The following is a 144,179-nucleotide window of genomic DNA, read 5'->3' as shown; positions in this document are numbered from 1 at the left end:
TTTTTAATTCCAAATGGTTTTGTTTCATTTACTTTGATTTTTCTATTGAAAAGTGTGCTCTTGTAATTTTGGTTTTCTGAAGTTTACATTCAGTTTTTGATTTCAGATTGCACATTTGGATGAAATAAACTGTTTTCTAAGTTTACATTTGTATAAGAAGTAAAAGAATGACTCTGCCAATATGTTAAAACTAAAGAGAGAAATGTCTTACCATAACACAGGAACTCTTCAGACATGAGGCAGTACCATTAAAGACAATTTAACCTGATCACTGATCTATAATATCAGTTTTCTCTGTATATTTAAAATATGGGAGCTGGACATATAGGGAGCATACTGTGGAAGAAGATACTTTTCATCATGAGCTCAATTATTACCAAATAAGTTAAGGTTCATTATTATTGATATGCCTTCCTGTGTGTTTAGAGGTTCAATGCCAAAAACTAGCTGTGACATATGTCCTTTAAGAGCTAAATTTACAGCCTGGTTTAAAGTTCCAAGCAAAATACTTGTGGAGAAACACTGCACTGTTACATGGTAGAAGATTTTACAAAAGATAAATGTTTTGCTTTCTAGCCAAAAATATGGTTCTGAGCCTGCAAATACAATTTCATGCAAGTTATTTTTACTCTTGCAAATAAGACCATTAAAGGTAATGGGACTATTTGCATAAGCAAAAAACACTGATGTGAAAAGGAAATTGTACATTTGCATTTTAAGTTTGTTGTAAGATGCCAATCAAATTCCAGAAGTTGCAGTCCTTGAAGAGTTATGCAAGATATGTGAACGTATTTTAAGGTGGAGAATATATTCCTATTCCCATTGACACTGTTTCTCACAGTTAAAGGGTTATAAAGCATAAGAAAGCTTACTCAGAGCTTTCTTGTTGCTTACCGGATGTTTGTCTTTTACATGACAGAATCTGACAACAAACACAATGAGTTTTCTGGGCCGTCAGGAACTTGTCATAACAATAAAAACACCTAAAAACCAGTTTAAAATGCTGTCTTCAAAGAAGTGCCTTGTGTATTAAATTCTGTAAGAAACAAGTTGATGTAAATGTTAATTTACCTCATATGTTTACAAAATCATGACTAAATAAACTTTTTGTACCACAGCATTGTCTCTTTCAGATTAAATTTTCATGGTTGTGTAGATGGTCTTTTAAAATACTAACACGACGGAACAGTTAACCAAAGTCAGTTAGCTCTCTCCCTTTATTCACGTACGCTGCTGCTTCCCTTCTTCATATGAAGTGCTCACTCAGTTGCAACTGTTGGAAAACTGGATGTTGAAACCCATCTCCATGCAGAGCTCCCAGTGGCTTCAAAGGAAGTTCACAGTCCAGAAGACACGTCTGGTCAAGACCCACTCCAGCAGGTGCAAGGGGTGAAATGCTGACCCCCTTGAAATCAGTGGGAGGTCTGCCTCTGCCTTCCGCTGGGTACAGGTTTCACCCTTGGCTCTTATTGTGACACACACGAGTCACTGTTCGTCCCGTGCAGTGTTGTGTGGCGGTAATAGTGACTCCCATCTTTTCCCCCGGTGCTAACTCACTAACTTTGATTTATCCGTCTAGCTGATGTGTGTAATGAGACTGTTACCTGTAAATGCATGAGCGATCTTAGTGCAGGGAAGATTTGTCCGTACTGGGGATAATGTGGAGTACCCACTGCATTTGAAATTTGCTGATTTGGCCAGCAAAGTTCACAGTTTAGCACGCAGAAGCGTAACCTAATTTTGTACTGAAAATGTACAATGTACTAACGGCAAGTTAGTCTAAGTATTGTATAGTCCCATGAAGAGGCCAGGTCCAGGCTTCCAAGAAGTTTAACTTGTGAAAAGCGGCAATGTGGGCAAGACTAAGTGACTTTTGCACAAGTCTTAAACTAAGTATGAAGGTTTTGTAAAACTTTATTTCATATGCAGCACTTATATGGACCTGGCAGGGCAGGATAGTTTCCGTCCTGTAGTACCGAGTGTTTGTCTCTCTGGTAGTACAGTTGAGTGTATTTTTTTGGTGCCTCCTGTGCTCAGGCAATGCTGTTTCTGCTTTTTCTGCTTTACATGATGTATCTGTATGGTAAACTAGATTATTCACTGTCTTTGAAGACTGGGCAGGGGTATAGCAAGCTGACAGGAGTATAATATGGATAGTACTAAGATGATGCTTAGCAGTAATAAGCTAAGGAAGAAAGTGAATAAAGTGATATGGTAGTACCAGCTGTATTGCTAAAGATAACTCACTTGCCCCTGACCAAGGGCACTTTACTACAAATATACGTGGCCAGAATATGTTGTATACTTTCTATTTCGACGCATGTTTCCTTGCAAAGTTGCACAATTTTGTCACTTGAAGAGCGGACAGTCAGAGTGCTCCCAAGAGAGCTGAGAGAGCATCAGCCAGTGCAGATGCAGCTGTGCAGTGGGCTCTCCCTCCCTTGGGACGCAGCCATGCTGTGTCCACCTTGCATCCACTGCCTCCTAAAGAATTTCTGGCTGGAGTATGAAATATGAATGTTGCTACTCTTGATCTCTGAAGGCCTGTGTGATGGAGTGGGTACTTTTTGCTGCCACATGGAGCAAGACAGCTTGACATGAGCACGTGGAGAAAAGATGAAAGGTGTGCCCCACTCATCCACAGCTGCATGGTGAAGATCCTGATGGTAATGGGAAGAGGTGTACTGGGGGGGAGCTCTCTGACCTCCTCCAGTAAATCTCCTCTCTACAGTTGTGCTGGAAGCCAAATGAGGAGCATCTCACACACTTCTGTACTGCTGCTGTTGTCCCCAGGGAACTGGCACAGGAACAATCAGCTGGGCTTTAGCAAGAATTTTCACTGTGACTGTGTAAAGAATGGGATTTAACTAACCTCATCAGTGCTTTCCCACTCTGTAGCAGACATAGAAATGAAGGCAGTACACATTGTCTCCCAAGGAAACAAATGATCATTTTTGGCAACTGGATGTGCATCAGGTCTAACCATCTTTGTGTCTGTTTTCAGCTGACAATAGAATAAGCAGATGAAGAGAGAGCCTTCTCATAAAGATGGCCTAGGAAGAATGTGTTATTCTTGGAGTGTCGTAGTCCAGGAAAACAGGGTGTTTGAGGAAATACACATTTTAGCACTTACAGGTACGTGAAAGAATTTATTATGCCAGAATTACAGGTAACTTTAAGTACTGTTACTGCATTAGTAGAACAGTTGGATTGCACCAGCTGCACTTCATTTTATAAGCTTTTTTCATTTTTAGAAAGAAATTAATGGTATGTGGCAACAACATGTTGTCCTTCATGGGTAGTTACCTCCTTTTCTTTTTCTCGTGAGAGGTGATCTATGTATCTTTGTGTCATTAGCAGTAGTTCAAGGTCTATCATCAGAACTATTTTTAGGATCTTGAGGAGGATCTTCAATGATGTGTGGGCTTTCACCACACCTTGTTTTTAAGGGTGACAGTGGCTACAGATGTGGTTAAGGTGCCTGGTGCCACAGTGAGCAGAGATGGGTAGGCTGACACCAAGGGCACAAAGAGCTGCCTGGGCTCACTGTGTTTGTCTGCATCACTAACGTAGCCAACTCTAACCTATGTGTGGTGGGTGCCTTTTGTCAGCCAGATCGCTGTCATTTTAGAGATTGTCTCCTGAGAAAAAAACAACCAAATGAATACCTGCACTTCTTCATCCTCCTTATTTATTTGTCCCATGAAAGCATGACAAAATATATTAAGATGTCCAGACCTTTGCATTTCTAAGTAGTGTGAGACATGGCTTTTTAAAGAGTTCCTGTGCTATCTAGAGAATATTTTTGAAAATACAATGGGCTTAACAAGTTCAAACTCTCAAAAAGACAATACATTTTTCTGTGGGATACATTTTTCCTGTGTTTGAACAAGATCCACCGAAGTCAGTGAATAGATGGAGTAAAGTGAAGTGAAATAAACCCTTATTTTCCATGTGAGAATATGGGTTGTATTTCTATACTCCTCAATTAAATGAAAACTGAAGAGGAGGCGCAAACAGTTATCAGCTATCGTATATCTCACTGGCCAGTCTGAGAAGATTAAACTTTCTAAAGATTTTGGCTTTAAGGAATGTTGTGGTGTTCTGAGCAGAGACTAAGGGATAATTATGGTTGAACTATCCAGCCCCACAGAGGAACCTACTGTTTGCTTTGCACGGCTTATGTAGTGGCGTTTGCTATGCAAATTCTGCACAAAATGCAGAAGTAAGCAGCTGAGGATGGTTTGCCTAAGCAAACTCATTCATGTTTGGATTATGGATACTCTGAGGGGAAAGTATCTTCTTCATTATGAGCGGTGGAAGATGAGGAAAGGCAGAGTCATCAAGTTAAGAGTAGTTACATTTTCCAGTTCTCTGTTGAGGTGTTTAATGTTGAATTGTACCCGGTCTCTAAAGCAGAGGTAGCTTTCATACCGCCATGCGCCATCCCTCCTTTCTGTCTCTGCTCTGTAAGAGGGATTTAAATTTTTCTTTAAGTCATAAAGTTGCTTCTGTTTTTCAGACTGCCCGTACATCCTTTAGGGCCTGGTACATGTCTCTAAATAGTCCTGTAACTGAAATTTGAATACAGTAAAACCAACAAAATCAGACAACAGAATGAGCAGTCAGGACTGACAGCATCAGTTAAACTTATTTATATTAACCACATTTAAGCCTGGCTGAAGTTTTGTCATAAATAGCTGTCATAATGCTGAATGTGATTTGTCCTAATTTATTTATTGAAGCTCTACTCATCACTGTCACATGTAACAGAAGTGCTCACACATGGTTTGTTCAAAAAAACCATGGATTTTTTGTAAACGACACCAACTATTTTCTTGAGAAGACAGTCAGCGTTGGCATGTCCTGGACAGAACTGAGAAAAACCTGCAGCAAAGCCAGCCTGGCTGGGGTATCAGAAACACACATGGCTGACTCTCTGGCTTTTCAGCATCCTGGAGTCTTTTAAACTCTCTACTCAGTTAAAGTAGTAAAGCCCAATGCTTTGAGAGCAAAATTCTTGGCCAAGAGCCTACAAAATAATGCCCATGTTTACATTTGCCTGTGAATGCGGCTGTACTAGTGACTGCAGTGGTTTGGGATGTTGCAGCACGGAGAAGGATGCAGTCTGCACCAGCATCTTGCTGTGGCCTGCATGAGAATTACAAGTCCAACTTTTGGGATGTAGTTTTAAAAGCTCTGGTCTTCATTGTTTATGCATGAGTGGACCCTTTTTTCAGCGTATCTGTGGCTGTAGGTAGAGTTGCAAGTGCCCGCCTGTTGGCCGCCTCCATGCCTCCATGCCGTTCTCCTCGCAGCAAGCAAAGTCAGTCCTTCAGAGCAGCTCGGCAGCACAGGCTGCTCCCAATTCATCCAAGCCATATGGGGCTTAATTAAGGTTCAGAACTTACTTAAGACTAGGAAGAAATTCTTGTTTTCCTGTGTAAGATAAAACCATAAAATGTATCTCAGCAATTCTTGCATTGTCCATCTTTTTGTGTCACTTCCCTGCTATGGAAACCCAAATGCCTGGAGGTCCCAGTTAGCACAGTTCTCTGCAGTGCTGCAATCGTAGCTTCTGGCCACAGTGTACCCAACATTTCTTCAAAGGAAAAATATCTGATCAGTCCCAACAACACTAGAAATTCATAGAGTTTTGATCCTCTAGGCTGAAAAATAACAAGCAAGATTGCTGCCCACTCATCATGCTGTTTTTATCAAGTAGGATCAAAAAGAGCCCCTGTTTGTCATTCATCTGTTTATAGAACAACTAAAATAGCAAGCAAATCTTTCCAAGCCTGTAAAAACCTCCTGTACCAATATGGCTATTCCTGTAGAAATAGTAGTTTGCTTGAACAAGTGCATTTTGAACTGGGAAAAGCCTTTGCATGCTGCACACAACTCAGTGAGTTTTCTTTCATTTGGAGCTGAAGTTTCTGGATGAAGTGAAAGGAGGCAAGGTCGAGACAAAATTGGTTGTGAGAAGGCAACTGGAGGCAAACTCTGTTCATATTTTAGGGCTACAGAACTAGAGACTAGAGCTGAACCCAGTAAATGGCCATTTTTTATTTTTATTTATTCTTTTTTGCCTTTAAAAGAACAGCCTTGGATGTAAAAAGATCACTAATAGTTGAATTTTCACCACTATCCTCAACAGGGAGCAAACTGTTAGTGAGGAACGGAACAACCTGTAGGCTCGTTGCTGACAGTCAGTTTCCCTCACCTGGCTTTGTTCTGCGACGTTACTTTTTAAAAGCTTCTTTCGCTTACAGAAAAATTATAGGCCTCAGAAAAATGCTTTCAGGAACAGGACTGTCCCTGCTTCTGTTGGTCTGATCTGTGAAAAAAGAGCTCATCATTGCAAAATGATAGTTGCAGCTAAGGTCAGCTGACATTCAGAATTTCTATTTCCCAAGGGATCCTGAGATTTCAAATCAGAATGCAATATATTTTCACATATTCTTCATGAATCCAAGCTGAGAAATTTCCTCAAAAACATTTTGCATTAGAAAACATCCAGATGACCATTTTGGAAGCAACGTGTCATTGTGGAATTTAGTTCTTTTTCCTATTTTATATTATTTTAAAATTATCTTGCAACACGTGAAGGGTAGCTGCACCTCATGCAGCATCAAGTCAAACAAAGCAGAGGTGGTGATGATGAGGTGATTTCTGAGCTCTTCCTTTTAGGCACATAAACTCCATGTATAGTTGTGTTTTAGACACCTAGTCGTTATTTCGCATCTTATTCCTTCATCCTTGAGTTCAAAGCTTTCATACCCAGAATGTTGAAGTGCCATCTCTGTAGATGATCCAGATGGGAAAATTATCCCATTGCTGGCCCGTAAAATGGAGAGAGCATGGACTGCTTGCCATCCGTGCGTAATGGAAAAGCTTAGATGTATTTGCTTAGATGTTGAAATCTGTTACAGCTAAAGCCTTGACCTAACTTTCTAACAAAGTTTTGTGTATTGCTCTGAATTCCTTTTCCCTACAGCTGCTATAGCAAGTCATGCATGACACTGAAATGTGCATTACAAGTTTTTTGGTGTATAGGAGAAGTGCAGTGATCTGCATGTAATTTGGGCAGCTGTCTTTATTTTCAGCTGAAAGAATTCTCTCAGTTGCAACAACGTAAATCCAGTATAACTCCCTCACACTGGTGTAACACAGATAAGACTTTCTTTGTGTTTAAATGACTGCAGTGAACAAGATCAATCGCAGAAAGAATAGTTCTTTTTTTAAAGAAAGATCTGCAAGTTTAGTACATAATGGGCCAAATTAATCTCCGCTGTAAATACGCTCATTTTAGTGGTGTTGCAGCAGGAGTGAATTTAGCCCGAAGCAACTTTACAATAAGTCGTATATAAGCACGCACAACTAAATGTATTACACTTTAAACAAACTCAGCATTGTCTGGAGCACTGTTGGTCTGCTGAACCTCTGAAGCTAGGAACTAGCCATTGTGTGTTGAGTTTGTTTAGACAGTACCATTTTTGTTCAATTGGCTACATCCGTGGTATTTTAGTGACAGCAGAAATGTTCCCCCTAGCTACAAAGTGACATTATAGCTGTCAGACACAATTTCTATTCTAGGACATGTATGCCTTAACTCTTTTGTGCACTTTGAAATAAAATTATAACCAAATACAGAGAAATAGTTTACTTGTTTCACCAATTCTGAAATGTTTCAGTTTAAGTCTTTAATTGAGTTACCTCTTTAATCCAAAAGGGGTTGAAATGTTTTTACAGAATAACCCTCAAAAGTAATAGGAGTTGAAGAGTGTGAAGACTAAACCAAATCAGATCCAGACACCCCCCCCTCAGCTTTAGATAAGTTAATGTAACATTAATTTTTCTCTGGTTTCAGACTTGATTTCTGTATAGTTTTCAGTTATAAATGTTGTGATACCAGCCATTGCTACACCTGCTGAGTCCCTCAGCCTGCAGTGAGTGCAATTCTTTTGGAGATCTTTGTCTGTTCAGACTCCACCAGAGGAACACATGGGCTGCATGTTTTTAGGCAATCACTATCTGTCAGAGTTGCACAAATGCCAAATTGCTTCTTCTTGCGTAAGGAGAGGAGATAACAAGTATCATGGAATCATAGAAATGCTGGTTGAAGGGGACCTCCAAAGATCTCTAATCCAACCTCCCGCTCAAAGTGGGACTATCCCAAAAACTAGATATCGTCAGCCAAGGCTCTGTCTAGCCAAGTCTCGAATACCTCCAAGGATGGCGATCCCTCAAGAGCTATCCTCTGTGGTTTTCTTAATGTCCACTCTGAAAGTCCCAAACCACAGCCTCTGGCTGTTGCCACTTTTTACACCAACTGTCAGGACCAAGAAGAGTTTGGCTTTACTGTGTTTGTAACTCCCTTATAAGTAGTTTTAGGCTCCTAGTACATCTTTGAGGCTCAAGGCCCCTGACCATCTTGACTGACCATTGCTGGACCCTCTCCGGTTTCTCCACATCCCTCTTGAACTGAGGACCATGCAACTGGACACAGTCCTCCCGGTGTGGCCTCCCTGGTGCTGAGTAAAATCAAGCAAGTTGTCCTCACTTTCCTCCTTGAGAAGATGATTCCCAGGACAGCCGCAGCATGACAGCAAGCATTCAGAGAGGTACGCAGGTAGCTCTCGGCTGGGACAGGAGTGAGATTACCGAGTCACAAGTAGATTTGAAGTAGCCCTTTAAAAAGCTGCAGCAGCAAGAAAATATCAAACACAAGTGAATCCAGAAGAGAGGAAACTGAAAGCATTGCAAAGTATATTCTGGAAGAACTAGTCAAGAAATATTTCTGTGTGAGACAGAGTTAGTTTTTATAGATGTTTAGTATCATGGCTAGGGCCAGATTTGAAGCTATGTGAGCTGTTCCTAGCAAGAATCTTTGCACTTAGAAGAATATTGTCTTCTACATTGTGAGCTATGACGATGTAAAGTCAAAGCTTTTGGCTTGATGGGGTGGTGGGGTGGGGACAGAGGATGTAGCTGAAGAGGTTTCAGCAGGCCAAAGGTGATTTCCATTTTTACTTAGTTGGCTGCTCTAGGAAGAGTAAGGGCACGCTTATCGCTTTGGATATTTATAGGGTTTCCTACAGCAACATGGTTTATAAATAACTAGGGATCTCAGGACAGCTTTCAATAACAGAGAGAAAGGAAGTTTAGCCTTTCTCAGAGTTTAAAAAGCTGCTGCTTGCAATGCTTTTCCTATGATTAGAACTCCAGTCACAGTGTCTGTGATTCAGCAGAGCTGTCCAGGCAACTTGCTCATCCCCTCCTCCCCTCCCCTTTTTTTTTTATACAATTAACTTTCAGGTCCTTTTCAGCACCCTGAGACAATCTTGCCCACGGGGTAGTCTCATCTTTGCAATTTCAGGCAGTATTGTCTTGCAATTTTCAGCCCGTGCTTGCAGCGTGGTTGATGGCTCCCCTGAACTGACGTGCCTTTGGCATGTTTGCGTCTTGGCAGACTTTCTCCTGTACGGCTGCCATGACAGCCTGGAGTTTAGGCAGGAATGAAAGTGCTGATGATTCTTGGGGACTGTCAGCAGTATTCTCCCACACATTTGGAGCTTGGCTGGGCAATGGCTGGGCTTTGCCAAAGAGCATTGGTACTTAACGGTTGGACTCAATGATCTTAAGGGTCTTTTCCAACCTTAATGACTCTATGATTCTATTTGGGAATACTCTCTTCAGTAGAAAGGACTCTGCTGGCAGGGACAGAGACAATATGCCATAGAGCCTGCAGGGCTTCTCTTAGTGATTGCGAGTTCTAGTCAGGTAGAAATCCATTAAGGAATCCAGCAGGAGATCTCTTGCTGTCCAGAGATCCTGGGAAGCTTTGATGTTGCCCACCACAGGGGTCAGGGTTAGTTGGTTATTCATCTGAGGAAACGTTAGAGCCTTCTGGAGACTGGGTTTATGGACTCTTTAGCCTTGGTGCTGGCTCTGGGTGCTGGCATTGGCAGTCTAGGCAATGAGGCTGTTGGGAAAGCACAGTGTCCTTGATCTGTAAGGAGAGCAAGACATCCTGGGGTGACAGGCACTGTGACTGGCATGGCAGAACATTGCTTTTGCATTGCTGGTCCTTTCTCCTTTAGTGTCTTTACTCCTTGGCATCCTGGCGTGAGATGTAAAACCCCATCCCCGTCTCAACCAGCTACTGTCAGCACTGTGGCTGAGGGACCTCTTACCTCTCATGCTGGGGGCAGGTCAGTGCCCTCCAGGGACTATCTCCACGATGGGTCTCAGGTAAATGCCAGCAAAAGTAGGGAGACTCTATTGCGGAGCGTGTACAGTCTAGTGGCAGTGATCAGGACACGTTTTGAACAGCATGGCCAAAGAGTGGTGGCTTCCTCCTGATCCCGTGCTGGTGCTGCATTGGTTTCTGTTGATACTGTGCTGCTGGAGGGGCCCTGGAAACCAGATGCTGGAGGTTGGCGTTTTGTTGGCACTGGTGTCTGCAGTGACTTTCTGCTCAGTATCAGTCCTTTGTGAAAAGCCTGAGGTGAAGTGCAACGAGGTGATGTTTGAACGACCATGCTGAGTATAAGGGAGGAAAACCCTCCTAAGGAAGAGAGGGAGGATATTGAAGGTTGGCTGGAACCAGCTTCCAGAAGGACCAGAGTCCAGCGTGTTGGTACAAAGTACCTCATCCCCAATTAGGGGATTTGTAGGTAGTCCGTGGAGCACTGACAGTGGGAGCTATGTTGGTATAGATGTGGGATCTACATAAGTGCTTAAGAATTCATTATTAAATGTAATGTTCAGAAAAAGGGAGCTTATTTCTCAGTCTTGCCCTTTAAACTTGTCAATTCTAAATTTAACCAGATCACATGCCATACAGCTGATCCTCATTTTTATATTTGCACAAGAACTTTTTTAATGGCAGTATTGCTTGCTGCAGCGCAGAGGGACTCTTACTGGTCTGTTTTTCCTAAAACTTGACATTGTGTCATGTGTTAAGGGGTTAAAAAAAAGGCTCATTGAAGAGAAGCAACCAGTACTGGGCCTGGACTGAGATTCTGGGTGAGGCTGCTGGGGAGCCCTTAGAGGATCACGTCTGAGGATGTTCCCAGCCCACTCAGTCCCTCCAGAGGCAGAGGTCACTGCCTCCTGGCCGCCTGAGAACAACTAAAAATGTCACACTGACAGATTTCTTTAGAAACCTTATCTAGGCTATTTTATTTTACTCTTACTGTAACTCTATGCTTCTTTCTCCTCCCTTTCCTGTCCACACATGCTCTGCGGTCCCATCACTTTACAATTCCTCCCTTGCCTCCTGCTTTTCTACCTTCACTTTAACAGCACAGAGCTAGTCCCACATCCCCATCCTTCTCTATTGATGGTGGCAATGACCATAGCCATTCCCCTGTTTCTGTCCTTTCTGCCTGACACTCATCCTCACTATTTTGTGATGTGTCCATCTCTTCCCTCCCTTCTCCTGCTGTTTCTGGGACAACCATTTCATCTCTAAAAATGTCACTGCCAGCTGGAACATTCCCCTGTGCTGTTCTTTGTAACTCCTCATTCTTCCAGATAAACGTCTCACCTTTTTATGTGTCTTTTGGCTCATTTCTCAAACTATCCTTTCATCAGACTTCTTTTTTTCACAAAGGATCTTACCAGTCCCTACGGACTGTAGCCTAACTTCCCCCATTCCCACATTCCCTCACATTACTTCTTCCCCTACTCAACAGCTGTCAGAGATGTAATTTATCTTCTGCTCTCTCCTTCTAGTAACTCCATTTGCTCAAATGGTCCCCTATCCTCTTGCCCAATTTTTTATTCTTCCTCACACCCACTCCATCTCAGCACGTTCTTCTTTCTTACTCCATTTGCCCATCCTCAAGCTCTTTCTCCACACATAGTCTTTAGAGTGTTCCAGCTTATAAAAAAAGGAAAACCTTTGGGTCTCCACTTGTATGTCTATCACCCACCTTCCTGTATTTGGAAGTTCAATTACCATAATTCAGTATTTGTGCCGATAATTCCTTTTTTCCTATTCCACTCTTGCCTCCCCCTACTCTTGTCTTCCTTCCCTACTGCTAACTCACCACAAACACCAAACTGCCTTTGATGGCTTCTGCCTGGCCAAAACTCAGAGTTGGTGCTTCACACTTACACTCCTCAGCCTCTCAGGAGCTATGCTCTTCTTGAAATTTTGTCCTCCTTTCTTTCTGAAGTTCTTTTTTCTTCTCCTTATCCTCTCCTTACCTTGCTAATCAGTCTTCCACATGTGCTTTCAAGGAGTCATCTCATTTCTCTTGCAACTCTTTGTAGGAGTTTCATGGGTCCTTTTTCTTAGTGTCTCACTCTTTACAGACGGTGAGTTTTGGGGGAACTTCTTACAAACTTAACTACCATCTCCTTGAGGCTGTCACACATCCCAGAGGAATTCCCAAGCTACAACCTCAGCCTGTCAGATACATCATTTTGAAGATGATTATCAATTCCAGCTCAGCATAGCCAAAAGACAGTCTATGACCTTCACTTCCAAACATTTTAAATTACTAAATGCTACCATCCATTTTGTCACTTATGGGCTTTATCTGGGTGTCATTTTCTATGGAGATTTCTCTATACATTCTTACAGCTGGGCCCTGCCTACACCGTCGGCCCTGCCTACGCTGTGCATAATACAAGGACTGCTAAGAGACTTTTTGGATAATATTTCCAATATATGACCTGTGTGGAGTGGTATTGTGTCAGTGCTGATCCTCTAAGCTTTCTGTGCCATCTTGTAGGATATTGTTGCTGGTGCTACCCCTATGCTCAGAGTCTGCTTGAGCTTGGTTTCCTGCAGCTGACGTTGTTGAGCCATGTCATGTCCTGGCATCAGCCAGTCCACGTCCTCTGCGGTCCTGGGCACCTCCCCAGCCACTGTCAGACAGCGTGTGGAGCAGATTAACCACCTGGGGAAGAGTGAACCAAATCACAGGAGTGTCTCACCACAGATGGTCTTCTCAAGACCTTGAAGGCCATCAATGGGACATACCTATGCTTCAGAAAGGACTCTGGAGGTATCACTACCTATTCCAGATGCTGGTGCCTATACATTATAATCATTATAGTTACCTGACACGCAGAAGTACTGTGCCAGGTTCCTGGGTCTTGTTCACCAGGGTGGGTTGGCAGCATCAGCCCTGTATTAAAGATTAAGCAACTTCTTCTGCTGACTGAGTTGCCAAAAGTTAGACCCTGTGAAGGCCCAGCAAGGAGTTTTCAGGATAATGAGGGTTTCCAGGTTCTGGTGAAAGTCAGTGTTGATTTCTGCTTCTGAATCATCTCCAGCTTCTCAAAATCCCTGCTTTTAAATCTGCTCATCAGCACCTAAATACAAGTTACGTACAAAATTGAGAGACCAGTTTCGCTTAGGACCAGGTGCTACTCAGCTTTTTTCTAAAACTAGCCCTCCTGTAAACGTGCCTACATATTCATTTAGCTTAATGCTACTGTGAACCTTCCCTTTTAGCCTAATTTTTAGCAGAGTTTCATAGGTGATTTCTTGAGACACACTTAAAATATAGTTTAAAAGATAACAGTCTTCAAAGATGCATACTTGAATGGTGCTTGGGTCTCTACAAGGTCAGTCATGAAAAATGAAGCAGGTCCATGCATATTAAATATCTCACAGATAAACACACATCATTAAGAGATCCAGACATAGAAACCTGCTTGGCTCTGGAACAGCTTCCAAGGACAAACAGAGAGCTCTGCCTGTAAAAATAAAGTATTTTTTCCTGATTGGCTGGCTAGTGTCACCCAGACATGGCAGGATAAAAGTTTATTTTGCCTTCTTCAAGGCTCAGAAATATTTTTTTTCCTTGAACGAAATGTTCCATCAAGCACTGAGTCCTTGAGTTGCCTCTTGATCTGGTTCTGGTTCCTAGGTTGTTTCATTTAATGCTCTGAGCCATCTCTGCACTCTGCTGCAGTCAACAGTGTTGACACATCCCCACACACTGGAATCTGCTCTCTTCAGGATGCTTATCTGCCTGTGGCAGGAGCCCAGTCGCACTGAGACCCTGTGCAACAGTGTCTCTGGCCAGATTTTCTGCTAACTTTATGATGGGTCTTTCTGCATTTTTCCCCCAGAGCAGCCGATTGTGGAGCAGGTCAGTTGGTATCTTATTGCCTCCCTGGACCAAAAAGGGCATGCTCGCAGAATACATCTGTGCTTGACTTATAAATATTTTGCACTAGAAAAATAACAAATGAATATCTGTGATATGCAAAGGGAACTTGCTTATGTTTAACTGTTTCCAGCTACTGGCCAAGAATGATAACTTTTGGCTGCAGAGAGTCCCAGCCAGGCTCCTCACCAGGAATGTTCCTCTTTGAGGTTGCAGACAGAGCCCTTTGTTGTGCGTCATCACCAGCACTTGGCTAGCTGGCTGGTCTTTTGGCCAGCAGTGGTCAATTGAATTTTTCGAGCTCTGCTTTTCAGGCTGAGATGCCTAATTTTTACATGTAAGAAACTAAGATAAAATTCTGCCTATAAGTGTCAAAGCTGCAATTTGTTGGCTGTCCTTACGTATGCACCAAACATGGATAACCCCGAAGAGGAGAGCTAAAGGGTTAAATCTAAAATGTAGAGTAGTCACCAAGCAACTATTTTCCCTTCTGTATGCAACGCTGTGTTATCATTGTGCCGCTCAGAGATAGGCGTGAATGACACAGTGAAGTGGGCCTGGGAAGCGTAATCAGCTTCGTGTCCCTTACTCCTGCAAGCTCGGCCAGTCTGTTTAGAAGAATAACGCAAAGTACAGGTCACCAAACCAGAAAAGCACATTCTGAGTATCAAAAATCCAACTGGTCTGTTGACTTGACTGAACATTTTTCTGTATCTCTGGGTTCATGTCAGAAAGGTGAGGAATTGCAAACTGTCTCCATATGTCAGCCCGGCATTCCTGAGGAGGACTAGCTGGCCGGAGTAACCTTTTCTAAAAATGACCTGCCAAGACTGGATTCACACAGCAGGCAAGCTTTGGCACTCACTGCCCTTCTTATGAAGTGTAGTAGCTTACTTTTATACTTCTCCAGAATGATCCCCCAGTATTTCAGTGCATTCTCTTTATGCTCGGTGTCAATCCAACAGCTACGTAACCTCACTTCTCTTAGCAATGCCTTTGCATTAACCTTGAGAAAGTCCTGTCACTGCCCAATAGCTCCCTTTCCGCATCTGCAAAAGGGGGCCATGACTTTCATCTGCTTTAAGAAGTGCTTTCACATCTGCAGATGAGAAGCTTTATGTTGTACAGAGATACTTTCAGCCACTGGAAAGGAGGCCAATTTTTAAGAACCAACAATGGTAAGTTGTATAAGTTTTTGCTTATACACACATACACAATAATAGTTCAAATTCAGCAAGCATGATTTAACAAATCCTATATGATGAGTAAAATACAAGTCTTGCAGAATACAACCTATGAAAAAATTATTTATTTCTAATTATAACATCGCTGCTTCTCTATATCACTTCATTCCTTGCTACAGCTCTAAAAATCCCCGCCATGTTTCTATAGCTTCACGAACTAGCTAAGGACATTTCAAACCATCCCATAGAGTTCCATGACAATTACCATAGTCTTCTTTCATCTGAATTATGTTCCACCAAGTCCCTAAAATATAAGCCAGAGTAATTTTAGAGGGAAGCCTCAAACTGAGGAAGAATTTGAAGACCTGCCATGAGTGATGGGGTTCAGTGTAACATGGAAAGCACCAGAGCATGACTGATGGGGATGTAAACAGTGTCACATGGGGAAATGATCTGAGACAGGCAAACTCTGTACATCTCCAGGCTCGTTTTGCCCATCATGAGAAGGCAACTACAGTGTGTTACTGACTATCTATGTTAGCTGTTTTTTCATGCACTGGAAAACAACAAGAAACTTCCCACATTTTCAGACATTGTGTTTTGTGGGACCCTCCAAGCAGTGAGATTTTATTTTTGAGAAGCTCCGTGCCTGTGGTTAAAACCAAGTGCAATGTCTTCATGAAACTGGGACCTCTAACAGAGGCAGAAGGAGCTGATGGTTGTGCCTCAGGAGGCTACTACTGAAAGTGTATTGCAGGATAAAGACAACAATTTTTATAATGCCATTTGATTGATTCTGCATTCCTAGGTTGTCTTTTAGATCCTACTAACTCTGCCCCAGAATCCTTCAGTGGAAAATATCTATCTATGGTTGGTTTCAGAAGGCAATTATAGGTGTTTTTTGGAAGATCTCAGGACGTGGAGAGCAAGTGTGTTGGAATAGGCTTGGACATGAAGTAGATGGACAGGATGGCACAGGGACTGGCAGGACTGGAAGGAGTCTCTGGGCTGGGGACAAGACTCCATCCAGCCTGCAGCTGTGGAAATAGTGCCCAGCTGTTTGTGTCCCCACTCCTGTGCAGATGTTGACACACTGAAAGCCACTGTCGCAAGAGACAACTTGCTGACAGTGCTAGTGATGAGGTCAAGCACTGAAAGTGTACCAGCACTCAGTCCTTCACTCTTTCTCCTCTGTTATGCTAGCACTTGAGATCCCAGCTGGAAGTAATGTGGAGGGCAGAGGGTGCTGCTGATCTGTCAAAGAGGACTTTAGCATCATCAAACTGCTGTTTCCCATAAACAGCATCTTTCAGCTTTTACAGAAAACTTGAGTGAAAATGATTAACCGAAAGAGAGAGCTGAAATGCTTTCAGCATCTTGTTAGGAAATTAATTTGGTGTTGGATTCAGATGGCAAAATATTACCTTTCCCTTGATGCTGTGCTACACAGAAGGGATTGGAGATGATTTCTTCCAGAATAAACTTGCAGTAAATGCTGCACAGATATGACATGGATGTGCTGCTGCAGCTACAGGTCAATGTGAAAGGTAAGATACTAGAATATAAAGAGATACTGACAGATGCAAGGACTGATGATGCAAAGACTGAGAGATGCAATAACGAGAGATGTAAACACAGAACATATGACAAGCTAGATGTCAGCACATGAGGTTTGGAGTTACATTGTGGCTACTGCCCAGAAAAAAAAGCTCTTGCTTTCAATTTTATTTTGAGAGAACGGGAAAAAACAATCCCAGTGAGAGAAAAAGTAGGATGCTGTATCATTTTTCCATTTATACACCTGAATCTCATTTAACATTAACAGGAGGAGGTGACTAGGTTGGGGCGTATCAGGGAGAGCAAGAGAGAGAGACTACTGGAATCGCACCCTGCCTTCCCTGAGCCAGGCCCAGCAGGCAGACAGGACGCAGGATACAGAGGATGCCCTATCCTCTCTCCGCCTGGCTGCACACAGTGACTTAAGGGATAGGGGGCAATGGCGACAAGTTCCAGCCCGGCACAGCAGGTCCGTCTCCTCTGTGACTGCCCCACCTTCCCAGGTGCCCTTGCATAATAGGTGTGAGGCTCTGCAAGTGGAACCGAACAAGAACAAGGAGGATGGTTCATCTAGCTTGGAGGTGTCACCGAGGTTAAGTCAGCCTACACCCTGAGCCAAAACTGCTTCCATGAAGAAAAAAAAGGCAGGTCATTGTCGTAGGAGACTCCCTTCTGAAGGGAACAGAAGGCCCAGTATGCAGACCGGACCCACTTCTTAGGGAAGTCTGCTGCCTCCCCGGGGCCCGGGTTAAAGATGTGAAGAGACAGCTTCCTGCCCTGGTACGGCCCTCAGATTATTATCCGTTATTGATTTTTCAGGTAGGCAGCGATGAAGGTGCAACAAGAAGTCCGAGGGCAATCAAGAGTGACTTCAGGGCCTTGGGACAACTGGCTAAGGGATCAGGAGCACAAGTAGTGTCTCCTCTCTCCTTCCAGTTGCAGGGAATGATGAGGGAAGAAAGAGGAAGAGCCAGCAGATCAAACCTGGCTCCAAGCCTGGTGTCACCAGCAGCATTTTGGGTTTTTTGATCATGGGTTGGTCTACACAACACCAGGCCTGCTGGCAACAGCCAGGGTACACCTGTCTCAAAGGGGGAAAAGGATCTTTGCACAGGAGCTAGCAGGGCTCATTGAAAGAGCTTTAAACTAGATATGAAGGGGGAAAGGGATAAAACCAGGCTCACTAGAGATAAGCCTGGGGTCAGCACACCAATGTTTGAGGGACGGTGTTCTAGCGAGGTCCTTCGGTCTGCCATCTCAGTGGAGGTAGGGAATGGAGATCCATGCAGCAGCAAAGATGCAAGGGTTATGGATGTGTTAGAAACCATAGATGCACCTGAGAATGGCCACATAGAAATTAAGGCTTCTCCCCCCCAAAAGGTGGCAGGATCAATAGCCCAACTGAAGTGCATCCACACCAATGCACGCAGCATGAGCAACAAACAGGAGGAGCTGGAAGCCACTGTGCAGCAGGAAAACTGTGATATAGTTGCCATCATGGAAACATGGTGGGATGACTCGCACAACTGGAGTGCTGCAATGGAGGGCTATAAACTCTTCAGAAGGGACAGGCAAGGAAGGAGAGGCGGTGTGGTAGCCCTGTATGTTAACGAGAGTTTTGACTGTCTAGAGCTTAATGATGGTGGTGATAGGGTTGAGTGCTTATGGGCAAGAATTAGGGGGAAGGCCAACAAGGCAGATACCATGGTGGGAGTCTGTTGAAGACCACCCAACCAGGATGAAGAGGCAGATGAAATATTCTACAAGCAGCTGGGAGAAGTCTCACAATCGCTAGCCCTTGTTCTCATGGGGGACTTCAACCTACCAGACGTGTGCTGGCAATACAATACAGCAGAGAGGAAACTGTCTAGGAGGCTCCTGGAGTGTGTGGAAGATAACTGCCTGACACAGCTGGTGAGCAGGCCAACTAGGGAAGGCACCCCGCTGGACCTCTTGTTTGTGAACAGGGAAGGACTTGCAGGTGATCTGATGGTTGGAGGCTGTCTTAGGCATAGGGATCATGAAATGATAGAGATTTTGATTCTTGGAGAAGTAAGGAGGTGGGTCATCAGAACTGCTGCTACCTTGGACTTTCAGAGGGCAGACTTCGGCCTGTTTAGGAGCCTGGTTGACAAAGTCCCTTGGGAGGCAGTCCTAAAGGGCAGAGGAGTCCAGGAAGGCTGGACATTCTTCAAGAAAGAAATCTTAAAGGTGCAGGAGCAGGCCCTCCCCATGTGCTGAAAGACAAACTGGCGAGGGAGAAGACCAGCCTGGCTGAACAGAGAGCTTTGGCTGGAATTCAGGAAAAAAGGGAGAGTTTATGACCTTTGGAAGAAGGGGCAGGCCACTCAGGAGGACTGCAAGGATGTGAGGTTATGCAGGGAGAAAATTAGAAGGGCCAAAGCCCAGCTAGAACTTAATCTGGCTACTGCCGTAAAAGACAATAAAAAATGTTTCTATACATACATTAGCAACAAAAGGAGGGCTAAGGAGACTCTCCATCCTTTATTGGATACAGGGGCAAACGTAGTGACAAAGGATGAGGAAAAGGCTGAGGTACTCAATGCCTTCTTTGCCTCAGTCTTCAATAGTCAGACCAGCTGTTCTCTTGGTACCCAGCCCCCTGAGCTGGAAGACAGGGACGGGGAGGAGAATGAAGCCCCCATAATGCAAGGGGAAATGGTTAGTGACCTGCTACACCACTCAGACACACACAAGTCTCTGGGGCTGGATGGGATCCACCCAAGGGCACTGAGGGAGCTGGCAGAGGTGCTCACCAAGCCACTTTCCATCATCTATCAGCAGTCCTGGCTAACCGGGAGGTCCCAATTGACTGGAGGTCAGCAAGTGTGATGCCCGTCTACGAGAAGGGCCAGAAGGAGGATCTGGGCAACTATAGGCCTGCCAGCCTGACCTTGGTGCCAGGGAAGGTTATGGAGCAGATTATCCTAAGTGCCATCACGCAGCATGTACAGGACAACCAGGGGATCAGGCCTAGTCAGCATGGGTTTATGAAAGGCAGGTCCTGCTTGACTAACCTGATCTCCTTCTATAACAAGGTGACCCACTCTGGATGAGGGAAAGGCTGTGGATGTTGTCTACCTGGACTTTAGTAAAGCATTGGACACTGTTTCCCACTGTTTCCCACAGCATTCTCCTGGAGAAACTGGCTGCTCATGGCTTGGATGGGCATACATTTCACTGGGTAAAAAACTGGCTGGATGGCCAGGCCCAAAGAGTTGTGGTGAATGGGGAGTTAAATCCAGTTGGTGGCCCGTCACAAGTGGTGTTCCTCAGGGCTCAGTATTGGGGCCAGTTCTGTTTAATATCTTTATCAATGATAAGATCAAGGCATCCTGGCTTGTATCAGGAATAGTGTGGCCAGCAGGGCTAGGGAAGAGATCGTCCCCCTGTACTCGGCACTGGTCAGGCCCCGCCTCGAGTACTGTGTTCAGTTTTGGGCCCCTCACTACAAGAAGGACATCGAGGTACTGGAGCATGTCCAGAAAAAGGCAACAAAGCTGGTGAAGGGTCTGGAGCACAAGTCTTATGAGGAGCAGCTGAGGGAGCTGGGGTTGTTTAGTGTGGAGAAGAGGAGGCTGAGGGGAGACCTTATTGCTCTCTACAACTACCTGAAAGGAGGTTGTGGTCAGGTGGGGGTCAGTCTCTTCTCCCAAGTAACAAGGGATAGGACAAGAGGAAACAGCCTCAAGCTGCGCCAGGGGAGGTTTAGGTTGGATATTAGGAAAAACTTCTTCACCAGAAAGGTAGTCAGGCACTGGAACAGGCTGCCCAGGGAAGTGGTTGAGTCCCCATCCCTGGAGGTATTTAAAAGACGGGTAGACGTGGTGCATGAGGACATGGTTTAGTGGTGGACTTGGCAGTGCTAGGTTAACGGTTGGACTTGATGATCTTAAAGGTCTTTTCCAACCTAAACGATTCTATGATTATTGCATTCACTGACATTGTCCTCATGCAGTTGTAAAATAAATGCCTACATCTAGTAGAGGCAAAGCAGACATTGTCATTAGAGCAATTAGCTCAGGCTGCCCTGGCACTTTGAACTGATTTACTTAAACATCAATGCCACCATTTTTTTTTTTTTTGTGAATAGACCTTACACAAGATATTTACTTCCAGGAAGATACTCTAAGATGGAACAAGTTATTGCTGTCTACACAATAAATGGCAAACAAAAGAAAATCACAATCCCTGATTTTTTTCTGAAAATAAACCTGGTCCCATTTTTCTAAACTGTTGGTATTTTTCACTTTCTCAGTTGCTTTTTTTTATTTATACACTCTGTAATGACAACTCCCAAACAAACCCCTAAATTTCTTTTTGCTTGAAGAAGCATATGAGGCCATGCACAGCTATTGTCGGGTTTCTGTGTCTCCATCCTGCACCAGCCTGGGTGGAACCATGTTAGAGTCACTTCAACAACCTCCATTCCGAAAATGATGACTCCTGTGGTCAGAAAGGAGGGTCAGGATACTATAAGGAGGCAACTACACCTCCAGCCCTGCCACGCTCAACATTTTTTCAATTTAATCATCTCTGTAGCTTTTGCAGTCTTACCTATCCATCCTCTCAGAGATTATATTGTTGATACCACTGAATCTGCTTTGTCAGGAATAGAAAAACTAGAGAAAAAGTTCATTTGCTAGTATTTGGGCTTGTATTAAACTTGCTAGAACTTTAATTTGTATAAAACCCCAATATTTTACAGAACCAAGAGAGCCAGATAATTTCAGGAAGCATTCAATTAGTGTGAAATGATTCAACATGGCAAAAATCTGTGTAATACAAAGTTCCCGCTCTTGATTCTCCTTTCATAAACTGCCTAAGAACCATGTGTTTGAAAATCCAGGGCTTAACACTTCCCCCTAAGTGTCTGCAAAGTGTTTCTAAGATGATACCCTCACATAGGATGCTCCCTTATGGGAAGTTTCAAAATGGGATATAATCATAAAAGGGCATATATGGTGAATGCTGTCCCAGCAGTGCCTATTGAACAGCTGGGTTGGCAGACATTCGTGAATTACCTTTAAAATGGAAAATAACTTTCCAGTTTATGAGTTTGATCCAAAAGTCTTGAAAGCTTCCTCACATTTCTACAAGCTTGGGATCAAACTGAAAAATTATATCCTAACAGAACAAAACTGCTTTTAACATACAACCAAAAGATGTACTCCCACACTCTGATTTCTACTTCTATTATTTCTATTCTGATGCTTTATATTTATTCATATTGCCAATAAAATAAAGAATTATTCTGAATTTCAGAAGGGCCTACCTGCTGGAGACCTGAACAAGCTTTCCTCTGGTGGGAAAAATAGTCAGTTCTGTCTAGTTTTGATCCTGCCTGGCTTTTCTGTATGCACAAACCAGAAGTCTGTGTTGTTCGTATTTTCACGCCTCAGAAATATAGTCATCAATCTACCTGATATTTAAATTTCTGTACGCCTGTATTCCCACATGGGCTGCCTAGGCTCCTGCTTTTCTCAGAAAATGGAAAGGCACAATAGCCACTTTCCTGGAAGTTTTGTGTGCTCTACTCTTCCCTCCCTACAGAGCTGATAACCCCTGCTACCACTTCTGAGGGGCTCACTCAGAAGTCCAAGGACAGTTGACGGTAAAGCCCAGAGCACCTCATCAAACGCAGGGGATGCCTGGACTGGGGAATGGCAATGTGCTTTCTAAAGGCCCAGCTACAACGGACAAACCTATCTCAGAGCACAACCATATGAAAGGTTAGTCCTCGGGTCACAGCTCTCACTCCCACGCCCCATTTCCCTGTGTGAAGGGCAGAACATGTCTCATCCAAGTTGCCCAAGTGCTGCACAGCCAGTCCATCCCATTCAAGCCAGTTCATCCAGCAGGCACTGGGGAGACAATGGTATTTCCCCACAGCAATTTACCCCCAGTCCTCTGATTCTGCAATGTGCTACGAACTCCTTATTTCTCCCATGTTTTCCTCTGGCAAGTGCTTTCCTAAGCCAGGGCAGAAGTGTCATGGCTTTGCTTAAGTCATGGGCTTTACAGGCATTCTTCCTGCCATTTAAGCTGTTCATACTGCCTTTGTTAACTGCTGTTTCATGAAGGTCAGAGGTTGAAAAGACACTGATATCACATAATGTCCACACCCGACGTCAGCAGAATAGGGTCAAGAGAGAACCGGCTGGATGTGGAGGTCATGGTCACTCTATGGACATACTTATGAGGTTACCTACAGAGAAATGAAAGGTTTTTATCTGAGAAGAGTGTGTTCCAATGCAAGAAGATGCCATTACTGAATAATCAAGCCAGGTCTTTCTGGTTTCCCAGGGAGTATCTGGGTTTGCAAAATTCTACTCACATGAAAAACATAACCCTTGCTCCTGAGGCGGTAACAAGGATAAATAGCCAGGTGTCCTCTGACATTCCTCTTCCTCCAGCTTCAGAGGACAACACCTTGCTTTGAACATCAGCTCTCCTGGGAGCTTTGAAGGAAGACAATTTCATATGCTGATTACCCAACGCAGAACTTGTACTCTGAATGTTGTACTCTGAATGAACTATGAGTGGCTTAGGGATTTTTTTCTGTTGCTGACGATTTGTCCTTCTAATGCTTCCTAAAGTCTTTCCAGCATGCTTTTCCTTGACTGATCTTCCCTTTAGCTCTTTTAGTCCTTTTCAGCTTCATACTTTTAAAACATAAAAACTTTCCATGTTGATCACTTAGATGGGGAACTGTGTTGCAATGTTCTAGCAGTATTGTCTTTAGTTCCGCAGTAAATCATGCAGCTCCGGGATAGGGAAACCATGGACATGGTGGTGGTCCTTTCTTTTTGACCTTAATTTCCCTTTCCTTCTAGCACAGCTGTGTGAAAATGTTTTTGATCCAAAGGCCACATCTCGAACTCCTGTTGCTGTCATCACTATAAGGGAGACAGAAACCAAGCAAGAGAGAATACTGTGGACACAACGATCAGCAGCTACCTTCTTCATTTCACCTATGTTTTTTGCAGTGCTTTGTCTTGTCCTTCAAGTGCAGAACATTGCGTTGTGCTCTTGACAGGTACTCAGAGACTGAAATAATGGTAGAAAGGGGTTCACATCAAGAAAAAACCTGTATGAAGAAGGCAAGTGATACATAGCTGACGAGTGAATCATATTTCCTGGCTGCAGTCGCCTGACTCAGGGCTACAGAAAATGATTTTCTGACATACAGCCAGGTCTGTGTCCATCTTCTCCAGTAACTCCTGTTTCACCATGGATGTCAGCACTTCCCTGTCTCCAGGGAGGACAGAATTTGCCTTGGGTTTCAGAGATTTCATATGCTAACGTGATGCAATGGTTTCCTCTGCGAATTTTGGCACACATGTGAATGTTAATGAGATGTAAGCTTTGCAAATATACGCTTAAAGGATAATTTGATTGTAATCACCATAAGAGACATCTTGCATCAAGAATTTAGGGAGATTTTCCATATATAGAGAGTGTAAGAATAATTTTATGGTTGAGCAACTAGAGAAAGACTAAGACAAGGTTTAGGCTCCAGCTTTGCTGCAGACTTCCCGTCCGACCTAGGCTGAATCATTCACTCTCTTTCACTGCCTGTTGTTTGGAAATGTGCAGAATTAATGCTTTTTTCTTTCTTTCTCACTCTCCTGTTTTGTCCTGATCTCTCAGATTTCTCGACTTTCTCTTACTGTGCCTTTGTAAAGCTTGAACATGACTGGACACTGAGGTGCAGCTCTATTACTCATAATTGCTTTGTCACTGTTATACTTCACTTGACAAGGAAGTCAGTGCTGCAGAACGCCCAGTTATACACTGGTTTAATCTGGTTTATTTATAGCTGTTCAACAGGCCTGGAATAGTGGGAGTCAGCAGCAGCATGTAAGTAAGAAAAAAGAGATCTTTTCTTGAGGATGTCAGCCCATCTTGTCTGCTGCAAGAAAAAGATCTTAGCTTCAAGGGGAAGTGATGCTTGACCAACTTGACAAGCTTCTATGATGAAATGAGTGGCTCGCTAGAAGGTGGCACAGAGCAGTGGATATTGCCTACCTAGACTTCAGTAAGGTTTTCGACACTCTCTCTCATAAGTATGGGCTGGATGAGCAGACAGTGAAGTGGACTGAAAACTGGCTGAATGGCCAGGCCGAGAGGGTGGTGATCAGTGGGACAAAATCTAGTTGGAGGCCAGTAACTAGTGGTGTAACCCAGGGGTCAACAGCGGGGCCTATCCTGCTTAACATCTTCATTAATGATCTGGATGATGGGGCAGAGTGTACCCTCAGCAAGTTTGCAGATGACAGCAAACTGGGACGAGTGGCTGATACACCAGATGATTGTGCAGCCATCCAGAGGGACCTGGACAGGCTGGAGAAATGGGCCAACAGGAACCTCGTGAAGTTCAACAAAGACAAGTGCAAAGTCCTGCACCTGGGGAGGAACAACCCCAGGCACCAGGACATGCTGGGGGCCAGCCAGCTGGAAAGCAGCTTGGCAGAAAAAAAACTGGGGAGTCCTGGTGGACACGAAGTTGAATATGAGCCAGCAATGTGTCCTTGCAGCAAAGAAGGTTAATGGTATCCTAGGCTGCATCAGGCAGAGCACTGCCAGCAGGTCAAGGGAGGTGATCCTTCCCCTCTGCCCACCACTGGTGAGGCCACACCTGGAGTGCTGCATCCAGTGCTGGCCTCCTCAGTACAAGAGAGATGTGGAGCTACTAGAGAGAGTCCAATGAAGGGCCATGAAGATGATGAAGGGACCAGAGCACCTCTTCTATGAGGAAAGGCTGAGCGAGCTGGGACTGTTCATCCTGGAGAAGAGAAGGCTCAGGGGGATTTTATCAACATATATAAATACCTGAAGGGAAGGTGCAAAGGGGATGGAGCCAGAGTCTTCTCAGTGGTGCCCAGGGACAGGACCAGAGGCAATGGGCACAAACTGAAATGCAGGAGGTTCCCTCTGAACATAGGGAAACACTTTTTTACTGTGAGGGTGACCGAGCACTGGCACAGGTTGCTCAGAGAGGTTATGAGGTCTCCATCACTGGAGATATTCAAAAGTCATCTGGGCATGGTTTTGGGCAACTGGCTCTAGGTGGCCCTGCTTGAGGAGGGGGTTGAACCGGGTGACCTCTGGAGGTCCCTTCCAACCTCAACCCTTCTGTGACTCTGTGAAAGACTACGAGACAGAGCAAACTCTAGCAATGTTTATATCATCTACCAGCAAAGATCCTGTAACAACAAAGCCAGACAATTGTAGGCAGAGCTTTCCTTCAAAAACTAAAAATGTGGTCGCATGCTAAGAAAGGGCCTGTGCAGGAATGGTGACATGACATGCCATGAACCTGCAGTTCTGGAAATAGAAGAAACTCTTACACTCTGTCACTGCAGTGTTGTTCCCCATAAGATATTCTGCCGTGGTATACCTCTTCCAAATTTACATTTCCCAGTTTATATATTTTCTAAAACATTTCTTACAAAACTATTTTACAACCCAAGTCATGAAGATTTTTTTGCCACTTTTTGTCTAAATCAATGCATTTAAAACCTATGAAACCAATAATGTCCTGTTGCTGAGGTTCCAATGATATACAGGGCCATGGGGAGAGAGCTGGTCTCCAGGGCAGCTTCATAGTAATGTTCGGTTAAAATTTGATGATCAGGGAGCAGGGTGACGAGATGAGTAGTGCAGCTTCCTGCTCCGGAAAGCTGAGGAATCAGGGCTGTTGCGCAGTGCGGAGGGGAGGGAGGCATGACGGTCTGGTTTGGGGTGGCAGAAGGCAGTGGAAATCATGGAAATTCCTTTGTGCTTCCGACCAGGACTTCCAAGTTGTTTAAAAGGCCACCCAGAGAGATTGTGTCCCCACTTTTATCATCAAACAAGTTTAGCTGGCTGCTGGCAACTTGAGTTAAGTAAGTGCGTCCCACTGATATTCTCACTACCCCCTGCTAGGAGTTACTGCCCTTTCCTAGTCCTGTGAATTAAACTAGATAAGAAATGAACTAAATTAGTCATATAAGGCAGAATATATTCAACAAGCCACCTCTAGGATCTGGAGCAAGAGGGGTTGCTGGGCAGACTGGCCCCCACATTGGTGACCATGTTGTAACCATGATTCCTGAGTGATGAGATGGCACTGGAATGCCTCACCCTATACTTTCCCTTCAGGTACAATAGTTTTTGACTGTCTTGAACACTAGAAATATTTTCTGATATATGTAACTAGAAGATTGGATGGAGAGTTGAAGATGTGTCAAAATTGACAGTAGTATTTTCAGACTTTTCCTCCTACATTTTGGCATGAAATAAAGTCTATATCTTAAGAAAATTATAATTAAATAACCACTAGAAATGATTTTAGAACATAATTGGAGTTGAACTTTTTATATTTACATTTTTAATAACATCTTATATTCTCTATTTAAAGTTTTGCAAATTTTTTTAGCATAATAACCAACTTTAGTTTTCACTTGAGCTCAGAGATGGAGGTGGATACTGACTGCACATTCCCTTTTCAGTGGATGAATCGTCATGCCCTGAAAAGACACTTGTTCTAACCAAAACGAGCTGGAAATACTTGCACTTATTTTAACTTAGTTTTTCCTAGTTATCTAAAAAGATCACACTGTACTTGCTTAAACAAAACATTTAAAAATGCAGTTGTCATCTATTCTATTCCTCCTGTAGTTGAACACTTTGTTGTTTTATAATAAATGGTGACATTAGTTCATATCATGTGATTAAAAAGGATTCATCACACATTAGAGCCCATAATCGCAGCCTATAGTCTCATTTTAACATTTCTCACTGGCATATCCTACTTGACCCTGCTTACTGCAGCACTTCTATTATGCTGTCTAAAAGGACAAGAGGACTGAACAGAAACAAAAATGCAGGGGTGAACATTGCTTTCACACTCACAGCTATGTGTTCAGTGCTGTTATAGCTCTAGATGAATAGAAGAAATCTGGAGTCTGGCCAACACCGCTCAACAGAAATCTCCATCTTCCCCAAAAAATGTCCTGATGTGTTTAAAATAAACCGAACAACTAAACCAGTGAGCAAGAACCTTCTTTCACAGAAATATAGGACACGACTCAAGACAACCTCATTTAATACGGTATCAGCTTCATGCTTTATGCACTGTCACTGTTTAGTGGTGTTTATTTTCCTTCTTGGCACACTGGTAATGTATGATGAGGATAAATGTCAAAAAGTTGAAGGCTACTGATTAGATCTTTCTGTCTAGGTTTGTAACAGGTAATGCAGCATTAATGTATTGCTTAGGAAAGAAATCCAGCTATACTAGAGCAAAAGCACACCTTCATGGTTCAACTTTGTTACACACAGTTTGCTGATAACATCATGAAAATAGCTTTCATGTCTCTATGGAGTGACACAAACAGCCAAAACAGATCTTTCTTCTTTTAGCTCTTTCCTTTTTCCTCTCTTTCTTTTAAGAGAGCTGCATATTAAAACAATGTGAAAATAAAAGGTAGCAAGGTGCTGTGTGAAGCTGAGCAAAACATGTTTTGCTAGAGCTGAGCTGCTGGCAAGTTTGTGCCATGGGCTCTTGGGGCCGGTGGAGGGGCAGGGAGGCTGCCGCTGGTGCCGGGGCTTTGGGGACGGGAGGAGGGCAGACAGCCCTGCTGTGGGCGAGGGAAGGAGGGCTTCGCATCCAGCCCGCAGGGCTTGGGCACTCTGCATGCTGGCGTTTTGCCCCAGGGGCTTCCAGGTGGAAATATGGTGAGGAAGCCCAAGCTCAAAAGCAAGCCCAGCTTGAGGTTTACCCTGGACATTAGTGTTTCACTGCTATTTACACTTAGTTATAATCACTCATCCCTACTCATTTAACTGCTAACCAGTCTTAAAGTTTGCACCCATCAGTTTTCTTTACTGTTGCCCTCTTCTACTCACTAAAAAAGCCTATCTAGAAGCCTACATTGCCCTTTTTACATTGCCATAGTTTTTGCTTGTTTTTCCGCTTGTGGCCTGTCTGATGGGGTCACCTGCTGATGAAATTGAGGGAGCAGACTGTGAGTACGAGCACCGGGCACCTGATGTCCACACTGCCTCGTCATGGGCTCTGCCACCCACCTCTCCACAGCAAGCCTGCTCGAGATGGGGCTGGCTCGGAGCACTGCGGGCGCTGTCTTCCCGGTGCCTCAGGACTGGGGATTTGGTCTGGACTTTCTTTTATTTAGCAGTTTAAGGATAGCCTTAGAGAGCCCAGGCCCGAATGAAAGCTGTTGGGCAGGTGCATGGTGTGGTTGGGGTGAGGCAGAAAATGTCCCTCTGTCCTCCTGGGCCCCAAGTGTGGCCACGTGCACGTTTCCAAGCTACACCTCTGGCCGGGCCAATCTAACTCATCTTCTGAACCAAATCTTCTCCAGCTTTGCTGAAATCCAGGTGCACAATGATGGTCGGTGTCCACCCAACAGCAGTTCCCCTTCCTGGGGAAAAAAATCCCAATTGATCTGAACCACACCACCTCAGTTTTTTCCATTTTAAAACCCCATTCCACAGTGCTTATAGCTCCTCTCTCAATTGCTCACATTTTCTTGTGGGACGAAGAAACAGTCTGTTCCAGCGACCTCTTTTTTGCTTGGCAAAATCAAGCTAGACTCAGGCATTCCCCAGACCTCTGATAGCCCTCAAAAAATGATGCGTACAAAATCCTGTGCACAGAAAAAACACATGAGACATCCCACAGTCTAAAGTATTTCACATCTCCACTGAGGGACTTTGAGGGATTTTCAAAACTAAACAAAATCTTCCCTGCTCATTTTGCAGAGGCTGGTTATACTGGCTGGGCCTTTTTTTACAGTTTAACATATTTTTCATTATATCTTCTAAAGTCCAGGTTCCAGGGCTGCCTTACAGTGGATCTCTTTTATTCTTCCAGTGTGGCTGATGATATCCTGCCCTTTCCATAGCTTTCATGGTCCTGTCGCGTCTCAGCTCTCCTCCTGCCATGGGCATCAGTCGGCTGCCATCCCCTTTTGCTTGCACCTACGCCGCAGAGCTCTGACACGCGAACAGGGTCCAGTGTCAGAATCAGCGTGACCATTCCCGTAGCTGTCAGAGGCTCCCTCCCCATGGGAAAGGAGCCCTTTCTCATCTCCTGCCCACCAAATCCAGGCCCTTTTGCTGGCTACCACAGAGATCTTCCATTTCTTCCAGAATCCATCGTCCACTGGTGTTGTTTCACCATTGAATCAGCATTTACTCAGCAGAAGTAAGAGTTAAATAGTTAATAATTATTTCAAGCAGTATCTAAGTACTTTGTGGTGGCAGTTACTGTAGCATCCAACCTCATCCAACCTGCTCATACCCTGTAGCACTCAGGCAAGGAAGGGAAATTTCATTACTTTTGTTTTCCAGCTGTGCATTTGCCCACAGCCATACAGAAAAGCTGTGGTGCAGCCACCTCAGGGCACCCACGTTCTTGTGGGCTATGAAAATACCTAGGTGTGATATGGCTACTAACACGGAAACATTCCTCTAACACCCCTCCATGGTAGCTTCTTGATTTTGACAGGTCGGGATATTGCACGTTTACATCTATTACATCTAGAAAAATAAGTAGATGAGATAAAAGAAATGGAGACCCTGAGAGTTATTTGGGTCATTTAAGCACATTTGGGATGGGAATCAAATAGTCTAAGTTTAGATGGGAGTAAATCTGTGTTCCCTTGGAGTCCGTGGTGAGAGACAGGCACTTCTGCAATGTAATTCATCTGATTTGCTTCAGATATCCGCACTGGGATGTGCACAACAGAGAGCTGTGCCCCAAAACTGCCTGTTCTCTTACTGAATTTGGAGGGAGCTGAGAGGTTGAGCTGTGATGGAGATCCCAGCATCACGGAGGGGACTTCCCCACTTGCAGCTCTTAACTGCTGCTCTGTTAACAGAGGTGGCTACTGATGTGCTGGTGATTTAAAACACCGAGTGATGCTCAACCTCTCCCACTCCAAGATTCACCACAGTATTGTGTTCTGGTATAAAAAGCCACAATGATTTTTCTGTGTATCTTCACAAAAGGTACCTGTTATCCAAGTATCTGCCATCTGAGCCCATAGGAAGCCTGGAGCAGGTGAGGCTGGACCCATGGAGCGGTTGCCAGCAGGCAGCAGAGCACCAGCTTTTAGAGTAATTTCTTCCTTTCATTCCTTTGGAATGATTTTCTCTAGATTTGTTTCTTCAGCTTTTGATGCTACGGTCGCCAGTGCCACGAGTGCTGGGTAGACACCCCCAGTCCTGCCCCCAGCCAGAGACCCCGCTCCCTCCCCAGCCTCCCCCATATCCTTTTTCCCTGGGCAGTGGTTTGGGTGGCCCCAGACCATGCCGTTCCTTGCTGCCGCTGCCGTGGGTTGCCCAGGGCTCTCATCTTCAGTTTGGAATTAGAAACTCCATCATAACCTCTTCCCGTACCCTTTTTCCTGAAAGACCCTATTCCCCAGTTGTGTTAGGTGTCTGCAGGGCTTGAGCAGAGACAACTGAAGGCCACAAAGACCACACAGCTCCAAGAGTGATCCCAGCAGCATGCACCTTCTTTTTATGGTGATAAAGCTCCTCTTTCCTGGTGAAAAGCATTCCCAGGCAAGATGTGCTCTCCATAAAACATAGAAGGAAACATGGCTAAGGCTTCCACCGGCCTGCAGATGTTACCTGTTCTCGGACCTAGGACTGTAGGCATGGCCAGCTTAGGCCAGTGATTTTTCTTTGCGAGGGTACAATTTCTTTGCATGTGAGGGAGGATGTGGTGATGCTGTGCACGGGTCATCCCAACTCACCTCTGAACATTTCCCAAAACTGCCACAAAAAAAACCCTGCAATCACCATCCAAACCTGTCTACAGCGTGGTGCTCCCCTGTATGCTCCTGTGTGCGTGTTGCTCCCAGATACATGGCACGTGGTCCCCAGCATGGTGCTCCTGTGTACATGGCACGTGGTCCCCAGCATGGTGCTCCTGTGTCTCTGCACATGAAGGGAGCTTGGCCCCTGTGCAGCCGCTCGTGAAGGAGGTGTTAGGAAAATTGCAGTAACTTTCACATGAAGTGGCAGAGCACTCCCATTAGGCTGCAGCCTTTCTTGTCTCGGCCCCAGTCGCCTGTTCCAGGCCACCAGGACTCAGTGCTGTCTCCCAACACCTCACCTTCCATGCTGAAGGAGTCAGCTGTCAAATCATTGCTGCCCAGCTCAGTCCTCCTCCAGGCCAGGCACCCACTCGCCCCACGACTGGGGGCGGCTGCAGGTCTCCTGCAGCGCTCTGCTGCTTCGCTTCATTTCTCTCTGTCAAATAGGAAAGAAAAACATGCAGTGCAAAATTCCCCTCCCCCTCCTAACTGCTTTTTAATCGTATATTCTTTAAATTTGTCTGGTTACATTGTCTCTGTCTTGTCCTGCTTTATTGTAGCACATCTGTATGCCTGGAAACCAGCAGCACTGACACAGAAGTTCAGGAGAAGGAGAGAGGTGAAATTAGATTACTGTTTTCCCCCTCATTCTTGAATAAAATCAATGTTTTGGAGATCTTTTGCTTGTTAACAGGTACTATGTAATTAATGTCTCTCATTTCACTCTAATATGAAACTCTCTGAGACCTGCGTTGTTCACGTTCCTGAGCTCTCATAGAGTTAACAAAAATGTGGTTACACCGAGCTTTCATTGTACGTGGTGCCAGTTATGCGCTCGGGGCTTTGTTAGGGACCGGCTGCGCGCGCGCCCACGTGACCGTCTCAGACACCTCACACAATGGCATAAAAAGGCTCTCGTCTTGTCAGCAACACCACGTTTGGCAAAAAAAAAAGAAAGAAAAAGATTTCGAACAATTGTCTTCTGTTGCAAGAGCATATATTTTAGTAGATAGCTCTGATGTATCATCTTTTAATGCAATTAATACAATATTAATTTAGGTGCTGACAGCATCACATATTATTTAAGGAACTGATTTTGATCACCAAAATTCCTACTGCAAATTAAATTTATCACTGACTGCCATGGACTTGATTCTGAAATTTTCCTAGTCTGTTCTTGATCGTGCTTTTTTGCCTCACTGAGAAATGCGTGATGGCTGCACCGCGACCTGCCTTCCCTCATATATCACAAGCTATTTTGCCTGGCACTGCCAGTGAGATTCCTGTTTAGCCAGAATATCTTTCACAACGCTTAGAAGACTGAACAACTGAAAATTATGTTGAAAATGAGTACAGGTTATGAAGTAGCACTACATATAAAGTACTTGCCTGCTGACACATATTGTTTCTTCTGTGAAGATGACTGTTGAACTTCTTCTGACCCAAGACATATGGAAGTCAAACCTGGCAGAGACTACAGCAATATATAGTAAACGGAGTTAATGTTCCCATTTACAGAAAAAATCTAACTGATTTAAGTCTTACTGTAACTGAGAAACATAATCACCATAATATGTCCATTGAGCTGTGTCCAAAGCTCATGGAAACCAATGTCACTGCTTTCCTTTCCTGCAGCCACCACTGGATCAGGACCTGCCGGCGGCAGGTGGTATAGCTGCTATGAGATGAGCTTCTTACAAAGCTTAAAATACACGTAGCATTTTTGTATTAAAGAAATGCTGCTTGATACTGGGGAAAAATAGAATTATTATGCAAAATGCTTAGTACTAAAAGAACATTTTCTGTTAAAAGAAAAGTTATTTGTCTCAGGTGTGTTACACGTGCTCAGAGATCACTAGTGAACACGATCCCAGTAGGAGAAACTGCTTGTACAGCGATTTCCCATTGTGCCTTCTGCTGGGTTCATGCGTACATTCACCTTCACCTCGAGGTTCTCTGGTAACCAGCAGACAGGCAGTATCGTGGCAGGAACAGACCTCCATTTCCTCTGGCTTGGAAATAATTCCTGAGCTTGCCAAAGAAGCAAAGGCAATCTGAGGAATTTGCATTGCAGTTCAAGCAAAAGCTCCCTGCTTCTCCCTTGTGAAACGCTTTCTTTTGCCAGGTTTCCAGTGCTTGTATCATGCATTTGGTAACCAGCAGAAGAGAGGGACCTGTTTTGTATTCCCAGTGTTCATGGGTCTCATTGTCAGGGCCAAAGGAGGGTTGTCTCTTGCAATATTCCCACTAGCAGAGGTGAGGATTAGCTCTGACAGACCCACAGTGATGAAGCTGGGAGGTGAGCGGGTGGGTGAGTGGGTGACCCGGGGTCTGGCCCCCAGGAGAAGCTGTTTGGTGGTGGCCTCTGCTCGTAGCAACATGCTGCCAGTAACACGGCAACTCCCAAAATCACTGACTTTGTGCAAAAAGGCTTGTGGTTTGATGGGTGGGTTTGGCGGGTTGGTCTGGGCAGGCTTAGAGGAATCTTGTCTGCCTGGAAGAACACATGAAAAGAAACCAGAGCAGCCCTGCAAACCGCCAGGCAGTCATGAAAGGGGACACTATTTGACAAAATAGTTTTGGCTAGCAACCGCTTCATAGACCCCTTTTCTCCATGAGCTCAGAGCGAAGTATTGGAGTTGAAAAAACATGCTCTGGTCCCTGCTCTGTGGCAGTGACCTTGGCCTGGAAAAGGTGCTGAGGGTTTCTGTCCTACCTCCTTTCCACTTTGGCCACCCAGGGTTCTGCCATGCACTAAAGTTGGTGGCAAAAATCCTTGATGCACCAGTCAGCAACTGGTCTACTCCTAAAGGGCACATCCACATACGCTTCAGTTTGGGCAGTAGCCACCAGCCAGTCAATTTGCTTTCAGGCCACACGGGTCTGCTGCAAGGATGGACCTTCTCCAGCAGACTGGGCTCCACCCAAAATCTGCCACAGCTGTAATGCTTTGGCATAGAACAGGCAAAGAGTCTCTAGGCCAGACAGAGAAAGTGTGAAATGAGCTCAACTGGGGGTAAAAGCACTAACACAGAGGAGGGGAAGCCTGGGCTTTCTTCCCTATTGTGGCCACCACTTATGTGCTGTATTCAGTAATGGTTTCACATACAAATTGAATAAGCCTTAAATCAGTTGTGTAACAATTCAGAAAAGTTTAGGTGTTTCTTTGGTTTGCTGGCTACTGGGTTCACACCACTGAAAAGTCACGCAGATGCCTTCTCACAGAGGTTATTTCTGGCCAGCACAGTTCCAGGGAGCGATGTACACGTACAGGCTTAAACTACCAGGGAAACAACTCTAAAATGAGATTGCTCACTTGATGATGGACGCACTTGTACTTCCCTCTGAGCTGCATGCACCAAACATCAAGTAGCTGATGTAGAATTTCTTTTTTTTTTTTTTTTCTATGATGTTGCAAATTAATTGCAGGGAAAAGAGTTTCTCTTTCAAGATCATCATTCCTTAGTCAGGCTTTCTGCCATATGAGACAGCTCAATTTGGGATGAGCCTAAAGGGCTACCTTCTAAAACCATCATAAACATGATTATTTTTTAACCAATACCACATATCAGCTAAAGAAATCTGCTGCCTCTTATCCCTGCTAGAGGTATAGTTTAAGACAAATTGCTGTAACACAGCAGCACCTCAGTTGTTTCTATTGAAGAGGAGGAGGTGGGGAGTTTGGGTGGCCTGGCAGGCAGCAGAACATCTCCAGAAGTGTGCCGGGAGCAAAATAGCAAGCACAACTACGTTCAGCAAGCTTTGGCCCTTGAGGCAGACAAAACAGTCCAAGCTCTCCATCTGAAAGATCTGCTATGTGCTGGCCATAACTGTTTCTGATGTGACCTCCTGTCACATATTCCTTTCTCTGACCACAGAGATTTCCTTCTGAGGAAATCGATCTTAGCAAGACTCTGATAGCAAATGCGTGTGCATGCCTGCCATTGGGTGAGAGGTGCCCTCACAATATTTATCGCCTGGAGCATCCGTAGGAAATCGGCTTTCAGCCAGGGTCTCTGTATGACCAAAACCAGTTGCTTATGGGTTGAAAATGATTCATGGGAAGATTAGTTTCCTGTGCTTGATCTCCCTGCCTGTACCAAAGAAAGGTTTTTCTCAGAAGTTGAAATATTGTGCTGATAACAACGTTGCTTTTTCTTGAATTTGGTACCTTGCTGGGCATCCTGGGATAGGCCCTCTTTTTTGACCCTGGCAATGTTTGTATTGCCTTTCTTAACCACAGAGAAACAGACCTTTTATAGAGGCCAAACCATGACTTCTTATAGTCATGATCTCAATTTGCAAAGCCAGTAAAGCTGTTTTGAAGGCCTTTGCTACTGTGTTAGTTACCTTCCTGAAACAAGAAGATTGGATCTATTGATTCCTCTAGCAACAGCTCAGCAAAGTGATTGTCATGAACTAGAAATGATGGGCTATAAATGCTCATAGTCAAAACCTTTTCAAAGAAAAAGCAGCCCAAGCCCTTAAAGGATTCCTAGCACTCTCCTTGGTACCTGCATTTTCTGTAAGACAGTTTGGGAAGTTGAATGCTAATTTCCCCCGTAAGTTGAGAATCATACAAAAATAAGTTGTAGCAGAGTTTCCAGAGCTGCATTCAAATGAGCCAGCTTATGTTAAATTCCTTCTCCCTCGCATGCACTCCTAGGGTCTGCCAGGAACACCGCGGCTGGGGGAGCCGGCAGGCTTCTGCTGGAGACGTAAAGACCAGACCAGGAGTTCTCAGGCACAGCTGGTGCATGTGGATACCCACACAGACGTTAATAAAAAAATTTTGCTTTTATTATTTTGCTCTTTTAATGTTAGGATACAACTCTAATGTGCATCATGATGTGAGTGAGGAATCACAGCAGGTTCTGGATAGATATACCTCCAGGCTCTGTTGTCATAAAACATCAAAACCCTGCCAGGGCCAACATGCCCCAGGACTGCAAAGTTAAGGCAGATCACCTTCTGCAATCAATACAGATAGGAGAGCAACACACCTACGCTATAGCTCACTGTCTTCAGCTCCCAACCTAAATCATCTATTAACATCTGGGGCGTCTTGACATGAATCCGGACTAGTGCCCAAATGCACCCCTGGGGATTTTCAAAGGTCTCACACTGCCCAGCCCTGCAGGCTCACATGATTCCCACCACAAGCCCTGCAAGACCCCTGATGAGGCGAGTCTCCTGGTGCTTGCTTCCATCACAGGAACTCTGCAGGCAGGGCACTACTTTGCCCCTTGGGAGCGGGGACCTTTTCCAGCAGGACGTGGGAATTCCTCCATTAGTGAGAAGAAGCTAACAGACAGGAGCAGGCAAACACGAGAGCGGGCTGGAGAGGTGTTTCCCAGGACAGGCACCTCCATCGCTGCCAGCAGCACAGCGCCTCAGCTCCCAGCCTCCTCCACCAGACCAAATGCAGTCCCCGTTGGTGCACCTCTAGCCCATGGTGGCAGCGAGGATGCCACTGACACTGAGAAGTCTTTTTCCTCCTGGTAACAATCATCTTAGAAGACGACAGCAGCACAAGACAGCTCCCCCTTGACTCAGGAACCTCCTTCCCTGCGCTGGGAATGGCTGTGCCTTTCGGAAGGCAGAGCACAAAACTTGTAGATGGTCTTATTTCTCTGAGGCCCTTTTGCTTGCCTGTTTCTCCTTGCACTGCAGAAATCTGTCCCAGGGTGCTGCTGGAGGAGCAGATGGAGCTGGGATACTTGCTTAAAAATACAGGGGAGAGGTTTCACTTTCTTGCATTTAAACAAACAAACAAATCTATACCTTGTTTCTGTGATTGCTCTCCTGATGCAAAAAACACATCCACCCTTACCTAGAAGACTTAGCACTGCTCCCCCCTGAAATCACATCCCAACGGGTTTCTGCAGAGTAACAAAACACACTGTGAAGCACTGTTGTTTTCTTGTTAATTTTGAATTCTTTTGCTTGACAGTTTGTAGTAACATCCCATGTTATTCACTTCCTCCCTACTGAGCTTCAACAGCCCAAATCGTTCAGTCTTTCTCCCAGAAAATCCTTTTCACATCTTTGCTAGGCTGTGATCCTTAGAAAGTTCAATAATTGCAGCACAAAGGCTGGTCCCTTGTTAAACTGACTGCAGAGCTACCAAGGAATTTTATAGGATTCGCTCTTATTCTGGCAATGTACTGAAACTTAACTCACCCAGGCTCCTGCCTGTGGTTCTGGGGATTTAGCTGATGTGAGGAGTTACTTCTCCTTCTCTCTTCCTTTGTGGGATTCTCCAGTTGAAGCTGGAGGAGAAATCATGCTATTTCGTGATAAGAGACCAACAACACAGGCAAGAATGTCCTCCCTTGGGGGTGAGCACACTTTTTTTTTTAAACATGTGAAAATACACATTTGACATCGCCTCTGGGGATGAGGTGGGATTTTATTATAAGAAATACTTTTTGCCTGAAGGTCAGCAGACATGACTGCTTCAGTGTAACGTGGTTATCTATCTCTCTGGATGAACAGTCATGCATATATAAATACATAGTGCAATTATAGATACTTCTTTGAAGTATACCACTTCAAGTACCTTAGCTATAGGAGCTGTCCCAGATACAAGAACATGTATATGAACAAGCCTGTACATTGCAAAAGACACCTGGGCTCCTATCCTCCAACCAACCTGAACTGAATGGACACGCTGCTACAGAATTCAAATTATTTCCTTTTCAGTTCCCTCAGCTGACATTAAGCCTATCAAAGACTGCTCTTCCTCCTGTTGTCTTTCAAAACTTGTCTTTTTTTATTTATTATTTTTTAAAACTTTCACCTTTATTCCTGATAAGGTCACTGATACAGCCAGAATTCATCAGAGGGGAAAAAACTGTAAATCTTTCGATATTTATTCTTCTGGTTACCCCCATAGAGTTGTTGTGGATGTCATGTCTGGGGCTAGAGAAAAGACAAACAGAAAATGTTTTTAGATGTAATGAGGAGGGGAGACTTTTGGGATTATTTTTTTTCCAGAGGTACCGAGGCTGATGGTTTTGCCATTGATGGTGGGCCCCTTCCTTGCCTTAGTGACACAGCTTTACCCTGAGCTGAAAAGTTTCCTCTTCACTTCCAAGTAGGGTATTTTTAAAAATATTAATTAAAGACTAGAAATACAAATATTGCACTTATATTGCCTTGCATAATACATGCTGAAAGCAGAAATAATCTTCATGACTGGAGGAAGGATACTGCTTACTCAGCAAACATACTAAGAAATAAAACAATACTTCATGCTTTAAACCAGTAAAGCACTTTTAGTGGTTTGGCACAAATGAAATGTCAGTAGTTTAAATTACATAGATGACAAGGATGTTCCTGTTCATTTCCCAGAAAGGACAAAGAGGCTTCATGTTTTATGAACCAGAATTTTAGTGTAAAAACAAAATAGAGGACTTACAAGTATCTAGGCACATTGTACATGACACAACCCACCAGTGCGTCGAACACTTCCCTCCCCTGTGACTGTGAACCAGGAATAATTATTTAAATAAATCAATCAATTAATACATAAATAAAGGAAGACGCTAGTAAACCTCACTCTCCTTGTACTGGGGAGAAGACCCATCCTTGAGGAGTTCTTCTGAGAGAAACCAAAACAGCCTGCTTGTGTGTGGGAAGAACCAGCCACCCAATGCCTTTTTTTTTTTTTTTTTTTTTTAAAGCGTACAAACTCAAACTCAGGAAACAGCCATAGCTCAAAGAAGGAGCTGGTTTAATGCTAGGTTTAGTTCTTTCCAGACCTCTCAAGTCCAAACTGCTGGCTCCCCTGCTCGGCTCCAGCGGGCCTTGCTTTCCAAAGCTTGCACCTCCTGCACAGCTGGAAGCACCAGGCAACAGAGGGACACGCGGTTTCGGTACCTGCCCTTCTGTCAAACTTCCACCACTTTGCGTAAACGCAGGTAGAACCAGTACAATAAAGATTTAGACAATTCTAGGAAGCTTTCAGCACTCGTGTCAGCTGCTTGGCTGCTGCCTTGACATTGTCCCCTGCCCCAAGGCAGGGACAGCCAGAAATGGCCCTCACCAAATGCCACATGCCACTTCTCTGAGAAACGCTGCATCGCGGAGAAAGCAAAACTCAGATCATATTCAAGTCCCATTCATACTCGCATCCTTGGAATCCAAAAAATTACTTGAATGAGAAATCAAAGTTGAGCTTGATTCTCTCATTTTCTTTCTCTATTTGCTTTTTGTGAACATCTGCAGAAATTGTTCTGTTCAGAAGTGTTTCCAGGACTGCCACCAGCACTGGTTTGCCTGGGTAAAACCACGCTTCGTGAGGGCAGCAATGCTCTGGGCTGCTTTTCCCAGCTATGACAAACAAGAGGGTCACCCTGTTGCTCCTCACCCGTAGCCAGCTCTCACATCCTCCGGCCAGCAACGGAGGAAACGACTGAGGCTGTCCTTGAAGGATTTTTCCAAGGACTCGGCTATCTTCAGAGATTTTCTCCTTTCATTTCACAAAAAAGAAAGCAAACAAACAAAAAAGGACACTGGAGGTAGAAAAACATTTGATTAAACAATTAGTTGGAAGTGCTGTGATGCCTCGGTGGCACCAGTACCTGGGACACAATACAGTGATTTAACTGCATCCTTCCCTACTCAAATTATGCACATGCAAATGTGCTGTGATTGCTGTATCAGTGGCTTTACTCCATGAAGACAACTGGTTCTTGGGTGAGGAAATACAAATATTTTTCAGATGTATTTGGAAACACCGACATACTGATATCCTGAAAATACAACTAGCCAGACTAAGCACTTTTAAATATATACCTCATTTCCACGTCCACTGACAGCATACAGCAGTCACTGGCTGAAATCCCCCGAGCCAGGCTATGCGGGAACTTGGAAGAGGTGACAGAAGCTCAGAAGGGATCAGAGTGTGAATTAAACCTGTGCTCCTAAATCCCGTTAACTGTTCAAAACGGATACAGTCTATCTTTTCTGTCCCTTCTCCTTGCCCATCAATACCAGCTTCTCTAGTCACCATCACATATATATATACATATCTATCTCTCCCTGAAGCTCTTTGCCATGCTAGTGTCTCACTCAAATCCTTTCTGGTATTTTGCCTGTGAGAACTGGGGTGGGGATGAGGGGGTTTGTAAAGGTAACGTTAAGGTGCAATTATGCCTTATTAACGTATAAGGAAGAGGTGGAATGTTCATTTCAGCTCCTTCCCTGCCCAAGGCTTATTTCGCACCCAATCGTGAACTTGGCTCGCGTTGCAGTCACACATTTTCCATCAGAGACCAACAGCAAGAAGCTCTGACACAACCTGATAGCAAAGGAACGAGCACGAGAGATGCCCCGAGCGCGGCGCAGGTCCTGCCCTGCCTGCAACTGGGAGAGGGGAAGCGCTGCCCGCCAGCGCCCGCGGCGAGCTGGGGCCCAGCCAAGGCAGCGCCGCTCCCAGAGGCTGCCAGCTCCAACCGGAGCAGCGCAACGAGCACGCACTAATCCCCACGTCATCTTCGTACGTCCGAGAGATGCCTGCTGTGCTCGTGGCTGTCCAAAGAGATGGCTCATTAGGGTTACAGACACTAACACCAGCCTAAGTTTTGAAGCACGTCCCATTACATGCTGGTTTCAGGCATCCACCCCACAGCTCAAGTGCTGAAGCTTTCAGGTTTCAACATATCAAATTAAAAAGCTGCTAGAGGAAAGAATCATTTCTGACTTGAGAAAACAGAAATTGCCACGCTTAACCAAGCCCTTGGGGACAGCGTGTGCAGCGCTGCGGCCACATTCAGACCCCTCACACAAACCCTACGGCTTCGCTCTAACCCTAAACAAAGGGTTACTCAACCTTCGGGGCTTCCAAAGCATCGTTAGCATTTGCCATTATAATCCAGAGTCACATAGGAGGGTCTAACACCCTTTTAAATCCTGATGACTTCTTCACCTTAAAACACTTTGAATTTCAGCTTTATTGAGAGTCCCCACACTTGGTGCAAGAGGAATCAAAAAGCTCCCACTCCACTTACTCTGCATCATACTCCATCTTATATGTAATGCGTATCACAAAATGCACAACATGAGTGTAATGAACTGAAAAGTGAATGTTTACAAAAATGGAAATTAAAATATTTAACTGCCCTTCCTAACAGCAACAGATAAAAATGGGAAAGTATAACAGAAAAAAACACTTCTATATAATAAGAAAGGTCAGCGAAAATGGAAATGGGGTGAGTGCCTCCCACCACTCACGCCTTTTCTCCTCCACCCTACACACCTCCTCCTTTCGGGACTGCAAGGTCTATGGGCCACCTCTCCTGTTCTCCCACCTATTCACACAGCCTCTCACAGGCCAAAGTCCTAGATACTAAGAAAATAAATTTTGCTGCATTATAGAATCACACTGTGAGCATTTTAAAGATAATTAATATTGTACACATTGAAATTACTCCACAACCTTTTTTGTTGAATAAGAATTAACTTTCATAATTTATGCCTAATTCAGTAATTACAAAAAGCTGCATTTTCCTCAATGACTGCACACAATTATTTATAGAAAAAAGATGACTAACAAAGCAAGTTTCTTTTCTGAAAATTGCATGAATTTTTTGCTATTTCACAGGCTGAACTATATTTTGTGTGTAATTTGCCTACTGCTGCTGTCTGACTTCCTTAGGATCTTGAGGCTACTACTTCACCTGTGAACTGTTCAAAACCAGATCTCAAACCGAGGTGATGCAGAGCACAAGCCGGCATGATTTGGGACGTCACGAAAATCCCGGCTAGGCTGGACTGCATCGCCAGCACCGTCTGCAGGGCTCCGCGCGGGCAGAGCGGCGCAGTCCCCGCGCCGCCCTTCTCAGGCGGGCTGTGCCAGAGCTCGCAGGGATGGATGGCCACAACAGCCGGTGGCCACTTCGCACCCTCGTGAGGCGGAAAGCGAGGGCAGGTTCCTGATAGGTATCATTGCTTGGAAGCTCTGTGTAGAACAGGGCATCGTCCGTTTTCCTGCACAGCAACCTGCAGGTAACTCAGTGATACCAACCCGATTCTAGTCCAGCCGCGGACAGCTCTTACAAAGAAAAAGAAAATGTATTTGCCCTGAACTCCTAATTATTATCAAATTGCATGGCTTTATTTCTTCAGAACTAAGGCCTTTTATTGCGTTTTGCATCGTGATTCAAATTTAGGAATAAAATGCATACATTGAGCCATGATGCATTCTTGACTGCAGTATCTCAGCCGTTTGCAACGTTCAATCTAAACACCCCAAACACTTGAAAAACATTATTGCTGATGATGGAATAGCTCCATCTTCTGGAATAAAAGTTACTTTCTTGACAACCACCTTTATATTTCCAACTTGGATCTCTGTGTAAAAATTTCTATTTCAAAACCTAACTTGAATATTTTTACTGATATGGAAGGTGAATCTTGGGTAGAAAATGGAAGGAATTTAGGATAATAATGTGATTTCTGATAAACTTCAGGGAGCATTCATTATTTTCTAATGACACTGAAAACACACATCTGTTGTACAGTGTACCATATTAAAAACTGACCTTATTATTTAAAAAATAGCTGTAATCTGATTTTGAGAACAAGAATTTAAACTCTGTTTAAGACAAAACACTCAACACACATACTTAACTTTAGTCCTGATTTAGGGTACTTCAAGCTTCACATTAGAAGTCTGTAGTTTTAAAAAGTGTGTTTGTATGGAAACACCGGCCTAAACAGAGAGTGATTAAAGCCCTGCTGAAGTACTTGAAGTCTGAACTATAGAGAAGGGGCTACAAGCGATCCTTACTGCTATTTATCAAATAACTGAAATGTATGTGTTTAAACAAAGTATTTCAAGTTAAGCACACGATGCATTTTGGGCAGGTAATTAGTAACAATGGTTCCCATACATAAAATTTAACTTATGGTCAAGTCAGGTGTTCAACTGGAGAGGCCAGAACAAAACGATGATTACAATTTCTGATTTTATCGCTTTTATGTATCATGGGCACATTCTATGGCTGCTGCTTGAAAAAAACAAGCCTTAATGAACTGAGTTTTTATGTACTTATTCACAAAGGGAAAAGAACGTTGAAGCTGTTAGTGATCTACTGACTGGTGCTGCGTAGTATTTCTTGATTTCACAGGAAGGGTAGAGCCACCAGAAAAAAAATTGAAAATTAAACATGTACATCTCCCTCTACTTTGGGAATAGTGGTATATCTAAAGTTAATACATACTCATGGACACACAAGAATAGCAGAAATTTAAATAAACTTGCTTAACAAAACAAAGCAACTGAAGCTTTATTTCTCTATATAGAAAGAGGTGTCCCTATGTGCATTCTTTTAAGCTAAGGAAAATGAGAAAGCCATGCAGCCCTCACAAGAAATAAATCCTAAGGTGGTAGTAAATATACACAGCAAGTTTCCCCTTTAGTAGATGATTCCTCTCAACAGATGCTTAATGTCATTTAGGAAAGCCAAACTTATGACTACTTTATAGTAGAATATTCTACTACATTTTTTTCAGTACAATAGCAAAACCATTGCATGAACCACCATATTGCTCACATCAGTTTAACAAGAGCAAGTAACAAAACTTAAGCAGCTAAACGTATATCTGGAAATCAGACTCCTTATGCAAAGTAAGCACAATAAAAGGATATAAAACAAATGAAAGGACTTTTCTTCAGAAAATTATCTTTTGACTTTCTGCAACTTCACGTCTCATATGGCTTTTGAATGGAGGCATTAAGATAAAAGAATTTTCCCACCCATAGTCAAGTATTGACTGTATTTAAATACAGCAACGCAAAGACAAACAAAATTAAAAATTTAGCATACCATATTACTTTATGTAATACAGCATTAAAATCCCTTTTGCTAAGGCTACAAAGGACAGATTTACAGTAGTATGAGGTACCGGCATTTATGGTTAGAAAAGTAAAGGAGGAAAAGAATTATATAGCATTGTCATCAGACATTTCTTTTCTCTTTTTCTTTTTTCCTTTTTTTTTTTTTTTTTGAGGGGGTTTTGGTTTTGTTTTTTACAAAATACATGTCTTGATGACCACATGCTTTAAGCTTATATTCATTTATTTTTTTTATATATATATATATATATATATTATTTGTAGGGGCAATTGAGAGAGAGTCACAAATAAGGAAAGGACACTAAGGTTTTAATAAGGGCAACAAAAAAAATGTTTTCACCAGAATAGATTCACATTACAGTACACCAATATTGACAGCATTCTCTTTTGTCTATTTTTGGTACATAAGATGGAATCTCTCTACATAACCTTATAAGGCTTCAGTAACTAAAAAGTAAAAAACCTATTAGTTTACAATTTATTTAAAAATTCTGAAAGACACAGCAAGTTCTAAACTTTAGTAGTGCTACCCATACACAACCATCCGGTTTAAGAACCCATTAAAAGAGCCTCCTTTCAAGGGAGCTTCCAACAGCAGAGTTGTGCAATATGGATGTCTCTTACTACAAGGGCGGGGAAAAAAAAAATTACACATGGCACATTCTCATTCATATTTTGCAATGTAAAAAGTTACAAACATACCTAATCAAATAAATAATAAAAAAAGAATCTGAAATGTGTTTGTTATGTATTCTAAAACCACTATGCAGAATAATGGAAACTTTCACTCACAGACTATTTACATGGTAATACCCAGGTGAGGGTACACACTGCTACAAAACTCATAAAACAAAGGGTAAACTTGAAATGTTTTCCATAGTAAAGGTCTAGCAGCATGACTATATCTAATGCTGTTTGTTTTCTTGACGGTTTTTGGAAGTTTGTTTTAATCTATGTCTTCATCCAGTTCATAATTGTCTTTATCATAAATATCTTTTACTAAAAGAACCCGTACGAGCATATTTTCCAAAGTGTTGCGGTCCAGTGAAGTGGCAGTGTACCAGATGGGACTCTCGGCGGAGACAGAGCACTCTGGTTGCAGATAGAACATGTCTGTCCTCTGATTCAGATTCTGTGGGCTACAAGGGGGGAAAACACAGGGGTTAGAAAAACAGCCTCACAGGACAAAACAGTACGTTAGCACTTCTGACATCCTCTGCAAACAAAACTCTAACCATACTTAGGCAACTTGCAAAAAGAAGATTAATGGGGAGAAACGCGGCCTCGTTCATGGAAGGAGCCATGCTGAGTCTGGACCAAGCCCAGCCAGTCCCACATCCTCAGAGCAGCCAAAAGCAGACACTGGACTGAGCAAGCATACAGGAGACCACAGACTCTTCCAGCTTTCAAAAATTTGCAGCTCCAGGACTCGCTAAACCAGAAAGTACTTTCTATCTATTTAGGAAGCCTGACTGACAGATTTGCAGAGAGGCCCAATGCTGACACCAGTGATTGCTTGCACCACAGCCTGATGCAGCCATCTCTGAATATACCTAGAAAGTCAAGGATGGTAGTTCTGAGAGATGCACAGAAATACAAGCTCAAATTCCTCCTCCTCCTCCTCCTCCTATTTTACTTAAAGAGTTAGTCACTGTAAGTCTTAAAATCCCTTAATTCCTGACCTGCTACACTTCAGAGTTCGTACACATGCTTGATCCAGCTCAGACATATCCTCTAAGCCATAGACAAGAACCCTCAAGGAAATTCTAGCATTTGTCCATTTATGCAAGTCTCGGAAAATAATTTTCAATTCTGCATGTACAAGTTACAATATACATTGAACTGTTGGGCTGGTGCCAACTGCATGAGATTCAACAAGGCTCAGTGCCGGGTCCTGCACTTGGGTCACAACAACCCCATGCAACGCTACAGGCTTGGGGAGGAGGGGCTGGAGAGCTGCCTGGGGGAAAAGGACCTGGGGGTGTTGGTTGACAGCCGCCTGAACATGAACCAGCAGGACCAGGGAGGTGATCGTGCCCCTGTACTCGGCACTGGTCAGGCCCCGCCTCGAGTACTGTGTTCAGTTTTGGGCCCCTCACTCCAAGAAGGACATCGAGGTGCTGGAGCGTGTCCAGAAAAAGGCAACAAAGCTGGTGAAGGGTCTGGAGCACAAGTCTTATGAGGAGCGGCTGAGGGAGCTGGGGTTGTTTAGCCTGGAGAAGAGGAGGCTGAGGGGAGACCTTATTGCTCTCTACAACTACCTGAAAGGAGGTTGTAGCCAGGTGGGGGTCGGTCTCTTCTCCCTAGTAACAAGTGATAGGATGAGAGGAAACAGCCTCAAACCGCGCCAGGGGAGGTTCAGGTTGGATATTAGGAAAAACTTCTTCACCGAAAGGGTAGTCAGGCACTGGAACAGGCTGCCCAGGGAAGTGGTTGAGTCTCCATCCCTGGAGGTATTTAAAAGACGGGTAGACGTGGTGCTTGAGGACATGGTTTAGTGGTGGACTTGGCAATGCTAGGTTAACGGTTGGACTCGATGATCTTAAAGGTCTTTTCCAACCTTAACGATTCTATGATTCTAAGTGCTCACTCATGCTCTCTCCTTCAAGAATACTGCAGACTTCAGAGGTCAACTGTATTTCATGTTTGTTTGGTAAAAATAAGAATTTTTACCAGCTTGTCTTTCCAAACTAGCTGATAAAGTTTCAGGTGTTGCTCTTCACCTGCTGGGGTGAATTTCAGCTTGTTCTACGCTCACATAAATCAGATTGAGTCAGATAAGAAGCCAAAATATGATAGTTTAAAATTTTCTAATAATTTAAATATTTTAACCCCCTTCCTACTTTTTTGACAAGCAAGTATTTTTATAGGAACAAGCAATGATATAGTGCTCATAGCTGTGAATGAGAGGATCCTGAAATTTCAGCTGCAACTGTCCACTAATTGCCAAGTATATTTCAAACAGCTGGCATTACCTTAAATTTTACAATAGCTTTTAAAGTGTTAAATATTTTATTATTTCATCAAAGACATGAGGTATATGTTATTAGAAGCGGAACCAGGAGAAGCAGTCTGCTGCTCTAGTCAGCAATGGTGACCAATGTCTGCAAGACAGCAGGACTTGAAACCACACCACAAACAATGCTCCAAATGGGTTTAAGTGCGTTCTTTTCCTCAAAGGTGAGATGTTTTTTTTTTTTTTTAAAAAAAAAAAAAAAAAAAAAGTTATTTGTTCTCTCCCCCCTACTGGCTTTGTAACTCAGTTCAAAAATCCAGCTTCACCGTTTAGTGATATACCTTCTCCAAACCATGACAGTGGGTAGTGTGAAGCCAAAAAAAAAAATCCCCCTGCAACAATCCAAATTAACGGAATTTATAAAACCAGGTGCTTGCATTAACAGACCACAAGTCACTCTTTACATGTTTCTCTCTATAACATCACATACTTGCTTTTCTGCCTACATTGTACGTAAGCTCTTCCTTCACTTTTAAGAATAAGATGCTGCTTCCTAACACGTTGGGTCTCATACTTCATTTGATTTACTGTGTTGTATATACAGTGTGATTTTATGTCTTTGTTATCACTCGCCTATATTTCACTTAGAGTAACACAAAATCTCCATTAAAATCAGTCACTTGAATGGCTGTTCCAATTAAATAAAGTGTTTCCCATGAAATCCTGTTTTCAAACACTTCCAAAACACTTAGCTGCTAAATTGAGTGGGTTGGTTTTTTTTGGGTTGCCTTTTTTTTTTTTGGGGGGGGGGGGGGTGGGTGAGGGGGGGGGGGGTGTGAGTGTTGTGTTTGTTTCTGGAAGAGTTGCCTAAGCTTTTCTTTTTAATGTATTAATTTCTGTGCAGACTGGAAGGACACAAGCTATTTCTAAATGCTGGGTTACTGTCAGTAGTAGTTTTTTCTACTACAAAATATCTTAAACATGCTTTCAAACTAAGTATTTCAAAAGCATCTACATTTCAAATTCCTGATAACTTAAGCAAATCCATTGTCTCAATCCAATTCTTGCTGAAGAAACAGGGACCTCACAAATGAAACCCTCAGTAGCAAAACCTACCAGATCCTTTGCTGGTAATTATCTGAAGAGATACTTGGTGTTTCCTGGTAAGAAAATTGAATCATACTCTCATTCCCAGATGGAGTCCTTGACAATTAACATTAAAGTTCTCTGCTGCTCCCATACTTTCTGCACGTCTTGTCCAGATACAGAACTGGAGATTTCAGTGCTTTCATTTAGCTGCTTTTCAGAAGATCTCAATCCATTCCCTTTGCTTGAGAGTATTTCATGTTGCATCAAAACATCTCCCTTTTGCACCTGGTCTACTCTAGACCGCTTCTGTATTACCCCGTATCATACGTACCTTTTAGACAGATAACACTCAAACATTTTCACAGGGCATCTAGCTGGATCAGACGTGTTTTCAATTTGTTCAAATACTGGTTCATCATCTTCATGTTTCCTTTTTCCAGTAGTAATTTTATCTTTAAGAAGAAAATCAACAACATCCAAGCCATAATTTGAAGTTACTTTATATTTTTCAGTAAACACCCCAGAGTGGGCAGCCCACCAAGCACTGCAATGCAGCCACCACAGCTATGCCTATCTGCAAACTGGAAATGCAACCTACAGCCACAACAAAGTCGCAGCATTTAGCATGGAGACCAGTGGGTTCAAAGGGATCATTAACGCAGAGACCCTGTAGTCTCCACGGACCACACACTCCAATTAGAGATCCGGGAGCTGAGAGCTGCTAAACTTTACGCAAAGGCAGACCTCTGGCTCCTGGCAAGGTGCCCAGATATCCCTCAGAGGAGCACAATGTGGATGCTCCTGCAATACTTATTTTGGAATTGCATATTACCTTCACTATCAGCTCTGCACAGGGAAGACACCTGATATCGAAGACAAGCTTTGCTTTCCATTGTCAGAGGATTTTTTTTCCACTGTCTAAAAACAGTGCCAAAAGAAAGTCTTAAGTGCTGCTCCACTGTTTTCAGGCCAAAGTATTTAGTGTTAAAGTAGAAGAGAGTATTCAGCAGAGCAACTGGTGAATGTGATCCTAGCTGTTTAATCCTCCAAAGGTAATCTTCTTCAACTCGAGAGAATATTGATCCTTCAAAAAAAGAATATTAGAGAAAATACAATGGATTAGCCCATAAGCTCTCCAGGTGCAAAAGAATCAAGTGTCTGTTTACTGTAAAATTTAACAAAATGCTCATAACAGAAGCCTCTAACAAGCATATTTAATTCTATGTCCACACCCTCAAAACCACCTCTTAAAGACACAGACACTGTTTCAGGAAGAGGCAGTCAATGGGAAATACCAGTATAGGCAATTTCACACAGAACACATTTCTATTTAATTACAACAGTATTGCTGACATACAGCTCCCTCATGTTATTACAGAAAAACAAATGCTCGAGGGGCTAATATTAATCACTTCATAAAAAGTGTATTTTTCAGTTCATTTTATTCTGCTCAGGCAAGGCCTCCAAATAGCTATACCTTCTTCTTTCTTATTGCTAATGGATATCTCATTTGGAAAGCACTCCTGGGCCATATCAGGGTATAGGGAGGACCCTATACAGAGGCTCTCCAGAGCTATACAGAGAAAAGCCCCAGTATCAAGCAGAGAGAAGAAAGGGGCTAGTAAGGACAAGCCCTCACTCGAGAGAGGATTGAGAGAAAGACGGAAGAACAGTGGATTCTGCAGTTCAGCACCACCATCAATCTGCTGGGGAAAATTCCCATTTTCTCCATGAACTGACGATCCTCCTGAGCAGAAGGCCCATAGCAGAGTCCTCCCAATCCAGCTGAGAAGGACTAAAATACACAGCTTGTTAGCCCTACCCACACACAGTCCAGCGCCTGCCTGCTTCCCATCTGGTAAAAAAAAAAAGGGCAAAAGTAAACTCAGCTCAGGTAAAAAGTACAGGTCAAAGAGCAGCTGCTTATTCCTTCTCTCCTAAAAATGGATAGTCAATTTAAGATTAAGAGGCGGTGGCAAAATCAACTCTTGCAGCATGGATTACCAAGAAACAAGACAATAAGGACAGGTACAGTCTTAACTGAACTCCTGGATGACATCTTTATGATTTTTAATCAATTACTATCGCAATGCATAAAATGTTTGTATATATCTACATGCTTAAGAATACAGAACTATTAAGAGATGAAAAACATACATGACCAAAAAGAAAATTACCATCTGGAAGTATGCTTGGTTGCCAACTTCTAAGGATTTTATTTAATTCCTGTTCAAACGTCTGGTAAATTGGATCAATAAATATGTTGTCTTTTCGATTACTTCCATATAAATACTACAGAAAAGAGAGAGACAGACAATATTTACAATTCCAAATTAGAACAAATCCTGTGCTATAGGGTTCTTTTTCACTACAATGCTTGCACTTTTAGAAAAAAACAGTACCTAAAAATAAAGCAGTGACACTTATCCAATATTTAGCAGTTAAAAGTTACCTCCAATAAAACATATGTTGTAAATTTCTAACTGGATATGAATCATAGGTTAATTACAACTCTAACATTTTTCTCTAAATTTTTTTGTGTGCAACATTGTATCAGTGAATGGGGAGTCATTTAAAAAAACAAACAAACAACTAATTTATCTTTTCCTCCACCTAGTTCTTCAAAGAAAAAAAAAAAGATTTAGCAAGAACCTACTATTTTAAATGTGAACTCTGGACACTAACAAAAGCATCTTCAACACAGAAGTGGGAGCAAAAATAAACCCCATATATTTGTGGTAACGATACGCAGCAGTGCAGGAAAAATGACAGGATGGTGCGAGGTGCCTGCCTATTCTGCAATCTAATTATCTTAACCCTGTGGACCTTACTGACAGAAACTCTTTTGAACCTTTACCAAGAATTAATGGCTGAGGGCTATACTAGTATTTGACATTATCCTCTCTGGAGACATTTCTAAGAAACGGAGGATTGGCTTCTTAAATTTTCCACTTCAGCGTTATCTTTGCATGAACAAGCCTGTTGTTAGTGAATACAATAAAAGTGACAGACACACAAAAATGTACTCACTTCTGGAAATGGCATCTATTTCTGTACACATACTTGAAATAACATTAAACACAGCACTCATTTATACTACGCAGTTCAGGATATCTTGACTTCCTTATCTTTGCACTTAGTTTTATAAGGAAAAATGAATGAATACACTTCCTAGAAGTCTTCAACACAATATCTTCATTTAGATAACTATTTTTTTACGATATGTTCAACCAATTCTTCAAAGCACAATATTCCCCAAAACGTGCCTGTTTCTACATATATCGGTTTCAATTTCATAAAGCAATTCTAAACCAGACAATACAGCTTACTGTAAGCTTCATGGGGTTTGCCCCTCTGTTCCCTGGCACATTTTTCCTCCATGAATTTTTTTTTTTCTCTGGTTTGCATTAAACGCTCACACTGAACACTGGCAGTGAAACTGAAATCAAACTGAAAACTGGTTCAAAACCAATTCCTACACAAGCCTGTGAGAACTCAACTAAAACTATTTCTGTTTCCTGGTTCAGAAAAAGTGTTTGGTTAAACCCTGACATCCCCGGTAGAAACCTGTGAAGCACCCCGGACCATTGGCACCGCAGGGACTACAGAAGAATGATGTCGTGTTGCAGTCTCCCCCATTACACAATACCCAATGCAAATCTTCAAACATCCATTTCCACACCATAACGCTGTGCTCTGCTACTCTACAAGCTCTAGAGGGGGCAGGGTTAGCCTACGCAGCTTCTGTCCGAGATGAGCTCTACTGAAACTGCAGAGACTGGGAAGGAACCTGACATGCCTCTGAGTCCCACAGTGGAGAACAGGCTGAATCACTGCCCGCAGCACCTTCAGACAAACATCTCCCAAGCTCCATCAGCCTGAATTTTGTCCAAACCACCCCATTATTACATGTGCAAAAAACCAACAACAACAACAAAAGTCCCCAATCTACACCGGGACAAAGAATGAAGGCCATGATGCAGCAGGGGAGCGAGACAGGCTAATACCTTCTTCTACGTGAACCCTTTCCACTAGATGACTGCCTGACCATGCAACAACCTTTACTTTTAAGTGTGATATTTTTCAGGACCAGTACTTCAGAGTTATCAAAATGATTATTGAACCATTTCTGGCTGGACACAGAACAATTTCAGCTGCAAATGAACCTGAACTGAGAAAATGTACCGGTTTGACACTGGGACTAGTTTGCAGAACAGATTTTCCAAGTGCTTCCTTTAAGAAAAACAGTTATTTTACAAAAAAACAACTTAAGACTTGAAGACTCCTGAGCACTTCCCCTGTGCTCAAACCGTAACACACTCAGAAGGAAAAACCTGAGTCCATACATAGCCACAGTGAGTGCAGTAATTCTGGTGGAGGGGGGAAAGTGCTGTTTTTCTAACCTATGGCTTACACTTCTCTTCCTTTGAAGAGAGAAACTTACTCTAAGTTAGCAAAATATTGCTGATCTTTGGCACAACTTTATCCTTAAATGGCATAATTTAATCTCCTCTGAGCCCCTGAGTTAAACAACCCAATAATTTTATGCAGTAGCAGACAATTTATTCTCTTTCAGGAGTACACACGTCACGGTTGTCAGATGGGAAGAAGGACTAAGAAAATACTAGAGGCCAATGGAGTTCTGTTGCACGTTGCGACAACTACGTTGCATTTAGTGTACCACTAACGTGTTCAAAGCCGTTTCTTCAGAAGGGTAACACATACCCATATACGTACAATTTGCCATTAGCACACAGATGTTGGCTGCAGCCCTTGGCAGCTCACATGCTTACATGTTTCTGCCCCTCACTTGCTGTCTGCCTTTCTGAAATGCAAACTCTTCAGAACAAGGTGCATCTTCCTACCAGTCTGAATAGCAGTGGTACAATTGGGCCAATGAAATGGGGCTGTTAACATCACCTGAATTAAATACTGGACACTAAGTATAAGCAATAATTATGGTAACATGACCACAAGTTGTTCCTCTAATGTTCCAGCGTTGTGTATGTGTATTAGGGCTCATAATAATTGTGTTGTGCCACACAAACTTTGGTTCTTATGAGCTAAAAAAAAAAAAAAAAAAGTTTTACACATAACTACCTTTCACAGTAGACAAGATAGACAATGTCAAAGGCACAAAGAGAAAGGTGAAAAGAGAAAAGATATTAGTTGAGTTCCATTTTATAAACACATAGCTCACTCTATGTATTGTTCATCAGCTTAATATGAGTATTTTCAATTCAACAGAAAGATACAGAGAGACAGCGGATCATGCAAGTGCAGTGGCAGAAAGCTAGCTGAATTTGAAACATGCTTTGTAGCAATACTGACTAAAATGCCAAACAATGAATGCTTACTTCTCAAATTTCAACCATGAGGGAAAGATATCAACTAATTCCTTCATTTTGCATACTCTTGATACAGAAGAATTAGTGGAGTACTATTTTAAGATTTTGATTAAAAGATTTGTTATTTGATTCAAGTCCACCTTAAGTATAAAAAAGTTTAAGCAGGATTGCAAAGCCTGTGAACACCTTGCTTTCCACATATGCATTTTTTTACTGCCTTTTAACTTGAATGAAATTTTCTGTGTTCTCAGCTCTGAACACGACTTATTTTATCTGTGATTTGCCTTCTGTACCAAAAATAAAGACATCCTCTGCTTAGAAGATAATTAGAAAAGCTATTCCACAGCTTATCCAGTAATATGTTATTGCCTTCGCATACAATACACCTAAACTGACTCCCTTTTGCTTTGAAATACAATGTAATTGCAATTTGGGGGCAGGGGCGTGTGCGTGTAAGAGTAAATATAACAGAGTTTCCTACACTCTACAAAAAAGCCTGACCGCCCACAGTCTGCAATATTCAGTAAATTAGACTCTCCCCAAAAGACACTTCAAATAGCTTGTTTCCACTGTATGCTAAGTAACTGAATTAGTAAAACCTTTACAGATTATTCCTTGTTCATTCTGCTTTTACATTAAGCCATCTTTAGTAAATAAAATTAAGCACAGCATTTGGAAAAATTATGCCATTTTAGACTGCAAATTCCTTGCTTTAACACAGCAAGAAGCTTAAAATTATTACAATATACCAGTTTACACCCGAGTTTTCAGGATGGGTCTGCAAACTCACTTTCTGTACAGACAGCTTTCTACAATGTGATTTACACAGCAGACTCTCTGTGTTCCAGATCATAGCCATTATATTAAGAATAGCTCCTAGCCAATAAACCCACATTATCTCCATTCTTCCACTGAAATGGGTTGGAGTCAAATCAGCAGCTCTGCTTCCCATCTCTACAGCCTCTACTAACCTCCTGAATCCCAAGACACAGATAATAGATGCTGTCAGGTGCATAGTTCTCTCCATTTGGCCTTCGAATTTCATTGACAAAATGTGTCAACCCATAGTTTAACTCAGCTGAAGTATGTGATAACAGATCTTCCTTTAATTTCACAGACTTTGCTGTAAAATAAAGAAAAAAAATGCTACATTATACAACAGTATTATTACACGGTGGGGGTGGGATAGGGTATTTTTGGGCTGGAGAGCAGGAAACTGGCTTGATGTCCTCTCCACTAACCAATGAATGAGTTGAACCATACTAAGTAGTTAAAATGTTAGGTCTATATTAAAATAAACAAGGCTACCGCAGTAAAGTCTAATTAATCCAATGCAGTATCACCCGCTGATGAATGTACTGTCATGCATAGCTGAGGATGACACAGAAGTGGCCCAAGACGCTGAAGTGAACACATTGCTGTAGAGAGACCTTCAGGAGAAATGGCAGTTTCCAAAGACCCATCACCATAATGCACGGGTGCCAAGATGCATGTGGGAGCTGAAGAACAGCAGGAGTAGCAGCAATCCCCCTTTTCCCTCACGGTACAAATGTACACACAGAGGAGCGCTGCAGAAAGAGCAGCAAGGCTCCATGGGAGTGAAGGCCACCTCGTGTCAGAGCTCCACAGCCAGGTAATGCCAGCCTTGGATGAAGATCTCTTTCCAGGACAAACAGCAGGTTGCCCCTCCCTTGCAATTTAAAGTCCAGAAAAGATGTGAACTCCAAGGCGAGTTAGGAAGTCAGAAGAGGCAGGAAGGTGCTGTCCTTGCTTGCACAAGAAGTGTAAGACCCAGCATTTTGAACCAAGTAGGGAAATCCAGGGGAAAAAGTTTGGCAACTCTGTGGTAAAATAATCCCAGTCACTGTGGGAACATTAGGGACATGTGAAAACTTCTACTAAAAATTCCAGCTGAAAATCAGACCAGTACAGCAATTCTCCCTACCAAATAAGAATCTGGATGCCAGATCTTTGGAAATACTTACTTGATTTCAGTTCCTCTAATTCTGGAAGCTCTTCATCTAAATGTCGAGACTTTACCCAGTGCTTCCATGCATTTACACCATATGCGTATTTGAATGGAAAACTACACTCTGAGTTTTCAGAGCTGTCATCGTGAGACTGGTATTCTGACACCGCTTTCCTCTTCAGCCCCTGCCATTGAAACACAGCGGTTAACACCACCGACAGCCGCTGACAGCAATTAACACAGCAGCTGGGCAGAATAAGCAAGCTGCAGGCCAAATCACAAACAATGTTCAGTGTAAAGAAACACGTGCTTCATTCAGTAGGTAGTTTCTGTGTTGAACATACTTCTAAGGACAGTATTTACTTAAGCTGATAGACGTTTCTAATTTGCTTTTCAAACTGGTTCCTAACACAGACAGAATAATTTTTGATAATGGAGTTGCTGTATTATCATATTAAGCAACAACCACATGATGCACCAAATAATTCAGTGCATTTATAGGATTTCATTGCATTAACGCGCAGGAAGTTAATGGTGCTACAAATCTATGTCAGAAGTTCAACTTCTAGGCTCAAGTGAACCCATCAATGGAAAAGCCAGGATTGGTCCCAAATTAAAGCATGTCCAGCAGTGGATACGTGGATAATGTCCAGTGGATAATACCAACAGTTTAGACTCCAAATTTAAAACTAGAAAGACACATTTATTCTTGGAAAGTTTTACTAGAAGTTGGCTGTTTTTTTTTTTTTTTTAAAGCTGTGATATCTGGTGCAGTTATTGGAACAAAACCGTTTCAGCTTTGTGCCAGGCACCAGAAACTCTATTTCCTGTTAGTTTCCTTCTAAATAAAAGAATATGGCTAATTGATTTGCAATTTCTAAACTAAGATTTTTAGCTGAAAATAAAATCTGGGAAAATTACAAGCAAATAAAAACATTTTTTTAAACTATTTTATATAGGAGATGGTATAGCTCCGTATAAGCCATGGTCATGCCAACATTCTTCCATTTTACTATTAAACTAAACCAAGACAGCTTTGTTCAAAGTAGAAGGTAGAAAAGGATTACCAAGAGTACGGTAAGTATAAACACACTAGCACATTACATTAACAGTTCTGCCAGTGTGAAGCAAAAATGGGATCAGAATTTAGAAATCACACTCCTATTAAATCCAACAGTTAACTGCAACAGACATAGGACTGAAATAATTTTATTATTTGAAATGTATCAATTTACATCAGAAAGATAGGATACTAGGTATGAGTAGGCAGTAACACGTTAGAGCAGTATGAGAACTGAAAATTTTTGACTTTTTTTAATAGCATGACAAAATTACCTTCTTTTTGGACCGAGGCCTTGGCTGTTCCTCGTATTCTTCCCCAAAAACAGGAGGCAACAAAAACTCATTTTCTGTATCAAGTTCCTCAGTTGCTGAAAATACAGTAATAGAAACCTATTTCTAAGCATCTTTTGAATAACATTGATTTGAAAAAAACAGTGAACTACATCAGTGTGCATTAAAATAAGGGGTCCACAAAAGCACACGTATAAACATGACCGAAGACTAGATTTTGGTAAGAAGAAATAAACCTATTCTTATTTTGAGAGTAAGGCAAAGCTATCAAAATGTTTATTTCTAAATAAATTGTAAAGGACACAATGCTCAACATTTTCAAGCACTATCTCAAGTCACTAAGGCAGCATTTCTTACTATGGACCCTTACACGATTTTCCTGCCTTGGCATTCTTTGGTATTAAGAAGCTTAAGTTATGGCAAGAATGAGCAGATATGAGTGGAAAAAATACAAATTAACTTACTACATGCACTTTTCTTCATGTGTTTCCATCATTTCTATTCATGTTTTACATTTTATATAGCACATTATACTTGGTTAAAAACATTAAGAATTAGAATGTAAATTCTTTCAGAGAAACTGGTTTTAGTTTGTATTTAGACAAGTGGCAGAGGTCTAGCTCATGATGGGTATTACAGTAATTTTGGTAAACATATATGGTAATATGTCAAAATACTATTTACTTAACATTTCAGGGGTAGGATGAAGGACTATTTCAGGCAACACAGTGTAATGAGACAACATATGAATGGATTTAATGTTGCAAGTTCCACCTTTATTTACTTTACTGAAGATGGTTCATCCCTCATTTAGCCATCAAACAATGTCTTCATTCAAAACTGAATGCTCTTCTGATAGTTTGTCTGACTTGACCACCTTACTACTCAAGACACCATTCAAACTGGTCCAGATGAAATAGCACTCACATGCAAATATTTAAGAACTCTGCCCCAGACTAAACACCAGTCCTCCTCCTGCTACCACAAATAATCTATCTCAGAAGCACTCCAGTGTAATTAATATCTACTACAAACTGCTATTACTTACTGTTCCACTTTGATTATTTTTTTCTGTCATGGTTTTTCTTTCTCATGTACCAAGACTCACTTACAAAGAGAGTTAAAAATCTAGTATGCATCTCGCTAATTAACTTCCTAAGACTAAGGTCAGACTAATCCCTAGACTTGATCTTTAAATTAGACATACAGCAAACTGAAAAACCCAGTCTGGGCATCTAGTGCAGGTATCTATGGCACAAGGCAAAAGGAGACTCTGAACATCAGATACAGAAGCTATCCAGGGGAGATATGAGAGTTTCATGTCCAAGAGAAGCTATGCCAAGGGAGACACTAGCTACAGCCAGGAGCTTTCTTGGATCTTGGATTAATTAGGACATGGTATAAGGAAACAGACACTGTTGCCTGCATTCTGTAGAGTGGTAGAAATTTTAATACATAAAACCAAGACCTCCTTTCAAGAAAGGTCTCAAAGTAGTGATTTCCGTGCTAATTCAAATAACACTACCTTTTTCAAATACAGGTATGGACATCAACAAGATACTAAAAGGTAACACAAGTGATGTGCAGCATACCAGCTTCCACTTTTCTAACAAACTTCAGTGGGAAATTTAGCCTTTTGTCATTTCTGCTCTAAACCACCACTTCCCATGGAAACACCTGGTGACTGAAGAATGCATTCATTATTGTTTTCCATGACACATGCCATCTGAGTCTTTAAGCCTTTAAAATAAAATCCATAAATCCTAAATCCATATCCAAAACCAAGTGATGCAGCCAAGTTCATTTGTGAAAGGTTAATTCCCCCTTTTCTTTGCATTCTGTTTCAAATACTGTGTTTAGAAAGATGGAGGAACTAATTCAGAAGTCCCCAGTCTTGCAAAGACACGGTGAAGTTTTACCTAACAGTCAGTCAAGTGTATCTTGCAAGCAAATAAAGCCCCTCTGAAAGGATGATGAAACAAAGTACAATGGTTGCCCACATCTATATATTTCACAATACTTATTAAAATGACAGAAAAAATACCTCTTGGAAAGTCTATTTCAATATCAAGGTCTGGTTCATACGGAACATCAGGCAAGCTCGTCCGTGCCTCTGTTTCTGAGTTTAGTAGATTTGACTCAACTATCACACCTATTAAAAAAAAAAAAAAAAAAAAGGAAGAACTCTTGTTATTTTAACCAACACATGGATTAGTCAAAACAGGGCAGATTTAGAACATTAGAAGCTGAGTGGTTCTCAAGCTGCTTGTTCTGCTCATCACCGTCCTATGTTTTGTTGTTCTTGGGATCTCAGATTTACTTCTCCGTTCTGAGTTCCTTCAAACAGAAAAGATACTTACTAGCCCATCTGTCATTCTTCATTAAGATGAGTCAGCCAAGCATGTGTATTAAAAAAAAAAATCAAATACAGGCAAATCTGGATCATATCAACCAATCACAGAATTCAAACAAGCCTGACAAATGTAACTATTTTTCTACATGATTCTGCCCACAACAGAACAGACTTTCAAGTCTGTGAAAGAGATCCTACAAAAGCAAACAAGGCAGGCAGGCAGAGAGAAACAAAAGCTTGACCTCTTTCCAACTTCTAGCAAAGACAGATTTCTCCAAATTCAGTTCTCTGTAAATGAGCAAGCCCTGATCCCATACATCTACTTGTTCAGCGAGCTGTACTTAGCAAAAGAGAGCAAGGAACTGCAAACGACAACCTTGCAGCACTACTAGAAACGTCCAGCTTTAGTCGGGGAATGGCAACAGTTTGGAAAACAATAAGACTCCTGGGACTGCAGCATCATTGGCCTCCTACATAACAGGCCCAAAGCATAAGTTCATGTCATTTATCAACATCCTTTGAGACATCTGTTGAAAGAGCTTGAAAAAAACTCAAAATTTCACCTGAGTCATGGCAAAACCTTAAAATCTAGTTTTTGGAAGAGAAGGTAAATTCTCCTGGGAAGATACAGAAGAGACTTGAGGATTTTGGCAGGCAGAGCCAGGATAGAGGGGCAAGGAGGTATGCGTACTGTGAAAATATCATTACAGGATATGCGGGATTTTTTGATCTTCAGCTGTAAAGTTGTCCCAGACAGTTCTCTCCTTTTAGGTGAGATGGTGGGATGACAAGCCATTTCAGCATCACAACCCCAACGATCTATTAGCTGATGCATTACGATCTTCAAAGAGATGATACTTGCAGGTCAGGCTCAATCAAGAGCAAAAGCATCATTAGGTCAGCTGGTTTTTTTTGAACACAGTTCCAGTTGTGAAACGTATGTTTCTTGTAGTTTTAACAGTCCCCTCTTCCCCACCCGCAACATAAAATGTGCCTAGTAACATGTTATCACAAAGAGATCAGACCCCTGTCATATCCCACCTTGTTCAGAAAAAGTTGTGTTCACACCTGGAAGACACAGCTACGAAGACTGCTTTCCCTAACCTTTTGACTTGAGTTTTTCTGGGAGGAAGAATGGATTGGTTTTGGCTTGTTTTGAGTTATACTGAGAAGAAAACATGTGCATGCAATCCTGGATGACTGCTTGCCATCAGCCAGGGAGCTGGTGCAAGCAAAGGGAATGCCTGCATTTTTAAAGACAAAGGTCTGGTACAGCACACCGAAGTCACATAACAGACTTCAGAAAGTTTTCTGTATTTCAAATGTGCTAAAATGATCTTTAAAAACATTTAAGATTTCAACTTAATATAAGAACTCAATAATAGCACTGTTGTACTCAAAGAAACTTTCTCTACAATAAAAAAAACCCAACCCTTCTCTTGATTCACACACACCCACACATACAACCAGCACTCCAGAGAGTCAAAAACTCAGCAGGAAACTCACTGGCCACATCAGAACCTTCAGCTTTTCCATCATGTTCAGGTACCATCCCTGACAGGTTCAGTAGCTCAGTTTCCAGAGGATTTGAGGGCACTTTTCCCCTCAGCTCGTCTATTGCTGCAAGGATTTTCTCACTGCTATCCAGAGTAGTGGGCAAGAAAACTGGAACTGGCACCTATGCAGACAGGGAGGAAGAGATAATTAGAAAAGAAAAAATGCTGCAACAAAACATCAACAGCAGTCAACACAGAAACAGACTCTACACCCCTATTCTAAAAGACAGAGTTAATACAGATTAGAAACTTACCACTTCAGTGTAGGCTAACAAAAAATGTTGACAGGTTAAAAAAGTCAACATAAATGATTGAGAACAGAAGAGAAAGCAGGAAAGGATACAGAAAAAAATTAAATATGACAAAATATAGTGGGTCAAAGTAAGAACAGAAGGGACTTTGGAGCTTCAAAACCTGTCTGACTATAACTTCAGACTACCAGTTTGGACAAATCAGCATCCTGTTTTAGTGGATTGCTTGTGAAACATGGAATTTTAGGAATTCAGGTTTTTTTTCCACCATTTGGATGAGATTTCGTACATAAGTGATAACAAATTTAACTTAAGAGTTATTTTCTTTTGCTGGCACAAGGTTAATTATTTTTGCTTTTCTTCCTTCTCTTTATCCCACTCTGCCATCTCTCCCCAACACGATCTTTCAGTTTCTCCATTACCAGAACAAATCTTGCTGTTTAATGCTTATTCAGCAAACTCAAAAGCATCACTCAGAATTCTTCCTAAAATGTTCGGCAGCACAAGATTTTCACATTCAAAGCAGGCAGATAGGTCCTAAAGGACAATCAGGAAATTAAGTACCACTGTCAGATTTCTAATGCTTTTTCAATAAATAGTGCCACAGCATCCTGCAATCCTTTAGATGGACCAAAATGAAAACAGTCAACAATACAAAGTGGTCCCACACATGCGTGTGAATGGATGCCAATTTAAAAATGAAGCTGAGATGTCACTTACAGGAACAGGAACTGTTGCGGGAACAGGAACATTTTGACTATACATGTTCATAGGCACCGGAACATAGACAGGTACAGGAATAGGCACTGGGACATACTCTTTTTTCCAATCATCTTCTATTAAAAGAAAAAAGAAAAAGGCAAACACTGCCAGGTACTTAAATATATTTTACACCTGCAGTTTAGGGAAAAAAAATCAGAATATTTGCAATATATTCCAAGACAGTAACAGTTAAAAAGATCTGCAGTGAAGAAATGAGTAGTTCCAGTACAGTTCAAGAGTTACCTGTCTGACAAGATTTTGTCTGCATATGAGGTTTGCAGTACGTGGCTTTCGTCATTGTCAAAGGCTTGCAAAGAACTGCCTTGTTCTTCATTTCTCTGTTAGGTGTTGGAGAAGGTGGCGGTGCTGAGCCCTACAGACAAGCAAATAAAAGAGCGTGTGCTTTTACACCACACTGATTTCAACACAAAGTTCTTGATTTAATGTATCAGTTGATACTTTTCATATATGAGGTACCAAAGAGAAAGCTCACAACAGCACAACAAAACAGCACCAACTGTTATTCTTTAATTACAGCACTTTGATTAACAACTTCTGGCTCGTTTTCTTTGCTTTTTTTTTTTTTTAAATTTAAGATACTCTTAAGATATTCTTTTTTACATTCTTGTTTAAGTGAAATTGCAATTTAAGCTATTTTATAACTTGAAAAATAATTTTAGCTGTAAAAAGAATTCAGTGTAAGTAGCATAACAAACTTTTGGCTCAAGGTCTAACCTTCTTGTAATATGTTATAATCCAAAGATCACATTTTTTTAAAACATATTTCTAAATAAAATATCTCTAAACAATTTTTTAATACCTAAAGCATGAACTTCGAGCTCCCCCTGCCGGCTCTACAATAGTGACAACACACACTCGGGAACATCACATAATGCTCAAACTGCACCCTTACAATCACCAGATAAAAACCCTCTTGTTCCAGACATGGTTTTTGTCCCCGAACACCTGTTTTAGAATTTGATTTAAGAAACAGACTGTCACTTTTATTTGGTCATATGTAGTAAGACTAACCCCACATATCCTTTTAAGTACTGAAAGAAAGTCAAGTCATAAGAATAGCACTAGACTTTATTTAACAGGCGTGCACTTTCTAAAATATATTAAAAAAAAAAATGTATCACACATTGCTTTTATATGATCTTTAAAAATTTATGGACTGAATTAACATCATGAAACATAAAACACTAGATGTTTTTAACATGACAGTTTAGCTTGCCTGATGTCTCTAGTTACCTAAGCAATCTTATTTTATTTGTTTTTAATAAATATATTTTATAACGTCATCTACTTTCACTTAAATCTAAGATCTACCTTACAGAAGCCTATTTGCACTAAAAAGTCAATGAGTCAATTTTTTCATGGAAAAACAGGCAGTTCTGAGATCTTCCATGCGACAAACAAATCAAAACAAAACTAAGTTTCAAACAAAATACACTAAGCTAACTGAAAAAGTTATTAATAATACTGTTGACAAGCTGACAAAAATTGAAACTCAAAATGAAGGCTGCTGCTCCACTGATGATCCCCACCCTCCCAGACAGGGATCCTGCAAGAGGTTACACTTCCCTACTCTGTCACCTGCAGCAAAGTCAATCAGACCCTGAGCACCAATTCTTCACTCTTGGGAAGTATAATTTAAGATCTGAAGCTTTATTTTCAGCCTTTCAAAGCTGAAATACAACCTTAATATTCTAATCAACCAGTGAAATTCTCTTCCCTTTCTACACTCAATAAATACACCTCATCAGTCTAAACATGTGAATAAGATAGACGTTGTTTGTGGATAAACTTTTAAGCAACACTTAGATGCACTATAGATGTAAAATACATGGCTGATGATTTGGTTTCCAAGACGACATCGAAAAGACAAAATATGAACATTTAAAAACTTAATTTCAACTATCAATGTGAAAAAGACTAAAAAACTCCATAAATTTAGCTTAGCATCATTCAAAGATACTGATTTTTTTGGTTTTTAATAGCATCCCTTTAAGCCACCAGGGTCTCACATTTTAAATACATCTAATTATGTTATATACATGTTAAATATATGTACTTACTGTTATTTTTGTTCGGGGGGTTTGACAGCCCTGATCTAAAAATGTAAGAAAATATTTTTAGAATTTTTTTTCCCTTTTTCAGAATCAAAGCAAACTTCAGTAAGCAACTCAGACAACATCTATCATCAGGATAACATTAAATTAACGGCACTGATTAGTACTGTATCGCAGGTGAGAACTGCATGCAGGACTTCTCGTTCATAGGCACCTCACTACTCCAGCACTGAACCTCACCCAAAGGCAAATGCTAAATCAATGCTCCATCCGGATGTGAATATAGCTTCTTTCAGAAAAGTAAATACCAAAATGTTAAAATATGAAAATGGCCATACAAAGAAGTTGTGCTGCTATAATTACATAAATTAAAAAGCTGATTTACTTGAACTCTTCCTGCCTTGCTATTTAAACCACATAAACATGCACTCAGCCCCCATCAGCAAATTTACATGGTTACCTATTGCCAGTGGGGGGGGGGGGAGGAGGAATGTATTCCTCTTATCTAGATACTTTCATTCCATTCTCATTTAGTTTCCATTTCATTTATTTCCTTTTAATTCCATTTAATGTCTTTCTTCTTTCATTCCTAGTGCATTTATCTGCTCTCTGTGACCAAAACGCATTTTGAAAAGAAGTGTTTCCACAGAGCAAGTAATGACAAACTGGAGCACAATGAAAGAGGAAAACATTTTCTGTCCCCATGATGATACAACACTAAAATTAAGCTTAACCTAAAAAGATTTGTTTTTTAAAAAGTGATTACAAAACTGTTTGATTGCCTGACAATGTTTCAGCTCTCAAAAAAGCAGTAAAATAAAGAGCTAAGATGAAAAATAGCAACCAGCTCAATGATGCCTCTGATGATAAAATAAAAAAAGGGTAATCTCTAACACAGTTTATTACAACAAATAAATAATTAATGCAGCTTTAAATTCTTCATTTAAGGGAAGCATCTCGTTTGCCATTTAGCAGCCATAAAGCAGCACATACCATAGTGTAAGTTCTCAGGTCCTTTTTGGGTCGCCAGATTTGGTTCGTTTTGTTGACAGTAGAAACGGAGCAAACAGTGCTGATCACAAAAGTGTTTCATTTCGCCACGCCACTGCACTTTCTCTTTGAGAGTTCCTTGAGACTTACAACAGTCACATCGTGCAGCCTTAATGCAAAGGAAGATTTCGACATTTTTAAACAAGCCTTGGAAAAAATTATTTCTACATTTTAAAAGGTTACATTTTTTAAGAGTACTGAAGAATCATTACCGCTACACAGGTAAGTCTCACTCAGGTAGGCTCTATGATAGTTACACCACCTTCTAACCTGTGTATACAGGCACATGTCACTTTATTTTCAATTGTTTGCTGGGGGTTAACACCCAGAATGAACCTACTTTGTTTCACTAAGTCTTTACTAAGTCTTTAAAAATTGCTCACTTCTAGACAGCCAGCAAAAAAGGAATTTTATGCATCAGTTTTAATTAATTCCACTGAAGCATTTTGTAAAACAAGAGCAGGAAGTGACTAAGACTCCTTAAAGGCTCTCTTGAACTGAGGACAAGTAGAGTTGTTTTTTTTCCCCCAAAGTTTAGTGCTTTTTTTAAGTCACAAACAGAATCACTTCTCCAGGTATCAAATCAGAGCCCTTTACTGTAAATAACTTTTATATTTTCATTATTTTAGTAGTTTGACAACAATTTCAGATTCCAATTATTTAGTTCAAAGTTTCTCTGTGATTTATAAACAACAATAGCTCTCAAACTAAAGAGGTTTCCACAAAATCTAGTTAGCACGTAACTTGAAACTCAAAGCTTTGCTCTTCTGTATCCCCAGCTAAACATTTGAGTAATACATCTTTTACCAGCCTACATGATAATTTCATGAGGCATCACTATGAAAAACATTGGTCTTCTCCAAAATAGATTCCACTGAATTTAATCAGCTATGTTACAAATTATTATCTGAACAGTGGTAGCCCCCGTTTCAGATCTTCAAGTAAGCAAAGAATGGTTTGCACTACTGCTTCCCTTGATATTGCTTGCAACTTCCATCCTAAAGCAGTCCTTAAAAAAAAAAAAAATAAGCTTTATGGATGCTCAGGAATCCAAAATAAGTCAACCTAATAATGTAGCCAGGAGAGGAAGAGGGAGGTTATGATAATATGCAACATAAAACATTAATACGTAAAACCATACACAACATTGCAATTATGCACAAGGCTCTGATGGCTTTTAAAAAAAAAAAAAAAAAAAGTCCAACTGTAGTTCTTGTGACTCCAAAAAAGTATGAACAGGCCAATTAGTTCAAATTTAAAAAGCAATTGAATGTTGAGTTCCTTCTCTGTACTTGAACAGTCCGGCACCATCCTCTGGCAATGTAGGAAATTCAGCTCTCAGTTGTAATTTTCAAATATTTAAAAATGATACAGAGAGAGACTTGATTCTAACAGTATAACCAGCTTTAAATTGGGAGCAATTAAAAGTGTGGCTTGAGGATCACCTCGCAGTAAGCGCCAGGTGCCCCTGGAAGGGCAGCTACTTCTTTGCCCCTCCTGGGTGCAGGTGTCAGCAGTAGTAGTGCCTATGCACCTGCAGGGCACGCAAGGTCAGGGCCCTTTCAGCACTGCATTACCCCCACCCTCCCTCAATGACTGCTCCATTTGTCACTTGGACTTTCTGCTGATGCTGATCCACAGTTCATTTTGCAGCAGAGATGTTCTCAGTGGGACAAAAGAGCAAGTAAGTTGTATTCTTGGAAGGGAGTGGGGAAGAAGTGTGGAGTGTTGCCAAAATAGCCTAGATTTATCAGTTCAGGGAAACTGTGAATTCCCACCTTTAATGCAAATGCATCTGCCAAAGCCACCGAAAGGCTGAAATACCAGTAGAAAAAAATTTATGTAGAATTCACTCTAATCTTAAATCTCAAGCCCACCTAACACTGATTAAGAATGACAGCTGACCCTTGTACAGAAAAGCCCGCCTATTCTGACCTAAGCTGCACACTGCTTGACTATCAAAGCATCACTTTCTGCTCAGTTTTCTCTCTCCTTCAAAGAAAGAAAAAGGTGACAAATCTTGTCAAATGCAGCAACTACAGCCTCCCTGCAACTGTTCTCTGGCTTTCCTGGTTCTGCTCTTTCATTTAGGCCTTCAAGTAAGTGTCTTATTGTCTCTCCTGGGCTGCTACTAAGGTATTTAGGTGAAAAAATTCTGGTTTGTTTCCACGTGGAAATTACTATTCCTTTAGCAAGCCCAAGATTCCTTTGTAAGGATGCTTCACTTCTAATCCCTGCATTTGCTACACTGTACTTCCACCGTTTCCATACTCATGCTTGCCATCAATACTATCCACCCTTCCATGCACTAAAGTTTCCTACCACCTGCTGGCTCTCCCCACGTCCCTGACCATGAAATTAACTGAAAGCAAAAGTGTGAATTCATGATTTTCTGCCTTTTCCTTCCTTCCCCTTTCCATTTATTTTCATTTGGGATACTGGCACTATATGTTAATTGAATCTCCAAAATACCTGACTTCAAGTCTGCTCGCTCTCTCTGTTTCCAAAAAGTCCCTCTATACTCTCTGTGCTCCAATTGCACGTAACTCCTTTGCCACTCATGACTGCTTTTGGTCCAATTCTGTTCCCAGGTCCAACTTCAACATGTTCAAATGGGCATGGTGATTAGTATAAATCACTAATGTTTGCCCCAAACTTGGTTTAAAACCAAAGGTTTCAGAAGTGGGGCTTTCATTTACATTTTTAATCCTCCAATGACCCGTTCTTAAGTGTTCTCCAATGGTTTGGACTGGTATTAATTTGACCTAATCTTAGCTGTCTATTCTGAGTTCAATCTGCAATAAATAGGAAGCAAGAGACATTTCCAGAGAGTGAGTGATTACAAGAGAAAGGAGATCAACTATTCTGAAACAGCACCTACTTGAAATTGAGATGCCTAACTGTACAATGGCTAAATTCGGACAAGAGAAATTCCATGAGTTTGTCTTGCTGCCTTTACCATTTAGATTAATGCTGGCTCCGTTGTTTCAAATTTTACCACTGTTGACAATGATTGCTATCTGAGCTCACCAGCCACAATAATTTTTCTGTGCCTGACTGTAGTTCCCCGCCTCCTACTTAGCCTTTGCTGAAGACACACGACCTCCACTGAACACAGTCATCACCGTACATGCTCAGTCCAATCAATACTCCACTGTAGCCTTGAATGACCTGTAAGCGCCCTTCAGCTGTAGCATTTTCAGCAGTGTTTCACAATGCATATTTAAAGAAACAGATTTCTGATTTGAAGAAACAGATTTCTGTGCTGTTCTCAGAACTGTATACTCTTTTTCAAGGCACTTTCAATGCTCTAATATAAGTAACATCAAATGATTAAAACTGTCATCAAACATCAAGCTACTAAAATATTTATATATTTTAAAATCTATAAAAAAATAAAATCTCCCAGGCATTTGGATTAACATCCAAACCACAGCATGCAATTGATGTTTACAGGAGGAGCTCTAATAACTTAGGGAGCTAACCTCAAGACACCAAAAATTTTACCTCTTTTCTTAGAGGTGCATGGACACCACACAGTAGAAATTTCCTCAGAACTTGGCACCAACTGGTAACTGTAGCTGTCACCCAACAGATGATTAGGACTGAACTATTCTTTTACATTTCAATCCCTCATATTAGGCTTGAAGAACACTTCTACATCAGCCTGATGTGCTTCTAATACTTCTAGATAACAGTCTGTTGTGCTTCTACCACTGCTACATTCTTCTGGCTTTTTGAGAAGAGAATTTTGGCATTCAGGGAAGCTCTCCCATAACACTAAATTATTTTTAGAAGTTGTTTTCCAGATAATACTACATGAGAAAGATATGTCCATAAAAAAAAGTAGACAAAGAAGATGGAGACAAACACTTGTTTAATGAACACAATGCTGGTGTTAAAACATTACTAGGTTATTACTACTTATTTCTCTTCATGTATACATTCATTGAAACTCCAAAATAACACTGGACATTGCATAAATGAGACAAAGCTCATACATATGTAACTATTCTTTTAAGAAGCTAACAGACAAAACAGCAAATGAAGTACAAATTCGGGGAGGGGTCTGTATCTATTCTGTCTTCCTGTATTTTGATCATTATCTATTTATGGCTAGGTAAGAACATCAGCTAACAATGCACTACCAAATCCAAGATATCTGGAGTGACTTTTATAAAGGGGGGAGAAGTTACCAGCAAGGATGTAAAGGAAAAAAAAACCAACCAAAAAAACCCCAAAAAACAATTTTAGCAAAACACACAACTTCAAGACCTATTACATGTCTTCCCCATGTAATAAATCCCAAACTTCTATAACCAGAACTGAATTAGGCAACAGCTTTAAGAAGTATTTGAAAAAAATGACAATCAACAATTCAACATCATGTAACACTAGTTCCACTAGCAAGCATAAGATTCAAAAAGTAAAAATATCTAACACTTCAGTGTCATCAAAAGTATCAAAAGTCATTAGTTACCAGCAAGTCTGTTTAGATTAGATTGCCTTTTCAGGGCATCATGTCTAACTTTACCACAGTACCAACAGCATTTCTTAAGCAGACTCAATGGGCCAATTAAGTTATTGCCTTACCCCACAGATCAGAAGGATAACCTGAAGTCCAAGTTTTCAAGTGGTTCTCAAACCTGAATCAGAGTACAAGCTTCCATAGAACTTTATGTACACGAAACTAGTTTGGTATGCACACCCCCAAACTATATTCTTTGCTGAATTACCAAGAGATTTCTAAAGCACACCAAAGCTTTATTAAGTTCGCTATGAGAAGGCACTTTTTTACGCAGGGATAAATTTCACCCCATACCCCAAGTTTTAAGGCATATAGATTAAATATTACTGTATGAAGTTAACATTTTAGTACGTTTAAGAACTTTGCAGCCAAGCTTTGTCAGCCTATTTTCACATGAGACAGAAGAAACACATTCTGGTCTTCAGTAGTTTTCTTTCAGGAATGTCTAACAGGACCCTACATACATTAATCAAAATAAAGACTTTACAATGTTTGGCTGTAACATTTCTGGAATCAGCCATTCCAAAATATCAGATATGTCTTCAGATTCAGTTCTTTTATGGTAGGTAGATCATCTTGAATTACAGGACTTGTGTATCTAGCCCTCTAACATTTCAAGCTTTTTATTGCCTTCCAGGCTGCGTACAGAGTTTTGGTAAGGTGATGAATTTTGTACTGTCTTTTTTTGCAATTGCATCCACAAGTGTAGTTCTTGTTTTGATATTATCAGTGTAGCTTTCCAGGATGTTCACACCAGAGATCAAATATTTTATCCATGGTACTAATCGCAGGTTAAACCCAGTCCAATTTCACCTTTATTTCTTTCAAAAAATGAAAACAAAAAACCTCTTAACGTGAACTCTTTGTTCGTTGTGCTTCACAAGGTAGTTAAGCTTCCAGACATTTAGAAATAGATGCCATCTGTTTGATTTAAACTTTTATTAGAAATCCATTTCGTCTTGCTTTTCCCTTTGGCATCCTTTCCACTGGGAAATACTGAACAATCAATGCCTCTGCAGTTCAAACTGTGGGAGAAGGGAAAAGGCAAAAAAGGAGGCAAAAACAGGAACAAGAAAAACTCTGCTAACCTAGTTTATCGTCAGTCAACTCAAGGTATTATCCAGATGCTATCACCAGTGTTTTCAACATTCTGAATACACATTTAAGAAGTTTTGACAAGAAAAATGTGGTATCAATTGAGGAGAAAAAACTGGAATTGTAAAGTAACAAATATACATAGTAGTTTCTTGTTTTTCTGTAACTCAAGACTTCCTTGCCAAATGAATTAATAAAAATCAGATGGTAGAAATGCTGCTCTAAAGATCTAAGAAAACTCAAATGATGAAATTAATACATTTGCTTATTGTGTAGCAAATGCTTTGCTGAAGTAAGCCATATTTGCTGCACAGTCCTTGAGATATCCTCACATGTGCATTTTTGGTTTTTTTAACTGCGGAGCTCTCGTCAAAAATTCTGAGTTACTTGCCTTGTAGTACCAGTCCTGAAATTTTTTACAGCACTCTTCACTGCAGAAATCTCTCACTACACCATCAAGTTCCTTAGTTGCTCCCTTTTTGCACAGCTGTGAGCAGTAATTACAAGTAACACATCTCAGTCCTAACCGTCTTGCAAAGTCTTGTTTATATAGCAGCTTGCAGCCTGGAAACAGATTTTAAACATTAGGAACAAAGTAATTTTTACAGAGAGATATCACAGTTAAGAGTTAAATATTGAAAATTAAATGAATACAACAACAGCTAACAATTGGGGCTTCAGACAAATTCAGGTTGCATAACAGACGATATTTTAAGACATTTTTACCTGAATACCTTTCCTGCACAACTCTACGGTTTCAGGTGATGTCTGCATCTTTTGCAAAACACTACGCTTGAATTTGTGCTTATGAAAGTCCTGAATAAACAGTCAGAAAAAATACATAATTTTCTTTTCATATAGACCCATGCAAAAGTGTTGACTTGGAATTACATTGCTCAGTTACACATCCTCAGAATGCTACATATCCAGACAATGACAAGCAGAAATTTGAAGCTAGACAACACTATCCACTAAAACAATACCTATCTTCAAGGATCAGCTTATTTCTATTACTACTTTCATTCATATTAATACAACAAACCACTTAAGACAACTCATTAATTTTTAAGAACACTAATATGTACAAGATGACCTAAGAACTGAGGAGTTTTTTAAAAAAATACAACTATAAAGTAAGCAATGATCAGTACTGAGAATAATTATGCAATGACAGCAGTTTACATATGAAATTTGTATAGGATTTGTATGCAATGAATCTTTTGGCTTTTTTCTTTTCACATCAGGTGTGTTTTTTTTTTTCCGCATTTGCTATGCAGTCATAATTTCAGGGTTGCCATAATGAGAGCTATATTCTTCAATAATCTGATCCTCCCTCAAGCAAATTAGAGAAGACATTCTAACGTATTAAAGGCATTAAAAGATGAATACTGTAGCTATTACATAGGCTATTTTGAGAATATAATGTATTTAAACTACCTCAAATCTAGCGTCTATTCAAGCTGATGCCTAAATCATATACCATATATCTCTGTAATTGTGCTAATTTTACAGGAGAGAACAGTATGAGAAGATGAAGTAACAGTCTATATTAAACACCGGAGGGACAAGATAACATCTACACAGACCTTTAATCTAAGGTATTGCACCTTTTTTTACAATCTCCCAAATATCACAGTACCACCAAGACCAGAACTCAAGTCTTCCAAGTGCCCACTCTGCTAGGGCATATAGTCTAACACATGCAGACTTCTGTACTTCTGGTAAGTTAAGAAAATCAGTATGTAACACACATGCTGCACTTCCTCTGGCATACAGAACATAAAAATACTAAAATTATAATGCATTCAGTAATTTCAATTAAGTGACTTGTGCTGTTGTCTATTAGGGTAGAATTTCACATGTGTGAAACTGATACTATTTTAAAATCACTAAAAGCACAAGAATGCAAGTGGAAGCTGCAGCAGCCAGCCTCTTCCAAAAACAAAAGGTTATTGAGCAATTTTAACTTGCAATGCTATAAGCTTTGCTAACAAATTAAATTTCCTAGCAATGTCAAAACAAGACAATTATAGAATAGCGTACAAATAAGACATTGTAGGTAGTAACTGTGTTTTAAACTGCCTTTTTTTTTTGTAGTTATATATCTGATTCTTTAACAACAGAACAAATAAAATTACTAACACACAAAACAGGCAGTGCAGATGGAAAGTGCCAAATCAAGCAATCATCCTTACAGTGCAAGTAATTTGGATGTTAAATACACTGCTCTGAGGGAAAAAATAATCCTGAAGATACCAGTGTGTGGAAGCTATTAGTTAAAAATACCCATTAAAGCACTGAAAATGTCTTGCCAGTATTTTTTCCTGCTGGCTGTATCTCTCATTATTGTATGGGGCATCAGATTCTTTCTGCTTCTTCACAATTCCAGAGATAGCTCAGCACCGCAATGTATCCTCCTCTTTGGCTGTGCCTTAGAAGAGCCTCAGAATGCTGCATCAACCTTTAAAGACTATAGATTAGAAGTAGTACTCTACTACCAATCAGACAAGCTATGTGCACCCAGCTAAATAGTCTACAAAAAGGAATGGACAAAAGTTGACATTTTTCTTGGCTGCTAAACTATACGGAATAAAATTGAAGATACTGATGTTACATTAAAAAGAAGTTATCAGGTAAGAAATTTTCCATTCTACAGTCAAACATCTCCCACATCTCTGTGACTCATGGAAAATAATGAGCAGTGAACATTAAGTAAGGGGAAACAAAAAGTCCAGAATTCTAGCCCTAAAGACTAAATGCCTGAAAAACATGGAGGTTTTTTTATAGATTACTGACTGCAGGGCTTCTGGCTGAAGGAAGCCTCTACAGAAGATAGAAAACCCATCTTTATAAAACTTTAGATGTTGACAGAAAATTGTTACAACCCTGAAGACCTCTAAAATGGAAGTATAGGTTTTCTTTCTGCAACATCATGAGCAAAATTCTTCAGATTTGTCTGATACTTTTTTATGTCTTTGTAACAGGTAACTTAATCCACCTGACCAGGGAACATTTGGTTGCTCCAAGATCGTGCCACTTCAGACAAAGGGAAAACAAAATGGCTTTCTTTTTATAGGATGTATTTGAATTAGGTCCTTGGTACTCTGTGCATACCTAGGATATAACTTTTTATTATAATGCTATGGTTTTAATTGGAATAGTAAGACTTTCTTTGAAGTATGGAAAAAGGTATTCGCCTTTGGCAAAACAGATTCTGAGCTCAAACAACTTGGTCTTCACGGTGCACAATGTAAATCATGAATCAACAGAGCACTAGCATCCATGCTGGCTTTATAGATGTGACCAAGAAGTGGGATTTGACTGACAGTATGTTGTGGATAGGTAAATCGAAAAAGCATTGGTTGTCTGATCTTTCCAATATCAACACTAAAATCCTGAGGGTTTGGCCAGCCTAACTCCCCTGGGGACTTGGGGTTCATGAGTATAAGCACTGCCTAAGACAAACAGCTGACAACCCCAACATTTTGAACAAAAAGATATGAGTAAAATCCTAAGTTCCTCAGGATTTCTGCTATAACACCACACACACATGTTACAGTGTGACTAGATGGAAATCTCTAGTGCTTCAAAGTGACTCTAAGAGAAAATAGCTCTTAATTTCAAAGAAAAAAATCTAAGTGCAGGTCATTTGGTTCCAGCTACACAGGTGACCACCTCGCAAGTCAACTGCCTCAGACCATTAAGGAGCATTTTCAGACTAATTATCTCCAACTCAAAATCTGAACCAGACAAAAAAGAAGTAGCTGAGTATCTGCTAAATCAACGTAACGTATCCTTAATTATGCTATTAGAATTCTGGCTTCCAAGCAAAACCCAACACAAAACCTATCCCTTCCAACAGCCCTGAACTTTGGTTCCCCCCATAAACTGTAGAGAGAGGATAAGGATCTGAACACATGCAACAGAGGCTTACTAAGAGGACAACACACAAGTAGTTCCTCCAAACCTTTACTTCAGGCATGTTCCAGGTCAAGAGAGCTTCCTTCCTCTTGGCAGACCCAAGAACTGCCAGGTCCAGCCCTGCAGAGCTACCCACGGTAGGAAACATGCTTCACTTAACTGTCTGCAGACTCAGTGCAAGCAAACTACTACGAACCTGATCCTATTCTACCAGCAGCACTTACCTGAATGAAGGGAAGTTCAGAACATTCACACATCAAGCAGCTGTGAAAAAGGATTGCTGAACTAGAAACTCTTCCTGAGTCCTCAACACCAGTCTCTTTTTACCCGAGAGAATAGCATCTTTTATAGAAAGTATTTGTTCCATCCTAAAAGCAATTAGTTTTTTACCTCTGAAAGGCTGTACGTACTCGACTATCCTTCCCCTCCTTCAAGCTACACACAAGACTTGCTGTTCTCTCATCTTGTAATAACTTCAACTGGTATCCTTTAACAACTTCATCTAGAGGAGAATAACAACAGGCCTATCATATCACAAGCCTGTAGTATCAAGAAGCCTGCAGCATTACAAGCTAGGTCTTGAAGATTTCTGCAGCTATGTTCCATCCACCTCTCTCTGCTGCCTCCCTCTGTATTGGTTTGAATGCAATAGCCATCTCTTCCATACCCACATTCCTATCACCTGCTGTCTCTGGCTTCACCATAAACATCACTATCCTTAGGAAAACAGATGTGATGCATCCAATTTTGGGTCCTGCTTGCATTACCATTAAAACAGACCCCATCCTCTCTGTGTAACAGAAAGGCTGTGTATCCCACTTCCTTCCTTGTCTTCTGCTTAAGAATCTTGTATTATTTTATTATTCAACTCAACTTTTATACATCCTCAGTTTATCCTAGTATTTTCTGATATTAGATACTAGCTCCTTCATTTCTCCTCCCTCCTACTCCCATGCAGTTACTCAGTTCTTGCTTCTTCTGAAATCTTTTCCACTTGATTATTCTTTCAGGTTAATAAGAAGCATCTTTATAAGCTTTCTTCTTGTGCTCATAATCTCAGCACTTCAAATTGCCATCACCCCTTATCTGCAATAGCCAATGCCGTCTTCGCTTTAAGAACTGTCTCAAACCTCTTCAAAGACACAACAGTGGAATTAACGCCAAAGAATGCCAATCTAACAAGGACCACTGTAGTCAAACAATGCACAGGATTTCACTTGATATTCTTTACCATGTTAGAAATTAGCTCTCTATGATAAAAAAATCTCAAGATTCAGCACAACCGGTACTCAAATTAAAATTTAAATGACATTACTTTAACAGTATCAATGTTCTCCCTCTGTAGACAGAGGGAACATAAGCATATAATCTCTTGCTCAGCATAGTTTTAACTTTCAACTTTTTCAATTACAAGAACGCTGCCAGAAGCATCAAAATCCAGGTTAACAAGTTAAAATTTTCAAGTCATTCCAGAAGATATGTATTCAACAAGCAATAACTGGAAAGTACATCTATGCAATCAGACTCTTCCACCAGTGGAATCTCACAAGAACCAACTCTCCAGCTCTTCCATGTGTGTTTGTCTGGAAGGCACAGACCTGTGCTTTCCTTCAGCATAGCCAAGAGCCTTCACTTGGTGCTTCTGCAGCTAGGGAGCCTGTTAAGTGTTTCATAAGGGACTTTCGCGATTTGAATATGCTGTCTTTTTTACCTTAACTCATTTTTATCAGCAGAAAAATATCTTCGAGCTTTTACAGTAACAAAATTTGTTTGGAATAGTCAGCTGCAGCAAAAAGATTTAACACCAGACTACTAAATAAGACGACATGCCCTGAACAACTGCACTGTGCCAATCAGTGTTCCCTAATGAAAACCACCGTGGCTCAAATGGATGTCAGGGATGTGCCACTGTAATTTTTGTCAATAGCAGTCAAAGGAGACTCTATTCTCTCAGAACAACTCAGGCACCTCAAAATCCCCCCGAAGCTGACTTCCACTTTCCTATTAACCTGATTCGTGGGAAAGGATTACCTTCCCTCAGTAACAACATAACTCTTGCAATTGTGAAAGGGCGTTTTTACAGATCATACATTTTACAGTATTTAAAACGTGTTCTGCTTTTCGTTTGTCCCCTTTTGCCAGGATATTCCAACTCAGCACCAAATAAACCTTCAAAATAAAGCGACAAGGAAGCAGGTATTTCAGATTAGAATTTATCTCACAGGGACACTGCCAAAGGAAGTGGTCAGAAGCAAACCCCAACTGTCTAACATGCTAGGCTAAAGCTGAAAAGGCACCATAGCAAGCACAAGTTATTTTAACATGGTAGGCCACTGTCAGAGCTGCAGAGAGGGAGATAACAGCTCTGTGAAACACAAACCTGAGAGCTTGTAACAGAAGATTTTTATTACGCAAAACACTTAACTGTGATATGAAATTTTACATACACTAAATGTCTTTTTTTCCCCTCTAACTACATTCTTTACAACTTACCAATCCTTGATAGCTTTATGAGGTCCTATTGCAAAGTAGCATGGAGTTAGGAAGTTGTAATTATGCCACAAAATTTTTCATTAAAATGCGTGCTTTACTACTATCTTCAAAAATTTCTGTATGCTAACCCAAATTCTGCACATTTTTTTTTTAAAGGTGTATCAGTGTCTCTAGAAACAGATAGTTGATAATGTAAACTATAAAAAAAGCTGTGTTTAAACAGTTTCTGTAGCTCTCATGTTTAACAATAATGAAACCAACATCAGGAATGAAGAAGTTCAAGCAGGCTTGATGGCAAACCCCTTCACGTAGGGGAACACCGCAGCTCAGCATGGCAGGGCCAGTGCACCAATTTTTCCTCAGCGCAGCTCACCTACTGTATAAGCCCAGCAACTATAACTAAGTCTTAGCAACACTTCATATCACATATCACTTTTGAAACCAGTTTGTTAATGTTTCTAGTAACAACAGGACTTGCTATAAGTTTCAGGTATCACAGAATCACAGAATGGTTGGGATTGGAAGGGACCTCTGGAAATCATCTAGCCCAACCCCCCTGCTCAGGCAGGTTCACCTAGAGCAGGTTGCACAGGATCACGTTCAGGCGGGTTTTGAGTATCTCCAGAGAAGGAGACTCTACAACCTCTCGGGGCAGCCTGTTCCAGCGCTCTGTCACCCTCAAAGTAAAGAAGTTGATGGAACTTCCTGTGTTTCAGTTTTGCCCGTTGCTCCTTATCCTGTTGCTGGGCACCACTGAAAAGAGCCTGGCCCCATCCTCCTGACACCCACCCTTAAGATATTTGTAAGCATTGATAAGATCCCCTCTCAGTCTCCTCTTCTCCAGGCTAAACAGACCCAGCTGTCTCAGCCTTTCCTCGTAAGAGAGATGCTCTGGTCCTCCAATCATCTTTGTAGTCCTCTGCTGGACTCTCTCCAGCAGTTCCTTGTCTTTCTTGAACTGGGGAGCCCAGAACTGGACACAGTACTCCAGATGTGGCCCCACCAGGGCAGAGTAAAGGGGGAGGATAACCTCCCTCGACCTGCTGGCCACACTCTTCCTAACGCACCCCAGGATACCATTGGCCGCCTTGGCCGCAAGAGCACATTGCTGGCTCATGGTTAACTTGCTGTCCACCAGGACTCCGAGGTCCTTCTCCGCACAGCCGCTTTCCAGCAGGTCAACCCCTAACCTGTACTGGTGCATGGGGTTATTCCTCCCTACGTGCGGGACCCTACACTTGCCTTTGTTGAACTAAATATCTTAACTGGTTGTGAAACATTCGTATATAAGCACCTGTATGAAATTTAACACACTCGTGTTTAGGCTATTCCCAATATCTGTAATGTTTTCATATAAATCTAAAAATTAATCAACTAAACATTTAATAGTATACTTCATTGAACAACGCACTGCGCAGCAGTAGCTGGAAAAATGCCACTCTAAAATTTACGATGCTTTAACTAAACATACATCTTTCCTAGACATACTTCGTTCTGAAATCACTTAATTTCCTAAATTTCTTTTTCCATTTGTCAGCTCTACAGTATTTCAAAAGGGGTTATCTCTACTTAGATGAAACATCAGAATTGTCTACATTGAGTTTAATTTGCAGAATCCATAATTCCCAGAAACTTATTAGCATATGTCAAGATGATAGTACAGTTGCTAGTTTCATAGCTGTCTTATCTATATTATCCATTTGAAAGGAACTCCCAAGCATCAGATAACTGAGTTACTCCGCAGCTTACTGACCTTCTCCTTCCAAGAAGCAGACTACTGGATATGAACCAGTGTTATTAAAATTCACATTATAAAATTATTACAAAGCCTGTGTTATTTAAATCATAACACTTAGTTCTATCAAAAAGATGAATTAAATGCAAAATAAGTCTACAAGTAAAAAAGTTATGGTGATACTCATCATAAAATAGTTCCATTGCTGGACTGCCAAAAACTGATTTGTTCTCCTAGACCCTCAGAAGAGATATATATATTAAAACCCCCAAAAGTCAATAACCTGAAGATTTCCTCAGGATTAAAAACTTGCACAGCCTATCCTCAGTTGTCACTCATGTAACTATACATACATAAAAATGCACAAGCAACTTTGATCATCTTGCTTTAGCATATACATCTTATTTAATTTAGATCCTGATATTTTTGTATGAGGCATTCTAGTGGCAAAACACCAGGACAAGTTTAATTTCCAAAGCCTCAGCACCAGGGGAACAGATTAAACTTTTTCAACTAGTCCATTCAGGTTGTTCGTCCTCCACGTAGCATCCGAGTTTTGGACAGAAACAGAAAAAGCATACTGTACTCCATGAAAGAATTAATAATCATCTTTAGCACAAATGATAGGTCAGTTCTAATTACACCTTATTGCAATGGAAGTTTCAGCTGGTCACTGCACATACTTTTAAATATCTCAGGAGAAACATATACAGAAAGAGAGCTGGAATGAAACTGCACAGAAATACTAATCCCGGAGACTTTAATGTGGGTGCCAGGGTTTGTGTGTAAATATATACATATGTGCATGTGTAAAAAAACCTCAAGTATGAAGAACATGAGCAGAGGAATGACAACATCTTCAGTACTTCGGCTAGGCAGGCATAAGCAGTCAAGGGATATTTGTGGTTGATCTTATACACACTTTCCCATCAGTGTGCTTGAAGTCGAGCAAATAAACACTCTTGCAGAAATTTCAACACCTGTTTAACTTCTGTTGATTTTATCTAGGAGCCTTCTTTTATAAACATACACCTGAAATTTTCCAGTATTTTCCCTTGAGAGTTCAATTTCTTCCAAAAATGCAAATAACTTTTGTGACTGAGCACCTTAGGTTACTTCTTCTTAAACTGTAATACATTGTCTTCTGGTGAACAATAATTGCATGCTCAACAAAATAATCTATGTTGGTGAAGTTTCTTGAACACTTTACAATATCAAAACCAGCATGGCCTCCATATCCAACAAGTTTAGTTGGTACCCCTACTAGTTTTTCTACTTTACAAACAGTTGGACATATCTCTGGAAAAAGGCTATGACATCAAGGAAAAAAAACTGGTGGCGTTTGGGTGCCTGGAAAAGAGGGAAGAGAAATCTGTCACCTCTGATGATGGAACTTCTATTTGTTGACCTCCATTAAGTCCATCTAAAGACCTGGCCCTCTCCTCCCCACGTCAGATCTAAAAAGCATTAACTCTTGGATTCCACTGTTTCTGCAGCAGTGACAATTGTTGGTTTTCCTTTAAAATATGGAGCCTAGGGTGTTTTCTACAGAGCTTCTGTCCAGATCAGCAGTTTATTTTCATCGGGTAACAGAGACAGCTTTTTTCATATGCATCACAAAGTAGACCTAAGCTAAAGCTAACAGATGTGTGCCATATTTATTCAAGTTACATTCTACCTAACAGTGCTTTTGACAACCTTCTCTCTATTACTCAGTGGTTCAGTTCATCACAGTAAGATGATAAACTTTGTTTTAATGGTAACATTTGGCATATTCATCCTCATAAAGATCACCTTTGCTCTCAAGCTGGCAGTCCAACACATGCAAACTCAGGACCCACGCTAAGACGTCTGGCAATGGATTCCCCCCATGTAGTAACTGTATTCATGCAGAAGAGAGTGTTTTTATTTCTTTCCTTCCTCAAATTCTCCAACAGGAAATAAAAGTTCTCACTTATTTCAAGCCTCCTCATACAGAAACAGATCTACGCAAATAGTAATATGGCATAGCTCGCATTATGAATCTTACTGATTTCATTGTGACAGCCACCAGGCTTTAAAATGAGGGAGTCATAAGTGTTCACAGTAATACCAGCATATACTGTAATCTCCAGGCCAAAAAATGTTTGCTCTTGTCTTTGAATATATTCTGTGGAATTGTTTTATTCACAGAAACATTTTCAGATGTTATTGAGTACTGCAACGACACACTGTAAAACTGGACCTTGCTTTGCCCTTTTTTCCTCTCCAGCTATCACTTCACAGTCCAGAACACAAGACGAAAGTAATGATGGCAAAGAAACCTAAGCCACCACACTCCATTCATCACAAGAAGACGACTGCAGAGTCCAGAGCTATAAGGGAACGGCATGGAGGGAAGGCTGCCTCCAGCCCCGCACTCCACCCCTCTCCAGCTTAACAGGATCCTGTTACAAGCAAATTGGCACATCTGCTGTTTAATCTGCTTGAAAGCAGAGATCTTCAGCAAGGTTTATCAAATGACATTGAAATTTTTGTTATTATAACTAATGAAAAAAAATATTCACTATATTCTCCAGAGACAGGTCATCCAAACTCATAGTTAAAACTTCTAAGATCAGGATTAAATACCGATATTGAAGGACAGCTCAACAGAAGTAGAAAGGATAGGTTCTTGTTAAGACTGTATTTTGCTGTTTCTATTAAAACAATATTTCAATGCAACTTAAAAGAATTCTGTGTCCATATACCTCCTTTTTGGTTTGTTTTCCTTTTGGAAATCCAAATCATTAGTCAGGAAAATTATGACAGTAATCAACATACATCAACAGGCATCATTCAAGTTAATGCTTGAATAACCATTCTAAGCCAACATAGAATTTCCACTATCATATTAAATTTTGAAACTACTAATCAAATAGAAAGCTTGCTATTCCTCAATGCAGTTAGTGTTGGTATAGGCTCTGCTGCATAAATTAAAAAAAAAAAAGAATTTATGTATAATTTTTTGTGCATATGTATATATGCATGTGCATACATGTATGTGTATGTATTTATACACACATACACTTAAGAGTGTTGCTTGCTCCTCCTTAACCTGGAGTAAGTAGTGAAAAGCTTAACAAAAGACCATAAAAGCAGCTCAGATAAATTAGCAGGTACATGCACTAATAGTAACAAGTACGTGCACTTCATTAATAATAATGAAGAAACTTCTGGTTTAGCCTCAAGTACAACAGAATGAGTTGTTACCTTAAATTTTAACATTAAATATAAACATAGTAAGTCAACTGCAGTAAAACTACAATGACCTATACCTTAGAAAAAAACCCAAACACATACATACCTTCACTACAAAAGGGTCTTTTGATGCCAGAGAAATTCACCGTCTCATGCAGCGTTTTCTCTTCTTGACAATATTCACAGTATGTAACTATGCAGTGCAGTTTCTTATAATCATCAGAACATGCTCTGCTGCAGAACTGATACACTTTGTTCTAAATGCAAAGTTGCAAAGCATCACAAATAGGGTTAATGGATGAAATCTTAAAGTCTGGATAGTGCAACTTTAAATAATAGTTTGACATTAAGACACAACTTCAACATGCAAAGCAAACAGAAGTGCAAACACACAATTAGGGTATGACTTCTAATGCTAAAAATTAACAACTCTCACTAAAGCTGACAGTGAGTGCTACAAATACTCATCATTTCATATGAAAATGCTAAAAAGAAAATATGCCAATCAATCTTAGCATATCCTCTTCAGATATTTCTCTCCATTCACAGAGAAGGGTAACAATGGTCTGTCATATCTACAGTCATACAATAACTGAAGATGAAAGCAGATTTCAAACTTACAGCTGATCTGAAAAATTATATTTTTTCTTTAAACTCCACAGATGCTTTTTTGTTATTTATGAACACAGACGACTGCTTTTATCTGTACCAAAGTTAAATGATATTCTACAGAACCAGGTTAACTTAATTTTTTTTAAAGCTTCAATACCTTACGAAATAGTTACCTAGAAAAATTGTATTGGAGTTACCCGTTTAAACTTTTAAACACTTCATCATTCTAAAAATAACACCAAAACCCCCCTTACCTCCCATTCCAGTACTTCTGGCTTTGAACAAAAAGAACTTTTGCAATAATTACATTTTAACTGAATATCACTGGGAGAGACAAACTGACCATTTGTTGAAGACTGCACACTGAGAGTCTGAAAAACAAAAACATATATACACATCACTAAAAAAGTTACTTTTAAAATGTGTTTTTTTCAATTAAGCCTATAGTGTTTGAGAATAAACTCAGGAGCATTTCTGGCAAAAGCACAGCAGGTTAGTCTTTTCCCTCAATTCCTTTTCCCTTGTCACCTTAGGTTTTTTCAATCTCGAATCTTTACCCTTGCTTCCACCGTAATTACTTCAGGTTGTATTTCTTTTACCTTACCTTTCTAAGGCCTGTTATTATAAATGCCAAAAAAATACTCTTCCAAAACCGAACACCTGTTAATCACAAAACATGTATTTTCAGATAAATATGTTTCACAGCTTGCCTTATTTTGGTCACAAAAGTTCAGACAAAGACCTACAAACAAATATTTTCAAATCCAAACCTCACCAAGGCAGATTATCAACACCTTGCCTAAGCATACCACTTGAAAATACAAATACTAAAGTAAAAGGCCTTCAATGAGAAACCCTGCAACTACTCAGATTAAGAGAAAACTAGTCCTAGCTGGCCTCAATCACCACGGCAGGAAGATGTAATCATTCAAACAGCCAGCCCCTAAACAATTACAGGGTTTTCAGAGTGAGAAAAATACTGTAAATTGCATGTGTAGGTATGAGAATTTAATTCTAACTGAATAATTCACTTAATGCATTTCTGAGGCAATTAGTACACAGAGAACTCAATTTTACAGTATCTGTAGACTTCCAGTAGGTCTTATATACCTACAGAACAGTCTTTTGCACGTTCCCTAGATCAAGCAACAACTATTCGTGCATTACACATGCGATGTTCAATACAAAATTTTAATCAGTAGTGATCACAGTCACTTGAAGAATCCAGAGGATGAATTTCTTATGTCTGTCTTCTCAACAAACTTCCCCACGCTGCTCGCAACAAGACAAATATATTTAAAGATGACAAGTTCTCTTCAGACAGATTTGTTAACTACCTCTCCACCTTGTAACAGCAAAAATGTAAAACATTTCTGTTACAGGATACTTCTCTTCAGACTCTCATGTTACTAAGGGTTCATCTACACTAAAAAAAAAAAAAAAAAAAAAAAATTGTGATGAGACTGATTACTGATATAAACCCTCACATAAGCGGACCGGTACTGCTGAGTGCTAGCTAGCTGTGCAAACAGTACCATTTTATGCAGATGCACTAGTTCTGTATCAGGAGTTTGCAGACATTACGTAGTCATGCACATTTCCCAGTCACGGACAGGACCTGAGAACAAAATGCCATATACAGCAGAAGAGATGCCACCTTTATCCCAACGGTCCATTGTCTCCTAACAACTTTAACAGAGTCTGATGCCCACATACAGTACATATTTTTCCCACTATATCCAGCAAATGTCCCTGTGGCTGAGAGAGGTTTGCTAGACTTTGGCTGCTCTAAATAGGTATCTGAAGACTTGTACTAACGTGGGAGCCACAAAGGCGTTTTAAGTTCAAGATCCAATCTGTGTATTTCTGCATTTGCAGGTTTATTCACAGAGCAAACACCATGCTCAACACGTGCTGCCATATGGGTTATGCAAGCACAATGAAAGTCCTAGAAGTTCTGGTTGACAACAAAAAGAAATCAAAAAGCAAGTATACCCACCACCTCCAGTCCAGGAATGAAGGAAATGTTAAAGAACTAGCAGATGTGACAACTTGTACAGAAACACTGAAGACAGAGGGAGGAACGAAGACGAAATATATTAAGTGCTCATCAAATGAAAAGCAACCATACTTTTTGATGCCTGTAATTACCTTTAAATGTGGGACCAAAACACCCTATTGTGAGGGCTACAAGTTAAGAGTAAAACATGTGGTTTTGTTGTTTTCTGATGAATAGCACTGTTAGCTTATTTTACTTCTTTTCCCAACTGTTTGCTGTGGTAGAAATTCAGGCCCTACATAGTCTAGGGGGCAGGTAACTGAACAATAACAAAAGCTAGAGATGTGAGAACAATGAGTTTGAGACTGTTTAAAATTAAAACTTGTTTTAAAGAATATATGCATCTAACTGGAGATAAAAAAATCTAAACAATTAAGCATTACTGCTTCTAAAACAAAACCAGTGTTTTTTATCACAAACTCCTAAGGTCAACTAAATATTTGCCCACAGAAATCAGTAAAGAACTGCATTCATATTACTGGAAGTTCTAAACCAAGCAGAAGATGGTTGTAAAACCAACAGTTAATCACAAGATGATTTTGTATGCCTCCTTACAAGTTTCTATTATCCTGCTTACAATTAAGGACTGCTTCTGTATAGTATTTTAATGAGTCAAGATGACATGCACATAATATTTTCATCTTGCTTTGGCTCTAACTTACAAGATGCTTAGAATAGAGAATATCTTCAGGAATTATTTGGGAGCATTATTACGCACAAACAACAATGCAGCAAAAAGACTGTAAATTCATTAAAATCTTGCACAGGTCATGCTGAACACCAAAGTTTTATCAATGTTGTGCTTTATCAAAGATACCTTTGAAATCATATACATATACATGCGCTCTTTTGAATATCTTAAATTCAATTAAAAAAAAAAAGTTATGTTTAATCTGACTTTTTTTGAGCCTGCCCTGAAAAACAGGAGCATGGGAATGCCAAGCAAAGCGAAAAATCATTGTAAAGCCCTTTTCAGCCTTCAACGCAACCACCTCAAAACTGCTCTAAGCTCCCAAATTACCAACAAACAGCAGGCAGACACAGCCTAGGACTCTTCTGAGAAGACCAGCGGAGTAGCACAGCTTCTGCCTTGCCCCTGCCACCACAGCACAAGCAAGAGAAGCATAAGAGGGGTTATCCTTGCTCACAGCAACACAAAATCAAATTGTGGAAACATTTCTGTACATAAACTTCTATGTGGAAGGGCTAGTAGGCAGCCAGATTGTGGTCTTTTTTTTCTAGTTGAGAAAAAAAAAAATCTTTGAAAGAATCAAGTTGCTCTTAATGTGAAAAAGAGAAGCAAATACATATGAGGAATCTTTTACACACAGACATCCACTAGGACGGTTCCACAAGCAAAGTCAGGGGCACTAAATTAAACAGGGAAGGAACCAAACACTCACCTTACGCTCATGCACACACAGACCTTCCAGCCTCAGCGTGGAAGCCTCAATTATTTTTATTATGATCAAATTTGGAAAAGTATTTGTGACAAGCATACCAAGCTTCCTCCACACTTCCTGCTGCAACACACTCTTTTTAAATATATGTTTGTGTGTGTGTGTCTGAGAAAGAGAGATGTAAGGTACATAAAGAACACTTAAAGACACCATAATGATGCTGAAAGAGAACACAACATTAGTGAAAAACCAGGGCGAGTAATCTGCTGAAAAACATTGTACTTATTCTTACACATACTGGTCCTACAACTCTCCACATACATCCATAAACTGAAAATAAATCAAAGCTTTAGCACAAATTTTTTGAAAATTTTGCATAGACTCATGTTTTGCAAGATAGCTTGTACTTTAAGACACTTATACATTTTCTAACTTTGGGAAGACACTTGTACTACAGCCTCCACATTCACAATAAATAAATTAGCAGTTTATTTTTCCTTAAGAGACAAGTTCAGAGCAAGATCTTCAACTGACCCAGTAAAGGTACTGACAGCAAAACTGGCTTAAAACAATGCAACTTTGGAACAGTTCTGTCCTTAACTCTGCAATAACATCCTCCAAGACAGAGCATGAAAGACGACAAGAAACAGTCACACTATTCTACCACCAACTCCCAAACAAAAAAAGTCACATCAAGCAGGCTATTCTCTCCCTTTTACTCTCTTTCTTACAAGGATGAATGCTCTTGCAAACTCTGCACAAAGGAGAACGTAGATATGGACGCAAGTTGCACAACAAGCAGCTTGACAGAATCTTTCGAATATTTTAATACATTAAAACAACAGGTAGCTGGAAACAAAAGATTATTCATAAGATAAAATGACAAGTAACCCTAAAGTACTGTAAACACATTGGGAATTTAAATATTCCAACCCATGTGTAAACAAAAAAGACTAAAATTTTTGTGGAAGGGAGACAGACCTGAAACAGCAGTTATTCTGTTCTGAAAAGGGTAAACCCTAGCAAAGAAAAACATAAAGGAAGAAAAGGCACAGTAAGAAAAAGGGATGAAAATAATGCCAGAAAATTAAAACAAGAGGTATCTGCATTAGTAAACAGTGAAAAATATGGTGTACCATAGTAAATCAGCCATTTTTTCAAAAGATCATTGCAGAAAGCGTTGCAATTGACTGAATGGATTAAACCATTTCCTCAATTCAAGTTCAAGCCCTTATGTGTCACTTCGGTATAAAAAAGCCTCAAGGCAACACTTACAGTCCAATGCTCACATTGTGGTATACTGTCCTTTCCGTCTAAATACTAAATGAACAGAAAAAAGAAGCTGTTCTCATACAATTAACTCTTCCCTAATGGTGAATACATTTTATTCTTCTAGACAGTGAATATATGAAAACTGTCAAAAGTCAAAATCTGACAGAGATGTTTGAGCAAACTAACTGTAAGCAAGTGACCACCTACCCATTCTTAGTCTTTTTGAGAACTCACAGACTGTACGGCTGCTCTAATTTAACTCCATTACAACATTAAAGAGACAGATCTACATGTAGCACTGAAACTGCAACAGAAGCATCAGCAAGGTCTCAGTAAGATCAGAAACTCACAACCAGCATCAACTGATCCGGCAGTCATATTCAATAATGTTGCTTCATGTTGACTTATCTGCAAATCCAAGAAGGCCCAAGCTGTATTTGTCATTCACTAGCTTTATTTTTCTCACTCAAATAGCAGAAAGGTTTTGTTCTGAGAGCTCTTGGGGCTGCAATCAATTGTAAGACCATGTAGAATAAAATAGATGCTGAATGAGTTTGCAAGAAGTATTACAGATTTGTCATGACATACTAACAATCTGCATCTATTTTGTTAATCAGTTCCACTGACAGACATCATTGACATTGCTTAGGATGGAAGCACAGAACAGGGCTACATGACGGAGGTATATATCCTCTATCCAGGGTATATTAAGGAAGCAATTAAGAGATTGATTTGCTTTCCAGTTGACAGAAAACAGCAAAGTTTAATGACAAATGGGAAAACTCTGTATGGGTGTAACTGTTCAACAGCACGTGAGAAGGCAATTATCAATTATACAGTGCACATCTACAAAATCTGTTTTTACGTTCAAAAACTGAAACATTTTCTTTAAAAATGTTCTTTGATCACCTAGAGATTAATCACTACAAGAGATTTTACATATGCTTTAACCTTAAGTCATATTAAAAATATGACATTTTCAAAAAGCATAGCAGCCTCTTCCAGTATGCCTATCATTAGGCTTGCAACACTCCGTTTTCTGGACATAATTTAAACAGCTAGTTTTGCCCATAAATGTTCTAATGGCTTAGGCTATAACCTTTCATTTCAGAGACAGTCTCTATTCCCCATGGCACACCTTTGTTAGTACAATATTCAACATGAGAACTTTGTTACTGTATTTAGTATGAGAGAGATGAAATTTGTTGATCTTCAACGCAAAACAGCAAGGCTCATCTCCATAAAGAGGCTGTGGTGGTAAAAATAAGATGAGCAGTGATATTGCTTTGTGTCTTCTTACGGTATCAAGGAGAAATGAGTTGTTATTATCCGATTTTCTAAGTTGAAGATAGCAGCTAATGTTATCATCATGAAAGAGTACTTTGATCAAAGACATTGTTATGAGCCAGAAGCATCTGCTATGTTAACTATAACTCATAAACATGTATATACAAGCAAGTTAGTTTAATACGCAAATACTTAACACAAACACAGGTACACAAATATTTAGGGAGGAAAAGATTTAACACAACAGCTAACCTGAAATTTAGCTACACAACTGGAACTGCAAAAGTTGTACAGTTTTCCATCAGGCATTGTGGCTTGATACTGAGGTAAAGAGTTTCGTTTACAAAAGTGGCAAATAATTCCCATACCTAAAAGAAAAACGTAGTTTACAAACAAACACAAAATAGTAGCGCAAAAAAAAAAAAAAATACTGGATTACAGGTCAGCTCTTCCCACCATTTCAATGTAAAAAGCTAAGATTTGTCTGTTTTCCAGTCAGCTTCTACAAGTCACGTAAAACAAAAGAAACCGCAGAGGTTTTGCTGAATTCTTCCGTTGAAGATCAGCATTAAATATGAAATAGCACCTTTTTCTATAAAATTCACTAGAGCATTTTCAACTTTGAGTTTGCTGAATTGAGATCTATGCCTGCTTTGCATATTGAAGAACACACATTTTGAGTTATTTACCAGTTCCTTTCACCCAGATTAAAAATTTTACCTAGAGAATATCCGTATACATTATAACTACCTCTATCCTTGTCCAGTTTGTTGCTTGAGGAGATAAAATGGGGTGGGGTTGGATCACAGACAAGAGAATATTAATGCATATGCATGAAAACTGCACTGTCATTCTGTGACACATCAGAGCACATTACGTCTCAACATCTTTTTCCCCAGAAGCCTTAAGACAGTTGAAAACTGTTTCTGACATCAAGCAAAAAGGCCAGTGGGGAAAGTGACCCCTCATGGGTCCATTTACTAGTGTTGAATTTAAGATGATATTTTTTTTTTTTAATAAGTTTGAAAACTTAGTCATATCTACATAGATTAATTCTAAAACAAAACAACCCACCCTCAGTGTTCAAACTTTAAAAAAAAGTCTACTCTTATCAGTGATGAAAATCCATCATCCTTTTCACTTACTTTGTGATTTTGCATATTTTGATTTGTGTGTGTTCATGCATGCAGTTGAGCAGTATGGCTCCATATATCCATTAGGTCCTATGCACTGAGTCATGTCAAAAAACCTGCACTGAGCTCTGCAGCCAGTACAAGATGTTAATTTGCCATATTTCTAAAACATAAAACAAAGCAAAACAATGCATTAGTTAAAACTATGTTTGGCTTTTGGTTTTAAATTATGGTATAACAAACACAGAAGAAAACTTATTTATTTACTTCTTCAATTTACTTCTCCATCAGAACCTTCCTATATTAACTAACTCTCATGATCATCTTCTCAAGAAGATTCAGCACTATGGTTGAGTCTCTTACTCCTGGGGGGAAGCTGGCTAAAATTAAACTTCCATGTAAAGACAAAAACCAAACACACACCCCTCAAAAAAGCCTAACCAACCAAACAAAAAACCCATCCCAAACCCCACCATCTGCAAACTGTGAACTGTGGTAAGAGTATACAGCAAGTTGTGCTGAGTTGGAGAGTTTGAAACAACACTGTTCCTCTCTCCTTGTTGATGGGGCAATGGTTCTGAGAAAAGAAACAGGAGTCTGGCACAGCAAACATGAAGGATAAATAATGGTGCTAAACTCTGAAAAAAAATTTGTACTCTCCAAACGGTAACATCCTTAATATTACCAAGTATGAGTTAAGCATAGCAGTTTCTCAGTAACAGCACTGTTGGGAGAACCTCTGACCTCTCGACTCTCCTAGTTCCAGTCCTCCAAGCAGGAGGAACACGCTGCAGAGCTCTTATGCTCCCCATTGGATCCAATGAGGAACTGTGACCCTGTGAACCTGATAACAGACTCAATTTTGACATCTCGCAACACAGCAGTCAGTCAATCAACAGTTTTCCACAGAAGGGAACAAATGTTCTATAAAAAGCACAGAAAAGTCACACCAAGCAGAAATACCAATGACACAGTCAACACACAAGATCTATAGTTCTGATCTGCTACGTGTATTACATACTTCAGTGTTAGGCAAACATCTCAGGCACCATAAAGCAAGTTTCAGAAAAAAATGTCTAGACGCCTTCCCTGCCATAGAAGTCGTATCATGGTTTTGATAGTGATCACAGAGAACTCCTCATCTGAACAGCAATGAGTCTCCCATCAGACAGGCTCTCTCTTTATTATTAGAAAATGCCCTATTGACGCTTAGGCACTTAAGATTTCTTCCCTTCTGCTGAGCAGTAATTTTGGCACCACTTCTACCTCTTTCCCTCTTCTCAAGGACTGAAGGGCGAAGGAAAGGCAAAGCATGTTTCCTAGGTGCTTCACTTTGTTCAGAGTAACAGAAGCATCAGTTTGCTCTTCCTATCTTTGCTCTTCCTATCTTTAACTACTTAGATCTGAGAACTAGCTAAATCCAGTCTTACAGACAGCCAGGGAAGAAACTTACAGTTTTATAACATGTATCATCTTCCCTAGATTAAAAACACGTACATAAAAAACCCCATACAAATACACATGCCCCTGCCACATATCGGGTGTAGCATCTTGCAGAGACCAGCAAAATTTCAAAATACCACACAACTTCACAATCTTCACATGTTGCTTTGATGAAACCTTTACTGTGGATTTCCTTCAAAAAGGAGTATGTGTCAAGATATCAAGCTCCTACCTAGAGGAGGGTATTTTACACAACTCCAGGATCCTTCCTTCCTATCTTATTTCTTTTTCTGTTTGCCTTTAAAAATGTTACCCAGCACCCAATAATCCTCCTAATCAGCCACAATATTGACAAAATTCACACTAAGTACCAAGACCAAAATGCAGCAATTATACTGTTCTATGAGTTGGAGCTATTCTTCCAATACACATTCATCTCTGACAGGCCAATAAAAAGCAGGACATCAAGAATACTTCAAATTATATTACCAGCAAGAACACAGGCAGTCACAATTTACAAAGGACTTGACTTCTTGGAACAAGCTTGATGGACGACAACCATCAAAAAACCTGCATGCACAAATAGCCTTGGTACCTCTAGAACAAACCAAAATGTAAATCTAGAAGCACTGATGCAAATACATTGACAAACAGCTTAACAAAGAGTGTTCAGGAATATAACCAGAAAACAATGCACAAGTAAAGTGAAGCTTTCACAAGTTCTAGATCTGGGAAAAAAAAAACCAGAAGAAAAAAAAAAAAAAAAAACCAGAAAAAAAAACCCCATCATCGAACTGAGGCCATGATGACTTCAAGAGACAGCAAGATGAAACTACAGGTTATAATAAATGAATTTATAGTAAGCTGATCAGAGCATAATCAGAAGAGATTCATTGTGTCAACAGACTACATGTTTCGACAAAAATCCCTTGAAAGTAGAAATAGCTTTTGCTAACCAGCGTCTCAAGTATCTCATTATTTAACTGATGTCAAGAAAAGATCATGCACACAAAGTACAGTGCAGCAGCACATCCACCACTTCTGAATGTCAAATATCCTTATAATACTGGAATTCTTTACTGATTCCACCTTAGATCTTTCAGACTTAAAAGCAACAAGAAGAATCTTTACCAATATCTAGTGACAATCTAGCAAAACTAGATCTAAATTATCAACACTATGAAGAACATGAATTTCCAAAAAACATATCAAGGATGTAGAAGGTTCTGTGGGTAGAAACAAAAGCATAATAGCAAAGCTCTCACTTTATTCTTGTCACAGCAACTAAGAAGAGTGTTTAAGTATTTCTGCATTATTAGAAGTTTAAACATGTTGTTACACAAGTGAAGGAGATAGGACACCAGTGAAGAAAAAAAACAAAACAAAACATTAAAAGGCCTGAAACCTCTTCAAATTTATTGCTCCCAAAACCTCCCATCATCTCCTCCAAGTAGAACTTTTTCCTGCATTTTTATTACTCTTGTCAGCACTCCCCAAACTTACAAGTTTGAATATTAAAACCATTCAAAAACCCAGGAGTACAACACTATTATAGGAAAGATTAAAGCATACCTGAAAGTATTCATCAATCAGCATTACACAGGTGTCTCAAACATTTATTTTAATAGTCTAATTCAAAGGCTTCCTCCATTGACAACATCAGAGAACCTCGTACTGTACTATCCCATATGTGTTTAGATAGCCATAATGCAAACCAAGAATTTTCTCTTGTTCTTAGAATCATAGCATGGTTTGGGTTGGAAGACACCTTTAAAGCTCACCTAGTCCAACCCCCCTGCAGTGAGCAGGGACATCTGAAGTGTCAGATTTCCAGACGAGACTCTCAAGTTCTCGGGTAACTTACATTTCTACTCTCACATTCATCACAACATGTTGTCTTTCATCTCTAAGAATCTGCAGTATTAATTTAATTCTGTAGAAAAAAAGTAAGATTTGAGAATCCTTTCCCTAGAAGTACCCTTCTAGCTGGAATAAATAAACAGAAGATTCACTAAAACTAAGGAGAACTACAGTAATACAAAGGGTCGAAGAGCATTCTTATGAGGTAAGGATTTTTGGCCTGGAAACAAGATAACTTAAGAGGATAATGACAGAACCAAAAATGGTATAATGTGGGGCACCGTGGATCAACTGTTCATTGTCTTCTAATATTAACAAGTATGGGAAATCATATGAACAAACAAACAACAGGAGGCAGCTCTTCACATAACAAAGAGCACATCAGCAGAATTTCTTACCGAAGAATGTCATGGATGGAAAAACTGCTTATGTATGTTCACGAGGAGATCAGACAAACACTTACTAAAGAGATTCACTAAAAATAGCATACAGTAACATTGCATAAAATTCAAGAGATCCCCTGACCTCTAGAGAGCCAGAAGCTAAGAGAACGCTCAGGGGAAAATATCCGAAGTACCTGCCATGTCTTTACTCTTCCATGCGTGCCCACTTACACGTGCTGCAGGAGTCTCTATCCCTGATCTGAACCAGAACAGCTGTTCTCGTCTTCTTACTACAGAAGATTTTTGTTTTTAATTGAATATTTTTAACCATCCTCAAGGAAAAGTGGGTGTTCAGAAAAGAAATTAAGAAAAATGTAAAGTTGTGTCAATGTTGTTGGTATTTCATGGTCAGGAGGCAAAACAAAGAACTTCACTGGTAGAGAGAGAAACAGAACAAAGAATACCAAAATCTTCATTACTGACTAAGTAAAGAGGGAACAAAAGAAATACAAAACTTCCTGACTCTCTGTTTTAAACATCACTGCTTCATTCTTTGTTTCAGAAGTACAGAATCACAGAATCATGTAGACTGGAGGGGACCTCTAGAGGTCAAGTGCAACCTCCTGCTCAAAACAGGTCCAGAGCTGGTTGCTCAGGATCTTGTCCAGTCAAATCTGAGCATCTCCAAGGATAAGCATTCCAAAACCTCTCTGGAGGATTTCACCACCCTCACAAAAAACCCAAACCAACCCAAACCAAAACAAACAACTTTTCCTTCTATCTAAATCAAGTTTCCCCTTGTTTTCGAGTTCTGTCTGTTACCTCTCATCCTTCCACTGTGCATGTCTTAGAAGAGTCCAACTTTGTCCTCTCCATACCCTCCCAACAGACAAGTGATCCCACTTCAGCCTTCTCAAGGTTGAACAAACTAAGGTCTCCCAAGCCTGTCCTCCTAAGTCGTGCTCCAGCACTCTAAACATCTTGGTAGCTCTCCACTGAACTTGCATCAGTATGTCAACATCTTTCATCCTGTGGAATCCAAAACTGGACACAGTGCTCCAGATGCAGTCTCAGAAGTGCAGGAGGATGGGAGGTGGGGGCAAGGCACAGAACTCACTTCTCTTGACATGCTGGCTACACTCTTGCTAATACAGCAATAGGTTGTCCACAGAGGCTGTGGAGTCCCCAGCCTTGGAGATACTCAAAACTCAAATGGACACAGTCCTGGACAACCTGCTCCAGGTGACCCTGCTTGAGCAGGGGGGTGGACAGAATGACCTACAGAGGTCCCTTCCAAGCTCAAGCATTCTGTGATACAACCCAGGATGCAGTTGGCCATCTTTGCTGCAAGGGCACACTGCTAAGTCCTGTTCAACTTGTTGTCCACCAGAACACCCAAGTCTTTTTCTCCAAAGTTGCTTTCTTGGCATTTATCTTCCATTCCAGATGAAGTACTGGCTTCATCTTGTGCTCCCCATGATACTTCAATGGTAGGCAAAAGTGATTACAGACAAAAACCTGCACAAACTAGTCTCAGTTTCAAGTTTCCTTCAAAGATGGAATTAACTCAGTACCAATCCACAAAAGAAAGTATCAAGCATTTTCCTTCCATGTACCACTTCTGGCAAATTCAAATCTACAGTGTCCTATAAAAATATATGCAAGTTTAAGGACTGCTATTTTAAGGAAAATTTTAAGTAAAACCACTGCTATCAAGTTAATAAAGAAAATTCTATCAATTGGATTATTATATAAAAAAATTAAGTTAATTCAGAGGCAAAATTTCTAGAGAATAGCCCAGTGCCCTCTGATGAGAAGCTTGTCTGACTACATCTCTCCCTCACTACTCCACCTAGATTCTGCAATGAGATGACCTAATTTTAGCTAGATCCCATTGCATATTTGACTTCTTGCAAAGCATAAAGTCTAAGGTAAATGCAGAAGCCTAAATATTCTTCTCTTCTTGTATTTGATTCTAGACTCACTTACTCTTTCGTGACTTGTTGTATACCCTATTAGAGACTTAATTCTAGAAATCAGGTCTACTTCATGATACGTAACTCAGAAAAGACATATTATAAAACACCTCATGCGATTTGAAAATTCTGAGATGAGTTCCTAGTTCTATACACATTTCAAATCTTCGTTCTGTGCACTAGGACAGTGTTGAACTCTAACTGGCAACTACAGAAGTGGCTATGAAGATGCAAGACAAAACAGATGAATGGGATATATTCCAGAAATACAAGCGTTGTGGCAACAGAAATCCAAATTCCTGGAAATAAGAGAAAATTCACTTGGAGAGTTTCTGAGGAATTTTTATTCTTGCCATTATCAGCAACAATCCTTTTAGAAGGAATCTGGATCTTCCTTTAGATCTTACTGAAAGGATCATGGAAGTTGAAGTCTAGAGCTCTTCTTGCATACATCCTACTAAGAAGAAATACCAAGCTCCAAAATAAATATCAGACCAACACTGTTATTTCATGGTATTTTAGAAGTAAGTCACACTTCTGATTGCAACTGAAACTAATAGAAGTCCCTGTTCTTGAACTTTCTGGCTGCAGGACTATTTCAATAAAACTATTAGTGCCTTGCATCTAGGCATCTGTGCTACAGACTTATAGTCTTGACTGAAAAAAAGCAGTATCATCTGCTTTATGTGCCTTCAGAAGGCTAGAGAGCAGGATGAAGAACATGCCGGCAGTATAAGAGAGCATTCTTGCTACAACTTCTTCATACAAGGGCCAGTCAATCAAGAACACCAGAATACCAGCTAATTGCTACAATGCCATGTAGCAGCCCAAAGATTTGTTTCCAGTTGAAGGAAATGCTTGGCAGTTAAATTCCCACAGTTCATGGTAAACCAGATTGATACCTACTTCTCAGTCCAGGCAAACTTCTCTCTGGTAGGCTTTACAGAGTAACAGTTTCAGATTCGAAATAAGATAAATACCAGGAAAGTTTCTAGAAAATAATATTCTGGGACAGAAATGCAGTCAACTTGTGTTCAAACAGAAAGGTAAAGGAGAAAGATAGCCACTTTCTGTAAGTAGAAAAGCAGAGAGATTCACTACATGGAATTCTATGATAACAGAGATCCATTAGTAAGGCAATCAAGAAAACAGTAGCTGAACTACTTCAGATTTATTTGAAAGAAGGATGGCCCGGATGGATCCAGAAGCAACAGGCATGTCTAAGAAAGTAACCAGATGTCAGCATCTTTGCTGTAACAGCAATGAAAGAAGAAACTATTATTTATACAGTCTTTTGAAATACTGCACCCAAATCATCTCTCCCCCAAGAATAACAATGGTAAACTCTTCCCTGCTCCAAGAAAAGAGATTAAGATTAGTAACACCTCAAAAGCATTTGCCCAAGTCTTAAGAGCAAAAGCTAAAGTAATTGCTTTTGTGGCCCCTGAACACCAAGTGATTTGTGCTTACGTTGCATCAGCTGAACTCTGCAAACAGACAAATCAATAACTTGTCCAGTAACTTTTCTTTGGCATCTCCAACTGCCAGTGCTCCTTCTTTTTGCCAGTTTTGTTCCTGCTCTCAAAGACACTTGCCTTCACGTCTTCAAGAAAAGCAGAGCTGAAAATCCCTTCTTCCCCTGCCTCAAAAACCAAGTCACCTCTGTCATTTAACCATGGTAGATGGGGTAAAAAGCACCTAGCTATCTCCATTTGTAGAAGTGTACATAATATTAGACTTCAGTATTATCAGAGATTGCTTAATACCAAACTAAGCATTACCTGAAGCGAGACAGAAGTGCTTTACAATACGAGGAAGAGATTCAACTATTAAACCACAGTTTGAACTGGCTGAAACCACAGAACTTCTCTTTAAAAGTGACCAGAATTTAAAAAAAAAAAAAAAAAAAAAAAAAAAAAAATCAGTAAAAAAAGTATTTCTAACATTTCAACATAAAGGAGCTGTTCAACTCTCACAATTACTGGTTTTGTCAACAGTATTTACTCTTGAAACAGAAACTTGGAAACACGAGTTTAGAAAGCAGTAAAATGTCAGGAAGCAGCAGATTTTGTAGTTAATTGTACTATCAAAATAAAAAGAGGGACAGATCTGTCTTAATAGCAAAGCAGCACAGAAAAAGAACAGACACTGCATGGAACAAGACGAAGTTGAAGACCCTAGATACTTCCAGTGAAGTACTATGTGACAAGACATGCTGGCATAGCATTCACTGAGATTTAAACCAGTAGATAACAATACATTTTGTGAGACTAAACACAAACTCTACATAAGCAGTGAATCCTAAGTTGCAGAACTGATATGTATATTATTGTATACAGTGAAGGCTCCTAAACCCCTGCACACAGATAAAGCAGATGAAATGAGTTTTAAGAGTTTCACAAAAGCAGTTGTTTGGCAAGGAGCAGAATCTGAAACAAGGAAGAACAGCTGCCTAGGTTGGGTTTTTTCTATTGCTTGTAAGTGAATAGCTTAAAGGGATGGCACAGCCTGGTTAGTCTTGAAGCACATTCAGTAGTAAGTCTTCATCTAATCAAGGAAGTCAATCCAACGCACTTTTATTCAGTACTGAAGGAAAATTTTCACTAGATGAAAAGACACTGCAAGCATCCTCTCCAACTAGAAAAACACTCATTTGGCTTGCATTCACCCAATACTCACTTAATTCCAGAGTTATTAAGAAGCCTATGAAGAAATAGCTATAGAGCTCCTTCCCCCCTTTTTTGACAGCACATGAAGACCGTAACTTTTGAGCAGCACCCAAAGCAAGAGAATCCCAGGTCATATTCTAACAAGAAGAATTTTAGTTAAGGAAACAAAGCAAAAAAAGTAAAGGAACATTTTAAACCAGTAAAGCATTAAATGCTTTCATGGCAGAATCAAGACCGCTGTGGACTGATCAGGCCAGTAGGCAAAGCAGTTAAAGACTGTATTTTTAAAAACAGACACAGACTCAGCTTTATTTTAGTTGAACAGCTGAAAATTAAAAGGTATGGTTGCTTGCACAAGCCAAGTCACAGAATACACTTGTTCCTTAGAACAAGATTGTCAACCCTGTCCCCAAATCCAGCAAACGAGAACACAAACAACATTGCAACTGCCTTGAAAGGGAAGTCAACTAATTTTTTAAAGACAAAATATGCAATAGTATCAGAAACAAACATTGAAACAACATATGTATGTGCTTTTGGTTAATATGTCTTCAGGGCAGGCATATTGGGGGACTGTTTCAATTTGTTGCATAGATACTTATTTTTAAATGAATCACTGAAGTATTTTTTAAAATGGTTAAGTTCTCATTTTAATCATATGAAATGCCTACTCAAAGAAATAAAATATTTCTGCTTTTGCACAATTACATAAACAATTTAGGCACCTCCTTGTCAGATATGATCTCATTCTCTTCTAGCACAGTTTGTTTTATTAATTTTGTTTAGCATCATTCTTTAAGTCCTTCTTGCCCCTCCTCTACATGTGAAGAGTTTGAACCTCAGTGCAACAGGTAAAGAATTTACTATCTAGAAGTAGTAGTTGTCTTCAGGTTTAAAAAAAATAACCACTTCTAATACAGGTTTTGTTTTGACATTTTATCTAAATTGTCAGTGATTTCATTTTTGGAGGAAGTATTTTATCATCGTTTTCTCTTTTTTAAAAAAGCTTGGCTTGCACTTAGCTGTCTTCATGAATGGCTGTTGTGACATCAGGAAATTAACATGCTCTTGCATATAACCACAGTGAGCATTAGCTAGGCTATGTCTTTTTTTAATTCTTACACAATTTATTAATCTATTTTTCATAGCTTTTTTAATATGAAAGAAACCTAAGCTCTGCAATTGCTTCCGTTTTAGGTAAGAAAGAACAGCCATTACCTCTCAGAAAAGCAAAACACAGGATGCAATATTCAAGAGTATTTCTGTCTCGGTTTTAAAGCATGTTCTGAGACTGGTACGTAGAAAGCTAAGTGCATCCATCACCTTGACAGGTGACTTAGGCACTTCAGAAAAAAACTACTCCCCATCCGAGGAATAACACTGTTTCTTACTCCCACCAACAGAGGAAAAGCAGAGGAAAGAAACCCTTTGTAGCCGATAGATTACTTGCTCTCAGTGGCCATTCCAAGAGCCACGGTAATTTTTATTACCCACAATTTTAACTTTTTCATTCCAGGAAGAAAAAATGTCCATGATAAGTTACTGGAAATTAATTGTTCAAATCAGTGTAATATTTATTTAAAAAAATAGGGATTAAGTATATAGATAGGTACAAGCAATAAGAATCAGTTTTCATTTATTACTACAAATGTATAGCATATTGATAAGTGTATGACATTTACAATATAAACTGCTTAATACAAAGCTCATACCAGTAAGGCCTACGTATTTTACAACCGTTTAAGAAAACATTTGCTAAAATCGTTATGTGACACACGATAATCAGTTGTACAACACAATGCTGTAATCAAATGATACATCAAGTTCTCCTATATTATTGATTCCATTGAGTTTATTTCAGTACGTAATAGCAACTCTCTCATATTCTCTCCTTCACCGGTCCTCCTTTAAAAGCAAGATCTAATAAAAAGTTTCCAAAACATTGTTACGACTGAATAAAGCAACCTACAATTTACCAGTTGTGGCCCAATGAGTTGTCAGTGACATTTTCCAAAGTCTAGACTCCTTTTATAAAAACAGAATTCCTTCAATACATTCAGTTCAAAAACCCTTAATGCAAATGGAAGTTCAAACCTAAATAAATCCTGCTAGGCAACTAAATATTCTCAAATAATTGTGTCCTGAGCAACTTTGGCACCTACAACAACATACACTAAAAAACTCCTAATTTTATAGTTTGAGTTTCTCTTAATATCAAAAATACCCCAAACCCCCCATACTCCAGGAACATTTGAAACCTACCAGTTAAGAATTACACTTAATCACCACTCCAAACCAGATGCACATGAGCACTAGAATTAAGCTTCTCACAGCCTATTACAGTTCCCCAGTACCAAATATTTCCACAAAAGATTTAAGAACTTGCTTGAATAGAGTCTGCTGTCAGAACTGAATGCACCAAAACAATGCATCTCAATTTTAAAGGTTCTCTTAAGGATCCTCACAATAATGCACAATTCCCAACACTACTTGTGAAGATTCCTGGTACTGCAAACTGCTCCTCCGCCCCACATCAAACCAGAACATACAACTTGCTACCCATATCCTTCTCATTCTCAAATACATATCTAAACACAAAATACAAAAATATCTGAACAAAAAGAGTACAGTCTGCAATGAGAGTTAAGTACAGATTTATCATTCGATCTCTCAAAATTCCACGTTCATTTCATAACTCCATGTGCAGTGCATGTTATACTGGTTGTGTGGGAATGTCTCAAGTTCAAAGTTAATCTCATGCCTTTTTGTTTCTTCGAGAGACAGTATTCAACGTTTCTTCAAGTCTTTCCATGGCTTCTGGGTATGACTATGTTTTTAGTATCTTGGAAACCTATCCTGTCCCTTTTGGTATAGCTGTGACAAAAGAATAACGCTTATGTTACGTTTTCAGTTACGCTGTTTACATATGCACTTTGCAGATTTGCTGTTTGCACATTGCATATACACAAGAACAGCCATCCCCAAAAGTATCAAAACTGAATGTCCAAAGAGAAAATACAAACATACATGATGCAACATTAAAGAACTTAAAAACATTCAGCACTGCAGTCCCTTTTCTCTTGAATCATTGGTTTCTTCGAAATGGAAAGAGATGAAGAAAGAACCCAAAGCAATGTGCAGCACTGGGGCCACTCACATATTCAAGTGTGAACTTCAAAAATCAGATAAATAAATTTCTTGCTAGTAAAATAGCACTTTCATATCTCATAACACTATCCCTACAAACTCAGAGCGGAACGTACCAAGCAAAAAAACCCAAAGAAAAAAAATTGCATATCCGCCTCCAAAATATTTAATATTTCAGAGCTATCCTATTATACCATAAATACTGTGATTAACATTTAAACCTTTCAGCCAGCATTAGCAATGGTTCAGAGCTAAGCTGGCTCTGTAATATGTAAAAGACATCAGGATCAGGTTTCTTGATTTGGAATTACTTTTAACCACAACAATTATTACTATCTTAATGGTCTTAAGAATGAATAAAAACCAAACCAAGTAAAGAAAATAAAAGCACAAAATTTAACATGTGGAAAGATGAAAGTAACAATAAAGTTTGAAATCCTATCACGTACAGTAAAGGAGATTAGACATAGTACAGGTACAGAGCCAATGTGCAATCAGTTAGAGCATTCTCACAGCAATGTCCAATCTGTATGCTCTGCACATTTTTTAATGTTTCAATTGCATACAAGTGAGCTTTTATATCTAAAAAAGAATATCACTTAAGGACCAGTAAGCTTGTGTGTTGGGCTTGCTATTGATATACTTGTGATACATCCATTAGAAAGAAATAGAAGTTATTAACAGAAAGTTTAAATTTTAATATTTTCATTAATAACAAATAGGTATTGCTATTACAGAAACATCAAAAAAAGCCAGTAGTAGAAGGTCCATTCCGGCTAGTCTGCCCTCAGTGGAATTAATTTCATTTTTAGAAGTCTGTTACTTAAGACTTCTAATGAGAAGTAAAACCATGTTATGAATAACAGGATAAATTAAATAAACATTAATATTCCTTAATTTATAGGTAAAGAAGTAATTACCTGCTTGTATTCACCAACGCAGTTCTGACAACAGAATCTTTTCTGCTGACCATCAATAGTAAGAATATTGTTTCCAGCTCCTTTACTGGGCAAATACTCCCCGCAATGCTCACAGCAATTCATTATTAAACCATTTGCCATCCTGTATCTATTGAAGCAATGGTCACTGCACAGCTTATGAGTCATATTTTTAAAGCTAACTTCATGACGAATCTAAAAAATAAAAAAGGCATTCTATCACCACACAAGCATAAAGTCGCCTGAAACTACTAGACAACCCAAAAGTCTTACATTCAAGTACAATAACTAAACCCAGATTATACTAGCTCACTATTTAAGAACAGAGATGATTGAAATGACCATGAAATATCAAAACAGAAATTGGTGTTTCTGTTGTCTCCAAAGTTCTAGAAAAAATCTTGGACCCATTTGTTCTTGCAGCCTAGAAGCAAAGATCACAGGGAAGGATGTGACAGTTGAATATTAGAGCAGAAGGTCAATTTATGCCATTTTATAAAAATACTCAATTTGCAGGCTAACAACATGGCATATAAAGACTGGCCAGACACCTACACTGTGTAAAGTAGTACCCTGAACTATGGTGGGCCCAGTACTGCCATCAATTAATACATTAATGTCAATTAATGTATTAACTGTCAATTAATACATTAATGAGAATTTAAAATAACATACATTCTACATATCTCTAAAAACACTTGCATAATCTTTCAAAATATACAGTAAAAATAAAGTAAATACAGTAAATCTTGACTTTTTTCAACAGCAATTCTTCTACGTGGGAGATCTGGGTTATAATTACAAGATTCCATGCCTAATGAAATTGTTGACAGTAGCTACAAGATATCAGCAAAAGACACTTGAAGTTTCTGAAATAAAAATCAAATATTAACCTCCTTCAGTAGCTCTTCAAGAATATTAAACCTGCATATCTTAATATCTGCATATGAAAATACTGAATCATATTTTAAATTTCCTTATTTTCAGTTCTCTTATTTCAGAATATTAGTTATTAATATTGTCATTACTGAGAAAGATAAGAAAAAAAACCACCAGTCAACCAGACCTCAGTTAGTTTACCACAGATAGTGCATCTTGATTTATTCAAAACTCCTTTTGAGGGATTCTGTTTATCTTCATAGAAGGATAAACATGATGTACTGCAAAACTCCTGGAAAGACTCACTTGAATCAACTTGAGCAACAATGGTACCTTTCATTGTTGTTATATCTCTGAAAGACAAAAAAAACCCTCTGGTGTGCTTGTGTATAAATACATCTATGTATTTAAACAGGAACACTTTACATCTAGTAATATTCATCCTCCTAATGCTTATATTTCAAACCAGTTTTGTGGATGTACAGTTGCCAGTCATGTGTCAAACACTAAGTTTAGTAATACTTTTACAACTACTGCAAGTACAATGTCTTGCCTGTGTAAAAACCTATTTTTTTTTTGTTTGGATTGGATTTATTTTTTTCCCCATTACCTTACTCTAGAACTAAGTGACATTAATGCACCATTAGATACCAGCTGTGGCAAACTTGGTCTTCTACAAAAAATTAACACAGCAAATTTAAACTAGTCCTTTTGCAACTTTACACAAAAGCTATACTTAAGTTTCGCTATACTTAAGTTTCATATAAAAATTTCAGATTTATAGTAAAAGGCAAGAAAGATCTTTATTTGTATATAACTCCACCATTTCCAGTATTAATCTCAGGACAGGATGAGGGGAGGAGAAAAGGTTGTTTTCTCATACTTATAACCAAAAAGCTTAAAACTCTACCACGAACTTGCTTAGAAGTTTTATAATTTAAAATATATGTTAATTCCATCATTACTTTGAAGTTCCAAAGCACCTGAACAGTTCATGCAGTTGCCCACGAAACTACACCAATTTAATGCATTAAACCAGACAAGCGACCATCAATAAAATTAATTCAAAATAGAACAAACCTTCTTCTAACCAAACTGACTTACACTGTTTTTCACTGAAGTTAATTCTAGACTTCCTTGATTTTCAGTTGTATGCTGCACATGCTGCAAACTTAAAGTCGCTAATACCATGCTTGTCAGTGCACCTTTGTAATCGGGTCTCCCAAACTTCTAAGGTCATTTCTCAGGTAGTTTCACTCTTAATCCCAAACTATCACATACCATAAATTAGAAGCGGTAAGCGAGAAGAAATAAAAACCTTCCCCTTTGCCCTCTAAGTAAAAAAAGTATTACTGACATACAGGAAATGCTATTGGGCTGAAAATAAAAAAATTGATTGGGCACATCTGGATCTCTATTCACATCAGGATGGATCATCAGTTGGAAAAGACATGCCCCAGACACTCATACCTAGGAGCCCTAAAACTAGGATGAGTGAAAAACATTGGCAAAATGCTGTATGCTTTCCCAGACAGAGTCCCTTGAAAGTAAACTTGGATCACCCCTGGATATTAACACTTGCAAGCCTGCCTTCTTCCATCAAAGGAAAGTCAGCAGATTTTGGCTTGCCCTTTGGCAAGCTAGTAAGGATTTGTGTTGGGGAGTGTTATCACTTCTGTTCTGAAAAACAAAGCCAGAGCTCCTGCCCTGAGGAGCTTACAGTTTCTGAGTGGATTCCACTTATAAATACTATTAACTTGTATTAAAGCACGTATTAACTTGTATCAAAGGACACAAGTGTGAAGTCAAAAAGAGTAACACAAGTCAATAAAAATTCTAAACACTAAGGAGAATACCAGATATTTCCCATACTTTCCTTCTTATAATAATTCCTACATTATGTAGTTACAAAGGTTCAGAAGAGTGCTAGAAGAGTGGTTTACAATAAAATATGTAAGAGTTTTTACTTGTCAGATGGGGTTATACAATTTTTTTTATACAGTTATTGTGGTCTTCACTTTTTCCACTTAAAGTAATCTACATATTTAAAGATAAAACTGAGCATTACCTCTGAAAGTCTGACCTATGACATATCAACTATTATCATCTATCCCACCCACATTCAAGATCTGCTGGATTTTGCTGGAGTTCCCTTATCCTTTCACTGAACTGCAATCTGACAATATCATGTTAGCTTTAGTAGGAAAAGAACACAGAAGCAAATATGGAGCAAAGAGTACCTGGTTTGCTACTACCAGGTAGTAAAAATTTGGCAATAAAGCAAAAAAAGGCTGGATAAGATTGGGCTTCACAATGAAGCCATGCTGCAGAGGAACAATTTCATGCATATACTGCCTTCTATTCAATTGTGATTGAGTAAGCAACTGCATACTAGTGGAAGAGCAAAGACCAACACCACCACAAAAACTGTCAAAGGTGACTTCGCAGAGGTTCTCTAGAAATCAAATACACTAAACAAACTATTTTAAGTAATCCCAAAAGCTAGAAATAAGGTATTTCCCTTATCATTCAAAAATAAAGCCTTTTCATTTAGGGCAGTTTTATATGTAGCCTCTTACAATACACAGATAAATATCTCCAAAGTTGCAAGAGAGAGAGATTTAGCCATGAATTTTCAAGATTTCAGTCAGAAATAAAAAGATTAATCTAATCTTCATCTTTATACAGCTAGCTGAATACAGTAGTCACCAGATTACTTATAAAACAAGTTTATAAACACGTACAAGCCAACAAAAAGAGTACAGAGTGCTTTTAACTAGCTCTGCAGAGGCAAGGGTTGAGAGAATTCGAGCTTTTATGTGTATTTAAAAAACACCAAAATATGTTAAATCTAGGTTTTCAGCATACCGAGAAGGTATGAATAGACAGGATATCAATACTTTCTATAGCTTATTTTTACTGAGTCTCAAGGGGCAGGGCGGGGGGGGGTTATACTCAGATCAGTAGCTTACGTCTGAATACAAGCCATTAATCCACCACACTGCATACTGAAGTAAAACTTTTTAATTAGTTTAAATCTGTGATTGAGCAAAGACGACCCTCTCCAAAATATACATTAATGAAGGCAGTCTTTACTGCAAGCCTTCTTTATTTCAGCAAGAATTCATCATTTAACCAGTATCAATGCAGGGTGTACTGGATTGAGACTTTACTGAAAAAATATGAAAAAGTGCAAGTATCTCACTAATCAGGACACTGAAAGAAAAAGATAGGACAGGTAGTTTGTACACCTAACACTACAATAGTACAATTATGGAAAACTTCTCTTTGGCAATTTTGAGTTTGGGAAATAAGGAAAAATAACAAGTCAAACCTAACCAATAATTTAGAATAAGCCACTTCTAGGTATGCTTGTCACTCCCTCTGTACTGCCCACTTTAAGGTATCTTCAGCTTCAAAAGTTGCCATAGTTGCCCCTAACTATGGGGAAAGTCTAAGGCTTCTCCTCTCCCCACACTGCCAACAGTGGAAGAGCTCCCAAATTTTTTCCAGCTTCTTGCAAGTATCAGCTTCTCCTTTTAAAGCCTCTTGATATATATCTTCATCTATCAAAATGAATGCTTTCTATACAACACAAGGTCCCCTTAAAGGACTTCAGATATAAAAAAATATATCTTGTCACAGGATATATTATAACTTGGACACCTTGTTCCTTTAAAAAAACAAAACAAAAAAAAAAAACACCACAAAAAACAAAAAACACCCCAACAACCCCCAAAAAACCCACACAGTAATTTTTAGTGTATTTGCTTTCATGGAAACAATCTGCCATACTCTGAATTCAAAAGCTGGTAGACTTTTTGTTTTGTTATAGCAGACACATTGAATTCGATATTTCCAAACAACATTGAAGTGACACCATATAAAGTATTTGTTCGATTTTATATCATTAACGGAGTAATTCTCATACATGCATGAGAAACTCAAGTATTACTGGATTTAGTTGCTAATATGAAACAAAATTTAAAAATCTCTTACTTTCTGCACATAACACAAAGTTTCTTTGGAGTGGGTTTGTGTGAGAATGATGAGAGGCAGGTAGTAGAGCAAAAAAGGTGAGCTGATCCTTTTCGCTGATATGCAGTCTGTCCCTTTTGTAAAGGCTTTTTGCAGTTTGCACATGTGACTTTAACCTGTTTAGAAGGCTGCTGCTGGGCAGAAGGCTGGAAAATCTGTTTAGGAAGTGATGCTACAGGTGACAAGGAATCCACACCTGGTTGCTTCTGATTCCTAGGGAAGGAAGCTGACTGGGATATCCAAGAATCTTCAAGACAAAAACAAACAAACATAAAAGTGAACAGGCATGTACATATATATAGAATAATACTCAGACATATGATCCTAAAATAATTTTTCTGTTGGAACTGAAAATTAACAGAAGAAAGATGGTATTTTAGAAATTCAAGTTTAAAGTAAAATTCTGTTTGATGGTACCATTCTCCATTGTTACAAAGCTTCAGAACATGAACAAATTTCAGGATGGTCCCATCCTACATCTAGTGACAAGTTTTGCAGACCTCAATTCACTTGCACAGGGTTTGCAAACTGGCAATTTTATCTCCAGACAAAACAAAACTGCAATTTAAAAAAAAAAAAGAAGAAAAAAACAACAGAGAACATGGAATTTCTAAACTAAGGTTTGAGACATAAACTCCGCAAATTTGTAAGATCATGACTATTTTGTTGTAAGGCTTTAACAAGCATCTGTGAAAGTTCACAAGTCCAGCCTCAGTGATAAACCCTGGGGCTGGGGTTCCCCATACTAGCTTCGAGCCCAGCCTGCAGCCAGAGAACCATACTGCAGAGAGTGAAGCACAGTGGCTCCACATCTGGGATCTGCATCTACATCACCGATTCCTGTAAGAGTTCCTGTTTTTCTCAATAACCTTTTCAATGCAATGAATACCATTTAATGGGCAAACTGGCAAAGTCATGAGAGTTCCAAGTCTTCCTCAGTAGAAATCAATGAACCTAGAAAATAATATTTCATTAAGTTCTGGCAATACACAAATCCATGTCCCTGCGTTCCAGACTCCGCTAGTCTTCCATCTGTATTTTTGGACAACAGAGTATTATGGAATGAAGTCATCTTTACCCAATCTTTTGTAGCACAACATACTACAAAGTAAGCTGCATAACAAGAACTTAAGTAAAATGCTTTATCCAACAGAAATAAGTCTAGAAAGATCACATGCTTCTGTTAAATTACATACTCAGTATCTTGGTTTGGTGCAGAATATCCAGTTGGGGGGGGGGGGGGGGGGGGGGAATCTGCCAATAAAACGTAATTTCTAGGCTTTTCTCTGGAATTTAAGCTTTCATTCTAAATAATATCACCAGAATTTAGAAACATTGAGCTTCTGAAGAATACCAAGAATGATACATTACTTAAGCATGAATTAAAACCTGAATAGCAGCTTCTTTGCATTATAAAAAACATTTACACGCATGTTCTATAGTATGTGTCAGCTATCCCAAATACTGTCACAGCACTTGGGCCTTACCTTTCAAGCTTTTTATTCCCAGCATCTAGAACAGTACTTCACTGTTTCTTGCTGAACAGTAAACACCTGCATAAATATTACTGTATTTGGCAGTACTTGTGCTACTACTTTCAAGTAAAGAATAAACACAGAATTTACTGCAAATAAATAAAAATACTAAGCCTTGAATATCTTACTGCAGTATCTCACTGTATTCCTGGAGTGTTGCTACAACTAGCATTAACAACCAAATATAAGAAAGATTATTTTAAATTCTGTAAATTCAGATAACAAAAACCTTAACCTACAGAATTCAGCAATTGCCCATACCTTATTCTTAAGGGACATTATCTTGGTCCGTAATCATACATTAAATAGAAGGCACCCTTTCCTCACACTATTTTCTAAAGTCCTCTCTTATCCCCCAAGAGGGTTTTATTAACAACTTATTCTGCTGCGTAGTTTTAAAATTAATTTTAGGGACAAAGTTCCAAGAACCCTTGTTACAGCAACAAACATTCCTTAGCAAGTAGAGTATCATTTTCTGGTGTCACTTGGTAGCTGTCAAGGACATCCTATTTCTCAGACATGCAAGACAAGTTGGAAATTTACCCATTGTAATGCTTGAGGGTAAACAGAAGAGCTGGAACAAAGGGGTGAGAGGAAGGTGGAAAGGAAGCAGAACAAAACACATTCCTCTTTAAACCATTAAAGAAGTCAACCTTTGAAGGCATGAGTATCCATACTGACAAACTAAGATACATTACCACAGTGCTTGAAGTTAAAATTCACTTGAGCACCCTCTTCAAACTTTTCTATACTATATCTACTACCTCAGATATATTTATATCCTGGTAGCACCTTAACATCTCAAAATATTTTGAGATTCTCCTCTTTTCTCATAGGCTTCAAGTGGGAGCACATTATATCGCTTATCAGGAATACGTAGCATGTCCAGTAAAGTTACATCCATTTTAAATTCCAGTAGCACTCAACTGCCACTCACAAAAACTTGACTTTGCTAGGTTCATTTGGGTTTCAAACTTTTACCATGACTTCCTAGTATCTCATTAAGATTATTTCAATATTTCCTTAGTATCCTAAGGCTTCAGACAGCCTCCCTTAATTGACATTTTGTTGCATTTCTCCTTCCACAAACATACCACAAGAACATCTAAAGATCTTCTTACCTCTCCTTTTTTGCTTTCACTTCTTCCACATCACACCTTTGTAGACATTAATTTTTAGATTGTGACTTTTCTTCACATCTCACTTTCTAACCACATTGCCTCCTCCACTTTATATTCTCTAAAAAGGATCTGTAAAATCTGTTTTTCATGTCCTTGAACTGAGAAGGTGTATCACACTTCCTTAGTTGACTCCTGGTGAGTTTCCATGCCTCACTGCCCTTATGTTTTCATCCTTCAGGTTCCTAGCTGCAATTCTTTAATGGCCAAGTTTATGAGACTGTACGGTTTCATGTTCAAGTTCTTCTTACTATAATGGCTGTTCAGGGTGTTCCCATTGTTTCGCACTCATTCCTGCTCTAAACTGCTATAAAATTATTCCTTACTCTCATTGGCACCAATACATTTATTTGTGGAGCCATCTTGCAAAAATGGCTCAATGAAATGATGCCTTTTTAAAAAGCTGAAAAAAAACTGTATCAGCACAACTTGGGGCAGAGGTGGGGAAGAAGACAGTAGCAGAGTTTTACAGAGGTATGCAGCTCTTGAAACATTCAGCTACATGTGCATTAATGATCTCGTTCAGATCAGGGCAATTCTGAACTGCATCCTCAATTTACAAGGTGTTGGTTCTGTTTTTGGAACAGTTTTGATGCACAAAAACTAGACTCCATTCAGAGAAACAAAACCTAAGTTCCAGTCCAAAAGCATCTGAAACTCATCTACATGGACTTCTGTTCATCTACCTGGACTTCTCCAAGACCTTTCATATGGTCCCCAACAACATTCTTGCTGCTAAATTCAAGACATATGGATTTGATGGATAAGGAACTGGCTGGATAGTTATGTCCAAAGAATTACCGTTAATGGCTCAATGTCCAAGTGGAAACCAGTAACAAGGTGTGTGTCCCAAGAGTGCATACTGAGGCTGATACTATTTAGTATTTTCATCAACAACACAGACAGTGGTATTAAGCACGCTCTCAGGAAGTTTACAGATAACACCAAGCTGAGTGGTGCAGTTGGTAAGCTAGAGGATGCCATACAGACGGACCTTGATAGGCTTGAGGAATGGGGCCACATGAACCTCAACAAGGCCAAGTGCAAGGTCTTTCACCTGGGTTGGGGCAATCCTCAGTATCAATACAAACTGGGGGATGAAGGGATTGAAAGCAGCCCTGCAGGGGAGGACTTGGGGATACTGATAGGTGAAAAATTGGACACGAGCTGGCAATGTGTGCTTGCAGCCCAGAAAGCCAACCATATCCTGGGCCGCATCAAAAGGAGTGTGGCCAGCAGGTCGAGGAAGGTGATTCTGCACCTCTACTCTGCTCTGGTGAGACCCCACCTGGAGTACTGCGTCCACCTCTGGGGTCCCCAATACAAGACAGACATGGGCCTGCTAGAGCAAGTCCAGCGGAGGGCCACAAAAAATGTCAGAAGGCTGGAACACTGCTCCTGTGAAGAAAGGCAAAGAGATTTGGGGTTGTTCAGCCTGGAGAAGAGAAGGCTCTGGGGAGACCTTATTGTGGCCTTTCAATATATAAATACTGAAATTATATAAATATATATTATATATAAATATATAATTTTTATATATATATAAAAAATATAAGAAACATGGAGAGGTACCTTTTACCACGACCTGTAGTGACAGGGCAAGGGGCCACAGTTTTAAACTGAAAGAGGGCAGATTTAGATTGGACATGAGGAATAAATTTTTTTTACGATGAAGGTGCCAGGACACTGGAACAGGTTGCTCAGAGAAACTGTGGATGCCCCATCACTGGAAGTGATCAAGGTCAGGTTGGATGGGGCTTTGAGCAACCTGATCTACTCAAAGATGTCCCTGCCCTGTCCAACAACTAGATGATCTTCAAAGGTCCCTTCCAAACCAAACCATTCTACCAAATGTACTCCAATGCCTACTGGGGACATTAGATTGTGAATTAATGTGTTGGACAGAAGTTTCTCTGTTATGCACCTAGTGCTTCCCACACCGTGGAGGCACTCAGCTGGGGGGAACAGACTAACACTGATTCAGAAGAAATCTTCCAAACCACATATAGAATAATTTAGGTTGGAAAAGACCCTTAAGATCAGTGAGTCCAACCATTAACCTAATACTGCCAAGTCCACCACTAAACCATGTCCTCAAGCACCACGTCTACGCATCTTTTAAATACCTCCAGGGATGGGGACTCAACCACTTCCCTGGGCAGCCTGGTCCAATGCCTGACTACCCTTTCGGTGAAGAAATTTTTACTAAGATCCAATCTAAATCTCCCCTGACGCAACTTGAGGCCATTTCCTCTCGTCCTATCACTTGTTACTTAGGAGAAGGGACCGACCCCTAGCTCGCTACAGCAGCTCCTCATAAGACTTGTGCTCCAGACCCTTCACCGGCTTTGTTGCTCTTCTCTGGACAAGCTTCAGCACCTCAATGTTTTTCTTGTAGTGAGAGGCCCAAAACTGAACACAGTATTCCAGGTGTGGCCTCACCAGTGCCAAGTGCAGGGGCACTATCACCTCCCTGGTCCTGCTGGCCACACTATTTCTGACACAAATACATATAATGTATTTGCCAGAGCCACATTATCAACAATTTTGGTCTACGGTTTTCCTAACAACATGTAGATGTCGCATGTCCTAATTCCTTTGTCACCGGGGGGGGGGGGGGGGGGGAAGGAAGTATCAGGAAATACATGCTTGCATCTTCAAGGCTTCAAATCCTCTATATAGGAAGCAAACATGAATAACAGGTCTTGTCCAAGATGCAAGCTAGAATGGCTTTAGGTAACAGACCAGTTCTGAGATTTGCAAAACCGCTCTGTAAATTGATATATTAAGTCCTTATGCAAAGTTTTGACATTCAACAAATGCTAACTAGCAAATCCCTAAAGAAGGTTGTGGTATCTGAAAACAAAGTTTGCTATCCAACTTCTTACATCTTATTTCTGAACTATAAGCAGTGTTTTTCAATCCATGATCTTCAAATTATATAAATCAAAGCATTTTTATCATCAGTAGGCTTAAATAGGATTAAATCAGTAGGCAGGAATCTCCACGTCCATTGGAAACATTTTGGAAACCTGGAAATCAGAAGAGATGGAATACCAATGATCCAGAAAAGATGAATCTATCCTTAGCAACCTTAGACTGGAATTCTGTAGAATATATTAAACATATTTAAGACCAAATCATAGAATCCTAGAATACCAGGTTGGAAGGGACCTCAAGGATCATCTGGTCCAACCTTTCTAGCACAATCTAGATGGGATAGCCCAGCACCATGTCCAGCTGAGTCTTTAACATGTTCAGCATAGCAGAGTCAACCACTTCCCTGGGGAGATTATTCCAATGATTGACTGTTCTCATTGTGAAAAATTTACCTCTTGTGTCCAATCGGAATCTCATTGGGAGTAACTTGTACCCATTACCCCTTGTCCTCACTCCTTGTAAAAAGGGAGTCTCCATCTTCTTTGTAGCTCCTCTTTAAGTACTGGTACATGGTGATGAGATCACCTCTAAGCCTCCTTTTCTCAAGGCTGAACAAACCCAGCTCTCTCAGCCTATCCTCATACGGCAGGCTTCCCAGACCCCTGATCATCTTGGTGGCCCTTCTCTGGACCCCCTCCAGCCTGTCCACATCTTTTTTGTATAACGGGAACCAGAACTGTACACAGTATTCCAGGTGTGGCCTGACAAGCGCTGAGTAGAGTGGGATAATGACTTCTTTATCTCTGCTGGTGATACCCTTTTTGATGCAACCCAGCATCCTATTGGCCTCCTTGGCCGCAGCAGCGCACTGCTCACTCATGTTGAGCTTCCTGTCCACCAGGACCCCCAGGTCCCTTTCCATGGAGCTGCTCTCCAGCCAGGTAGATCCCAGTCTGAGCTGCACTCCTGGATTATGTTTTCCCAGGTGCAAGACCTTACACTTGTCTTTTTGTTAAACTTCATAAGGTTCTTGTTAGCCCGCTCTTCCAGCCTATCCAGATCTTCCTGTAGGGTGGCTCTCCCTTCCAGAGTATTACTTCCCCACTTACTTTGGTGTCATCTGCGAACTTCATCAGGCTACACTTGATCCCGTTATCAAGATCACTTATGAAGACATTGAATAGCATTGGGCCCAATATCGATCCCTGGGGGACCCCACTCGTGATGGGTTGCCAGTTTGAAAAAGAGCCATTTACCACCACCCTCTGGGGCAGCCCGTCAGCTAATTCCTCACCCACTGCACAGACCACTTGGCAAGGCCATAACACATCAGCTTCTGCTTCCTGTCATATTATCAAAGTCTCTAACAGGCAGGGTTAACTTCTACTGACAAGATTTTCTAGAAGAAAAGAGGGCAACTTCCAGAGAAAAAGAACAAAATTGAAACTTATATCTTGGAAACCTTTCCTTTACATCTTTGTAAGTACAAAAGCCTGTAAGTGATCCGCACCTACCGTGTTTCAGGATTTGTCTTGTGAAAAAGCCATTTCTACTACAGCTGTCTTCCCTCCTTCCTCCTCTTCTTTCTTCTTCTCAAGTTCTTTTTCTAATTCCTCTCTTGTTTGGTATTTTTCTCCTTCCCTTTTACCTGTGGCAGCCCTTCCTGCTTCCTTTTGAACCTACGGCTCTTATTTTTCACATACAAAGACCACAGACATAAAAAAAATCCTATATATGTACACCTTGAAATACATCTCTCATATCCACTAGTAAACCTATTTTTTCCTCCTTTCTGAGTGAGTCTTTTTCATCAGGGCCCTAAAAGGACTCCCAGCCACTACTCCAGTCTCCCTGTACTCAATCTATTTCAGCACTGCTATGGTACCAGCCTATCAGACTTCATACCGGCAAAATTCTGGTGTCTCTCTGTTAATTACACCAAAAATAAAAGTTCAGTAGTTTAAGGGAAAGCACATGCTGATTTTCTTAAGATGCGCTTTCCCCAAGAAAAACAAAGGCACTACTTTAAGGTAACAAATGCTTTAAGTTCTCATCCACAACTACTTGACCATCTGTGATACCACAATAATCATACCCCATGCCTAAGGGATCAACTAGCAATAGTGGGAACATTGCTTTTAAAAGATGAGGAATTGAATTTCTAAATTATTCAAGTGAGACATCCAGACTATAACAACTTCCCAGCTTCCAACTTCAGAAGTCAAATTTTGAAATCAGTTTCAAGATTAACATAAAAACCCCACAACCTAACATCCTACTTAAAGCTTAGCGTCACACTGCCATTTCCATAATACGTGAAAGGTATTAATACTTTTGCAAAAGTACGTTTGGCAATATATGACCAAATTGAAGAACTGTGCTATTTAAGTATTCCTTGAAAAACAGCTAAAGAAAAAAAATCCATGTTTCAATCAGCATATGAGCAAGTTAAGAAATCATGCATTAGTAAGGGTCCACTGCACCTAGATTCTAACTGTTCTAAATTTTCCTTTTAAAATGACCCTGACTAGTCTGAAGTTAAACCTGTAGCAAAAGCGGTAGTTTGTTTTTTTTCTCCCCACTTCTAGCCTAACAAGGCAGCAGGGCACCAGTATATGTTGGAGCTTGGAAGGTTTTGAATTGCTTATGTGATAGCTTAAATTCTGTAGACTAGCAATTCCAGAAGACCATTCATTGCTGCTCCATCTGGCTTTTAGCAATACCTGTTTACTTGCTAAATCAGGAGACAATATACTGCTATTTACACGGAGATAGAACAAACCAGCCAATTCAAATTAATTAATATTGTATGATATAAATACATATTATCACACGTGACCGAATAGCAATTATAAAGTGTATATAACTTACTGCAGGAATATGCGAGTCCACAAGTAACTTGGACTCCGTTTTGTTAAGTATTATAAATACTGAGAATTGCTCAGTATGCAATGAATTATGACAGCTAGCTACCTACAACTTAAGATCAGACTTCCAAATTCAGGTTTTTTGCATGTCAAATCATATTCAGATGGCAAGGCAACAGATCAACAAAATAATAAAATAACTTTGATGCATTATACTAGTCATAGAACTGCACAAAAAGGTACAAAAGTTACATAGATACACTAACCTTTATCTGTGTCAAATAAAGGGGTACACTTAAGTCATAAAGAAAGCTTTGCTTTAGATACAAATACCTGCATCTCAAGACATCTGAAGGTATCACTAACTGCTAAACTGGGATAGTTTACCTAACACATTACGTTATTGAGCATATTTTATTCCAGAGTCACATATGAGATTGTGATGGGGATGAAGGGAACCAAGATCTTCCATATGAATTAAGCTAAAAAACTAAGCAGTGCCACTGCCAAAAGTATTTCAATAAACATTCTATTATTTATTTTCAGCTTTTAAGGAAATGTTCAGAATTGCAACTTACCAGGATTATGATGAGTCACAGATTCTCCATTTTGAAATACATCTCCAGCCACGTTCATTCTACCAGGATTGAAAGGTCCTACACCAGTCTTGGTCTGTGAAGTCAAAGATGGGGTGTATGTTTGCATATTAACACCAAAATTACTTGACTGCAGTCCGTTAGATACATCTCCCAAGTTGGCATTCTGCAGTGATGTAACATGTGTAATCATTAAGTTCATGTCACGCCCTTCGGCATTTTCTAAATGACCATCACTCACAGAGCTCATAGCACCTGTTTCTAATGTAGTAACATTAGCAATCTGAATTTCAGAGTCTGGTTCTGTGGTTATACCACTATTACCTATTCCTGAATTTACCTTACTTCTCGAAAAACTGGAAGCTGAGAATTCCATATCGTTGGTTCTATTTTTACACTCTGGAAGTTTTCGTTCATTAAAACTGGAAGCATTCTTCTCTTGTCCTTGATTTGTTTCAATGTCTTCTTCATCATCAATAATAATAGTTTCACTTATACTCCCCTTTTGAGAATTTAAGTCTTTTGGAGGAGAAAGCATTTTGCAATCATTCCCTTGAAGTTCTTCATTTCTTGATGATGTAAATGCAGTGTTCCTTTGATCTGCTATCAGTGACGTAGAATTTTGTGGAGGTTGTATAGGTTCAATAAAAACTACATCATCATCATCTTCTATAGGTGAGTTTTGGAATTTATTAGGTCTAGAAACTAAAGAACTTGGTGGACCTCCAAATGTATTTCCTACATTTGCAAGACCTGCTGCCATGGTGGTATTCCCTAGTAGACCAGGAGTGTGTTCAGACAGTTCTAATCCTCCCAGAGGACTCGTGTCCATTCCAGATCTGCTGTTTAAAGAAAAACATAAAGCAAGAAAAAACACACCCAGCTTCAGAGTAAGATATAACTTTCCAATAACAGTTCTTAAAAATAACTACAGAATTAATAGTTCCAGCTTTTACTTTGTTTTCTTCCCCAGATCAGGTACAGAAAAAACAAAGTTTCTCTATGATCTTCTTCGAGTGTCTTAACATTCATTTACTTTCTAATCCTATACTAGCAAAAAAATACCACCATTACCAACATTTCCCACACAATAGCTACACATCATTATGTTTAGCAATACATATATACACAGGAAATACATTCTTTTGATAGTATTTATTACCCAATCCTGATTTCTCAGTCCCTTTCCCACCCACATATGCACACAATGATCCTGTAACACTGTTTTTGCTAGACTGCAAAGCAAGATCAAAAGTTAGACATGCAGAAATAAAATCCGAATTCCTATTAAATTTCATTCCTATTAGAAATGTTAGAGTTTCAATATCAATAAAGTTTACACAATAAAAGACTGAAGCGCATATCCAAATGCCTAGCAAAAAAAAAAAAAAAAAGGGCAACTTCATTTTGCATATTAACAACTTTCACATTTGACTGATTTCCCTCCAACCTCACACTGCCAAAGCTCCTTAGGTGGCCCCAATATAACTGGAACACAGAAGTAAGCAAAAGAGATATGGAACTTCTGCACATGACGAGAACAGACACATTACGGAGCAGTGGAAGGGGCACAGCAACCTCTCATTTCTAGCCACTACCAGAGGGAGCTTATCTGAGGTCCTGACTTAGTAACTCATGTTCCACTGCAGCTTTCAACAACTTTCTCTTTTCTTTTTAACAGCAAGCAATGCTTCTTCAGGCTCCTTCCCAACAGCTACTTTGCCTGCAGGTTTCTGTTTGCTTTTAGTAATTGTTCAGTTCGGGGAATCTGTCATTTATAATTGTCAATTCTACCATGAATTAAAACAATATAAAAGGCAACCTGGATATACGATTTCTGTACCTGTAATTCCAAACCAGTATATAATCAGTGCTAAAGGATCTAAGATCTCTCTAAAAAACACCTGTACTAAAAATCAATAATACTAAAATATAAATATACATTTATATATATTTATATATAAATATAAAAATAATACTAAAAATCAGTACTAAAAATCAATCTGTTAGACATAATTACATGATAATTTGGGTATGTCTTGGGGTATACACTAATGTGTGACATCACTGAGCTTTTGTGAAAGACTAGAAGTAGCTTTCTGTGCATTTTTATAAATCCTTTATAGAGGAATTTAAATAGAGGAAGTAGAAATATCCTGCTCATCAATACTTACCCATCCAGAAATCCACTGCAGTCTGTTTACCTTAATAAGTTGCTCCAAGAGCTTTTCTTTTCTTTGCTGTGGGGAACCTGCTCTTCTTGTATCAACTTGCTGCCCACCGCAAAAGCAGTGTGTTCTGAAACAGGGTTAAAATAAACATTAGATAGCTCAAACACTTTCTTCATCTCAAACCTCTTCTACCAACTATGTTCATTAAACTGACTCCCTTCTAAATTCACAGTGTAAGTTCAAACCTGACTTTTAGCAGTATCATCCTACAACATTAGAGAGAGAATGTCAGTCTATACCATCATTGCCATAGTAAGTAAAGCAGCAATGGTACTGTTTGTTCTAGATTTTCCACTCCATCACATCACATTTCCAGAATCCTTTGTTTGATGCTTTATAGGTAGATGGAAAAAATACCATGTTTGGTAAGAGACAGGCAGACATAACTGCAATTAAGCAATCAAATACTAGAATTAGGAAGTACATCTGTAATAGAATATTAAGGAAATAAACAGTTCAAGTAAACAGAGCTAGAGAAAAGAAACCTTAGCAGTTACATTTCTTTGCTTTTTATTGTGTCAACCTGCAATGCTTGTAGTAGAATATACTATGCTAAAATTAAGATATAGCAAAAGGAAAATTACAGAACATACATTATAATTCAGGCTTACAATGCAATATAAACCTTACATTGCTAATGATTTTCAAATAGTATATATGCACTGCAGTGATACTTAGCACAGGTTAAGACATCCATAGCTTATATTAACGTGATCATTCACAAGAGACTGAAAATGTTCAGAGTTCAAGCCTATATTTATTCTTCAGGTTTTATAACAGTTATTAGGTTTCCCAGACTTGGCAGCATTTTTAAAATAGAGAGTATCAACTTGTGTAGTTATCTACTGTTTGAGGACAGCCCTTAAAATCCCCAGACAGTAAAGAGGCCCAGAGGAATAAAGCTCAAATATTCTTCTATGCATTTACAACATTATTCAAGCCCTCTTGTCCGTTAACTGAACAGGAGCAAGGTGGGGGCGGGGGGGACCAAACAGCAAAGCTGTGAACCAGATTAATCCTAGAAGAGAGGAGACCACCTTTTAATTCCTTCATATGTTAGCCTTACAGCCTAATGCCATTATGTAATACCATCTGAACCTCAATAAAGGTAACATTCTATTGGAATGAAAGAGGTTTTCTTACCAAAGAAAAAATTGTATTATCAATGCAGTTGGCTTGTACCTCCCTGGAAACCAGTCAGTTCCACTGAAGATTAATTTAATCCAATATTCTCTTTTACCTATCTTATTTTTCCCCTCTAGGGCTGAATAATTCAAAGTTAGATTTCCCTACATCTCAGCTTTTGCTGAAAAGAATTCATTCAGTTAACTGATTCTTAAAGTTTCCCAGGTTTATTCCATATATTTTCTTTCTCTACAAGGATAAAAGCACCACAAGCACAAAAAGCTTTTAATAAAGTTTTAAATATACCTGAACAGATGGGAGCAAAGAAGAAATGAGACTATGCCAAGACTCTACCTCAGGCCTGACTCAAGCCTTCGCTATTCCTATTTTTACAGATCCTTAGTGGAATGACAGACTTGGGCTGCATTATAGCACATGCACATCATATGTAGCAAAGGTAAGACCCAAAACATATCTCTTTTTGCCTAAATATATTTATTTTTTCCACAAAGGCTCTTAAAAAGGTTTTAATGACCTGTATTATTAGGTATGACATAAAAATAATTAAAGTTCATGTGCTTAACTGTTAGTGCATAGTCATAAGTAAAATCTACATATATCTCCCCACAAATATTAATTCCTACCTCTGCGAGACTCAGCAACAAAATTACCCAAAAAATCAGATTTTTTTTTTTTTCAAAAATTTGCAAAATGAGGTAGCTTGTTTTCTAAAAATGCTAGGAGAAACACAAAAACTACATAAGCAATGTCACAGTCAGTATCTCTAAATGAACAGCTACCAAAAAATGAATGATTTACAGAGTGAAAAGAATAAGTTTAGAATGCAAAACTAGGAAAAACTTCACAACTGGTAACAGTGAAAGATGCTTAACAATAGAAATACAATTGGTAGAAACCTGTAAGATTGATCAGACTGATCACTGGATGAAATGTTGAGACTTTGAAAAAACTGAACGAAACACAAACTCGTGAGACCTAGTCTGCAGAAAAGGCATGTTCAATACTGCTACAGAATGAGCTCAAGGCTTTGTGGTAGTGCACAGGCACCAAAATTGCAGCTGGATGGAAACAGAGGCTCTACCAATATACACCAGTCCTTCCTGAACCAGGCTTTCTGTGTTCTTCTTTTAAATTAGGCTACATCACTTATCTATAAAAACCTCCGTGATGAAATAAATTACAATCCCATAGCTACATTCAAGGCTTAACTGCTGGAAGAAAAAGGCAAAATACAGGCACTTCTCTGGAAGGATGGCAAATACTACAGCTTTTAAGACAGCCAGCTAGGTAATGCTTCAAAGGTCAAGTCTTAACTCCAGAGTTGAATGATAAAAGAGAGTTTAAAGTTTATAATGAATTCCAGAAATTAGGGTGGGGTGTGTGTCTACCTAAAAATAAATAAATAAATAAATAAAAAATCTGTTCCACTTTAACAAAAGCAGAAACTGGAATTTAAAAGCCTTTACTAAGTGCCATTAATAACACCTGGGATGAAGGTGACAGAAGAACACAGTCATGGTTATGTACACTTGGAGCGAAGTCACAAAAATCAAAAGGAATCACTGAAATCTAGCCAGAACTACAGTTCCACCAGCACAGGGCACTTGAAACAGAGATCCAAAGCAGGACCAGCATGTACAAGTGCTTCCATTTAAAGGCTAAAAGCCTAAAAATAAAAAAGGAAAACTTGAAAGACTGTTTTTGAGAAAATATATAACTGAGACATCTCAAAAGTGAATGGATGAACAAGATTCAGGAGACAGTATTATACTAAGGTACAAACATAGGAATAAGAGAGGGATTGATTTCCCTATGAAGGAACAGTACTTTCTGCTAGGAAAGCACAGTATCCTAACTATTTACCTCAACAGCTACTGTGCTACATTTAAATTCCATATGCAAACTAGAAGAAATAGTGTATTAATGGTACACTATCAATTACTTCCACTCAACAGTGACAGCACATGTGAGATAAGTGGAACATGAGAGACTGCAAATGGTAACTGAAGACTTCAACTACTGTTGTGCAGACTAGGGGAAGAGGGCAGATCCCCACCCCCCACCCCCCCCAAAAAACCAAAAACAAATACACCCCACCCCCCAATGAAACCACAAAAAACCAAACCCCACCACTGAATGACGGAGACAAATTCTTATGACACAGCCAACTGTAACCACCTAGAAGACTAACAGGAGGAAAACCAACAACTGATCTAATCCTGAGCCAGGCAACATAGTTCAAGACATAATTATCCAGATAGCACTCCAGAAGAACATATTTACACTCCTAGGGGACTAAAAAAAAAAATTAATTGCTTCAACATTTGACTTCAAAAAGGAGAACAACTGAAGTGTGAGAAACCCAGTTAAAAGGAAATGAAATGGAGCAGCTAGAAGAACAAAAGTCTTCTTGAGAGCATGAAGGCCATTTAAAAACTCACCATATTAAGTATACCACCAATCTACAAAGACCCTCAAAAAAACATAAAGACTACTATCAGGAAGTCTCTAAGCTAAAAAGATGCCGGAATTGTATTAGGCAGACGTTTCATATACATTTGCCCTATGCTTTACCTTTAGCTAGTCATGGTTCAAGACAGGCTACTGAGCTATGTCAGAGCAAAGGTTTGTTTAAAACGCCAATTCTTGCCAATTTTACAAACAGTAAAATTTTCCTAAAGAGTATCCAAGAAGCCTGAACCTCAGCAGAAAACACAGAATAAACTCTTTGCATTGATATTCAGTAAGGAAAAGATCAGGAAAGATGACATCTAAGCTCTTCCTCTAAGGTTCAAACCAGAGGAAAAATGTTTTATCAAAGTGCTAATAGAGGAGTATTTTAGAACAAATCACTAGGGCCACATGGCATTCACTCAAGATTTCTAAAAACAGTCAGAAATTTTATATTTCGGTATCTGTAACCAGTTACTTAAGCAGAAGGTGATAATGATTACCCAAATAATTACAGACTACAGTCCCATCTCCATCACTAAACAGACTGATAAACACTACAGCTGAATAAATATACAAAAGAGAAAATAATATATGAGGAAAGAATTAACATGGATTTTGCAAAGAAAAAGTAATCCCTCACAGGACTACTGCAGAGATCTTTTGAAGGGTTCACACACGTGTTGACCAACCCTGATTGAACTGGTACACAGCACTTAAGAATTCCAAAAGGCATTCAAACACATTCCGCACTAGAGACTGCAGTGGTAGTTATCTATAATAAAGATTTGGGAAAGGGTTCTCTGGGGGATTTTTAATTACTTAAAGCAGAAAATACCACGTGTTGTTTGCTGTTATGACAATAAAGAGACATTACCAGAGGGATTCCAAAATAAAACAATACCGGTCAACACACATAAGTCAACCATAAGAGACAGTGACTACCAAAGTGAGAGTTTCTTAATCATAAAAAATTATTCCCAGCAGCTGAAAACAGAAACTGGTTGTAAAGAACTACAGGATATCACAGTGCTGAATGCTCAGACAGTACAATAGGCAAAATCACTAGTGATAAATGCAAGGTAATGAACAGGGAGAAAAGGGTAACTACAAAAATAGTTGTTCCTCTAAAGTGGAAGTCTAAGATCCAAGTTGCAACTCTTCCACTCTTTGAAATCGAATCTACTCCATCATCAACAACCAAAGAGGAGAAACAATATAAAAGAAGAATCAAGAACAATACAGAACACATTTGTCACTACATAAGCAAGATGCTGGTGAACTATGGTTTTTATCAAGAGATGTTCAGGTCACCCCCTTTACACAGAAAGGCGAAAACAGATGAGTTACATAAACAATTTATATTAAAGGAAAAGTCTTCTCATTGGAAAAGACAGACAACTCAAGGAAGATGATAAATCCACAAGAAAAAAAAAATAGACAATAGTGTCTTAAAACACACAAACAAAAAGGCACCCAGTGAAACAATTAAGTAGCTTTCCTAATCTATTGTGCAGGAAAACATTTTCTTCTTAATTGTGAGAATCACTGCCATAGAAGGCTGCAGAGGCCAGAAATGCAACCAGTTCAAATAGAGATTGGCAAACATGAAAATAAATCCACTGATGACTGTTAAACACAGTGGTCCAAAGGCAACTCTACAGAAGTCCTTCACCAGCCAGCTGCTGAAAACCAGCATACACCTGCAGAAAAATCATGCTATCACTGCCAAGTTTCTAGTCCTAGACATCACTGTTGCAAACAGGTTACTGAATTGTCTACTAAACTAGTACAGCAATTAATCTAACCTAGTAGAGGAATAATAATATTCTCACATGCAGAAGAAACGTCACTAGTCTCATGGAAGCTTTATCCACTTACCCAAAATATGAATTTTGGCCTATGGCTGTCAGGCTGACTTCGGTTGGGGGATGGGTGTCAACATTTAGGCAAAATAATCAGATAAGAGACTAATCTGAATGCACCTCAATGTTGTGTGAGCCTATACAGTTCTAATGATCAATTCCTGACCCTGACATTTCCTTGACCATAACATCATTTAATTCCTTAATTCAGCAACTTCTAAGAGTTCTTATCCTTCCTTATTACAGAAAGTCACTTTTTATCATTTGACTTTTCTAAGTCTGATGATCAAAAACTGAGTCTATTGTAAAGACTGTACGCAGCGACCAAGAAGCTCTTTCTCAAGCTTAACTTAAGAGTATGCTGTAACGTCTTGCTACAACTAAGAAATGTTCATTCCCTACACAACCAGATGCAACCCACATACCATGGCTTTCTTGGGGTATGAACCATCAACTGAACCCCAGTGGCTGCCCAAACGTATACCACAGTTCACCCCAAAAGCAAAGTAAACCACTCCAATTAAAATCACCTTCAGGCAGCTGTTTTACACTGCAACTGACGCAATCTAGTAGCCTAACTATACCCACTCCTAAGGACTGAAAAATGCTAGAAAAGCAGAAGTAATACAACATTTTTAAAGGGTTGCAATTTAAGCCTGCTTTAAGCTAAATCTGAATGCTGCTACTGCAGTCCAGTCTCAATTTGGGTGGTGAATATTATACCCTGTGTATGGACAGACACCTACCTATGTGAGTAGAACTCTATGTTAGAAAAAAGGGAGTTGCAGGGCCCTTCTGGGTCATCAGATATAAAACTCTTACCACAGGCAACCACACAATAAAACCGTTTTTGTTAAACATTCTTACTATAAACATTCAGCATTTTTGGTTTGGTGGGCATTTGTTTTGGTTTGGTTTTTCCTCCTTGTATCCTTCTTGAGGGATATCTAGTCATCAACCCTAGCATTTTATGCTCCAATATGCCTCGGATATGCAGTGGCTCTGATTTACTGTCAATTTTTACATCTCTGACTTCTACAAAAATTTTAACACTTCTGAAGGTCCACCTAGTTATCAGGGCCACAGACTCGTTTTGTTATGCTATCATGTGGCAGAGCTGTTTCTGCAACCACACACATAACCAGACAAAAGCTGATCCAGCTGACAGACACCTTCCTGCAGAAGTCTTTTCCAGCCGGATCAGTTCCCCAAAACAAAAATCTCAGTGCACACTTAACAGCTGTGCCTGAACATAACAAGGTTGGTGCCACAGCTCTGAACTTCAGTGTAGAGATCATTTCAGCAGGCAGGACAGTAGTGACAAGCCAATAGCCACAGACTGAACTGCACTACCCTGAGAGCAAATACTCTGTAAAACACTCCAAAATGCACGTGCTAACTGACAACAAAGCAAGCAGCAACAGACTGAACATTAAAACACATGTATATCCACTGGTCACAATCAGTAGGGTATCTGAAACTTTTAAGACTTTAAGCAAACCTAACATACTACATTAAGGCCACAACTATTTAATCAGTCAACCAGCTTCACACACAAATCATGCTAGTGAGTTCAACATAAATACTTGCATACTTAGGGCTATACTCAAGTGCAAGTATTCACAACACCAAAGTAAAACAAGGGTCTTTCTTAAAATATTATACAAGTTTATTATAAATATTAACCAAGAGTCTGAGTAACATTTAACATTAACCCTTCAATGTATTTCTATCACTGTTTTTCAGAACATAGGTGAGAGCTTTCAGGAACAGGATACTAAGTTTAGGTCCACAAATCTAATCTACCCATTGTCTGAGTACCACCATTACAAAAGCCTGAGGTCTCATTACTTCAGCCTAGAGACATTACTCCAGGATTTATTTTCCACTAGGTTTGGAGCTGCTTCAAATTTCACTCTTTCCCCAGATTTTCAAACCAGTTGTATGGATTGAAGAAATTACCTTACTAAAAGTCATTATGTAACACCCAAAATGTGCTTGTCACGCAGATTTCAGGAAATTTAAAGAGAAAAGCATAGGCATACAGAGACCTGTAATCCAGCAAAGAGGGCAACTAAGGACAGTAAAAAGGCAAGATCTACGTAGTGAAAGAAATATTTTTAAGCAGTTGAGTCAGTAAGTTTTGGGTTTATTCAAAAGAGAAACTATTTACACACAAACTAAAGCTTACTGAAAACATGCAAACTTCTGTATCTCCTGAGCACCTTAACTGCACTGCAGCCACCAGTGTTACATGTGAATGCTGACATCTGGTTTCCAACTGATGTTTCCAGGAACATCTGAATACCTTTATTTAACACAGCCTCTTCCTTGAGTCTTCCTACTCAACCAGTGCTGAGAATTGCTCCCCTGTATGCACGAGTGGAATCAAAATTCAGGGTCAATCCCAAATTCGATTCTATTCAGAGTCAATCTTCAATGCAAGCGTACCCACACCAAGCACCTATCATTTTCAAGACTACTCATAGGGGAATAAGCAGCGCTTGGCATAGCGGTTCATGGCAAATCAAAACCATAATGTTGACTAACTATATATAAATTTTAGACCAGCCATACTGACATGTATGCCCCCCTTATACACACACTTTCAATGTACTTCATGGCTGTTTAATCACGAAAAGGTGCTGACCAGCAAGAGCCCTGCACCACTTCTAGCCTGAAAAGCCGTTATGTGTAATGCAGTAGACAGTAAATTTTCTCTCTCTGCTACTCAAGCAGTACCATGCTGCTTAAGAATATCCTTTACTATAAATGGAATAGAAAGGTGAAACAAGACAAAGAACCAAAGGACCCACAGAAGAAGTTGTATCTAAATGCTTATCTATTACTTATATCCAAATGCATATCTATTTCCAGGAAAGTAGGTAACACTAGACCACAGCAACAGACTTGAAAGATGACCTAAGTGGAAAGGTAGCAGTACAGTAACAGTAGAGAAACACTATGCTAGAGACATGAAAATAGGAAAAGGGCAAGTAAAACACTGAAAAATAAATAGTAGAAAGTGGCCTTAATACAGCATGCAAAGAGGCCAAATTGTAATTTGACATATCTTAATTTTAAAAAATGTAACACTTAGTAGGAAAAAAATACATACTGAATGGCTAGATCAGCAACAGACCTGAGAATAGTAAAGTTACTTCGATGTCTGGACTGGGCAATGGAATACAGGCCACCGATAAATGTCAGTGGGTCACAGCACACGTTTTAAAAACATGCCTTACTCTTGCTCCACAGGGACCAATGAAGATTAATTGAGAATTCAAATCTATGAAGTCCCTAGCTTTTGCTAGCATTCAAGAAATTAAATTGAGATAGTAACACAGAAAATGTATAATCCCTTTAAAACAGCATTTAATTATTACAGGTTCTAGGAAGCAGGGTTGGAAGTACTCGTTAACAGATGCATTAGAGCAAACACTACAAATTTAGTATAGATACTAATGAAAAAAAGCTCTATAACTAAGAAAAATATTCTACTTCTCTGTCTTTCATAAGAGGTATAGTTGCATTGGCTATACTTTTGATACAGTTGTATCATGATTATAGTGACTATACTAATCTGTACACACCTAATACACACAAATAGCATGCAATCTTTCAAATTTGTAATTTACAAGAAATTGGGGGTACAGCCAATCACGTATAAACCAATCAAATCTGAAAAAACAACCAGAGACAGGAAAGAGCAAGAGAAATCTCAAGTGCGAGAGGATGAGATAACTACAAGTTCAGAAACAGACCAATTTATTAACTACAGTAACACTGAATCTGTTAAGAAGTTAACTTTCCCTGTAAAATACAATTTTTTTTAGTCAGTACATTTAAGGCAATTTTCAGAAGCAGTTTTTAAAGACTATTTCATGCATTTACATTTTATTAATAATTTTACCCAAACAGCATAAATTCCTATTTTGGTGTTGGGGAGGGAGCGTTCAAATTAACTTACAGTAAAATACTGCATATCAATGGAGAGCATCTTCCTGATCACTAAATGACATCAGACTTAGCTTAAGCACTGCAAGTTTAATAGAATAGCTGATGTTGGAAGGGACCTCTGGATATCACCTGATCAAACCCACCCTAGCTCAGAGCAGTGACAAATTAGAAATGAGATCTATTTTGAAGTTAAGTCAGGTTGTTAGGGTCATACCCAACACAGTTGTGAGTATCTGTAAGTATACAGATTTCCCAGCCTCTCTGGACACTCTCTTCTAGTGTTCGATTACCTTAGCTATTCAGGATTTCCCTTGTTGCAACTTATGCCCATTACCTGCCAGCCTATCAACATGCATCTCTGAGAAGTGCCTGGCTTCATCTTCTCTGTACTTTCCCATTAATTAGTTGAAGACAGCAGTAACATGTCCCTCCAGCCTTCTCTTTAGGCTGAACACACCCATCCCTCTCAGCTTTTCCTTCTTCGTTATGTGTTCCAGCCCTCTAATCTGGCGGCCCTCCACTGGGCTCACTCCAGTATATCAGTATCTTTATTATAACTGGGTCTACCCAAAACTGGACTGAACACTGTAGATGTGGTCTCCCAAATATCAAACAGTGGGGAACAATCACTTCCCTCAAGCTGCTGGCTACAGTCTTGCTTAACTCAGCCCAGCATGCTGTTTGCATTCATCCCTGCAAGGGTACATTATTCATGTTCAACTTGCTGTCCACCAGGGCTACCCGAAGCAGCCTTCTATCCTATCGGTGCCCAGTCTGTACTATTGCCATACATTCTGGAAACAAAGATGCTTTACTAATTGTCAACAAGGACTTTTCATGCTATTCTTCATTAGTGCTTCCTCTTATTTCATTGGGTTTTTTAAAATTTTTATTTTAAACTAGCATGCAGTCTACGTGTGTATACATACAGCCCATGAAATAAGTAACTCTGCAAGGGTAACTGGTAACCGCCATGCCTAATACCGTACCCATTTTCTCAGTGCCTGATTGCACACATCTTTTTTACTAATGCTTTAAAAATCCTTTCTTTTTACTTTTGCACGTGCTTGTAAAGAGGAAAAACTGTCACACCATAGTTCGTAAATTAACAAGGAGTTTGTAGATAGACCATGTTCCTTGTCTAACAATAACATCAGCTAGTAGTCTCAACCAGATTTTTCATCCGTAAGAAATACCCAAGTTATCAGCTAACAACCTAGTATTTTTGGCCCAGTATGGACAAGCTTCTTCAATACAATCTACCTGCAGTGACTAGCATTTAATGCATCTAGTAATTCAGAACAGCAAAACCAAATTTAAGAGAGTATGTGAATATTACGCCACATATAGGAGAGAAACCCACATAGACTATGACCAAGTAAACAGCCAATGAAGCTACAGTATAACAAAGGAAAGAAAATCTTAACATCATAGATGAGATAAAAAAGGAACGGGAAGAAAATAAAAAGTAACCACAAAATAGTTCAAGTTCTATGATGAGGTAAGGTTGATGGGAAATGGGATCCAAGGCAAGAATGGATATGGTCAGCAAGGCAAGTATGATAGGTTTTCACAGCTGCACTCGCTGGCTGGCTGTAAGTTACATTATGCAATCAAGGCTCCAGTTTATTGAGCTAGTTTTAAAAAGTAAAAGGTAGCTTTATTTTTAAACAACTACATGCATATTGTATTTGCTAAGGCTGCAGTTCCACAACAACAAACCACATCCAGTCTAGGACAGGACTATTGTGGTTTTGAATTCCCACTCCTCTCTCCCACTTTCTCCAGCACAACTCTTTCCCCCTTTCTCACTAACTGTTCACAGGTCCCAACAGCCAGTCTGCCATGGGAGCCAACGTGGTAGGAAGCTGAAATACAAAAAACAGAGCAAACAACCAACACCTACACAGCTCCCCTGAAAAAAAATTTCATTGTGATGATTCATGGAGCTAAACTGACTCCCAAAAAAAGAAACAGAAAAGGCCAGTGTTGGTACAAAGAAGAGAGGACAATGACAACCCTAAGTTAGGCTGGTTTAAATGGTCATGCAACCAAGCATATAAGCTTGTTTGAATTTAACTCCATGAAAAATACACTATACAGCATTTGTTCTAAGCCAGTATTTTGTCTTTTGAGTCCAAATCTGCAACTGGAATAAAGACCTGCATAACATAAAGCATATTCCAAGCCTAAAAAAAAACAAAAAAACAAAAAAACCTAACTTTGCTAGTGGGGAGCTTTTCAAATCCTCCTTAACTTTTGCCTAAAGAAAGTAATGCCTCAATAAGTTATTCCAACTCTTAGTTATCCTACCAGCTGAAAGGCTACACACTGTTCCCTGTCTGAATTTGTATTGCTTAGGCAATAATCAGCACTAAGAAATTAAGCCTTTAACTAATTGGGGGCAGGGGTGGGAAAAGCACCCTATTATCTAATATGTTATTGGGCACATAGTCACTCCTAGACCAGGATTAAGTCACACCCTAATCTATTCTCTTTTAATTGAGGAATAGACCAAGTTTCTAAAGTCTGTTAATAGAAAGCATGTTTTCCACTCCTTAAGTAATTCTTGTATGTCTTCTCCAAACTCTCCAGTTCTTTTTAATTATTAAAAAATGCTAGACTTAGTTCTGATCATAATTGCTGTACCATACACAATATTAGTCAGACCATCTCAGTATTTCTATTTGTTAATTCTTTGGACAGAAGTATACATAATGATGGCCAAACACAGTTGCAATGGCAACAGTTCCAAGATATAGCCAACATTTGTGTCCAGTAAAAAAAAAAAAAAAAAAAAAAAAAAAGTTTTGTTGCACTCTCCGTTTTCTGTCACTTCTAAATTACAACCATTTTTTTATTATAAGTGTTAGAGAACTTCTTACCTGGCCTTTCTAGATACTACTTGGCTTCTTTAATGAGGCACCATCTACCAGAACAAAACCTCACCTTCTGAATGAACGTTTTTCAAAATAACACAACCACCACAAGCAAAACAAAATAAACAAAACTCCCCTAAACCCATGCACACAGAAATACCAGCTATTGATTCAAAAGATGTCTGGTAAATTCTTCCAGCTTAGTAAGAGTTCTTGAACATATATAGGTTGGTATATTAATTATCAATTCTTGCACAAACAAAATGATGAAATGATTTCAGGTATAACAGAACACTTTCTCCTTTCCACACACATTTAAAAAAAAAAGAGAGAGAAAAGAAAAGACAAGACAATGATACCACACCCATATATTCCAAGTCTTATCACATGCTCCTAGGAGCCAAAGTTACAGACCACATTATGCTAGCCACTGTACAGAGAAGACATGTTTAGCTTTTTTGCTCTTTGTTCAAAGGGACAACAGATGGAGAGAGACAAAAAGGAGAATACAAGGAAACAGCACCACCATAAACAATGGTTAGAATTAGCTCTTGTTCTAAGATGGTGTGTTTGAGTCCCAGAGTGACAGGAAAGGTGGTGGTTTGGTTTTCATTTTAGTAGGCTTTGTTTCCTAAAGTTAGCTTCTTCTGCATTACCAGGTTGCAACTGCCTTAAAGGGTGCATATAGGGAACTTCTCCAAGCATGAGGAGCATCAGAGAAGAACGAACAATAGCATTTAACTGGCCATGATGTCACTTTTTAAACAGCACCTAAAATCTCATTAACAACAACAACAGATAGATAATACCCTTCACAGCTAAATTCCAACTTTAAATTAAAGGCAAGTAACATGTTACTTCTACAACCGTAAAAGATCTAAAAAGACCAGACAGTCAAAGCAGAAGATGAGGAAAGCACTCTTGTTCAGGATTCTGAATCCATATCAACAGAGCAGGACCATTTTTACCACAACCGTAAGAAAAACTGTTACCACAAGATACAGAGACCAAAGGCAAAGTATGAGATTTAGTCATGTGATCTATTAACAACTACATAACGAACACTTAATTGTTTATTAACACTTAAGAGACAACTTATTATGCAGAAAAAATCTGCAGTCTGTTAGAAGAGTAGCGTGTGGTGTGTCTAAAACAAGGGCTAAATTACGGGCTTAAACCAAAGATCTCATGACAACACCGTCCACAAGTGACAGACAGCACGGAGGGTTTTCCTTTTGAGGAGGAAGGATTGCCTCTGCGATAGTAGCCTGAGCTAAAGGTCAGACAACCACAAAGAGAAGTCAGAAGCACACACTGAGATTTAGCTGGTACAGAAGGCAGCAAGTCTGGAAGAGAGACTTGAAGGTCATCCATATAGAGATGATAGCTGAGTTTATGACCGAGATGAACAAAATAACTTTTAGAGGAATTTGATGTAGTACTAAGGGTAAATGCCAAACTAGAGAGGTCTTACAGGGATCTAAAGAAAAGGAACTCCAGAAAGAATTAAGGTTTTCACCAAGGTTAAACTTTCAAGGGCAGGTGGGAAGGAAAAAAAAACCTGATAGTTGGATCATGAGTGGGCTTTTGTTTAAAGTTCAGTACCATTATATTGCACAGAATAGCCTAAAGGAACACAAGATGCCAATATGCTTGCAACAAAAGTCTGCAGGAGAAAAACAAACAAGTCCATGTTTCTAAGAGAGACTATGAGCCGTAAGAGGCCTAAATTGGAAAATCAGGCCCATAGCTATTCTATGGGTTATGCCCAATTTTACCATCTTCTTCCAATGCCATCTTTCACAACAAAAGAACTGAGGAAACTGCATCTAGAAACCAATACGAACTCTTCCATAATGCCACTGTCCTCTCCTAACGATCTGCTTTCTTTGCTGGCCTCCCAAGAGTTAGATTGGTGAGCTATGGTGCAAGTGTCTAAGCAGTTGTTGCCCTATCAGAGTGTGACCAAGTGTATATCACTACTTTGCACAATCTATTAAACAGAGGAAAATGTGGAATTAAGACGACATCCTGCTCCGCATGTGTCGGTAAGTATTAAAACATATGAGCAGGGACTATGCCTTGATAGACTAGGTACACAAATTTAGGTATTATGCCTTTTAAAAGTTACAGTGATACAAACTGAAGGATTCTGATAGTCTTGTATGAGTCAAGGAAAAAAGTTCATAAACCTTAATGTACAGTTAAGTACAGAGTGCCTAATTAATTTATTTTCATTAAAGCAGTAACATATTAAGTATTTTAGAGATCTCAAACCATCATTTCTGCACAACAGCAATGCACGATTAAGTAGTCTCATCTCAAACTTAAACAAAGCAAACAAAAAGCCCACCACAATCTTCTTGTGCTACTGACACTCAATATGGCTGGGGAGAGCACTTGTAATGCCGGAGTACATTTCAAACCATTACTGCAACTACTCTGTTCGGAGCACCAAACACTTGCTTCTGTGCCCCTGCCTCAGTGATGAATCTCTGCCACCCCCATCAGAATATTCTCCAGTGGCTGATGGTAGAAGGGGCAGAGAAGGAATTTATGGCGAAGGTAGCTCCAAAAAGCTTGGGAAACACAGAGGAATGCGGAGTGCTTAAGCATTAGGACAAACTTACAAAGCGTGAATACCCTCCAAACACAGAGCAGTTTGAAAAATACATTGGTGGCAATCATGTCACTGGACACTCAGTTGACCACAAAACTGAATAATCTCTGTCGATTTTAATTATGTTGGACTAGTAAAATCTGAATTTGTCATCTGTATTATACCCATTGATTGAAATAATTTTGTTCTCACAGCAAACTGGAATAAGAAAACAACTTTCATCATTCACATATCCAATCCAAAAGATACTTCAGGTGAAGGTACAAGAATCCCTCAGTAGACAGTTATGATCTAACCTGTCTATAAAGGACAATCGTTGACCTCATCTAATGCAACTGTTGACGTTCTCATCCATACAGACATATCATCAAATTTTCTGTGTGTGCATGTGTGTGAATCCTATTGAACTCTAGTGGCACCGAGTTTCACGGATTAAATATTTAATTTGTCTTGAAATTGGTAATTTCTGGAAGGTCACAGAAGACAAAAGCCTTAAATCTCCAAAACAACTTAAGTAAGTGGAGTTGAAATCGTAGAATCATTTAGGTTGGAAAAGACCCTTAAGATCATTGAGTCCAACTGTTAACCTAATACTGCCAAGTCCACCACTAAACCATGTCCCTAAGCACCACATTTATGCGTCTTTTAAATACCTCCAGGGACGGGGTCTCAGCCACTTCCCTGAGCAGCCTGTTCCAATGCTTGACAACCCTTTCAGTGAAGAAATTGTTCCTAACATCCAATCTAAACCTCCCCTGGAACAACCTGAGGCCATTTCCTCTCATCCTATCACTTGTTACCTGGGAAAATAGACCAACACCCACCTCGCTACAGCCTCCTTTCAGGTAGTTGTAGAAAGCAATAAGGTCTCCCCTCAGCCTCCTCTTCTCCACACTAAACAACCCCAGTTACCTCAGCTGCCCCTCATAAGACTTGTGCTCTAGACCCTTCACCAACTTCGTTGCCCTCCTCTGGACACGCTCCAGCACCTCGATGTCCTTCTTGTAGTGAGGGGCCCAAAGCTGAACACAGTACTCAAGGTGCAGCCTCACCAGTGCCAAGTACAGGGGGGTGATCACTTCCCTAATCCTACTGGCCATGCTGTTTCTGATACAAGCCACGATGCTACTGGCCTTGGCCACCTGGGCACACTGCCAGCTCATATTCAGCCAAGCCACCCAGAGCAGCATGAATGCTCCCTGGCCATCTCAGTGGGGGTAAGGGATGGAGATCCACACAGCAGCAAAGATGCAAGGCTTGTTGATGTGCTAGGAACCACAGAAGCACCGGAGAACAGTCACACAGGCATTGGGGCTTCTCCCCCAAAAAAGGTGGCAAGATCAATAGCCCAATTCAAGTGCATCTACACGAATGCACGCAGCATTGGCAACAAAGAAGAGTTGGAAGCCAATGTGCAGCTGGGAAACTACGATATAAAATCAATATAGTCAAAGTGTTAACTGAAGAGGACATGCTGTGCACCTGCATTCTAGAAGTCTGACAGTGCTCCCTTCTACCAAAAATTTGTCTTAGAAGTACAAAACACTATCTGACAAACCCACAAATCTTGGTCCAAAATGAAAAATTTTAATACTAGCATCTAAATTGATCAGATCATTCATCTATCAAGTCAGCATCTACTGCCAGCCACATCTGCCAGCAGCATGCATGGTAGGCTACAAGTATGGAAGAAAAGCTAAGTTTCCTCTGAACTCTCATCTCTCAGAAACCCAGTTATCCTCCTGGAGCATTCACCTAGTAAGATTAACTCACTGAAACTAAGTTAAAGTTAAAAAGAAGTTGCAAAAAAAGTGCTTTCAACTGTTAAGTTAAACTCGGCAATTTCATCAGACAACAAAAATCCTGTAGCATACGCGGCATTAAGAGCCTCCTGAGGCAAGTATTACCTCAAACTTCTCAGAAGGACAGCTTACTAGTCTTTTGAACTCTTCTGAACTTCAAATTCCAATCCCTTTCCACAGCTAGGTTGAGTTCATTGTTATTTGCTATGTACATGTCTTCTGGAAAAAAGAAACAGTTCTCCACAAAGAATGGATTTTCCATTAGTAACAATACTTGATACAAATTCTTCACAGAACTCTTCATTCTGCTTTCGTTGCAGGGTATATCAATTGATTGCAAATTCTGACACAAGATGGTAGAACTTCAGTAATTCTGCATTTAGTCCTTCAAACCAAAATGAAAACTACTGTAACAATGCAAGACTGTTCATGATGATGCCGGACAAAAAAAAAGGAAAGCAAGCCAGCAAAAATCTGAAAGAGGTTGTACCACTTTTGGTCCAACATCCCTCCATATACTTGAACAAGCTCTGCAGAAGACAAAGAAACTCGCTTTCACTGACATCTGTACATTCTTGCTGATGCAAATCCCTCTTAGCATATTATTCCAGGGTAAGCAACAGTAGAATGCAATCATATATCTGGGGTCAAAGAGGATTAATAACAATAATATAAATCAAATTTATTAGATACTCTAATTAGGACAGTCTTTTATTAAAACAAGTTATTTAGTTTAACTACCTAATAATGTCCCATCATCACTTTCATTTTACAAATTGTGGCTGAGTTTGGTTCCTAGAGCTGACCTCGCAGCAGTAAGCGCCGAATACATTCCCTCACACACCAGCATGGCCCATCATGTGCCACAGGACACACTTTTTACCTCCAGTCATGTGCCAGAGAAAAGGCTGTTCCACCACCACCACAGTTGGAGGAGGACAATGTGCCATCAACTAGGGTGCCTTTGTGCAAGATGTTAGTGTAATTCACAAACCAGCTGGCAACTGCTTATTGAGGTTTACTGAATCTTAGCTATACAGCTGTTCTTGGCAGCATTCTCATCTTTTCATAGGCAGCCACACAAAGCTGCAATAATTTTTTCAAACCAGCTCCAGTACACAACATCCTTTTTCACTCCCTTCCAACACAACAGCCTCCCTCCTTCCAGAGCATTATTTGCCTTGATCACTCTTAGAAGTAACTTTTTTAACATGAAGAAGCATCAGAAAAAGCAGAACAGCTGTTAGACTGGAATGTATAATGAATCAGAAGTAAAATTAGATGGTAGCCTTACATCCAAGACACAGTAAGAGTTAAAAAATTACAATTAAAATTTCAGAATTACAGTAGTATGCCAAGGTTTAGAACAGACCACTTTATTAATGGTAACAGGCCATACAAACTCTCAGCATCTTTCATGAGGTTGGTAATTTTAGAAGCTCAGAATAAATCCAAACCTAATGCCCTCCTCCTAAGCAGTGAGGTTTTGCAGAGAACCACTTATTGTTTATATATGTAAGCCACCAAAAAGTAACAAAGAAAGTTGCAAGCTATGCAAATCTACTGTGGCAAGGGAAGAAAAAAAGGGAGAAAAATAAATTTTTCAAGATACAAGTGGTGGGTAGGACTACGCCACCGGCATCCCCCCGGCAGCCAGGCGCAGGACCCAGCGCGCAAGGCAGGCGCTGCCTTTTTGTTTTGTTCTCCGGCGGCGCGCTGCCCACCAGGGCCGCCGGGCCGGCTGCGCTCTCCGCCGCGGCCTCTAGCGGCGGCGGCCGCCTCCAAACTCGGCTCCCAAAGCCTCCCCCCATGCGCACACCGCCTTACTTTCTCCTTCGCTGCACTACTTTGCGATTTCAGAATCCCCCGTGCCGCAAAGAAAAACCCTCGTTGTTAAAACGGGCGCAAGCCAGAGTCAAATCACACCCCAATCCCACAGACAGGGACTGGTAAGCAGCCTCTCCTTAGCCGACCCAACACCCAACAGAGACCACAATCTGCGTTGAAAATCCCACACAGATGAAACACTGAAAACGCTCGCTATTAAGAAGCTGTGGGTTTCCCCAGTGACTTCCAGCTTTTTGGGGAAGGGGCGAAGCAGATGGCTCAGAAGCCCCACCAAGGCGCACAAACCGCCAAAGGCGCCCAACAAAGTCACCCAAGCAGATCTGCGAGCGTGAAGAACCCGTCTGAACGCACACAGGAGAGACGCCAGAGTACGCTCTGCAAATCGCTGCGTTATTTTAAACCTCTCATTCCTCTTCTTAGCCTCAAGATATGCAGGACGCAGGATTGGAGAAAGAGAGGAAAAAAATTAAAGATGGCCAAAGGTGTCTCGTCACTGATTTTAATACATGCTCTAAAACTCTAGAGGGCACCCGAAATATGCCCTCCCCCTCCCGCCTGAGCCGGGTAACGTGAGCAGCGGCAGCAGCCCGTCGTCTGCTTGCCGGAGTTGGTATTGCAGGAGCGATGTCTGCAGCAGCAGCGCCCACCCCGAGGAGGAGCCGCCTCACAGCCATTACTGGGGCTTCGCCCCAGGGCAGCAGCTGCTGGACCCAGGAATTTCCCCACCCAACCCTGGAGGCCCCTCCTGCTACCCCTGCCCCCGGGGAATATGGGGGGGTGGGTCAAGCCCTCCCTAAGCAGGTCTAGCAGAGGCAGAAACAGATACATAAATAACACTCACAATGGAGCTCCCTCTCCTTGTTGGTCTCTGCCAAGGCTGCACCAAACTGGGCTGGAGCCTAAGGGAAAGACATGGGGTTAACACGGGGCAGCGAGGAGCAGGCAGCGCCCCCAAGCAGCGTTTCCTTTGCCTGGCCAGGGCAGGTACCGCTTGCATCGCCCACCACTTCCCTTTAATCCCAACCCTTTTAATAATTAAATAAATAAAAACTGCCCTCCCCGGGGGCGGCGGGGTGCTCCCCGAGCGCACCCACGCCGCCTGCCCCCGCTGAAGGCGGGGGGACAAGGAGCCGCCCCGGGCGCAGCGGCAGCGGGGGCTTCTCCGAGCGAGTGCGGGGGGAAAGGCAGCGGCGGCACCCACGGCGGGGAGCAAATATTACCTGCTAACTTGCCTAAAAGCGGCCCTGAACCGGCGCCCCGGGGGGTCGCAGGGCCCTCAGCGGCGGCGCCTCAGCGCCGGGCGAGCGCCCCGGCCCCCCGCACGCTCCCGCGGCAGTTGCCCCCGGTCTCGGGTTTGCCCCCCTGCAGTCGGCCAGCAGCACTGCCGCCTCCTGTCCGCCATTAGCGAGACCCAGCCAAACAATACGGGAGGGGAGCAGCGACGGCGGCAGGATCCGCGGAGCGCCGCGCCGGGCAGGGGAGGGAGGCACCCGCGGGGGGGCGGCGAGGGCGGTGGGTGGGGGAGGCACCGGGGCAGAACAACAGCCCAGGGCCCGGCGGGGAAGGGAGGGAGGGAGTTAAAATAGGAGGCGCTAAAGCAGACCCGGCCCTTCCCCCAAATGCCCCTGCCCCCCCTCAGGGCTGCCCCCGGGCGCCCCCCCGTTTACCCTCGTCGCCCACCTCCAGGCCACGATGGTTATCCGCGGGGCTGCCCCCGGCGCTGCCCGCGCCCCCTCCGCCACCGCCAGAGGTGGCGGCGCGGCAGCGGCGACGACACCGTGGGGTACTTAGCCCGGGTAGCTCGGAGGCACGGCGGCTGCTCTCCCATCCCCGCCCTGGGGGCAGTTCCGCGCCGCCAACCGCCCGCCAGCCCGCCCCTGAGGCGCAGCACCCCGCACCCCCACCTTACCCGGCTCCCTACCGCTCGCCGGCGCGGACACCCCCCTCCCCCCCGCGGGGGACGCACGCACTCTGCGCTACTCCTCCGGCGTCTCAACTCTAACTCGGTCCAGTCCCGGGCGAAGCGCAGCTGCTAGCGGAGGGGAGGAGGAACCGGGCCAAGCGAGCTCGGGGGGATCCGCCCCCCTGCCCCGCCATTGGCTCCCCCAGAGGGCGGGCTCTCGCGCCGGGCTAGCGGAGTGGGCGGGCCGCCCATCCATCAGAGCCGCCCGCAGCCGGTTGACCCTATAAACTGCCAATCTTCCTCCTGGGCATGCCCGGGGTTCTTCCCACTTTGATCCATCAGGTTTGAGGAGCCCGGATCGTTGCCCACCGGCTCGTTACCCGCGCCCGAGGGCTGCGCTCCCGCGCAGCTCTTTGACAGCAGCAACTTGCAGAAGTTTGCGCTGCCCGCCGGGCCGGGCCGGCCGCGCTCCGCCGGCGGGGAGGTTGCGCTGCCCATCCCAGCCTTGCGCTCGGTCCCTGTGGACGCTACGGCCCCGGCCGTGGGGCGCGGGCTCACCTCTCCCTCTCCGCCCCCCACCGCCGAGCGACGGGGTTGGCCGGACTCCCCCGTGGCCCTCCGGGAGGTCTGGCCCCGCTCCTTCCCCCAGCGGGGCTCTGAACCTGGGGCCATTTCCATGAGGGACAGAGCGTGGATAATGGACGCGTTCCCACAGGGGAAAGGCAGAGAGCGCACGTATCCCAGGGAGGGCGCCTCCCCCTCAGCCCCGCAGCCTGCCCCGCCGAGCAGCGCCTCCCTGCCGCCCTCGCCCTAGGACGCCCTCCTGCCCCCACCCGCTGCGGGGGAGGGCGCCATGTCAGCCGCCGACATGGCTCCTGGAGGAGCTGCTGGTGGTGGTGGTGGTGGTAGCAGTGGTGGCGTCCTCCATTTTGTCGGAAGCTGCTGCGGGGAGCTTGGGACCAATTCGAACCAACGTGAGGCGCAGCGGGACGTCCATTTGAGGCGCCTCTGCCCTGCTCCCCGCGGGAAGAGGAGGCGGGTGCCCCCGGCAGTGCCGCGGGGTGGGGAGGGGTGCTCCGGGCGGCGACGGCGGCCAGGCGCCGGGAGCCAAGCTCTCCGCCCGCCCTCCGCCAAAATGGAGGATGCGCACTTCCCTTGCGCGGCTCCTTCCCCCGGCGCCGGCCATGGCGCTCACGGCCGCTCTTTCGAGGACTTGGGGAGCTCAGCCTCCCGTCTTGCGCGCCGGTCCCACTCTGCCCCATTTACTCATCCTCCTCTGCCCAGAAGAGGGAGAGAGAGAGAGAGAGCAAATACCCGCCCTGCCTCCTCCAGCCCGTACCAATTCGTGTCAACCACGCGGAGCAGTGTCCCCTGCAGAGAGCCTCTTGCCTGCGCAAGGAGCCGGGTTCAAGCCGCGGGCGCCATTTCCAGCCCGGAGCTGGGAGCCTCCCGCGGGATCCGCCTGGGAGCCCGCCGAGCAGCCTTGCTCTCGGGTGGCGCAGAGTCACTTAAGGGCTGGCTCCTTCCTCCACCACCCTTGATGGGTTTGGTTAATAATTTTCATGTGTGGGAGAGACCAGAAATTTTCTATCTTCTATTGTCACAACAATACATCTGATTTCTTCTTAACGGTCCCACCCGGAGACACAGGCTTCAGTCAAAGACTCAAGCCAAAAGCTTCTCCAACACTGTTACTGTATGTTGTTGATGGGAATTAATGATTTTTTTTTTTCACATCATCCTAGCCATCAGATAAAGCTTGGAAGGGCTACTTGGTGTGGGGGGAAAGAGTTACCTCAGAGGCTGGCGGCAGCTTGCGCTGCCATTGCTCATGCCTGAAAGAAAGAGGTGAGCTGATGGTGAAACAGCTCTAACACAACAACTGTCAAGGAAGAAAGTGCCACGGAGATGAATCACCACCCGTTTTGAAGGTCTCCTCAAAGTTGCCCTGTAAATTCATCAGCTTTGTTCTACGGCATCACACCGTCCAGCCAATTATGTTCATAGTAACCAGACAGCTGTTGAAATGTCAACACCGAATCTCGTACGCTCCATCAGGTCAGCTGTCTCCTGACCATTTCCATTATTAGCCTTGAATATCTTCTAGGTTGGTAAAAGTCAAAACCGCGTTAAGTCATCCTCCACATTACATATTTTCCAACCTTTCCAGTCATACATCTCAGGAAGATGTCTTTTGTTCTACAACAGTGCTTATCCATAAACATTTAAGTTCTGATGAAGTTCATAAAGAAATTCAAGAGGACTTAAGCACTTGTTTTTGAGAGCTTTGATGTGTCCAGAGATGGATGGTAGAAAACGAGTGGTTTTCCAATTTAGCACATGTTAAGTGAAACCCATCACTCATATTAGTCATCATTAAAAAAGTAACCAAAGAGCACCTTCCTCTTACCACTGCCCTAGCAATAGACATTACCTAACAGTGTTATCTAGGACTTTTACGGAACAACGTAGCAACAGACCATTTTCATTAATGTTTTAGATTATACAGTTCAAACAGAAATTTTAATGGTTGTGCTTGCAATTTTGGAACTGTACTGACATATATATATAAAAGTCTATAACTCCAGAGAACCCTTGTCCCCCTGTAGACATGTAAGCCTATTTTTGAATTTGTATATTCAAATGTAGACAAAAATAATGAAATACACCATGATTTTTCCATTGTTTTTTCAACTGACATCAGGAGAAAGGACAGACACCTATGTAAATTCCTCTTCATCTGTAAAATGATGTATAATTCAGATTATTTTTAAGAATAATCCAGATCAAGTAATTCTTTTTTATGGTTTGCAAGAGTTAGCATTAGCTTAAACACTAAGCAGTAAAATCTTTTCATGAACACCAGATATCTGAAATGGATGTATTTATAGGCTCCACACCACTGCTTTCATGGACAGGCCTGATGTCAGCAACTTCACTAAAAAGTGTCAAACATATTGACTGGCAGTAGATAAATTCAACGAAGCTGAACCAACAGTATGCTCAATGACTTACAGGAAGAGTGACATCCTTCTATCTGTCATGGAGTAAAATTGTCTCAAAAAGCAGTCAACTGTATTTGAACTGAGAAGGAGTAATCTGATATATTTTGAAGAGTTTATGTTTGAGCAGGAATCTTAAGAACACTACCAAGCCAGCCTGCAAGTGATGCATAGTATATTGAACACAGTTTAAAGCTACCTCCTGCTATCAGCAATATTTATCTATGATAAAGAACAGTGGCATTTGTTCCAGAATTAGAAGGAAACATATTCCTTTGACTGAAGGACTTCTTCAGCCTGAGCACTGTTTAGGTTTACATCAATCTAATTGACCGGGTGTCTAGAACAGCGTTCTGAGGAATGAAGGGAAATACTTGAACAAGATGTCTTCCACTGTTTCATATATGTAACACTTGGAAAGTAGAGGTTCATGAAACCCTTTAGGACACAGCTTATTACAGCTGATTTGAAGATTGGCTTGGAGAAAAATTGTTTGGAATGCAGATAAACCTTGTGTTTATAGAAGTGTCTGTGTGTTTCCGCCACCTGTGGAAGTGAAAATGGAGTGTAATCCTTTGTAAAGTATGTGACCCCAAAATTTCTTTCATGTCATTGTTGGCTTCTATACTGCCCTGCCCCACAAACCTTGTAATCTCTGCCTTACACAGTTTTATTTGTCCTCTTTATCTTGTTCTTTTCCCTACTTTCTTCCTCTACCATTTCTGGCAATATTTCTCTTTCTTTTCTGTCCTTAATCTCACCTTTTTGTCTATTTAGCCTCAGTCCCCCTTGGCCATCACAAAGAAGAAAGATGTGGGCAAACTGTATTGGTTGATGGAACATGTCGTGTTTTCATGGTCATGGCATAATGAAATTTTGGTCTACTAGTTGGTTGCCCAACACAATCTCAAGAAATAGTAGGGGAAAGAAAAAGATTAAAAAACCAAAACCAAACGGAAAAAGTAGAATCTTGAAACACCTATGATCAGTAACACCTTGATCATTTTGTCTTTATTATATAGTATTCCCTCTATTGGTGTTCCGATTTTTTAGTTTCATTAGGCATTGCATCTATTCTTTATAGACTAAAGCTCTTAATGAAAAGATACCATATGTATGCATATGTTTGTACTGTATATAACAGAACCCATACTATAAAAAAATTGAAAAAAGAATTGCTTTCTACAAAACATTACCTGCGGTTTTCATTATGGTTGTTGAACTACATATACTTTTCATAATATTTATAAACAAATCAATATGTATCTATAAATAAATTGCATTCAGCTGTTTAATTTGCAGCTTATTTAACCGAAAAGTGATCTTTCAAAAGGTCAAATAATGAGACAATATATACTATCGTATGAGATTACTATTCATTGCATGATATAATATGTCTTCAAATGACCTTTACGCCACACCCCATATTTCAGTTTTGAAAAAGTAAAGAATAACTTATGTTCTAAACTGGGCAACCTCCCCGCAGAAGACATTGCAATACAGTAAAGATGAAGAATGTAATACCCAATAAAGTGTTATTCCGAAATCACTTGCAGTGAGTTTAAAATAATCAACATAATTTTTACTTGCAAAGTAATTTTTATTAGTTTTTAAACACTTGGGGTTTTAGTTGGACAAATCCCTTGTCTTTATGGAGAAGAAATAACAGTGCAAAGCAGAATATAGGACCTTAAGACTGGAAGAGACTCCCTAGGTCAGTGAGTCCAGTTTCTTGCTATTACAGGAAACTGTGTCATATAATCCCTTCCAGAAACTTTTCAAGCTCCATCTTAATGGTAGTTTGATATGTTTACCCCCTACTCTTGTTGCAAATCTGTTCCAGAACTTCATTGTTTTGGTGGTTAGAAACCTTCCTCTAATTTCCAGACTAAATTTATTCAAGAATCCATTATCCATTTGCTTTTGTGCCAGTATTTGTCCGTTGGCTTAAATAGCTCTTCTCCC

At 40.5% G+C, this 144,179-nt stretch overlaps 1 protein-coding gene across 1 annotated transcript; it reads right to left on the bottom strand.

The window, feature by feature from the left end:
- Positions 1 to 45,253: 45,253 nt before the first annotated feature.
- Positions 45,254 to 139,366, bottom strand: ZMYM2 (zinc finger MYM-type containing 2). Its single transcript, XM_082335608.1, has 26 exons — positions 139,280 to 139,366; positions 138,151 to 138,208; positions 118,682 to 118,805; positions 116,848 to 117,349; positions 116,490 to 116,583; positions 107,413 to 107,698; positions 103,601 to 103,766; positions 102,517 to 102,729; positions 90,131 to 90,281; positions 89,238 to 89,353; positions 83,222 to 83,338; positions 82,462 to 82,612; positions 71,379 to 71,551; positions 65,308 to 65,473; positions 64,321 to 64,355; positions 62,483 to 62,612; positions 62,198 to 62,313; positions 61,177 to 61,348; positions 59,362 to 59,469; positions 57,300 to 57,394; positions 55,981 to 56,149; positions 54,967 to 55,118; positions 50,825 to 50,939; positions 49,480 to 49,731; positions 48,979 to 49,099; positions 45,254 to 45,741 (listed from the first exon to the last, which is right to left on the bottom strand). Exons 4-26 carry the CDS (start codon positions 117,337 to 117,339, stop codon positions 45,549 to 45,551), a joined length of 3,783 nt encoding a protein of 1,260 aa, XP_082191734.1. The 5' UTR covers positions 117,340 to 117,349; positions 118,682 to 118,805; positions 138,151 to 138,208; positions 139,280 to 139,366; the 3' UTR covers positions 45,254 to 45,548.
- Between the last annotated feature and the right edge of the window lie 4,813 nt (positions 139,367 to 144,179).

The sequence above is a fragment of the Platalea leucorodia genome (assembly GCF_965183815.1).
Source record: "Platalea leucorodia genome assembly, chromosome: 2".
NCBI lineage: Eukaryota > Metazoa > Chordata > Aves > Pelecaniformes > Threskiornithidae > Platalea > Platalea leucorodia.
This window is presented reverse-complemented; position numbering and strand designations above follow the sequence as displayed.

What these genes read in the sequence shown, in the direction of transcription:
- ZMYM2 (XM_082335608.1), bottom strand. Translation starts at nt 117,339, where the DNA reads ATGGACACGAGTCCTCTGGGAGGATTAGAACTGTCTGAACACACTCCT. An exon ending in GCGTTGGTGAATACAAGCAG is followed by an intron (nt 90,282 to 102,516) that starts GTAATTACTTCT and finishes TTTATGTTTTAG; the next exon opens with AAATATGGCAAATTAACATC. An exon ending in ACCAAGCATACTTCCAGATG is followed by an intron (nt 49,732 to 50,824) that starts GTAATTTTCTTT and finishes CTTTTTTTGAAG; the next exon opens with GATCAATATTCTCTCGAGTT.